This window comes from Hippopotamus amphibius, chromosome 11 (assembly GCF_030028045.1).
Source record: "Hippopotamus amphibius kiboko isolate mHipAmp2 chromosome 11, mHipAmp2.hap2, whole genome shotgun sequence".
Taxonomy (NCBI): Eukaryota; Metazoa; Chordata; class Mammalia; order Artiodactyla; family Hippopotamidae; genus Hippopotamus; species Hippopotamus amphibius.
The window spans coordinates 95,484,726-95,628,904 of NC_080196.1; the positions used below are offsets into that span (position 1 = coordinate 95,484,726).

Genomic DNA, 144,179 nt, shown 5'->3' on the forward strand with positions numbered 1-144,179 from the left:
CTGGGGAGGGGTTGATTTTTATTTGCTATTAAACAGACATCATATGAACTGCAGTTCAGCAGAGGATGGAGGCACACCTTTGTGTGACTACCTGGTAAAGCTTTCACTGGAATCCTAGGAGTGGGGTGAGTTAGGAAACCTCTGATTCTCATCAGTGTGGGGTTCAACTCCAGAGACAAGATGGCAATTTTTAAGAGTATTTTGAAGGATGAAAGGCAGTATCTTACCCTAAAAGTTAAGTCAGTGGCTCATGTCACCTAGGACAAGAGAGAATATATTTGTTGTTGAAAGCTTTAAAATACACGTTTTCTCAGAGTACCTTATGTTTTTCCTTCATGTTCTACGCTTTATCCCCCATGCGTGATATCCCCAAGTATCAGGCACATGTTATTTAATAAATGTTTGCTGGGTGAATAAATGACTGTGTCAGCCTCTCAAATCTATCTTCAGTCTGCACTCCAAATTCACTTTCTCCACTGCTCATAGATTATTATGCAAAAAAAAAAAAAAATACAAATACTTTATAAATAAATTGTAATGTTTTCTCTATGGAACACATATCTTTTGTTTTCCTACATATATTTTTAAACTACTTTAATATTTTTATTAAGGTAAAACATCTCATAGTTTTAAAAAAAGGGTGTTCAAATTCTTAAAAACTAGCACAGATTTCCTCCTAAACCCCCGTCTCAGTCCCCACAGGAAAACATTTGACTCTTTTAGCGGATTTTTTTTTGTACTTAACTTGTGTATTTCTAAATGGTTTGCTTATCCTGCTATTTCTTTATTTAGCAATTTTACACATTGTTTATTGACTTTATTTTATAATAGTTGAGAATTTAGCTGTCTTGCATATACATGTACCATCTTCCCTATGCCCACCTTCCACATGCAGTTATGTTATAGTTTATGGTTGCTCTCTTGTCAGTGTTGTTACCATGATTCTGGTTATATTCACATCTGAATGAAGTGCTATATCATTATTATGTTCCTTTCCTCATAACCTTTTGTTTTTCCTGGAGTTATTAATATCCTTTTTTCAATTTGTTTAGTATACTTTGTACCTACTGTAAATTATTTATAAATGCCCCCAAATTATCTTTCAGACTGCAACAATCAGAATAGTCTGTGGGAGTTCCCTGGTGGACTCCAGACTTCCACTGCAGGGGGCACAGGTTCATCCATGGTTTGGAAACTAAGATCCCACATGCCACACAGTGCTGCTAAAAAGAAAAAAAAAAAAAAAAAAAAAAAGGATAGTTTAACTGCGTTAACCAACAACTCCAAAAAATCTCAGTGGCTTATCTCAGTGTAAGTTTATTTCTTGCTCATGTCACAGCCCAGCGTGTGGCAGTTAGGGTTTCTATGTCACACAGTCATCTAGAGCCACAAATTTCTTTCATCTCGGGGCTTTAACGTCTTCTAGTGCCTCAGAGCGCTTCACTTAGTCTTTGTGTCTGGATACTAATAAGGGAAGAAGGAAAGCATGGAGGATCTCCTAGGTCATTTTATGGGAATGGCCTAGAAGTGGTGTATGTCACTGCTGCCCATATACCATTGGCTGGAACTCACTTACATGCCTCCCTGCTGGCAAAGGGCTAAGAATTGAAATCCAGTGGGGTGCTCAGGAAAAAGAGAACCTGGGATTGGATTCAGTCTGCACTACACAGGCATTATCAAAACATTTTCAAATGTACATGTACATTAAAAATGTATTTTTCACTTATTTTCTTTTTCTTTCTTTTTCTTTTTTTTTTTTTTTATCCCCTAAGACTTTCCCTCTGCAATCCACCCTTCTGCTTCTCTCTAGGCCTGCTGTTCTAAAGAATTCATTTCACTGTCTCCTGTGTTGGACCTTCACTTCCTGGGTTCCATCTCTTCCTCTTTCTTGATTTATAAGCTTGTTTTGGGGACCTTTCCTTAAAAACAGTAAAGGAAATACATTTTTGAATCCTTGTATGTCTAAAAATATCTTTAATTGTACTTGGTCAACATTTTGTATGGGTACACAATTCTCATTTCAAAATAATTTCATTTATAAATCATGAAAGCATTTAAAGGATCTTCTGTATCCTTTATTGTTCTTGGGATATCCAATACAATATTTATTCTTTTCCTTTGTATGTGATCTGCTTTATGTTTCTGGAAGATGTTTTTTGCTCTTCTCTTTTATTCCTGGGCTTCTGATATTTCAGAATGTATCCTGATGTGTTTAATTAATTACTTAATTAAAAATTTTATTCTCCTGGACTTTTCATCTTATAACCCATCTTTCATATTTGTCAAATTTTGAGTATATGTTCAACTTTGAGGTTTTTTTTTTTATACTGTCTTAAAGGTACATTTCTTTTTAATTCATTTTCTATAGGAATGGAGTAAAAATGCATGTGTTCAGTACATCTTGTTAAACCACAGTTTACTCTAGTTTACTTTCTCCAGAAAATAAACTTCCAGTCTCCTGGAGGCTGAGTTGAGCAGACGGAGGAACTTATGGCTGGTTGATTGCACGGCAGTGGGGAAGGGAACTTTGGGTCCAAGCATTCTGAATATAGATGTCTAACCAAACCCCTGAGTTCACTCCACCAGCTGGCCTCCTTCTCTGGTGGTATTTCTGTCTCCTAGGCTTGAGTTTCCCAGGCTACACAGGGAGTTAATGCTTCTCATCCATCACCCCTCCTGCAGGCAAGCAGTGTACATCTCCCCCTCTGCCCGATCACTTACTCAGCCTCCATCTGATTTAGGTTTTTCCAAACTATCCATTGCAGTTTACTTTGTCCCTTGATGTCTCTTCTCCCTTTTATTTTCTCTATGATTTCATAACATATAAAAATGTATATATTCTTGTGTCACAGGACTTTGGGGAAGGGGAAATGAAATACGTGTGATCAATGTACCATTTTTAACCAGAAGTCACCCATGTACATTTGTGTATCTGTTTACCTCAGTGCTGTATTTATTCAGTGATAAACCTATTGACAGAAATTACGTCTATTGAATGTGTGCTGTGTAAACTCCAGGTGCAGAAAGGCATTTATTTTTTATTACAACACAGGATGCTGTCACCTTGTTTTCACAGTTTTCCAGGGTCTTTTATTCTGCTCTACCTCTGGTCAAAGTGGCCTTTGTGCAGTGGCCAAGAATCATTTCACTCATAATCTCTCACTGCCTTCTCTTCCTTGGAACCCTCTTTCCACAGGGAAGGAAAAGTTCCACTTTCTCGAGCAGCTGAATAGCATCACCATGGAATACTAGTGACTCTGAGCCTCAGAACCAGAAACACAGAAACACAGGACTTCTGTGGCAAGTGATTCCAGGAGAATAGTCCCTGCAAGAGTTAACCCTACAAGGCAGCTGACACTTACTAATCAGCAGAAGGGAAGGGTGACAAAGAGAGCAGACAATAAGTGTGAGTGTTAGACTTTCTCAGGACAGAAACTTTTTCCATAAACAGAAGGGAGGCCGCACGGTATTCTGACCACTGTGAGCTCTGCCTTCCAGATCAGCAGACCTGAGTTCTACATTCATGGACCTTCATGACTCTGGGCATATTGGTGGGACTTTCTCAACCTCAGTTTCTTCATTCTCATAAATTGGGACAATGAAAAATAATAGATGCCTTGTCTCTTTCAAAGCATAGTGTGAAAGTCAAATGAGATGATCTATGGACAAGGTCATTATAAACGCTGTTGAATATGGGAAATAATAGCTATTAGGATTAATGCGAGTAAGTGAACACATAAACTAGGTGAAGAATACAGATTAGCATTTTATATTATGTACCGAGAATCATTTTAAATTAATGTGCAGAGGAATAAAGTCAAAGTTGTTTATGTATTTCTTTTATCTTTTTCAGGCTCCATAGACACACACATTATACAGATATTGCTGATGGATGCAAAATAGATTTACATGAATATAGATTCATAGCATATATATTTTGAAAATCTACAACCCGAAACTCCAATAATTGTTCCCAGTAGATCAGAACAATTTTTATGAATCGGACCTTACTTTGGGAGAATGGAGTAAATAAGTGCTACCAAAATAATAAGTATAGCCAACCCATATATAGACTCTGCTGTGCCAGGCACTATTCTATGCACTTTGCTGATATGAACTCATTTACTTACAATAACCCTATGAAGGCATTTTATTATCCCCATTTTCAAGGTAAGAACATCGAGGCACAGAAAATAGAACTTCTCCCATATTTTCCTAGTAGAATAGACAGATTCCTGTGAAACCAAATGTTTTCTCCAACACCCCTCTTCTCCATTGCTTTGCTATTGTTTGCTTGTTTGCATTTGATTTTGGTTTTAGGTTCTTTTTTTTACCCTCTCCCACAGCACTTCTTCAGGAGATGATCATCGCTAAGTCAGTGCCTCTCAGATTGTCTGTTAGGTACCTTGGCAGAACTGGGTCAAACAATGAACATTTAAGCAGTCAGCTCGTAACCAACATGAATGCAAGCAACAGATTTGGAACTTCTTGATTTTCTTCACAGTGGAAAAAATCAATTGCAATTATATGTCTTCAATCTTGGATTCCTATCCTTACCGTCAGTCTACACACCAAGGATGTCAGTATCTGTCTGAAATATGGCCTCAAGAGAGCCAGCCAGTATCTTGGTTGTGGACAGAGGAATCCGAAGTGTCTAGAACAGGGTGGGCCACATAGTAGGCACTTAGTAAAGATTTGTTCAGGGAATGTGTGTGTTCCTGATTTCTTCTGATCTCATAGACATGACCCCTATTTGCTAACTTACAGATCTCTGAAATGATTTTAGGAGGCAAAGGTTAGGGGGGTGCATACTGATGAATGTTCATATTAACAGATCCTAACTTTTAAAACACGATTTCCTTCCAAGCCCTTTTATTTACGGAGGCCCTTCTCTGCTCTCCACTGGCAATTCCTTGCCCTAGGTCTAGTTAATTAGACATCCCCCGGGGAGGAGAGAATGCAATGCATTGGAAGCAGTTCTCACGGTGCACAGGGCTCTATGAAAAAGAGAAATCAAAGAAAACACGCGAAAATCAAGGACTAAAAATGAGCTGGCTGCTAGGGCTTGGAGCCCCACAGTGTGGAGAACTGAACCAGAAACCGAGCGCCTTTGAGTCACCACCTAGATTAGCCGGAGGTGCGCTCCGCACGTCCGCGTTAGGACTGAGAGACACGCCTTCTTCTCACACAAACCTTCCAGATCCCGGGTCTCGGCGGACTCAGGGGTGGTGCTACAAGTCCTGCCACTTGCAGTCCTGCCGGGCAGGGGCTGGGGACCGGCGGGCGTTGGACCGATCCAGCGCCACAGGTTGGAAAAAATCGGAGCTGTCCCCAGGACTGTCGCCCTGGAAGGCAGATCCCAGGAGTTCAGAGGCTTGGGGAAGGGGAAGGAACCCTCTGAAACCTGACACCTCTCGCCAAGGAAACTTCGCAGGCTGGTGAGTTGGGGAAGCCGGGCTGTTATTGCTGGAATGTGTTCCCACCCACTCGGGGTTTGCTGGGCGGTTCGCCTGCGGAAAGGAAGTGAGACGTGGATGAAGAGGCGCAGGCCGGCGGCGAGGGAGCCGGCGCTGGAGCCTGGTTCTGGGTGTGAGCGCCGTGGATCGGCGGCTTCCACCGAGATCCTGGTGCAGACGTGATGGGTGCGCGGATGTCATCAGAAAACTAGCTAGCTAGTTGTCTGTCTTTATTTCGGTTCTTGCTTATCAAACAGCTGGTTCGGATTAAAAAAGAACCTGGCACAGCAATGTCAATTTCCTTCCATCTGTATTTCAAAAAACAACCAAAATAACAATTCATCATCATAGTAATGTGTTTAGAGTTTCGTTTAAGGAGAAGTCATTTCGTGAGGCAAGCCGGGCAAGCCATAGGACATTTCTTTGTCCGTCCTTAGGTGAAATAGCTGCAGAGAAAGCAAGAGTAATGTCTGTCTGCCAATTTTTTTTTTTTAATTTTTTTTTACCGTGTTCCTTCTGAATTGTGATCCGGGTGTTGCAGTCCTAGAGGGTGTGTAGATGTGTGTTTGTTCAACTGGTCACTAAATTAGCTTCCAAGAGTTTCCCACTCAGTACAACCTTATCTCATTATCTGAAAACTATAAAAGCAGATGAAATGTCCCTAAGCAAAAGCTAGAGGCTGCGTTCCTAGGAAAAGGCTTGAGTTTGGTCAAAGTCATCACACTTGTAACATGGATACTGCTTTTTGTTTCAAGACCTAAAATTAAGGGTATATAAGATTGTAGTTGTGGAGATGGCACAATATTAAATTAAGCCCAAGTTAATAGAACATAGTTTCAGAGTTATTAGCAGCAAAATTGTTATTGAACATAATAATAGCTATGAATTTTGATTTAGTCTGTTTCAAAGAAAAACATGTACTGTTCTTAATATTGAGTTACATTCACACATCTTCAGTAATATTATAAATATATGTATATTTTATATGCATGGTTATAGAGTCCTAAATTTGAAAAGTTAACAGAAAAGTTAACTTCAGCATTATAGCCTCAGGAATTTAAGTTTATTGAATTTTTAAGCTACTGTAAAGTCCAGATTGCAGTATGCAGTGAGAGCCATACTTGCCTTGCGCTGTTCCCCTAAATACTTGTTTTTCAGTTTCCTATCATAATCCTCTACCCAGAGGGAATCATTCCTTCTTGAAGGCAAGAAGGGATTCTCAGGAATGACCGAAACAGGTTAATCTTGGCAGATCATTTAATATTAATGAGCCTTTTCTGCTTAAGAACTGACAGTGGCCTCCTATAAAATGTTACCATCTTTGCCTTCAAAAGGAGAACAGAACATTGCAGATGAAACTGGATGAGCCTGTTCTCAAAGATGCCAAGGAGGAATAAAGGGAATCTGTCAAATGTAAGCAAACCACAACTCTCTTCTAGGCCTTTGGAACAGGACTCTTTGACGGCCTGATAGGGAAGGTAACCCTAACATAATATAGGATCTGCTCAGCTCCTTGGCATACCAGCTGACACTAAAATTATCCACTGGTTTCTGAATTGCTTTTCATTTATTTAACTGTACTTCTGGAAAGGTGGGAGTCATCCAAAGCCCCAGGTGGTTGAGAACAGAAATCTGCTCTTTTCCCACCCTCAGCCTGGGACATTTCTGGTTAGTTTTTCTGGTCTTTCAGATCAGGAGAGCATGAAACATAGACCAACTATTCACATAATGCCCAGCTCACAATTAATCCAGTTTCTTGAGTTGATTCATCGAGGTTGGTTGACCAATAGTTCAGCTCTTAAGCAAGTAATCGCAGTGTTGAGAGGCAGGAAAACAATTACAGTAAAAACAGACAGGACAAACCAGGTGTTTCCCATGAAGGGTATGCCACTTTCTGGTGTTGGTGGCTAAAGGGAAATGATTTTTCACTCATTATTAAATGTAATATGCAGCTGACTTTTATTACATAGTAGTAGGAAGTAGCAATGCCACGAAGTATGATAAAAACCTATTGTAAACCCTATAAATGGGGTTGAAAGCATTACTTAATTTGCTTCACACCCTTTGCAGTTATTATTCATATTCTTTAAATATTAACCTTCTCTCATAAGTGCTCCTTAAATGAAGGAAACTCGTCTGGCTTAGCAGTAATGAGAATAAAATGCTGTTTAACACATAGCCAAAAAATCTCCAATGAATTGTCTTTTCTAACTAAACAACAGCTGAATGTAGTAAGAAAATGAACTTAAGTTTCTCATTTATTTATTCAACAAATATTTATGAATAGTGTCAAGCCCTCTTGTGGGCTCTGTGTGGACAGAATGGACCAAACGGACAAAAATGCCTGACCGCAGAGAGCTTGCCTTTTACTTTAGAGGATAAATGAGATGAGCAAGTTGGATCTATGCTATCGAGACTATAAAGAGAACATAAAACAGAGGAGGCACACAGAAAGTGGCAGTGGCAAGGCCCAGGGAGTGTCGAAATTTTAGATCAGGCACCCAGGGAAAGGCTCACCGAGAGGGTGACATTTGAATGTTGGTCTTAAGGAAGCCAGGGAGTGAGCCAAGTGGTCATGAGGCTGAAGAACTATCTAGATTGAAGGAACAACAAGCAAGGGTTTGCCTGGCATCTTCCAGGAGCAGCAGAGAAGCCTGTAAAATGTTTACCTGGGGGCGGAGCGATAATGGGGCAGGTCACAGAGGGCTTTGAAAGTAAACACGTTGGCTTTCGAGTTTTATTTGGAGTGAAAGAAGATACTATCATTTAGATATTGCCTACTGAAAAGAAGAGTCTAGAGAGTGGAAAGCAGGGGCAGGGGAGGGGCACAAGGTGGGCTGCGGAGACCATGTGTGAAGTCATTGCAAAGACTGGAGAATATCTGAGAAGACCAAGGAGTCCACTCCATGACTTGTTTGTTGTAGAGATGGTCTGTACCGAGAAGTTGCACTGTGACCTTCAACCCCTCTTCCAAAACTGATCCTACAAACACAAGAGAGGACACAATTTGTTTGGTATTTAATAGATACTCTAGATCACAAATTAAGAGATAATAGAGAAAATTTAGTTAATACAGTTGTAAAAACTAACATCAAAGTAAAGTAAGTTGTAGCTGCAATATAAACCCAGTGTCTAATATCCAGAAATGCAGGAACAACCTTTTTTTTAGTAGGTAAAACTGTCGATATATTCAAGGACATCAAGACTCACTCACATAATTTGGGGAACAATTTTAGAGAAGGCAGATATAGATATCATAAATCTCGGTGGGATTTAAATCAAACCTTTAAGAAATCCATTTATCAAATTCTACTAGTGCTGAGTAGTATAGCTCTGGGTATGTCATTCAGTCTTCTTAAGGCATGATTCTCTCCTGTGTAAAATAAAAGGAATAGATTGATTATTTTAATATCCCTGTTGTCTAGCACTAGACCTGGTAATCTACAATTCTTGCTTCACGTTAATTCCTTATTTTCTTTTTTTTCTTTTTGTCTTTTCTCTGTCATTTATGTACCTATTTACCTATTTAGATAGATAGATGATAGATAGATAGATAGATATTCATAGTTATAGATGTATTTATGTGTATGAATATATTCACAGATATAGAGGTATATATGTGTATATGTATATACACACACATACTCAGAAAAAGAAAAAAATGAAACACATAAACTCTATAAAAGAGGAAAAATTCATTTTAAGAGGCTTAGGAAAAAAATTCAAGATTTTATTTTAGTTGTCTTTCTGTAGCTCATAAATTTATTTTCAATTATAGTGAACTTGGGGTCAACTCGATCTGTTTTCTTGTTGCTGTCTTCTTAACTTGCTCAGAAAAATGAAATTGTGTGTTAAATTTGACCTGAGGGATACATCAGAACAAAAACAATTAGAAAAAGCAAAATGGGTTTGTATGCTATTTGTTCAGTTTAACGTAGGCAAGGTCCTCAGAGCCTGAGAAGTTTATTTAAAGAGTTACTCAGTTATCATGGACTGTTATTCAAAATATACTGTTTTCATAAACAAAATGTACTGTTGATAGATGTTTCTGGATATGTCAAAATATTAAAAAATACAGAATGAAACTAGATTTTTTTCAAAGAGGGAACAAAAAAACTAGGCATCTCTTAGTGCTTATAAAAGGTAGAAACCTTTTCCAAGATCAGAGCTTCCTTATATTAACCCAAGTTGCCTCCTTCGGCTGACCTAGGTCTCAGATTTTCTGAAATTGTTTTCCAAATGCTGGGAAGCGCAGGAGCAATGCACCTCATTTGCTAATTTCTTAATTTCTTGTGTGAACTAAAGATGGATACCGCAACTAAACACGTGTAAACTATTACTCCCAGTCTCTGCCCCATCCCTCCCCCATTCAATTTTTGATCTTAATCGTTCCAAAGTTGGCAATGCCAGTTATCAAAGGCTGCTTCTCAGGGTTTGGAGGTGAAAGCTTGTATTAGAAACAGTACAGAAAATAAATACTGCAAAACATATCTTAGGAAAAAAAGTCACTTTACTGAAAACATCCTGGCGTTTACAACTGAGGGTTAAAAACATATTGAAACGGGTTTAAATGGGGCATTATGCTAAGTGAAATAAGTCAGACAAAGATAAATACTGTATGATTTCCCTTATACATGGAATCTGAAAAGTACAACACCACTAGTGAATATGATAAAAAGAAGCAGACTCACAGATAAGGAGAACAAACCAGTGGTTACCCGTGGGGAGGTGCGGGAGGGACAATATATGGTGGGGGAGTGGGAGGTACAAACTGTTGGGTGTAAGGTAGGCTCAAGGATGTATTGTATAATACGGGGAATATAGCCAATATTTTATAATACCTGTAAATGGAAAGTAACCTTTAAAAATTGTATAAAAATTTTAAAATTAAAAAAAAAAAGGAGGAAGAAATGGGATACTAGTTGATGAAGGACCACACAGTAGCAATAAAGTGGAATGAACAACTTTGGGTTTGCTTTTTTCCCAGGACAGCACTAAGCCATCATCAGGTTCTAGTCATTTTGAAATTGACCTGTTTAGTTTCCCCAAACCCACCTTGATAGATGATAATTTTTCACTTAGCTACTAGAAAAACCAAGGAAACAAAAGTGGAATGTATAACTCATTAGTACTGTTCCGGGATAGCTTCTTAATTGAGGTGCCCTCCCCCATCCCAGGAGTTTGCACATTTGGTGAGAAATCATTCCGTATGAGATGACAGAGTATTCTCAGATAAAGGTGAGAGCGAGATTAGAAATGGAACATAAGGACCCATGTCCCACATGTGTTTCTCCTGGGATAGCTACATCAACCAGGTGCTTGCTCTGCTCTGCAGACTTGGAGGAAGCCTGGCATGCATCTGTTTCCGGTGCAAGCTGGAGGAGGTTTTTGAGTTCTATGGTGTGGTTTTCTCTGTAAAACAACTATGTGATAATAACTGAGTTGCTATGAAGTTGAATTTCCTTTGAATTGTAATGTTCTTTCTGGTTCCCAGCAGCTTTGCTCATCGGTTGTGGTTTTCATGGTTCTGACTCCTTCTGGTTTTTCACTCTTTCAAAGTATACTTTGACTTTTAAAGTCAACTCAAGTATGAGGCCCAGGAAGCCAGAAACTCATTTCCTATCCTTTAGTTCCTGGAAGGTGTTGGATTAGGGTGCTTTTAGTGAAATAAAGCCTGAGATATGGTGCAATGCGTCTAGAGTAGTAATGTTGATTTCTTAAAATCAACATAGCAAATATGCAGACACCTATGGGGATAGGTTTGGCATCTTGAGAGCAGAAAACTAATTCAAAAGAGAAAAGGAAAAAATCAAATTCGTAAACGTTAACTCTGTAGTTAAAGAAAGATGTCTGTTTCATCATAATATTTTATAAACAGTAGAAACATTTTTGTCTTATTTCTCAGGAATCACATTTTTTAGACGTGTGTAGAAATTGAAATAGGAAGGTTAAAGAAATAGCTCAAAACTGCTGTTTAATTAGTCTTTTCTACCATAAACAAGTTATTGTGCATGGTCACCATATCCAAAATATGAAAATAAAAAAATCCTGGAATTACTGACATCCTTTAGAGAGCACAAATTCTACCTGCATAGTATAAACCTTAGAGAAAATGTCAAGTGAGTTACGTTAAAGTTGACAACATTATTTATTACAATAAAAAGTTCTTCTCACTATGTTAAAACTAATAATAGCAACTTAATTTCTAGTATAATTTTAACATATCTGAATTTTTTATTAGAAATATTCATTAAGTGCTGTTTTTGTGTCAGCAGCATATTTGGTACTTTGATTGTAAAGATGCATAAGACATAGTTCATGCTCTTGACGAACTTAGAATCTGGTGAGGCAGAGACATGAGCAGATAGTCTTAGTGTAACCTGCTAAAGTTTAAGTTAGTGGTTTGAATGCAGTATTGTGGAAATAAAGAAGATAAATCTAAAGGGGTTAAAACTGTAGAGAGATCAGTTAGAAGTGGAAAATATAAATGGTCTGAAATGAGCTCAATAATTGTACAGTTGGAGAAGCCAGACTAGAGAAATAATTAACAAGTGGCATTGACTAGATATTGGGAGGAAAGAGAAATTTTTATAGTCTCAACCGCTGGTTTTAAGGAGGTATTAGATGAATGAACAGTGGTCCCCAAAATTGAAATTAAGTGTAGAAAAGGTGAAGCACATTGAAGGAGGAAGACATACTGCATTCGGGTACCTATAGTGATTCAGTTGGATTTGTTCAGGAAAAGGGCTTCTGGAATCTAAACCTCCTAGGAGAGGTCAGGCTGGTAATAGTAATTAGAAGTACTGGCCTGCAAGTTATCATGAAAATCCACAAGACGTAATGCCATCTCTTAAGGAGACTCTGGAAAGAGAGAGGGGTGGTAGCCATAAGATAGGAGTAATGATTTTCTTCCTGTTCTGTCAGCACTGATTGGCTTTGGCTAATAATGACATTTAAAATCTTAGGGGAAATGTACGGTTATATATAATAATGTTTATTATTATTATTAGATTGGGAGGATATATTAAATATGCCTGTAGCTCTTAGTTATGACTGTGGAATCATTTATCCCTTTCTTTGGGACAACCACTTTAAACATTTCCTTTCCCTAGAATTCTTTTCACCCATATTTTCTCCCAGGCCCCCTTGTGAAAAATGACAAGTCACAGCTCGGTTAGGAATTTGTTCTAGTACCATAGAATGAAAAACCTAACAGATTATCAAAGTGATTGAATCTAGGATTTCTGCTCATTAATATCATGCTTTAATTACTGCTGCCCAACCAGTATTAATTTAAGAACAAATTAACTGCCATCCTCTTTATTTTACTCAATAGCTTTGTTCTAGCTCTGCTATGACTGAATTTATGACACTTTGAACCTCAAGACCTGCTTACCAAAGCATAACCAAATGTATCTCGATGTTCTAAAAGAATTAAAGAATAATTACGTGCTTAGTAATGATTACTTTTGAAATTCCCAACCCATGTAAAATATTAAGTCATTGACTTGTAAATATATGTCTATTGACCAAGTTTAAGGAAAGTTATTCTCTCTTTCCCACCTCCCCTTCCCCACCCCATCTCCATCCCCATGTTAATAGTCTTTCCAGTTCATTGTTTGAAAAAGTTTGGGGAATATTTTATAACATTTAAGAACATTCCACATAAAACCATCTGACGGCCTCTCACTCTCCATTACAAGTATTTCTGATTATTAGATAGCCAGCATGAGAACATTCTCTCTGTTCCCTTTGGATTCTTTAAAGTATTCTTTGTTATGGATGCATCATTTCAGACATCTAGTTCTGAACAAATGTGTTTTTCCATAAAAGTCCTTGTAATATGCCAATAGCTCAGTTATTTGTGTGCTGATTATTATAGATGGAGAGGGAAAAATTCTAAACAACATTTAAATGACTCATCTATGAGTTAGACACATAATCCATATCTACAAATGTCCTAGTCAAGATTTCTAATTAAAACCATGTTTGGCTTCCTAGGTGGCTCAGTGGTTAAGAATCCGCCTGCCAATGCAGGGGACACGGGTTCGTTCCCTGCCCCAGAAAGATCCCACATGCCTCAGAGCAACTAAGCCCGTGCGCCACAACTATTGAGCCTGTGCTTTAGAGCCCGTAGCCACAACTACTGAGCCCATGTGCTGCAACTACTGAAGCCCACACGCCTAGAGCCCGTGCTCCGCAGCAAGAGAAGCCACGGCAATGAGAAGCCTGTGCACCACAACGAAGAGTAGCCCCCACTCACCACAACTAAAAAGAAAGCCCACGCACAGCAAAAAAGACCCAACACAGCCAACAATATAAATTGAAAAAAAAAAAACAAAAAAAAAAAACCCAGCCATGTTGACTTCAGTCCTTTTTGTTCTCCAGCATTTGGTTACTTACATTATTTACTAAGCTATCATCCAACTGTGAATCTTCTAGATTATCCCTTTCTGTAAATTCATCAATATTTCATATTCTCTTGGGAAATATCAGTGTGTTTTTTTCTTGTTTGAGATTTGAATATAGTAGGTAAGCTAACAGGGAAGCAAATCTCTTGTTTTTGGCATTCCTACTTGTGTGGGAGTATCATAATAAATGTGAAGAAAAAACAAATATCATTACTGCAAAAAAATCCTTTGTATAACTTATGATGAACATTTGTAGATCACTCTAAATTATGAGTGTTTGACATGGTTGTCAAGGGTGAACATTTGCAATGATGTTTAAACTTGGATTAAAGACTGACAGCAAGCATCCTCATTTTCAGCTTTGAAATATCATCACCAGAAGAATGCATTCATTGAATGCACCAATTTTCAAGTCTAGACCGTTATGGAAGAAAATAGAAAGTTTGATAATTTTCGTTTTAGTGGGTACAGCTTTACAAATTCTACTTTCTCATACAACTGCTTTCAGCTTGGAATAATTTTTTGCATGTAACTTGCCGAGATTTCAGGGCACTAATACAGGCTACATGCCAAAGTATGAAAGAGATGAAAGAAGGTTAAACAAACATTTTTCCTACTCTAACCATAATCTTTATGAGTTCAGTTTCTTTCAACATGATTGCCAAAATTGACCCCAGGCACATTTAAAGGCAAAATTGAACTGACTGACCCAAGCAACAGGGAGGTCTTTTCCAAATCACAGAGTCCCAACGAAAGGGGTATATATAGGCAGGAATAGACGTTTTTTATCTATTTAGGGCCTTTCTAGTGTCCTGATATATTATCTAGCATCCCCAGACACTGAGAGTATATACGAGGGTGAGTCCAAAATTATCCGCACTCTAGCTGTAGAATTTACAGGAGTTTTAATATAACCGGAGTGCGGATAATTTTGGACTCACCTTTGTATAAAATCCAGTACTAATTAAGAAAAGTCTATGGAGTAGACTGGATCTTGAACGATATATTTTTGTTTGTTTGTTGCAACAAATATCACTTAATTCTGATTACTTTAAAAATATTCCTGTTTAACTGGATCTGAAGTGAATTTATATTAGAATTAGAGTGAATATTTTTATGATATCCATTCCAGGAATGAGTTCCCAGAACTACGTTTATACTATAGCAATGGCGTCTGTAAGTAAATCCATAACATTTTTAACAGTGGTAGGTTTTGTCATGAAGGTTTATTAAGGAAGAAACAAAAGATGCTTTTCTGCAGTCTTTTTGTAAACATGATATATTCTCAGCTTCTCTTATGTAATTGGAAATAATGAAGCTTTTTATAAGGCCAAATATTCCCTATGGCCCCTAAACTCCTGTCTAGCCAAATAATTTTATTACATGTCTATTATATCATGGAGGGAAGATTGTCTCCTTGAATCTTTTTTCTCTGACATTTATTAAAGGTGGAGCAAAGGTTTTCTTTTTAGTACAAGTCATGGGTAAAATTGATCTCTCTCAGAGCCCACTTTGATCTCTTTTGATACTTTTCTACAGTGCTAGTACCAATTTGTTGATCCCAACCTGGGAAACCAATGACTTATTGACCAATCTTTTTTGATGAATTAATTTCTGCTGAAGTAGCTATGACTGAAAACAGTTAATGAATCACTCTTCCTGGTAAGCATGTTTGCTTTATAACGTGTAGCAAAAATCCAAAGGCATGCCTAATGTTAGAAGTTCCAGGCTTAAGAGTAGAGTTGTAGGGGAACAATCTGGGGCAAAAATAACTTTATCAGTAAGAGCTAATGTAGTCTATGTGGATGGTGATGCCCTGGCCGAGAATTTCTGGAGCAGCCACCGTTTAAAATCTTCTGGGACAGAAAAAATTCCTGGGGCAGAATCTGGGTTAGATAGATACTCACATCCCTCGTTCTGAAAGTACGGCCCCTTTGTAGAAAGGGTGTCCTTTCTGTAGAGCCTCTTACGTCCATCCTCGGAAAGGGAATTGGTCCGTTCATAGAGTCTGAGACTTGATCACCAAAACTGTTTGAAACACTTAACTGTGCATCCTTGACAGTAAGTTCTTGGTTTCCTGTCTTCTGGGTGTACATGACAAGTCTCTGTAAATAAACTCAGTTGATAAACTGGCAGACACGCTGGTTAGTCTGCAAGTTAAAGTAATAGTAACTGCCTGAGTATTTTTCCATCCGAATGGTGGCAGTTTTCTTAGCTAACCTCAGCCAACTGCTAATGTAAGAGGTGGGCTCATAAAAAACTGTAGTTTCTCTAAACAGATCCAGATCCACAATGGCCAACTAAATAGCCAACCTTGTAGACAGCAAAAGATCTCTTGGGGTTGTTTGCATCCTGGTAATTTTACAGTAATCCTTAACACCATGACTGCCTTCTGAGTTGCTGCCTTCAGAAATAGATACCCATCTACTATTCAGTTCATTTTCCAGCCTGCCAGCCTAGGAAAACAGACTTATTACATAGAATAAAATGGTTCAAATCTGGGGATTTCAACAATTCACAGGAACCACGAAGCAATAACAGTTTAGTTTTCTTTAGAGACAGAAACATACCTAAAGGATCATAGTAGGCAAAATGGAGTCTAGTATTTGCCACATAAAAATATTTGGAAGCATTGCTAAGTAACAAGGAAGGTCAAATGTCAAAATGGCAAAAGACTGCTATGGAAGAAATAGCCCTGAAGTAAAATTAATTAGTTCATCGTGGGAAAATTTAGTCCTGATTTTCTGTCTGTACTTGGCTTATATCCAAACAATAATTAATTTTAAGTCAGTGAAATTTAGAAAATTGTCGTGAAAGTGGTTGACCCTCTTGTTTCTAAGAAGTGATAAGTAAGCAGTTTCTTATTTATTCCACTATATGGAAAACCCATGTCAGGTAACTACTGAAAACTTTAGAAATATTTCATGGATTTTTCTTTGCAGAACTTCTAGAACACATAAACAAATACACTGAAATAATTTCTCTTTTCAAGGACTTGAGGATTTTGAGCTATTTTTCAGAAAGAGAGTTCATTCAGTAAAGCTTTATGTTTGAAAGGAAATATATAGATATTTTCAAGTAAATTTTAAGTATAACAGCTTATCATGACATTATCAACTCCATCAAAGCTTAGATGATAATATCAATAAAACAAAGAGAATATCCACTGAGAACATACCAATAGGCTAGGTAGAATTCCTTTTTCCTGCAGGTCAAAGCAGAATTCAAAACATTGACTGCAATATATGTTAAAATACCCATTGCCATTAGGTTTTATCTGTCTCTACTTCTAAGAGCAAAATGCCTATTTAAAAATATTCTTAGTTCGGAGGGCTGCTGCAACTAAAAATTTCACCTTAGATTTGCTAGTTTCAGGCAAAAATGTCTTGAAATCATATATTTTTATTATTTTTTTCATGAGCAGAAACTGGAAACTTCTATAAATTCAGTCACTGTCCTTCAAATTTACTTGTACCCTTGTCACTGGACATTGTGTCAGCAAGTAATATAACCCGACCAAAGTTTGTGGTTAAACTTTTTCTGATTATTGAGGTTCAGGAAGGCATTAAAAAAGTTAGCACTGTGTACCGTTGATATTTCTTAAAGCTTTGTGGTAATAGTGTACCTATAATTTTACATTTTCAATAAAACTCATTATTTTGTTTTAGCAGTGGTAAACTACCCTATATTAAGAAGATGTTGCTGACGGGAGAACATGCACGTGTGGTTTTAGAAATAGCATCAGGGATGTATTTGCTCTCATCTTTCCTGTTTCCTCTCCCGATTTCCCAAGGGACTAGGGGTTTGATATTAAACACATTAAACAATTGCCATGGCACCTGCTGACCAATAAGAATAACAGGAACATTTAAGCCACACTAGTATGTACCTGGTACATATCAGCTGGGCCAAGGGACCAACATCAAACTATTATGAAATAAAGCAGAGCAAACTGACTTACTTGGAACTAAGACACATTCGAACTTTTGGCTCAATCTACTTGATTCTAGTGCTTTAAAATATAATATGATAACAAGATGATTATTTCTAGTCTCCTGAAATATAAAATGTGAATGATGAAGTCTTCTTTGAAGGACTTCTTCAAATTCTGTAAAGTTTGAACAAACTCGAGCTATACATTTTTCTCCCTTTTCAGGTAATCAAGATTAAACTAATTTTTAAAAACATGAATATTAGAGCAGCCATCCCTCCCATGCTGGCATCTGTATGCCGGTTGCTCATCCAAATAGATTTAGGACCATAGTACAAATGAAGCACAGGAGGTATAAGCGTCCCAGAAGTAGAAAAGCTCTTCCATTACCCTGAGATGGCTTCAGTGAGCAGAGAAGGAGTATCACAGTAATCAGGGTGGGGTCTGAAATAATAAGGGCGCAACTTCAAGAACCAAGCCAAGTTCATGAATAAAGCACAGCGTATAATTATGGTTTATCTATATATCAGTATCCTCTACAGGAAGTAGCTCTGTGAAAAAGACATTGAATTAGCCATCAACCATGACAAATAGCCATGAGTTAAAATATCTACAGTGCCCTGTGGTGCTAATAATCCCAATGATTTTCACTGAATGAAAGATCCAAGAGGGTTAATTAGTGTTGGCGATATGCCAGGTACAGGCAGAAAACCAGGCTGCATTTTCACTTTGTGAGCTAAGAAGTTTTCATTCAGAGCTACTTCTTACATAGTTGACCCCTGGAGGACTTAACTAGGTGCAACATCCTAATTGAATGGACTGATCTGCTTTACTACTGGTCCCACAAAATTCACGTGACTCTTTCCCAATCTGCCTTTCTGCCAGTTTTTGCCTAGTGTGTGTCTTTGTGTTGGTGTCACTGGGAAAATGGAGGTGTTGGGAAAGGGAGTGGCTCTTCCCTGTTTAATTCGCTTTTTCATCATCAGCTCTAGAAAGAGGAATCTCCCCTCCAAATCTGGTATTACAACTTTTACTAACAATTTGACCAAAATTAACTAGGTACGTATTAAGCTGCTTTTCCTTCAGACCTTCTAGCAGTGCAATACTTGGTCATATAGTCTGATATATGTTTCTAATCTTAGGGTAGGAATCTGTTGGGGAAGAAAAGAGGTTCCCTTGAAGTCCCCTAGGTAGGCAAGAAGTTCTCCTGAATTCTCTGAGATAGGCAATAATGGATGCAATAAAAGGGTCACTGCAATAGGAAAAAAGTAAAAGTGTGAAATGGGTTAACGCAGTCTCCTTTTTAGCCTCATCTTGTTTCTGCTATACTTTTCCCAGAGACCGAGTCCCTCGTGGTTCGCTGGTTGCTCCCTTTGCATCTGCTCCTTGTGTCTTTCCTCTTCTCACATTTCCACAGGGTCATCAAAAAGTTCCTGTCCCTGGTTCCGTTCCCCAAGGGCCCTCCTTTCTACTCAATCATTTAATATTCTAATTGTTACTAATGTGCTAATTGGCCAAAATATAATAAAACATTAACCTTGGGAAAACAATCCATCCTCATGATTTACTGATTGTGTATTTGTGAATTTGCCTACTGGCTGAAATTCCTTTGTGACCCCCAAATCAATACCCACGGTGGTCTTGCAGGCATTCACAGACATGCATGGAGTGGGGAAAATTTTGTGCAAGTTCCCGGCTGAGGTCAGACAAGTTGACACTCTCCCTTCTTGTTTTAACTCTCATACAGTAAACAAGCGTCCTTTTCACGGTTTAATTAGAGCCACATTTTTTGCATTTTTGTGCTTTTAGGTGGTAGTTTTTCTGTTTAAAATGGCTCCCAAGCATATTGCTGAAGGACTGTCTGATGTTCCCGAGCTCAAGAAAGCTGCGTTGTGTCTTATGAAGAATATATGTGTTAGATAAACTTCATTCAGGCATGAGTTATGGTGCTGTTAGCTGTGAGTTCAATGTTATTGAATCAACAATCTATATTAAATAAGGTCTCTTTACAGAAACACAATAAAGCAAGGTGATGTATTGATCACTTGGTAAAAAATATTGTGACCAGAGGCTCACAGGAACCTCACCCTGTATTTTCTCTAGAAGTAATTCTTCAGTGTTTGCTAATTCAGTGTTGGCAGTGACTTTATAGAATAAAACTACCATGAATAATAAGAATTGGCTGTGTTTACTTCCTCCCATAAAAGGATTTGCAGTAGTTTAGGGTTAGTGATAAAAATGCAGTCAAGTAGCCAAAGGAAGAATAAAAAACAAGCAAAAACTGAGTCATGTAGTTCAGAATTAAAGAGAAGGAAAATAGTTTAAACAAGAGACACTTGATGCTTATTGTGTTTAAGCAAAAAAACTGAGCTCTGATCTTCCAGACAAAAAAGATGATGAGTACCATAGCTTTTCTTATTAGATTAAAGAAAGTATATCAATTTGTTGAGAGAGCCTTTTTTTTCTATTGTTATGTTCTAAGAGTAACTTTATGGCACAAGCACAGAATAGATAATGTTTCTAATGGTAGTTTTATAAGTGATGTAGAAAAGGACCTTATGTGATTGCTTGTATATTGACAACAAAGCCCAAGGCACAAATACTATTTCATTTGCCCGAGGAAGGACTTCTAAAGGGATCTGAATGTCCTGTGTATTGCTGGGACACTGACATGAAATGCAGTACCATCACATGTATGATGCTGACATTTACATTCTAAAGAGCTTCAGATGAAATGATTGTGATGGTGGAGTTACCCAGTTCTCTGGTAAATTGGGAGGAGGAGATATGTTTGCTCAGGTTGCTGTTTGGGTGCCTCTAAAAATCACTATAGAACGAGGACATCTACATTTACCTCTGGATTAGACAGTCAAGTAGGGGAGGCCAGAAGAATAAGAGGCTGTGGCCTCCAACCCACACCAGACAAGTCCAGTTAGGAATATGATGTTAATTAGAAAAATCATGTTGATTATGAGAATAAATATACCTGAAACTGCCCCCTCCAAGCTTTGACTCTTTTAAATAGCAATAATCATTATTATTTATTAATTAATCCTACCGCTGGTGCTAAGAATTTCCTGGTAAGATTTGGAGGAAGATATAAAGTACAGGCTCAAGTAGTGAGTAAAGAAATGTTAAGAAAAAAATTCAGCTAAAGCTTATAAACTCATTTCAACCTCCCAACATATATTTCATGGGTTGATTGTTGATGTCCAAATTCTTGACTTTAATTTGTCCTGATCTGATTATGAACCCAGTTCTTGTCAGAATTTATAAAAATATGTGTTTATGGCTGTTTCATAACCCTATATTATCAGCAATTTTTATATAGAGATTTTTATGTTGAGTGTTGGCCTTCATATTATTAAAATATTAAATGGGAAAAACTCATGGAACTTATTCATAAATAAGTATACAAATATTGCCCCAGACTCTAGGTAAGAAGACATTTAAGTAGGAATAGGTTACTGACCTACAGAGGAAAAAAAAATAAGGGCTTCGGAAAACTGAGAGAAAAACATTTTTTAACCATTGTGATTTATAAAAGATATAAACCATTCGATTTCCCTATTTTTAAAATTAAGAAGAGTAAACAAAAAAATTGATTAAATTAGATGAAACAAATACAATTAAATGGAGATGTGATTTGATTTGTTGAAAACTATATGAGTTTTTATGCAGGTTAATTCCTGGTAATGCCTTAGCAGAATGTGATGCATTCTGGAAAATGTCTAATAAATCAAATATGTGTAAATATGTTGAAAAGTAAATAAATTTCATGGTGTGGAGTGGGGGTGGTAAAAAGTAGGGAGATGAGGGGTATCCGTTTCCATGGAGTAAAAGTAATGTAAAATTCTCAGTTACTCATGGCCTTTTAGACACGATCTTTGATGGTGTAGATCTAGCATTTTATACACATCCCTTAATTTTGTTCTTTCAAAGAAAATGCTCACGTTTTAAGGAATAAAGAAGAAAATAGAATATTCTGATGATCGCACAGACATTGCTGTACAGAGATGGCGACCAACACTGACAAATGGAACCATTGCCCAGCCAACAGCACCTCTGGGGCATCGTCTTAAAGGTTCATCTCGGAGCTGATGTTTTAAAGGCTTGAATTTGGAATTGTAGTACTGACTGCTCAGAAGAGTTCATGCGTGACGGGAGAAAGCACAAAGTTCGTACATGGGGAAGTCAAGGCTTGCCGTAACCTCAGCTGTGTTGCTCTGGTTGCACTTGGGCTGGAGAGGACGATGACCTGCCCCACCACCACTCCCATCGCAATATCTGACAGAAATCCTGACAACTATTTAAGGAGTCTGTGGCTCTCCTCCCAGTGGAATGATAGTTTGGGGTCAACTGTTTTTAAAACTACTAATTTTTAAAGACTAAATATTAGCTTTCAATTGTCATAGCCAACAGATTAACCCCTTCATCCTGCTCACTACATGCTGCAATATGAAGAGGACAGATCTTTGGGAATGTACAGAATGTGTAGACCAGAACAGATTTTGGAGAAATCCAAAACCCATTCACATTAGAAAATGAAATATTCCTGTCTCTGATAAGCAATGAACATAGTACTGGTTTGATAAGTGAAGTGGCATTCTGCTTCTCCCTGGCAAATATTTACTCATACTTTTTAAACACTAAATTAGCTAAAGGTAGGCTCAAGTTAGGAACTTCATTTAACGAGTTAAATCCTTCATCATTTAGCAAAGTATCCTCTCCACACATAGCCTACCAGTCATGTTTTGTATTAAGACCCCTAACTCCAAAGGACACTTAGCAGACTCCTAGAGTATCTCATTTTGTACCCTGTCCAAAACCAGCTGAATCTGGGTCAGCCATATTACAAAAATAGCTTCCCTTCTGAAAAAGAATTTAACTGAGTATACCTAAAAAGAGACTCCCGATTTTATTCTAAATATGATTACATTTGTATAAATATCATTTATAAACAACTGTCCTAAAACAGAAGGACTGCATAAAGTGAAATAAATATACTTGCATGTTTACTTAGAAACAAACACAATACTTGCTGGTGTGTCCTGTTTCATAGCTCAGTAACTGATGTTAGCGTGTGAGAGCGCTCATTCATTGTTCTTCCTTTTTGCATAAACTTTCTTGCCCAAATACAAATGTCCTGACTTTAGAAATGCATATTCTTGAAGACAGTACAGTGATATCTTGTGTTTAAAAGCAACAGGCTGTGGATACTGAGAAACCTGGATTCAAACCCGAGGCCTGCCAGTCATTAAATGTGTGGTTCTGGGCGAGTCCACTAATGATTCTGTTTTTCAGCACTTTCATTTGGAAAACCCCCAAAGATTATTGTGAGGAGTAAATTAAATTAGCATAATAGCAACTCCCCAGGAGGTTGCTCATATTAATTCCAGTTATAGTCTTGCAACTCCACAAGTGGTTGTTAATATTCTACTTACATCTAACTACCAGCCTGTAATAGAATAAAATATTGGGGCAAATTTCAGTCAGTGTTGTTTTCTAAGTGTATCATGTATATTAATTTTGTTTCCCTATATTGAGGTTTCACTCCAATTAGAAATTATTTTTAAATTTTATAATTTTATTTGTTTTAAAAATAGGTAATATAGTCATATGGTTCAAAATTCCAAAGGCACAAAAAGTAAACAGTGAAAAGGATCCTTCCCTTCTTCCCCTCCTGTCTGGGTTTCATCCCCAGAAGCAAATCTTCCAAATCCATTTTATGCATATATAATTACACAATTGAATTCACATATTCTTTCTCTCTCTCTTTTTTTTTGCACAAAATTAGCACACTATTTAGTTTTGCCAAATGAAATACATGACATCCAGTTAAGTGTGCAATATTTTGGACACACTTACACTAAAAAATTAACTGGTGTTGTATCTGACATTCAAATTTAACAGTGCCCTGAATTTTCTTTGCTAACCCTGGCATCCCTAAATCACTATTCATATTGTTTGGCTTCTTGTTTATCTACTTTTAGTTTTTGATTTTTTTCATGTTAGAATCACCTGGGATGGTTTTAAAACTCTCCATATCCACGTCACACACTGCAGACCAATTTCATCAGAATCTCTAATGGTTGTACTTCGGCAACAAAATTTTTTTCAGTGATTATCTTTAATTGAGGAATAATTTACACACAAAAAATACACCCATTTTAAGTGTACAAGTCAGTGAGCATTGACAAATACATACACCTGTTTTTACTTAGTATATTTTGGCAGTCACCCGAAAATGATTTCTTAACGTGTAAATGCTTTAGAGCAACCATTGTATTTTATGCAACTTTTCTTCCTAGCACTTGAGCACTTCATACGTGTTTCAGGTAAATGCACGTTGACTAACCACAGAGTCTGTTATTGCAATCATTATTTAGGTTTAACCCAAAAAATGAGGAATGTTACTAATGAGTGTTTGCAACACTAATTAAAAAGACATGCAGAAATTGCAAAGAAATACTTGCCAGCGGTGCTTTATACCAAGACATCAACTCCGCCTACTTGCTCTCTCCCCATTGGTTAAGTGGTGAGACAGGTGCTTTACATATATTGTATGACGACCCCTCCCCCCCCCCCCACACACACAGGTGGGATCTGAGACCCAGGTTAAATAAAGTAGAAGCCAGGTAACTAGTAATTAGAGGAACTGGGGTTTGGAACCATGGCTGACCTCAAAGTCTTGCTCATGTCACATCCCAATCTGGCCTAATTTTCAGATTCCAGCTCTCTTAACACTATTCAAAAACTCCTATTTTTCATTTGGGGAAAGATCCAGAACAGCAGTTTCTGTTGCTCAGTGAATGACTGTCTCAGCTAAAATGCCTTCTTGAGAGAACCAGCTGGGAGAAACCAAACAGGAAAAATTCCTTCGGGCTCAAGTTTCTTTCATGGCTATTAAATCCTTTAAGGTCATTCTGGATTTTCTGTTTTTTGGTTCATCTGTCTTGTATCACCCAAGCGTGACGAGCTTATGGAAAAAGAATTGAACAAACAGAATGACAAGTTGTGGTTTAGGGGGAAAGGAAGCAGTGCCTTTTGCTAATGAACCTTATCTTTCTGCTCAAAGTGGGTGTATATCATATCCATGTCTGGATGTGTGACTAAATGAAGGAATTGAATTAAAACACTAGGGGTGGATATCTTGTCCTGCACATGACAAGTGTTTTCTTTCTCTTCCTCTGGACGTGCTTTATGAAATGTATGAGGCAGAGACAGACCAAAAACGATTCTAGTTTCTACAGCAAAGAACACAATGTGAATATCTGTTTCAAGGTCATTTCCTGATAATGATATCTTTCAGTAAACTCGAGACAGATTCAGAGAGAAGAAACTGAATTCTATTCCCAGCTTAGCTATTTTCATCTGTCTCCATATTTATGGCAGTTTTTGAGGGTGGGTGGGGGGCATGAATCTATTCATTTCAAAGGTTATAACAGTGTTGTGAGACAGAGGGCATATTTGGAGTTAAAAGATAAGGAAAACATGCCAAATAAGACTCATATGGAACTGATTATACCGTGAATAGTTAGGTCATATCGCACTATCAGTGTCTTCACTGGAGATTGATGTTGAGAATTTCCATCACAGTGCAGATTTTGGCACTTAATTTTCTTCATTTATTCTTTCACTTTTTTAAAAATAAATTTATTTTATTGGCTGTGTTGGGTCTTTGTTGCTGCAGACGGGCTTTCTCTAGTTGCTGCGAGCGGGGGCTCCTCTTCGTTGTGGTGCTCAGGTTCCTCACTGTGGTGGCTTCTCTTGTTGTGGAGCACAGGCTCTAGGTGCATGGGCTTCAGTAGTTGCGGCACATGGGCTCAATAGTTGTGGCGCACGGGCTTTGTTGCTCCATGGCATGTGGTATCTTCCTGAGGCAGGGATTGAACCCGTGTCCCCTGCATTGACAGGCAGATTCTTAACCACTGCCCCACCTAGGAAGTCCAAGTCTTTCGCTTATAACTGAAGCAAATCTTGTACACTGTAATGAGAAGAGATCATGAATATATACAGCTCAATGAATATTTCAATATATAAAAATGTAACCGAAGTCCAATTCAAGATAGAAAAATCCTAATTCCCCAGAAGGTCCCCTCATGTATCCTGTGCAACCACCATCACCTCCACCATAGCCCCACTATCATTTCCTCCTCACTGCCCTCTCTTGCCCAACCATTCTGGTCTCCATCATTACAGATGAGTGTTGCCTGATCTTAACCTTCACGTATGTAAATGATAGAAGGTTCTGTGACAGGTCCCCTTTCCTCCTGCTCATTCATAAAGATTCACCCGTTATGTTGCATATAAAGTAGGTTGTTCTCCTCGATAGTGTTTTAGTTTCCATTACATGAATATACTACTATGTCTATATGTACTTCAATATTGGTGGACTTTTATTGTTTCCAATTTGGATACAGTTTATTTGTGTGCTAGCACAAGGGCTTCTGTATTAACTCTTTTTCATTATCTCTTGAGGGGATGCAAATACCTACTTTGATAGAGTCAGGAGGAGAAACTTTAAATACAGTTCTAAATTTTTGAAGACACACACACAAAAAATACGCAGGACAATATAGACACTTTTGAAAGTCTCTTGTATGTAGCTGATGTTCAGTAAATGTATGCTGAACTGTCTTGCGATTCTCTTTTAAAACTGAGGATGTACTGTGTTCTGGGTATTTTGGCAACGTGGGGATATCAGTGGGGCAGAATCTGAAAGCGTAGTTATTGTGGAATCAGAGACCACAGAGCTGCAATGAGATCTTAAGTTCTTTTAATTTTGACAACTTCAGTTCACACAGAAGCATCTTTAGAAGATCAACGAAACTTGAAATCTTAACATTCAGCAAAAGTAGATGAGAAAGAACTCTTTAAGACCCAGTGAATTTTAGAGAGAGCTTGAGGCTTGGCAGTCTATAGCAAGTGTGGATTTGCTTTAAAAAAAGACATGCATGAAACCACAGTTTGAGTTATTCCAGTAGTTTGGAATTGGGTCTCAGCCCAGAATCCAAAGGATAATGCTGTGACAGCATCAAAGAAATTGTAAGTAGTTTTTTCTCTAAAGGCTGTGAAAGGAAAAAAAACAGAAACCAGATCAACTTCTTAATTTTTATTCATTCTCTTAGTATTTTGTTAATTTTATGAGCTGGCCTGAAGTTTCTTGAGTCTTTTTCAGAAGTATCATAGTGGGTGCTTTGCCATACAGTGGGTTCTCTTCATGTGTATCACTGCTGGTGTACTTTCCTTTCATTGAGGGACTAGCCTTTTTAAACACAGAATGATGTATAACTCTTGCTGGGAGTTTATAGAATTCCTTTGGTCCAGGCCAGGCCTGGCTTTGTCTCACATCTAACATTTTCATCTCACTTCACCCTCTTTCTTCAGACCACTTGCAATTGAATTTTTTGGTAGCCTTTTGCCTGTGGCTTCTTTTGCTTCCGGAATCAGGGAATGCGAGTATGTCTTTATAATTTCTAGCTGTGAACAATTTGGTGTCTCCTCTTGACGCCTCACCATTTTACTGCATCTTGTTTCAACACACAGCTTTAGACTTAGTATATTAGTAAAAGTGCAGATTATTATAGATTTAATTAAATGCCACCAGTAAAGGACAGAGTGATTTTCCCAAGTTAATTATTTACAATATAGCTTTTAGAATCTGAAGAGCTCAACAAATGTGGGCTGAGACCATTTACACTACAGATATTTAGGATGTGTTATGACATCTTTACAGCCAACTAGGAACAAAATTCCAAGGGGGGGGGGGAGTGACAGGGGCTTGACTTTGTCTCCTCCCCCCATCATTATTAGTGTCCCTCCATCTGCCCATGGACCTTATTCTACTAAGTTTCTTCTCTCCTTTCCCATTCAGGAATTTCATTAATACAAATATGTCCTGTTCTAATCTTGTCCCCCTTTTCATTATCCATTCAACAAAATATGTTGCATCTCTTTTTACCAGGTACATGGCTAATGAAAACTTGCTTTGGAGATAGTGGGAGGTAGTGAGTTTAATGAGATAACTTAATCAACGCTAACGAGGAAGCTAGTTAATATATTACTTCCTTGGTGACTTGCCCTAATACAGTTAACATACTTCTTTTTTTTTAAATATTTATTTATTTATTTATTTATTTATTTATTTATTTATTTATTTGGCTGTGCCAGGTCTTAGTTGCGACACACAGGATCTTTAGTTGTGGCATTACTTCTTTTACTAGACTCAATATGAATGTCTACTCCATCATGATTTCATGAGGATTTCAGGCACTGTGGTGGGGTCCATGACAGTCTCAGTACACCTCAAAAAAAACTGTCCACAGAGGCCACTTTTACAGAACAACTGTGGAAAAAAAGATACAGGAACACACAAGATACAGTTTGCACTTGTGTCACACAGGAGAATATCAGCCATAACCCTTATTTTAAAAATATGTGGAGGTTGGAAAATATAAAACAAATAAGTAAAAATTTCCTTATCCTCCATAAGATGTCTATATTACAGGTTCCGAGAGTTCAGCATAGCTGAAATTTGTCCACAGGAAGACCTACCTCCAGAGTCTAATCCCTTACTGAGCAATTAATTTATTCTCTTTCCCAGAGCCAAGTCCAAAGTAAAAACAGTGGCTTAGCAGCAAACGTCATTCTTCAGTTTACATATAATGTGAGTTATTTGCATGCTATTGTGATAATGTTTTCTTGAATTTTCCTGAAATACTAGCCATTTTTATACATTTAAAACTTGATTTTGCTTTTACTTGATCATTCAGATGATCAAAATATATTTCTCATGTATATTTGATCTTCATCCACAGTTCCTGGCCCACAGTCCTCAAAACCCTTGAAACGTCCTAAGATAAGAACAATGGGAGCATCTTTTATTATGATATTTCATCTCTTGTCCTCACTTCCTGTGTTTCAGAGCCATAAAGGCAAAATTGGGTGTCTTCTTATTCATAACAAACTCCTTCCCACAACAACTGAGTTTACAGTAATGAAGTAACTTTTGGAAAGCACCTAAGGATGGTGCTGGTTGCCAGTGGGACCAACCATGAATAAGGGGTTAGAACTTTCAGTCCTTCCCTAGATTTAGGGGGAAGGGGGAATGGCTGGAGGTTGAATCAATCCCCAGTGGCCAATGAGTTCATTGTCTAAGCAATGAAGGCTCCATAAAAACCCAAAAGAAGGATGTTTGGAGAGCTTCCAAGATGGGGAACCATAATTCGTCCACATGCCATCGTGCCTGGCCGCAAACTCCATTAAGACAGAAGCTCCTTTGTTCAGGACCCCACCATATATATCTCTTCATCTTGCTGTTGATTTGTATCCTTTAATATCCTTTGTAGTAAGTTGTTAATCTAGTGAATAAGTGGGTTTCTTGAGTTCTTTGAGCTGCTTTAGCAAGTTAATTGAACTCAAGTAGGGGATTGTGGGAACCTCTGATTTATAGCCAGTTGGTCAGAAATACAGGTCACAACCTGGGCTTGCGATGGACATCTGAAGTTGGAGGGTGGTCGTGTGGGACTCAGCCCTTTACCTGTGGTATCTGATGGGTAGATACTGTCAGAAATGAGTTGAATTGAGTTGATTTCTCAGACACCTGCTCATGTCTGAGAATTGCTTTTTTTGTGTGGGGAAAGCTTCACACACATAGACACATACACGTTGGAATTAGGTCCAGGAACCCAAAGGAAATTCCTTCTTCAGTAATCTTATCCTTAGAGCACTTAAATAAGACCCTTTTCATCACCTCATCAAAGTCCCCCATCACTTATTTTTCCTGGACATGGTTTTGAAAATCAAGGAAGCAGAGATAGGTATTAAGCCTTTTACCTTCTTAAAAACAGGTATTAATAGAGTTGGAAACTATACATTCACCTATCAGAGTCCTTTATTCTGTAGCTTTATACTCAACTTGTAAGTTTTAGATTGGTTTTTTTTTTGGACTCAACATGCACAGTAACTTTGATGGTAAAGATAGTTATTCTCCTGTAGTGTATTCAGGTTTTTTAGTGCACAACCTGAAGTTCTCCAAGACCAGCAGTCTTTATTACAGAACCACACAAAATTAAATCTAACAGGGCATATATTAGTGCAATCAGCAAATATTTGTTGACACCTATTTTTAGCTGGACCTCAAAGTGCACAAGGCCTGCAAGAACTCCCCCCCCTCCAAGAGCTTGCATTCTAGAAGGGAAAGTGAGAGATAATAAACAGGAAGACAGGTGTCAGTGGGGCAGAAGGGATTCTCAACAAGTTAAAATAGGATGATGCCATAGAAAGTGAATGGGATGGGACTTCCCTGGTGGCACAGTGGTTAAGAATCCGCCTGCCAATGCAGGGGGCACAGGTTTGATCCCTGGGCCGGGAAGATCCCATATGCCAGGGAGCAACTAAGCCCCTGCGCCACAACTATCAAACCTGTGCTCTAGAGCCCCTGTTCCACAACTACTGAGCCCGTGTGCTGCAACCACTGAAGCCCGAGTGCCTAGAGCCTGTGCTCGGCAACAAGAGAAGGCACAACAGTGAGAAGCCTGTGCACTGCAACAAAGAGTAGCCCCCCCTGCCACAACTAGAGAAAGCCTGTGTGCAGCAACAAAGACCCAACACAGCCAAAAATAAATAAAAATAAATAAATCTTTAAAAAAAATATATTGAATGGGAGGCTTTTTTTACATTTAGGGGCCCTGCAAGATCTTTTTGATGAAGAAACATTTAAACTGAGAACTGAATGATAGTAAGGAGATAGCTTGTGAAAACGGGCAGAGGGAATAGCCCGTGCAAAGGTCCTAAGACAGGCTGAAACTTGACTCCTTCAAGGAAAAGAGAGTCAGTAGAGAAGAGCCAGAGGCAGGTCATACAGCACTTTGTAAGACAAAAGAAGACCTTCAGGTTTTAGATTCAGTTTGCTGGAATGCCATTGGAAAATATTAAGTGGGACAGTGACATGGTCTGAATGACATGTTTAAAAGATAACTCTGCCTGTTATGTGGAGGATGGATGGGGGGGAAGACAGAACTGGAGGCATGAAGATAAGTTTGGAGGCTCTTATTAGTTTCAGTGATCATACAGTTTGTTCAGATTAATATCTTTCTGAGAGTCAAGGGGGAGACCATTAGTAGAATAGGAGGGGAAAACAGGGCCAACTGAGCATACCAGGACCTGCGCTTGCTGTAGTCCTTGGAGGGGGTGAGAGCAGCAGAACCTGTTAGGCCACTTCATTTAATCCCCACAAAAAAAACTCTTTGTGCCCAGTGCATAGTAAGTGCCCAATAAATGTTTGTTGAGTGAGTGCATGAGTAAATGCGTGAATCTGGGAGAGATTAGTACCCTTTCCTTCTACACGGTGTTGTGCTACAAGTATATCGTGAAATCTAATTTTGATTATAAAATCCACACTTTTTTTCAGTTTTTTACGTAGTACCTCATCGTTGTTGCTTTTTAAATGTTTCTAAACCATCTCACGTGTACATCCGTTTTTTTCCTTCATCTCCTCCCCTCTCCTGGGGTTAATGTCCTACATACAGAGGTTCTGTAAATGTGTTTGCTGCACTAGTTTTTATCAAAGGCAGGACTCGGAGAGGCCACTGACAGTCTCGGTGTCCCCAGGCAACGTTCTGATCTTTTCTTTGAAGCATCCTGTGGCGTTTTTAATGCCCAACCACAGAAGGCCTCCACCTGGGCAATCTGTCAGGGTTCATTTACAAGGCCGAAGGGATGTCGTGCCCTAACGTTCCCCTCACTCCTTTGACAGGGAACTCCCTCATTTGTCCTCTTCTGCCTCCTCCGGGAAATTAGTACCACCTTTCTCCCGGGTAAAGAAACCTGGGAATCATGTCCATAAGACCCCACCCCACTCTTTACAGGTAGAGACGCCTTTGCTTGTTGTATAACTTGCACCAGATTCAACATGAAAGGTTGTCTTGCTCTGCTACTTTGATTTATGGACATAGAAAAAATTCAAACTTTATTTTATAAAATTTGTATTATAAATCATATATATTTCTGGCTTACTCCATAAAGATTCAAAGCAGACATTTTCTGACTAGATCAAGTTAAATAGGAGACTGACTTTTAGGGAGTATATATGTGGGCCTAATGATCTTTCTGTTTGATGTGCCTGCGTGCATGTGTGTGTGTGTGTGTGTGCGCGCGCGCGTGTGTGTGTATGAGTGTCTGTGTGCATATATGCTCATTACTACCCTGCCAATCCTTTATCATCAGGTTACCTAATGTAACCTGGTCAGTGCTGTCGTGCTGGAGAAAAAATATTGCAGCTTGCCTTCTTATACTCATTCCCTATGTTTTATCCCATATATTTGTGTTGCTTCGGAAAATGTAATTCTATCTACCGTGAAATAGAGTATATCATTTGCTGACATTTGTGATTATTCAATGACACCTTACCTATAGTTGGATTTATAAAACTAGTTTCTGTTTAAGATCCTAGGGAAATTCAACTCTTCCAGATGACGCTGGAAGATTTCAGGTGTATACTATCATGGCCCCACCCTTTGCTTAACTATTAGGGGGAAGACAGTGAACTTAGTATTAGCCTCTGTGTGTCATTATGTAAATATGAACTGGAAGATTAGCTGCTGAGTGACATTATCAGAGAAGATCAGAGCCAACTTTGTTCTAAAATATAACCCCCCAAATAGTCACACACGATGGTGTATATATTCACCTTAATATGTGCATAAGGTGAATATATACAAATATATTTAGGGAGTGTATACGTAGGCCTAATAATCTTTGTGAAACTTCTCTCTTTTGTTATTCTATGTAACTGGAAGTTATACTCTTGAAATTTAATATGCAAGCATTTAACTTTCATAATTTTGCCTCTTATGGTAATAATAAAATCTACCAAAATGCCCCAGATTTCAGCAGGATGACCTTTAGTTTAACTATGCCACGGCCCCCACTTGCAGTTAAAATTACTGGAACCATATGAAACAAGACAGTGAAAGAAATATATTTGGATTTTCCTTTTTAAAAACTTGATGGAAATGATATAGGAAGAACATTCTTTGATGTTGGGGAAATTGCTTGATTTCCAATAATTTCTTCGAGACACAGAACTTCTATAAACTGAAAAGTGTCAGATACAGCAAATGTATTCTTCATGTTGGATAGCTTATTGTGATTTTTTTCCAGTAAAAATGTTAACATTTATCTTTCACTATTTTGACTTACTATAGTAAATTATGATATTTGTCCTTTTGTCCAAAAATACCAGAAAGTAAAATGTAAATATTTAATGGAAAATGTAATCATGTTTTTCCTTGGGCAGGAATGGACATCAGGAAGGTGATTTTGCAGAGATGAAATGCAATATAAGCCAATCTTTGTTCCCCTAGCCTGCCGTGAGCTTTCCTGTCATTTTAGGTCAAATCTGGAAAACACAGGCAAAGCTAATTTCATAAGAGCTGTCTTATGACAAATGTTAGGTTATTAAAAGTCCAACTCTCAGCCCTTATTTCTTTCCTAAAACTGTGATTCTTTTACAGTGAGAACAGTTACTATGGACAGGAGGTGTCAAGAGAGTAAGTTTCCACACGAAATTCCCTTTTTCAGTTTAAGGAAAAGTTGACCAAAAGTATAATGCAAAATTCTGAGTAGCAACCTTTTCATAAGTGTCATTTCAGTAAACCACTCACACTTTTGAATACTTCATGCCTTTTCTCAGCCCCGAATTGTTATTAACCAAAAAATGTTCACCGACTCTAATTAAAGAATACTGTAGTGTGGGATGAATTGGGAGATTGGAATTGCCATATATACATTACTAATAAGAAAAAAATATCAAATTGTACACTTTAAATATATGCAGTTTTTTGTATCTCAATTATATCTCAATAAAAGTCCTTAAAAAAAAGCAAATTGTAGAAAGGAGAAGCACACTGCCCTGTTAGGACTCTCTCTGTTGTCAGAACCTTAGCTGGCCCTGAGCGAGGCACTAAATAAGCCGCCTTCTGGTCTGTTTTGATTAGTCTTTAAAACGCACCAAACAGCAGGAAAAGGTGGGCATAGCTATAAATGTCTTTGTGCTAATGATGACTTTTCTTGTCACACCAGTAACAGCTGGGGGTGAAAGTTGTCCAATTCAAAATTATAAATGTTTGATATTGGAAAACACTAGGTGAGTTTAAGACATGGTTAGTTGATTAGGTTACCGCCAAGAAGTAAACAATAGACTCATTAAAGTTGTAATTAGTCACTGTTGACATATTGTATTTTTAATCAGAGCTCCAGCAGGGGATAAAGTGGCTGAAATAATCTAGTGCTTTGTTAAGGAGAAGTAAGACCGGCTTTTAAAAATGTAGCCATGGCTTTTCCTTGGGATTTCTACACCACTTTTGTTCTGAGAAATTTGGTAACTTCACGTTAGGCTATAAAATGACCCACGTTAGTTGATTAATCATTTTGTGTTTTTGTTACATGGTGTCATTGGTCAAAATATTTTTTATGGTTCTCTATTTCTTGGTAAATTCGGAGTGAAGGAGAATTCATGGTGACTGAATGCATCCATCCAGGTATTTTTACCTACTTACAGCTGCAGATAAAGACCCTAAAAATAAAGGGTTAAGTAATTTGCCCGTGGCCACGTGGTTGGCAAATGGCTAAGACTGAACTTGTAAACAAGGGCTGTGGACTCCAACCTGTACCATTGCACCTCTTACAGTCAGTACTAGATCCTGTACATCCAACCGCATCAGCCAAGGGCCCCCAGAAAGCTGCTTCTGCTTCCATCTGAGCCAAGTTTCCTGTAGCCAGTGCCCCAGGGTGCACATGCTGCCTCCAGGACCAGAGAGTGTTCTCCTCATCCCAGTCCCTGTCTCTCCACTTTCTGCATCAAACTGCAGCTCTCATCCCACCTCCTCTATGAAGCCCTCCTGATTAATTCAGCCCACCTGCATATCCCTCTTTTATGAGTTTTCTCTCTCTTCTGAACACCTATCAGATTTGAGCCCTATATTTTCTGATGTAGATCTCATTTTAAATAACTTATCAGAGGAAGGGACCAAACATTTGTTGATTTTTCTCCCAACCACACACGGGTTAAGGACCATATGGAATATCCTTTTTAAAATTTTCTATTCAGCCTCAGAGCATACCTGTTGCAGAAATAAAATTCCAGTTTAGAAATTTCAATTAACATAAGCATCTACATAACGTGGAAAGAGCCCTTGTGAGACAAATAAGCACTTTCTTTGGACTAACTCCATTCTTTGTAGATACAATCTCTCTTTTCCCCATATTTATTAAGCTAATAAAATGCATCTTGTTAAATATTGGCTAAAATAATGACCAGCCAACATTCTTTTCCTAAAGAGGCCTTGGACTTTTTATATTTCTTATTCTTGGAATTATGGCCCTGGGCGTTATCTAGAATTATGTGTAAGTGAGAAAATTGCAATAGTATGGCACTCATCTTATTTTCATAGATATTTGCCTGTGAACTCCTAGATGCTATCTAATTTGGCTTCCTCACATGTCAGAGAGGCAGACTTTGTGGGCAGATATTATGATTAGTATGTCCTTTCTCAGATAATGAAGCAAAGCAGTAGACATTTGGCATGACTTTCTCAAAGCAGCAGCCAGCTGGAAAATGAATCCAATTTGCAAGATTATTAGGACAAAATCTGAAAACTTAGTAAAACATCTTATTCAACAAACATCTCTTTAACTTAAAATCATGTCTTTTTTTAATGTGAAGACATGGTTTAAGAGTAGAAGCTTTAATTTACATATGTATACACTTAATGTCCTTTCATATATCACATAACTCTACAGGGAAAAGAGATGGATTGACCGCTGACATAGAGGATGAATTGTCCTTGTCATGATAAGGGAAAGGAACGGTCCTGTAACTGGTGCTTGTTGGCCCATTGAAGCAGAGGCCTGTAGTGGGAAAGGACCACCTGTCCAACCAGCCACTGTCTTAGGAAAAAGGATGTCTTTATGAATGTGGTCCATTCTGCTCTTCTAGTAGCTATAGGGTGAGGTTGAGGTTACCTCCAGATTAGAAATCATTCATTGGCAGTGAGGAGTCTCCGGGCTAGAGGTAGGGCAGTGTTTCTCAAACATGGCTGCATATTGGAACCATCTGGAGAGCATCAAAAACTACTAACACTTCTGTCTCACCATCAGGGTTCAAATTTACTTGGTTTGGGATATGGCCTGGGCATCAGGGAATTTTAACACAGCCAAGTTTGAGAACCACTAAGTTGGAAAAACCTATTTTCTGGTCTTGCTGATAGATTTCAGGGAAGGCATTGACCTCTTTGTGTATACTTACTAATCTGATTTATTGCATCAGAAAATTTTCCAGCCTGGAAGAGATAGATTATGTCAAAGATTCTTTCAATATAAGGCTTTGCAGAATTTCAGAGATTTACTTTTCTTTTTCTTGCTCCCGGCTGAAGTTCTGGCGAAAGGGACCTAGGAAAGCACTTTTAAAAAGTACAACTTCCTTTAAAAAGTAAGTTGTGCAGCCCATTTAGGAAGACAAATGGAAAAGCTTTCCAGGTCAAATATTAAATCTTGCAGACAATGCTTTAAGCTTAATTTATTTAATCCAAATGTTTATGTAATATCTCAGTGATGTAGTATATGTGCTTAGAGCAAGTAAAGTATTGATTTAGGGTTACTGATTTTCAGGGAAGCAAAATTTAGGATATGTGAGGGAACAAAAGTACATGTAGCAGGGAAGGCATATTAAGGGCGTTGTCATAATGGATTTCGGCAGAAGAAGGCATCTGCTAATTGTACGACGAGCTCTGCTGATGACAGTCAGCAAGAGGAAACTGCTCAAAACTGTAACAGGATCAAGTTAGATAAACTGGCTGCTTTCCTGACCGTTGGGTTTCTCTATACTAGAATGAGTTGCTGAAAGGGGTTATAGAGCCTCAGGAATACAGTTACTGGAGTATATGCTACGGGCCCTTTTCACAAGGTTTTAGGAGGATATTGTTCAGATACACAGGACACTTCCTAGGAAGTGGCTTCATTGTCAACAAGTATTAATTAACACCTAGCTAGAGGAGCTAGGCCCAATCAATTTTTTTAATATAAAATACAGTATTCTTACATTGTTGAGTTTTTTTAAATAATAACTTTATTGAGGTATAATTCATGTACCAAAGAGTCTACCCTTTTAAAGTGTGTAATTAGTGGGTTTTAGGTATTCACAAAGATGTCACCATTATCTAAATCCAGAATTTTCATCATTTCCCCCAAAAAGTCACTCCCCATTCTTCTTCTCTGCATCCCCTGGCACATTCTGGTTTACACTCTGTCTCTATGGGTTTGCCTACTCTGGACACTTCATATAAATAAAATCATAAAATAAGTAGCCTTTTGCTCCTGGCTCCTTTCACTCAGAAAAACGTTGTCAGGTTTTTGCAGGTATTTGCATTTCCTTCCTCTTTATGGCTGAGTAGTACCCCATTGTATGGATACATTCATCCACAGATGGACATTTGGATTGTTTTCAATTTTTTGTGTGGTCATATGTTTTTATTTCTTTTGGATACAGACCTAGGAGTAGAATTGATGGGTCTTGGGATCACTCTATGTTTAACTCTTTGAGAAAGTGCCAAACAGTTTTCCAGTGTGGCTGCACCATTTCACATTCCCACCAGTGATATGGGAGGGCTGCATTTCTCCACCTCTCCACTGGCACTTGATGTTGTCCCTATTTTTATTATAGCCACCTAGTGAGTGGGAAGTGGTTTTTCATTGTGGTTTTGACTTGTACTTTTCTAATGATTGATGCTATCTTAGCATCTTTTCATGTGCTTGTTGGCCATGTGTATATAATCTTTGGAGAAATATATCTATTCAGATCCTTTGTCCATTTTTTTAAATTGGGTTATTTGTCTTTTTATTATTGAGTTGTAAGAATTCTTTATATAGTTTAGATTCAAGTCTCTTATCAGAAATATGACTTGCAACTATTTTCGCCCCAACCGAAGGGTGTATTTTCACTTGTCTCATGATGTCTTTTGAAGAAAAAAGTTTGTAATTGTAATGAAATCCATTTATCTATTTTTTGTTTTTGGTACTTTTGGTATTATATCTAAGAAACTGCTGTACAATTTAAGGTTAAAAATATGTACTCCTATGTTTTTTTTCTAAGAGTGTCATAGTTTTAGCTCTTACATTTAGGTCTATGATCCATTTTCTGTTAATTTTTGTATATGGTGTACGGCAGCAGTCCAAATTACTTCTTTTGAATGTGACTGTCTAGTTGCCACAGCACCATTTGTTGAAAAAGTATTCTTTCCCCCATTGAATTGTCTTGGTCCCCTTATCACAAATGACCATAAATGTGAGAGTTTATTTCTAGACTCTAAATTCTATTCCATTGATCTACATGGCTACCCTAAGGCCAGTGCCACACTGTATAGACTGCTATTACTTTGCAGTTAGTTTTAAAATTGGGAAGTATGAATCTTCCAACTTTATTCTTCTTCGGTCAAGATTATTTTAGCTGTTCTATGACCCTTGCATTTATATATGAATTTTAGGGTCGGCTTGTATTTTCTGCCACAAGGCAGCTAGACTTTGATAGAGATTGAGTTGAATCTATGTTATTGGGTTATGTTAAAGATTAAATGTGTTAATCCTTAATACTTAGTCCTTAGAAAAGTGCCTGATATATAAGAAAGCAATATAATTCTTGTTAGATATCACTATATTATCATGTGAATTATCTCAAGTATTCCTTTCTATTTGATACTTTTGTTGTTTTTACTGCAGTTGTCTTCTGTGTGGCATTTTTCTCTTCATATTCACAAATTGCTTTCTCTGGTAAAAGTTATTATACTTATATGAAAATTTTCTTAATTGGTAAAATCTATTAGAATTGCCTGAGTGTAATTCTTACCTATCTGGAGAAGGAATCATAAAATCCTACCTTGTAACATTGTAGAGAAGCATCTGTGAAGTTTCTCATTACTATTTCTGAATTTCATGATGTGTTAAACTTAAGAATAATATCTACAGATGCTCTTATTGCAATCCATACAAGAATTATTTTTCCATTGGCTTAATACACTGTAAATTGGGCTAGATGCCAACTTCTTCCTTTAAATCATCAATGTGAGCTGAAGGCTAATATGTACATTTAAAGTGAAAGTTCTTCTTTGATTCACTTGCTCATTGATTACAGAGACATGTCAGCACCCACTGGGCTTCTTTTAGAGATTTTGGAGGGAAATGCCAAAACCATGCCTTAAGAATTGGGTAATTTCATGTTTAAGCTTAAAATTATTTTGCAGTGGATATAGAAATATTGCAGTGAAATATACAACGCACCCCTTAGCTACAGGACAGTTCACTGAAAGACCCTCTCAGTGGCTTAGAATATCTAAGCAATGCTTAACGTGGTAATTATGCGGCTCTCTTTCAAAACTAGAATTTATGAGTTTGAAGTAAGTTATATAGGAGATCTGATATGAAATAGGTATCTTTTCCATGGCACTATCTTAGCTATAACAATGTCCATTTAATTTTCTAAACCTTAAAAAATAACATGAAGTGAGATTTTCAACATTCTAGAATTTGGTATCAATGAGGGTTTTACCAAAAAAGCAGAATCACTGTGATGCAGAACATGAGGTTTATTAATCAGATTGGATTTTTCACAATTGCCTTGGCATTCTATGTAAGCCTGTTGCTTTTCTGTGTTGTGTTGTACCTGAAGTCATCAGAACCAGGGTCAGGAGAGAAAGATGGACATAAAGTCAGAGCAAGGTCAAACAGGAAAATCCTTGAGGACAAACTGGAATCCAGGAGGATGCCTGGAACTTGCCTGCATCTCTCATCACCTCTAACCTTAATGGTGCAGAGGACCTGCCGAAGACGTTGTGCCTTCTCTGTGGAGCTGCACACACACCCAGCCTAGGATTCCAAGAAGCTAAACAAGGAGATCTTGTCAGAGCTGGAGAAACTGAACACCCAGTTCTTTCTTGTGCCAACAAGGTGAGGTGACAGATCAGTGACAAAGTATGTGAGTTTCAAGGCCTGTGCCCTCAGCATGACCCTGGATACACTTTGGGACTGCACATATTTAAGTTTCCAAGAAGGCTGTGAAGTTCTCTTTTTTAAGAGGTATTTCACTTTATCAGCAGTTAGCAATATAAGTACAAGCCTTCAGAGGTTTCTCTGAATCTGAAACAGCGACTTTGTTAAGTACTAGTTTGTTCCTGTTGACCATTTACTCATCTGAAGCCAAAAGCCTGAATTGCTTTAACTACCCTGAGAGTTGAGTCATGTCTGCTAAACAGTATTTTTAAGCACACATCAGTTAGGGGTTTGCTTTCTATCCAGGGTTACATGTGAGCTTCAGGGATAATGCTAGGCCATTGCTCTCATGTCCTTTTCAGAAAGACTCCATTTAGAACATTTGTCAATATTATGCTGCAACTGGGGACAAAATAGTTTTGTATTTTGCTGGCTCCTGCAGAGCTGTAATGATCCAATGTTAGGGAAACATTAAAAGCATTGATCTGAATGGATCTATATTAGTAAACTGAATAATTTAAAAGCTCTTTCAATTCAGGTAAAAATTTCTCAAATAAAGGAGCAGCCTTTTTATGACCCCGATTGTGAGAATTATTGGCAAAGCTCCAGTGTTCTCAGTAAGAATATTCATTGCACAGATTTGGGTTTTAGCAATTTCAAGTCCAGAATTTCAAGGTCTACTAGATCTTGACCCCAGAGTACTATGCCCCTTATGGGTACAGTGAAACTGGAATAAAATTGGAGAAGTGTAAGAACTCATGAACAAGGAAAGTGTGGATATGATTTGAGTTTAGAAAGTAAAGAGTAGGGGTAGAGAGGACATTCTAAAGAGAAAATTAACGATAGTAGAAAATAGGATTACTGGACTATGGGCCATAATATGAAACTTAAAATAAACTCTTGAGGTAATAAGACTGGTACTTTCATTGATTTTCTAAAGCCTTCCACAAATAAGTATAATACAATTATACAGAATTAGAAATGTCAGGTGGAAAAATAAGTAGCAAAACAAGAGATTTTAAAAATCATACGAGAGCAGTTTGTACAACTCCATAAAGTACATTTCATTTTCTAGATGAGATGATTAATGCTCTACAAAATTACAACTTTGCAAAATTGATCCTACTGGAGACAGGATTAAATGAACCAATTACCAGAGAAGAAATAGAGTAATTTAATTCCCCCCAACAATACACACATATCACCTGGACAAGATGGTTTCACATAGAAATTCCGTCAAACATTTAAAGATCCGATAACCCCCATAATACTTAAACTACTCTAAGGCATAGAAAAAGAAGGAAATTTTTCATATCCTTTCAATGAAGTGATTATAATGTAAACCTCAAAACTAAATATTGTTGCAAAAACAAGACAAATCTTACTTATTAATACTGATGAAAAAGTTAAATAAAATGTAAGTAACATAACCCAACAGCACATTAAAAGATACTACATCATGAACAAGTGAAACATTTCAGAAATGTAAAGATATTGCTATATAAGGAAATCTATTCATAAAATTAAGCTAAGGAGAAAAAACAGAAGGTCGTCTCAATAGAAGAAGGAGTAATTGATAAATTTAATATCCACTCATGTTAAAAGCAGCCAGCATCTTCCTTAATGGAAAAACACTAGAAAATTTCCAATTAAAATCAGAAGCAAGGATGTCCACTATCTCTATTCCTCTTTAATTTTATAGTAGAAGCATCAGCCAGTGAAAGTAGAAAGAAAAAACAAATAGAAGCATAAAAATTTGAAAGAAAGAAATAAAGTATACCTATTAATTAAGGATATAATTGTACATCTGGAAAATTCAAACTAATGAATTGAAGAAACCACTAAAATAATAGGAAAATTTGCCAGAGCATTGGGTAATAAAACCAATATACAGACGTCAATAATGTTCATATAAACAACAAAACAATAATAGGCAGAAGTTCACAGATGAATCCCAAGTTACAAAAACAAAGAAAGAAAATAATATACTTAGTTGTGAACACAACAAAATATCCAAAATCTGTATGAGGAAAACCGTGAAATAATCCTGGAAGTCACAATAAGTAGCTTGACCACATGGAAGATATATGTTTTTGGATAAGAATATTCAATATTGTAAAGATGTTAAGAACAACAAGGAGGGGATAACTTTTTCAGATATTAAACATTCTATGAATAATCATATTTAAATTGGTGCTGCATGAAGAGATAGTCAGACCAGGAGAACAGAAGAGAATAATCCAAGAATAGACATGCTGTGTATGAAATTTCACTATATGATAGATGTAGTATCTTAAATCAGTGATGAAAAGATGAATTTGTGCATAACTTGTATTTGAACAGCTATAGCAAGATAAGTTTGGATCAATTCTTCATAACATATTTATGATAAATTCCAGGTGAGTTAGGTATTTATTTATTTATTTTTTTTGTAAAATTTTTTTTAATTTATTTTTTATTTATTTACTTATTTATTTATTTTGTGGCTCACGGGCTCTAGAGCACAGGCTCAATAGTTGTGGCCCATGGGCTTAGTTGCTCCGTGGCATGTGAAATCTTCCCAGAGCAGGGCTTGAACCCGTGTCCCCTGCATTGTCAGGCAGATTCTTAACCAATGCGCCACCAGGGAAGTCCGAGTTAGGTATTTAAATATAAAATTGAAACCATATAAGTAGCAGAAGAACACATGAGTGAATTCCTTTATTACCTGGGATGGGAAAACCTTCCTGTGATTCAGAATTTGATTTCTCCTCCCTCAGACATCAAAAACAACAATAAAAGTCTTTTGGGTGACATAAATATCACAAGCAAAGTAAAGAGACAAATGGGAAAACCTATTTGCAACTTAAATAAGAAGGTTTTAATACCCTTAATACACAAAAAACTTCTAAAAATAAGAGAGAGAAACCATTTTTTAAAATGAACAAGCAATATGAGCCTTCCATTCACACAAAAAAGGAATACAAATAACCCTTAAACATATGAAAAGATGCTTGACCTTGATCATTGTAAAAGAAACACAGGCTAAAATAGCATTAAAATATGGCTTCTGACCTATCAAATACTCAGAAAGCCAGATGTTTGACAACATTTTCTATAAGTAAGCACAATGTCAGAGGTAAGTTGAGAAATCTTCAGAGATAGATATTGAATTATTCATGAAAAAAATGTTATGATGCTTGGTATTTGCTTCAAAATAATCTGGTAAAGGGAGAGTTTTGGACACATGAAACAAAATAGGCCATGTATTGGTAATTTAGAAGCTAGGCCATCAGTATATGGGCATATACTACTATTCCCTCAAATTTTGTGTATGTTTGAAAGTTCTCATAATAAAAACTAAAAGGGGAAAAGGGGGAAATTCATGCAGCTTCAAAAGAAAAATTAAGCTAAAGGGAAAAATATTACCTTATAGAAAAAAGAATTCTAGAGAAATGAAATTATTCATTGGCTTAGAAGTACACTTAGTATGTGAGAATAATGACATATCAATGGAGAAAAACCAATTTAAAGCTGACTTGTGTTAGAATGTTTACCCTTTACTTTCAGAGTGAGTAAGCTCAATAAATTCTTGGTTTATCTCTATCATGTTAGATTCCTTGACCATAGAAAGAAACAAAAGGAACATATTTTTTTAAAAATAGATCTGATTGCTTCAGTAGACATATCGATCACTGTCATCTTAAGTAAAAGTTGTTCAGTTAAGTTGATGTTGATTTATATTTGCAGTTTGGTTTGAGAGTTCCATATAGGCTCACATCCATTAATTCTAAATAGCCTTTGAGAAGTATCGAAATAAAAATTATCTTAAATAAATCTTGCAAACTGAAAAAAAATGCTATAGAATACACTAAAGAGAATTTTTTTTTTTTTAATTTACACCCTTCCCTCCCAACTTCCCTCCTTCCAGAAAATGCCGTCTGTTCTACTGATGCACAGGCCACAGGTCCCTAGAGTACTTCGGCTGTCCATAATTTAACTGTAACCTCCTGGACGTGAATGTAGTTGTAAGAAGCCATATTTCAAGGTCAGTTAATGAGAACCACCCTCAGGCTATCATTCAGATAATGAAGAGCTTGCTATGAGAGTCCCAGACCTCAAATGCTCTTAGTGGAACCCAACACAAACCAATCAAGTAGAGATAAATGAGAAAATATTTAACATCTGTCCATTTTATGCTTCATAGTTTTATTTTATTGAAACCATCCGCAGTGGATGCAAAGTAGTATCACTGATATTTTATTTGTCTACTATTTTAAGCTTTCTGAGGTACTTTAAGAATGTGAAGTTGGTTTTCATGAATTTAATATGTTCAGGTCACAAGTTCATAGCTTGTCATGACATTCTTCAGATTGTTACTTGGAGAACTAGCAAAGAACACCGAAGTTTGCATGGGTTAGTGTGTCTGTGTAGTAGCCATGCACACATGTCTGTAGCATTTGTTAAGCTCCCCCAGAGGAATCAGAGTGTATCCATACAAAACATCATGCAAAGCAAGAGGTGCCAGTAAGTGTTAGAAAGTCCAGTTCTTTGAGCTCTGACCTATTCAACTGACAAGTTTTATATGCTCTTTGCCAGCACAAATCTCACTTTCAAAAATTATAGTCCTTCTGTACTTTCTCTTTTCCCAGGTTATTTGAAACTGCTCCCCTGAAGATATAAATATTCTATCTTGAGGAAGTTTTTATACTCTTGTGCAACTTAAAATAGAAAAACGAACTCAGGAAGCCAGACTTGGAAAGTATCAAGGTTATTATTTAATCTAAATCCTCACTTTTCAGATGAGGAAGGGAGGAGAACCAAGTTCTGAATTTGGAGAGGCACCACTTCCGCCAACTGCTCAAAGATAAATTTCATTAATCATGACATTTGCATGACTCTGAGAAGCTTCAGTAGATTTATACACTAGCACGTATGTATCGAGCTCCTCCTATATGCCAGCCACTATACTGGGCTCTATGGATCTAGCAGTGGACAAGGAAATTAAATTCCTGAGATAATGGAATTTATTTTGATCAAGAAAGAAATATAGCTGGGTAAAAAAAAGAGAGAGAGAGAAAGTATGGGCAACATCATTTGAGATATTCTGACTATGAAAATCATGTTCCCAGAGAAAATTCCCTTCCCCTTAGAATGAAAATATTTCTACTTTCTCCCTGTCTAACCCACTTTCCATTTCAAATCATAATGAGCATCAGTCTTGAGGCTTCCTCTATTAGAAACTGTCATCCCATAAATTATGTAACTTCCCTGCATGTGATTTCTTATCTGTAAACGAAGGGCTAGACCACATGATTACTCAGATTTCCTTCTACCTTTCAGATTCTTCATTAAACAGAGCCTCATGGGTGTTTTGAATTCTTTTCCTTACTTTTCCCAGCCTCTTATCTTCCCACACAAGGCTCTGAGGATGCTGCTGCAGTTTCTGTATCTTTCTGTGTCTAAAAGACCTTCTGGCTCTTGTGGTATAGTTTGTGATGCAGTGATAATGGCAGAGTCAGACACGTTTCCTGAAACACAGCAATCTTCTGGCTTTTTCTTCCCTTTTAGATTCATAGAACCAAGAACTAACAATCCCATCAATCCTTGTGCGGGAATAAACAATACTGCTAAACCTGTCAGCTTTTTGATCCTTTCCAGATCATTTTTTTTTTTAGCTCAGTTCCTGGAAAAAGAAACCTTACCAAGGCTTTTATTTTTCTTTGTGTGTTGTATTTGCCGTGCCAAGGATAGACTATTGAGGTCATATGATTTTAGGACTCAGAAAATCCCATAGTAATAAAAGAGGAACCAAACTAAGCACAAAAGAATTTTTTTTTAATTACAAACTAAATGCTAGAGAATTATGTATATAATGAGTTATAAAATTCATTTTTAAAAGCAACTTGGAGGCAAACTATCTCATACCCAGCTTAATATGCCAATTTCTTTAAATAGTCTATTGAAGACACTAAATAAATGGTTTCCACAGTGCCAAGCTTTCCATTCATTTCAGGTGGAATTTATGTTCAATGCCACAAAATCTCCACCATCTTTCGCTTAAAGAAAATAGCCTGTGTGGGCTGCAGTAGAGCTGATGCATGTTAGCCAGTGTTTTTGACTCTGGATTAGAGCCTGATTGGGAGGCAACCCCAGGCGGTTTACAAACTGCTGATTGGCTACAGGTCAGGAATATATGGTAGGGCATGTAGTTGGCAAGTAGTGATAGTATCATTCTCTAAGTGGCAATTAATCTCTCATGCGATTGTCCTGAATCTCCTCTCGTACCTAATTCTTCCTTGTGCTATGAGGCTAAATGCAAGTTCATCTTCCTCTACAAAATCTTCTCTGACCATTGCAGTCCATCAAGATTATCGTTTTGTTGGAACAAAAAGCACAACTATTTGACTCATTTATCAGCTGATTGTGTTCCATCTTGTAAAATTATGTTGTATTTACTTTGTTGCATCCTTCTTCACGCGTGCCTTGTCAGAAACTAGATTTTGGATTACATTTTTGGAATTTTCATCTTTGGGCCTGACACTGTATGTTAAAGGTATTTAACTAGATTTGCTCAAGACTTAGCCTTTTGTGATGCTGTCACCAAAAATATTGCAAAAAGCATAGTTAACTTTAAGCAAAATTTTAAAATGTGCTGATGTATCTTCTTGATCTGTTCTTTTCATTTTTCCAGGAAACCACAGTATCCTCCAACTTTAGGCGGCTAGTAGCTTCTTCCCTCTGATTATCAGAGTTTGTGTCCAGGGAAGAATTTCGCATTAATTACTTAACTATCTTAGAATATTTAGATTTAATCTGTTTCTTTCCAAGAGAATTAAATCTTATCTGATTCTACCAGGGAAATGACAGACTTTATCACCCTCCAGAGGAGTTTTACATGAGCAAGTTTGGAAGGGAAAGAGAGACTAAGGTAGAGTGATGGTGGGGATGGTAGACCTTAAATGGGGGGGGGGGGGAACATTCAACTTTGGCAGCAATCTCCTCTAGCAACCCATTTGGTTCGAAGACTAGGAGCGGCAACATCTTCAACCCAGAAGTCCCGGTAAGATATTTAGCACAAACTCAAACACAGAACCACTCACTGCCAGGCAGCCAATCAATGCAGACATTTTCTAAGAAGAATTTCACATCAGTAGTGGAGGTATCTGTAACCTTGTTTTAAGGAAGGCTGGTTGTTGGTAGTTGCTATGCACCTCTTCCTGAGCTATGATTATACTTTGTATAGATCTTAAAAAAGAAAAAGAGTACATTCACAGTCAGCAAACATCCACCGTGAGAGTCCTACTCAGTGAAGAAAGGATGTTATAAGAGAGGAAAGCTTTAGCGCAAAAATATATATTGACAGCTCTCAAAACACCGGACCTCAAAAACCGTTCGTTAATTAAAGAAATATACATCCATCAACCATAATACATTTAGGAGGATTTAGCATCAATAGCGGTCAAATTTTAGAAAATTCTAATGTGAAAACACTGTAAATCTTCCAAATGATGTAATATACTGGCTGGCTAACCACCTAATCTTCATCTTCATCATTATTTATCCAAAGACATGAAACAGTGTAGTTTTGACCATATGCTGAAATGACCGTGTGAAAAATAAAGCTTTGTTTAAATTGATGAATATGTGCATCGTTTTCTTTCGTTCTTTCTTTTTCTAAAATTTTTGGCCATGCCACGTGGCTTACAGGTTCTTAGTTCCCCAGCCAGGGATTGAACCTGCGCCCCTGCATTGAAAGCACCAGGGAATTCTCTGCATCATTTTCTTACATGTAGAAAAATGATTAGAATTATGTAGCAATTTTTAGATATGTCGGTGAAGCAGCCTATTGTTGACATTTCATTTTGATCACCTCAGAATTCCTGAAGAGTACACTGTCTTCTGGATTGAAGAGGTGGGGAAATATTCCTCCTTCTCACATGATAGGAGAGAAATGTTTCTATTCTAGGGACATCTTCATAAGCCTTTCTGTACATAGGATATGACAAACCCATTTCTATAACACACAAATCAGAAAAGTTGTACCAAACGGCAAGTCATTTTGCTAACCTCAAGAGTGGAAACTACATCAAGTATTTAGTGGGTGATGGTGTAGTTCAAAGGCATGTGGTAGTAGTTTGGGTGTGACCACTGTTTCTGGCATTAGCCCTTGGCACCACGCATAGCCTTTGCAACAACAGAAGAAACTAAGACTGAGGCAGGAGAGGTGAGGGGAGTGGCAGAAATGGCAAGTGATGTTCCTTCAGGAGAAGCATCAGCAGTTACCATAGTTATGCCTCTGAATAGCTCTTCCCCTTTTTTCAAGACCTAGAAAATATTCAACAGATTTGCCAAATACAGCAGATTTGCCATTGGAGAACATAGGGTTCGGTATTTCAAAATAGAAGATTTTAAAACATTGCTTTTGAAATGATTTCAAATCAGTGTTTTTAAAGGTTGTCATTTCAGTTGTTAAATTTTTTAAATTAAAAAGGAATATTTTGTATGCATGTAATAGAAAGCTCTGCAGGATTAGATGCAGAATATTCCCCTGGGCTTTTCTGTTCCACTACTCATGTATAATTTCGGTCTCCCCCTAGCACACCTGCATCATCTTGGACAGCTTTTTCTGTTCCCTGTGACTCCTCTTCCTAGCCCCATATCATACTCTTGATCTCAAGGGACACTGGCTTTAAAAAAAAAGAAAAAAAGCTGTAATTCTAAGTTCTGCTATTGCTGTGGCAATAGCCATGGTGGGTACACATAGCTTTTGTTCTGTATTACCTGACATGATGTAAAAATATAGGTACTAAGTGAAATCATGGAAGAGTCCTTACTCCTGAAGCTGCTCTGAACTAGTTAACTTAGAATTTCACAGAATAGAGGCATTTCAATTTTTTACCTTTGAAAGCTAAATGTACATGGTTTTACAGGAAGGCAAAGGAAAACCAATTTTAATTGTAAATACTTATTTTCTTCCCACACAGGCCCATCAAAACCATCACTATGACCGATGGGGACTATGATTATCTGATCAAACTCCTGGCCCTTGGAGATTCAGGCGTGGGGAAGACGACATTTCTTTATCGATACACAGACAATAAATTCAATCCCAAGTTCATCACAACAGTAGGGATAGATTTTCGGGAAAAACGTGTGGTACGTTTTTAACCATACTGTTAACCGGTTGCTGATTCTCCTGTATCAAATAAGAATTAAGAAGCTATGTTTATTGCATTGCAAGGTGTCTCTCTTTTATCACGTGAAATTCATAACCTGTCACTTTAATCCAACTTGAATATTATTTTTTACTGTCTCAAATATAGATTACATTTTGCTTAGAAAAAAATGAGTGGCACTATCACTTGCCTCCAGAAGTACACAGGGCAACTAAAATAAATCATCTACGGGTTTCCATAGTGTGTTTTCTTTGAATTCTTAAGGAACCTTTCAAAACATGAATTAGTATCTAAAATCATTAACTCTTGATCTCAGTTCCTCAATAAAAACAAGTGTTCATTTTCCTATGCTGACGAAAGAGCTTAAAAGAATGATTGGCACATAGCTGGAACATGAGCTTTGTGAGCTCTTGCTGCATTTTTATTTATGTGTAGACTCAGCCATCAATCACTAGCTTCTTATGAACAGAATGTGAGACCAATCCATGCTATTTTTCAAGATAAGGGAGTTTAAGTGAGAATCACAGCCACTTCCTTCTCCTATGCTAGACGCTAATGACAGGAAGAAGGATATTGTGACATGTGAGACGTGTAGCATAGGCACAGAAGCTTAGCCAGATTTACTGCCACCGGAGGTATTCTTGATTGCCAAGATGGCGGCTGCTTCCAGTTGATGTCAGAAATGCAAATAAATAAATAAATAACAACAACAACAAAAAACAGCAAAGAAAGTGATGATTGAGAAGTTAAATCATGGTTCCTTACACTATCCTGTACCTTATCTGAAAGTCGCGTAGTGTAGTTCTAGCAAACTTGCTCCCAACCCCTCCAGGATTTTTCTGTGCCTACTCCCCTTCCAAATGCCCCCACTGATCTAGGTATAAGTCCTTGAAAAGTTTTCCCTTTAAAACATTTTCACTAAACCGTAAGTAAGAAAGCTGAATGAATATTAAAATTATTATGCTTTGCTTAAATAAGAAGTCGAAAGGCCGTCATTTAAAAAAATTAAACTTTTCTAAAAAAGAGCCTTCGAAGAAAAAGCTAGTAAGGGAAGATGTGAAATATCCTGTGTAAACTTATTGAGAAATTTTATGTGTATTTCGTGGCTAAGTCATTTTGAAAGTCCAGTGCACAGTAGAAGATACTCAAGTATTTGTAAAGCATTTTACTGTTTTAAAAATGCCTTCATATCTGTTATTTCATTTAAGTTTGCAGTAACTCTGTAAAGTAGGAGGAGATTATGGGTCTCGATTATCTAAAAAGAAAATAAGATTCTAAGAGGTTAAATGAAGAGTCGATATTCAAACCTAGAACTTGGGTCCTAAATCTAATGTTTGCTGCCTCCGTGAAGGAAAGACAGAAGGCGTCTAATTTAAGTTTGCAGGATGCCTAAATTGTGTTGAAAACCATACTTATACTTGACATTTAAAAGTGAGAGTATGTGTGATACTTCTGGGAAAAAAAAACAGAGCAAATATTTATTCTGCACTATGAACTTTGATTATACTAATTGAGAAAAAATATGCTGAGTGAACCCAGAGAATTTGAATGCAGACAAAATCCAAAGCAGTATCAACTGATGACATTTGTATTTTTTTCCAGGTTTATAACACACAGGGACCAAATGGGTCAACAGGGAAAGCATTTAAGGTGCATCTTCAGCTTTGGGACACCGCAGGACAAGAGCGGTAACAGTGAATTATTTTGTTTCTAGCTACAAATAGCTTGGAAAAACTTATTTTAATGTGAATGCTGTATGTGAACTTGAAAATCTAAGGATATGCAACTCTCCTCCTGGTGTCAAAATAGACATATGTATCAAAAAATAAAAATAAATTATTTGTAGTTAATTAACCATAACTAGCATTGTATATTTGGTGCAGATTTCAAAAATCAGATTTTCAGAAATCTCTGTGAAGATTCTTATACATTGTCTTTGTACTTTGTAATAGGGGAAAAAAGAAAAACTTCTCCAGAATTTAACTGAATTGAGGTGGGAAATTAACATTGTTACAAGTGCTACTTGAAGAGGGAATTGAAGGAAAGGGTGTTAATATCTTTCTCGTCACTCTCTGTCATTACACACAGCCTCTCATCCTGTGCCATTTGACTGGCTTTACTAAGATTTTGGTCTCACCATCACCCTCCAGCTGGGAAGTCTTACTCCCCACTTTCCCTGAGCCTCTCCTTTCACCAGGCGTGGCTCACATCACGTGTGCTCGGTGGGGCTTTTCTGAACACTCCAGCTGAAACAGACTCCCTCTTTCTCGACCTCCTACAACATCTACCCTTAAGTTACTCAGTTAATTATATAACACCTTTCAATAAGCGAATCTTTTATTTTTTCTCTAACTGCTGTACTTCGATTCACTTGTGACCTTCTCACCCCAACACAATTGTGAGCTTTATAAAGACAGAGGCCATGCTTGGTTTTTCAGCCTCTTCCCTGGTACAACGTCCAAGACAAGACACACTCAGTAGACGGTAGTGTTGATTGCTTAGAGCCAGAAGTGCTATGCCATTAGTTGATGAAATATTGAGATGTAAACTTTCAGAGTGCGAAAGACCCCAAGCTAGTGAAGCTTTTCAATATTAGATGAAACAAAAATTGGCAATAGATTGTCAGAGAAGATATTTAGAAGGCGTATACCTCCTATGCATCGCACGTCTTACAATGTTTATGCTTGTAAACACTTCAGTCTTTGAAACGAATCCAAAACATTCTCGCTTTCAGTGAGTGTAAACGCTGGGAGAGGTGCCGGGCCCTCTCTGTGAGCTTTTTTGACTGTGAATTCCATTTACACACATCCTTCAACACGGCTGGTTCTTCTGAAGCCGTTCCTCACAAGAATCTCTGTTCATATGTCAGTTTTGTTGTCACAAAGATGTATGTTTTATAGACCAATTTAATTCATTTTTTGAAGAAGTAATATAAGAAAATGTGGTTCCCATATGTCTTCGCACACGATATGTCAGCCTAGCATGATGGCAGGCTTCTCTCATCTGTCCTTTTAAGACAGTTGCTCCAGGAGAGAAGTGGGAAATACTAGGGACAGTCTTAGTAACATCGAGGTTATTCATCCCTTGAGAATTTTGTGTTCTATATATATAAGGTGTAGCTAAGCAACAGGATAAACAATGCCTCACACCTCAACCCTGTGCCTGAGGACATCTGGCACTATGACCCATGTATGATAATGATTATTGATAAGAGTCACCTTATGGGAAGGAGGAAAAAAAATCATCCCTCTTATGTAAACCTAAAGGATGCAGGGCACAGACTTAGTTCTCAGTGAGGGAGAAAGCCATAATGTGCCCCAGGATTTGTTTTCTCATGGGGCCTAGCTTTCCTCACCCTGGGGACAGAATGAGGTTGATGGGTAAAGCTAGAAATAAATAACCTTTCACCTGGAGTAAACCCTGGAAAGTTAACCCTGGGGGTTAACAAGGGTACTGGGCTGAGTGGTCCAGGGTATGAGCCTGGTCCAGAGCAAGAGTATCTTACCCGTGTTGCTATGGATGGGAAAGTATTTGCTCCAATGAGACCTATCCAACAAGTACATTTTTATTTTAAATATTTTTTTTTCCTTTAAAAAATTTTTTATTTTTATTATCATTATTATTTGGCTGCATTGGGTCTTCATTGCTGTGCATGGGCTTTCTCTAGTTGTGGCGAGCACAGACTACTCTTCATTGTGGTGCACAGGCTTCTCATTGCGGTGGCTTCTTTTGTTGTGGGGCATGGGCTCTAGGCATGCGGGCTTCAGTAGTTGTGGCTCGCAGGCTCTCGAGCGCAGGCTCAGTAGTTGTGACCCAAGGGCTAAGTTGCTCTGAGGCATGTGGGATCCTCCTGGATCAGGGCTCAAACCTGTGTCCCCTGCATTGGCAGGTGGATTCTTAACCACTGTGCCACCAGAGAAGGCCCGGGTACATTTTAAAGTAATTATAATGTGCTGTGGGTAGTGAGAGGGGCATAAAGCACAGTCTTATCCTCAAATGAGACACACACACACACACACACGCACACTCTCTCTCTCTCTCTCTCTCTTAAGGAGAGGACGGAGAGCAGACTCTTGTGGCTGAGTTAGCCACACTCTTGTGGTTTGAGTAGGAGACAGTTTTGTGAGTACAGCTAGTCCCCAAAGAGAGAGAAAGAACCGTTCAATAAAAACACTGTAATCTCTGAGCTTCTAGTGACTAGTAGGGACAAATCCACAAAAATAAAATTGAGTAAAACTTTTGGTATTTCAGAATCATCATGATTATGTCCTACCAAAGAAATCTTATTTTGGAAATAAATAGTTATTAAAATATCCCTTCTCCCTGCTTTAGTATTAAAAGTATTGTTCTCTATTGAAGTCATTTAACACTTTAATAATGTTATATCCTTTGCTATTTTCTTTCTTTATTCCTGTATCAAAATTTGACAAACATTTAGTGAGCAAAAAATATGTTCAGGGCCATAAAAATGCAATGGGTAGCAAGTTAGAAACAGCTGCTTTTCTCTTGGAGCTTGTAGGGTGGAATTTGGACAAATAAACAATTGCAATAATAGCTTTAGGACAGTAACAAGAAAAAAAAGAGTGGGTGTCAGTTGCACCAAGAGGAGTCCATAACCTACATGGGGGTCTTGGGAAGTCAGCGTTGGGAGGGGATAGTGTTATATATAAATATATACACTCATACAATGTATGAGTGAATCTTATCTAGGCTAAAAGGATAGGAGGTAAAGGAAGCAGGAAGGCGAGGTTACCCACAGGAATAACAGCATGTGTGGAAGCCCAGGGGAGACAGTGAACTTTCTAAGAACTAAAAGAAGATCATTATGCCTGTGGGTAGTCAAGAGGTGAAGCTGGTGAGAAGAGCGAGGGTTAGTTCATGCAGAGCCTTGACGGATTATTGAAAAGTTCAGTCATTATCTTAAGAGCAATACATCATCATGTAAATGTTTTTAGCAGAGGATTTATATAATCAATGGGAAGAAATCAGGGAAGAGGAGGATCCCAAACAACACTGGAGACAGGAAGCCTGTTGAGAAGGCTGTTGAAATTATCCAGGTGGAAGATAATGGGCTGGAAACTAGAGTAGTGGCAGAAATGAGACGGTCAGGAGATATTTGTTGATTGCTTGTATACAGCAGGTGAAGGCAACCAAGGCAGATGGTGAATCCACTGACAGAAAAAGAAATCAGGAGGAGGGGTCAGTTTGGTTTTGAACATGTGAAGTTGAGGGTACCTTAGTTTCCTCCTAGTGGAAATACCCAACAAGTAATTGGGCGTACAGTGTGGACAGCAGGAAAGAGCTAGACCTGAAATTTGGGGTTCAACATATAGGTGATAATTGAGCCATGGAAGTGGATGAGATTACCCAGTGAATCTATGTAGAGCAAGAAGGGGTCAAGAATAGAATCCAGAGGAAACCCAAGAATCTAGAAACAGGCCAAAGTAGGAGATCAAAAATTAGGAGGACATTTAGGCTAGGAAGCGATATGCTTCTCTGTTTCAAAGTCATGTGTTTTTCTAAAAACCAATTGCCAAATTCACTTCTTTATCCGTATAGCCCAAACCTTCTCTGGACCATATGTGTGATCTCTGGTTTTGCCCATTTCTGACATTGAAGTCAATCTGAGAGCATCTTCAACTTCCCCTAGGATATTGAGGTGGAGCAGGAGAGAGAAAGCCTTCATATTACATGTGATGGAGTGTATTCTTCAAAATCCTCCGTTAGAGCTGAGTGCTCTTGCTTTCTCTCATCAACTACTCTCTCTGCCCTGGCCTCCACCCCCCTAATCAACACCCTATTTTTCCTTTCTTCACTGTCTTCCTTCTCTTTAAGAGACATGCATTCCAGCCTAAAGTTCAGTTTTACCCCCAAAGAGTGCTTATAAAAGAGTTTTCTCACCAACATTGTTTTCCCTGCAAAAGAACCCTAATTCCAGCTGCTAACAAGTTGTGGTTTTCTGCATGTAACCCCAGGCATTCACTTTCAGGCTGCCATGTGCCAAGCTTCCTTCTGGCCACAGACAGGAAAATTGAAAAGTATAAGTATAAGCCCCAGCTTATATTTTAATTGTGGGCCACAAGATGCTTGTGTGCCAACGAGAGAAAGATTCCAAAGGGCTGTGTAAGCAAGTGTGTGATTGAAGGTTACAAACTTTTGTGTGTGTACCTGCTATGGAACATAAAGCCAGGACGTGATCTTAAACAAATCTATAACCAGGTGTTCTCCTCTGACCCTTCAGCAGTCTTTCTGCTCACTCTCCCATCATATGATCACCCAGAGGATGCCACGGAGAGTTCATATTTGAAAGGGAAATAGGGTTTGTATTGTCATCTGAATTTGCATGTGGACTAACATTCAGAACTATCCATTGTGCTTTCTTGGCAGATTCCGGAGTCTCACCACTGCGTTTTTCAGAGACGCCATGGGTTTCTTATTAATGTTTGACCTCACCAGTCAACAGAGCTTCTTAAATGTCAGAAACTGGATGAGTAAGTGGGACTGAGTAACTTCTACTGGTCACGTTGGGACACAACGGCTCTATTTGCTTGTTGGCCTCACAAGATGAAGCCAGATGGGTGACCACACATTAACTCTAAAAAGAAGTCACAAGTTTAGTGTTTCCTGCGTCACCTTCAAAGAGGTGGCTTCTGTGTGGCTTACCACATAAAACTGATTTTCCTTTGACACCTTAGAAGAACCACCACCTATACGTAAGGACTTTATTATTGCAATTGACAGGCCATTCATTCCACTTGTCCAGTAAGTCTTGAAGGACTTCTTACAACTAAGCGAGTGGTCACATCTACTCCATCTAGCCTGGAGGGGACACAGAGAAATAGCAGTGTTTTCTGAGCAGGCACCTGGGCACCTATAGTGTGTGCCTTGCACATGGGTTACCTAAAGGGTTCCTCATGGGTTAATTAGGTGAGAAATAGTTTCAGGGCAGAACAGCCACGTGAAGATATGGTACGGTGTATCGGTTAATAAACTCTCCTTGAAACTTTACTTTTTCTTTTGAAAAGTATTCAAGTGTGAGGAAGATGGATCTAGAAAAAATCACCAGCCTTCATGGCAATTTAAACATAATATAAAGTTTCAAAGTAGCCTAATCAGGTATTAAAGCCAGATTGATATATGTCAGCACAGAAGCCTGGTATTTGATTTTTCCTTGATTTTTCAATTGATGTAGCACTAAAGACAATATTTCATCTGCATTTTTTAAATTACAAATACCAGTTTTGATCCTAGTGGGACATGGGGCTGGTGCTGCTTGTCATTTCTAAATTTGTTGGGGCTGTCTGTGGCCAGAGCGATAGTTTTTAAAAGATTAGATCATATTATTCCTCTGCTCAAAGTCCTTCTGGGATTTCCCATTTCATTTGGAAGAAAATCCAGAGTCCTTTGCTTACCTCCAAGGCCATAGAGATCGCTTTCCTCTTTAATTCACTCTTACTCCGCCCCAGCTCACTGGCCTCCTCCTAAAAAGCTTAATTCTGCCTGGGGCTTTTGACTGCTCTTTTCCCATTTACAGCATGTGTTAGTTCTTTCACCTCCTTGAAGTTTTTGTTCAAACCTTATTTCTCTCTTGGGAGAAGCTTTCCCTCACCACCCCATCTAAAACAGCGCTCTCCATCACCCTGTATTCCCTCAGTACAATTTTCATTTCATTTGGTCACTGCCATCACCTGATATGATATATTTCTTTCTTTACATGTAGCTTTGATCCTTTCCACCCCTAGAAATATAAGCTCTATGAAGGCTCAGACTTTGTCTACTTTGTTCCATTACGATACCCCAGAGCACCTGGCTGAGAGTGTCTGGCTGTGTAGCTTCTCAAATATATTCATATCTTATTATCACATATTAAATGTAATTTTATGTATATGCTTTAAATGTAAGTTCACTAACTCAGTTGCGCCAGTGGGAAAAATACCAACATATTCTGACAATTGCTTCTCCAAGTGAATTTTTATCCTAGGATCTGTCTCCATTTCCTTTTATTATTACATTTCTTTATCCAAATTTTAGTGTTATTAGTGGGTTCTGGGGGGATAACCAGGTAAGATTATTCAGTTCTTTCAGAGAATGATTCGGTCATCATTTTTCAAGGTAGACGAGATTTTCCCTTGTTTCTAAAAATTTTTAGAAGGATACTGTTGGGATTTAAGATAATTAATTGCCATATCTAATAAGGTTTTAACTCCTAATATCCAAATAATTGGTTGCAGAGTAAGTCTTTGTCTTCTTCCTCTGGCCTCAGCAAGGTTGCACATAGTATGCCTTGAGATAGACAATAATATAGTCCCATAACCTTGAAAACATAGGTTGACAAGTTTGGTTTTTTTTTATCATTTCCTTCCTTTCTCCCTCCCTCTTTTCCTTCTCCTTCTCCTTCTCCTCCTTCTTCTTTCCCTCCTCCTCCTCCCCCACACCCCCTTTCTCTTTTAAACAGTGTCTCCTGAAGAAAAGAGAAAAACAAGTGATCTGCCCTAATATTGTTTCTACATGAATTTGTGTGGTTCAAAAATGTTCTGCTCTTATAGATCATCACCTTGAACCTCAGGAAAGGGAAATGTAGCAGCCTCCTAAAGGAAAGAGCAAACCTATGTACTCTTATCTCCACTTATATTTGAGGGACAAATGGTATGAAAAACAGTATGTTCATCTCAAAGGGCATTTCCCCAGGTGTAGAAGAGTGCTGATAGGTGTTCATACAGGTGCTTCATATACATTATTATTAATCTTCACAACCTGCAACCTGTGAGGCACTATCTCCATTTTCTAGATGAGGAAACTGTGGCTGGGAAGAGTTAAGCAACTTGGCTAATATAACATAACACGTAAGCAGCCAAGCTGGAGATGAACAATTAGATTAGGACTCTGAAGTATGAGCAGTCATGTGACATCACTTGTTTATAGCTAACTTGCTGGTTCCATCTGTTTGCTTTCCAAGGCCAACTGCAAGCAAATGCTTATTGTGAAAATCCAGATATAGTATTAATTGGCAACAAGGCAGACCTGCCAGACCAGAGGGAAGTCAACGAACGGCAAGCTCGGGAACTGGCTGACAAATACAGGTAAGTGAGTCATGTGGAGATGTCCTCTGACCTTGCACACTGCTGCTTAATAATGGGACAGGGTCACGAGACTGATATTAGGAGGGATCCCCTTGATTCAGGAATGACACGTGAATGAAAAAGATCTTCCAGAGGAATATATGTGAGGTTTTTAATGAATTATTTCATAATAGTAGCAACTAACATTTACTGAATGCTTATTATGTGCTAGCAACTATTCCTAGACTTTAACTCATCTGACCCCTCATAATCATGTGTATGAAATCTAGAGTTATCCCATTTTATGTATGAGGAATTGAGACACAGAGAGATTGAATAACTGATGGAAGGCCACATAGCTAGCAAGTAGAAGAGCTTGAATTCAGCCCAGGCAGACTGAGATCAGAGCCTATATTCTGATCAACTGTACTCTACTGCCTCTTAATTAATAGCTACAAAACTCTAAGGACTAATACCTGACCTGGACATAATATTGCAATTATTATCCTAGCTGAGCTTAAATGGTAGAGTAAAACAAATTTAAAATACCCCATGCAGTGGTAAATTGACTCCCAAGGCAGAAACTGTCATTCTTTTTCAAATTTAAGAATTTTGCCAAATCTGCCAACTTTTACTGAAAGATTCTCCTTGAGAGCTTTAAAAATGTACATGTCTTCTTGAAACTTCGGATTCCAAATAAATATAGACTGTATTCACATGAATATCTTATACAGTGCCTGCTTAATTTCTAAATCAGACTTCTAAATAATTGACTGGAGAGACGTAAGAGTTTAATGGCAGTATCAATCACTGGTTTAGGCATTTTTACCCTCTTAATATTTTAAAATCAGGGATGATGCTTTGGCTTCAAGTCCCTGATCACCTCCTATATCAGTTTCCTTGCCCATAAAACTGGTTACGCCCATACTGAAAGGCAACCCACCAGTTTTCACTCACTGAGGAAAAACAAGGCTGTTTTCCAACTCAGCCAGCAAAATTGTGATTATTTCACAATTTCTCAGCCAGCCATGTTTTTGCATATGTGACTCATTGGCACATCTTGTTGTATCTTTTCTGGTTCCTTCCTCTCAAAAATATTTGTCATCTTTTCCATGCTAGCATACCATATTTTGAAACAAGTGCAGCCACTGGCCAGAACGTGGAAAAAGCTGTGGAAACCCTTTTGGACTTAATAATGAAACGAATGGAACAGTGTGTAGAGAAGACCCAAGTCCCCGACACTGTCAATGGCGGCAGCTCTGGGAAGCTGGATGGTGACAAGGCAGCAGAGAAGAAATGTGCCTGCTAGACTTTACCCTAGGACCTGATCATCCAGAACCCCACGCAAACATCACTTTCAAAAAGAGCGACAAACCATACAATTGCTGATGAGTAGACCATGCATAATGGCATGCCTTTCTTTTTCTGCCAGAAAATCTACTTTAAGAAACCAGAATAGTCAACAGTGTTCAAAAGTGTTGACCAGTTGTCCCTGAGGCCCCTCCAAACAAGATCAAGGATTTCCCAGTGTCATCATACCATCATGGACACGCAATTCATTTTTCTTATAAAGAAGATGAGTATGTAAGAGAGTGTACAAGAAGAAATACCAGTGAGTTTTCAATCAGAACCAAAGGTACCTTGTCACATTGAGGACAAGAATAGGCTTCTAAAGGGATAATGTAGAAAGGTGACTTTTTAAAAAGGTTGGATTTACTTCTTATATAGAATTTGATTTGTACTTTTAGGTTTGCCTTGGGGGAAACATATTAACTAAAAATGCATATACACAATAAGGAGTTCTAAGTGGCTCATTAAGAGTGACATTACTATGTACATCCCATAAGCTGTGCTAGAATGACTACCTTATTGATAAGGTTATGAGAGGATGAATGTCAGACTTCTGAGAAAATGTAGGAGACTGTGTAATAATGTCATTTGTATATTCTTAATAAATGGCAGATAGACAAGAATAGGACTGTGAATGACAGAGGACAAGAGAAATGCCAGGAGAAAAATGAAGGTATGGGAACATGGCATTTGGACAACTGAAATTAAATGTATCTGTTACAGATGTCTGAGAGAGTTACTTAGCTAAATTTCACTCAAGCCAATCAGAAGCTTACATTATCAGTTGGGATTAAGAGAGTCTCCAGAGGTTTCCAATTCCAACAACATTTTAGAAATTGGTGTAGTGTTCAATTTCACATTTCATATTTCTTAGCAAATCATGATAGTCACAGGGAGAAATTAAAGATTATTTTTTATTAACTATGTCTTTGTGCACTCAAGAAAAACTATTTAGCCTTAATTTTTTTAGATAAAGTATGCTGGTGATATAAAATAAAAATTGACCATTAATTCTAGGTTTCTTTCTGATTTACAAAGTACTGGAAACTCTAAATCACATTACTTTCCTCCAACCTACACCCACCCCTGGCTTTGACTCAATTGTAAAAATAAAGGTGTGTCACTTTGTAAATCAACAACTTCAGAATAATGATGGATCGATTTTATGGTCACTCTGAATTTTCATGTAATTGATCACATAAAAATTGATGATACCTCATGCCATATTACAGTGTATTTAGCATTTGTTTTTATTTTGCCTAAGGCAAAATACCTATGATTGAACTACATCTGGAGGTGGGCAGAGATGGAGTTGTATCTTATTCCAGCAACAATTTGGTTAATGGCTTTATTTTTCCACACAATGCTGTCTTTTCTTTCTACAAATGATCACAAAAGTATTTTCCATTGGCCTATTCTTATTATTGCATCCAAACTAATATTACGTTAGTTTTTGATTTTAGTTTCTGATAAACATAAGCCGTTTCTATTAAACTATTATTTATGTATTTCAGTCACAAAGGCATTGTACTTTAGGTTTTCTCTTTTTATTGTGAGTATATGATTTTTCTACAGGAGAGTTCCTCTTTGTAGAAAATTTTGCCAATTAATCTTCACTTTTCTAGACTCTCTGTATATTTTTTGTTACGTTACTAACATAGGAAATTAAAGGTAGGAACCTTTAACCTCCATCTACCAACCTCCATCTGGTATGAATCAGTTTTAGAAACATAAATCCAAGAGATTGTCTAGTGATAAGACCCAGAAATGTTCCATGAATCCAGGTAATTTGGAAGCTTTGATGGAGTTAGTCCTTAACAGATTAACAAATTCTCAGTGTTAACTGCCCAGGTCCTCTGATTTCTGCAGCACGATGCCAACTTCTAAGATTGGTCACCAGTGGGTATCCCCTTCCAGGATGTTTTTCTCTATGATACTATTCATGACCTCAGTGCCTGTGCCAAGAGAATAGAAAGCTATTAGCTAACATCAAAGATGTTTCTTCTGAAAGGAATATGGGCAAAAACAATGTAACCATTGGTGTGGCAAAATTTGGTGAACTTTTGTGGTCATTATATCCAATTCTCCTTGGGATTCAAATTGTGATGCCCCCTGTATTTCCATAATAGTGAATATTTAGCCTTTCTAAAATCTGAAAAACATTCTATTTTGGATATGTCTTTTTGTTTCTTTTTATTTTCCAGTTATATGATTGATTTACATATGCCAAGATTCTGTCACTGTCAGTTATTTAACAAGCCTTTATTCAGGGTCTATTTTAAGATCATTATGTGATAGCCATAGCATGAAGCAGAGGGTGATGATGCCTCTAATTATAGAACTGTTCCTATAAAAATAACAATTATTGGGTAATAATCTCAAGAGAAACGAAAATTAATTTAAAATAGTATTCCACTTATAAATACTTGATCTAAACAAAAAAAGTTTTCTCTGTCAAGTTTGTCATAAGATCCCAAAGTCTATGTAGCCGTTACTAGTAACCTTACTCTTTCATTATTTCAGAATTCATTATTCCATACAATTCATTTTACAATTTCAAATTGATTTGGGGCCATGAAGAATACAGACTGCGTTTAAAGAATTGTATACGCCATTTCACACACAACAATATGTATTGCTTGTTACGTCCCTGATGCTTTAGTTAACGATATCGTATTTTGGAGAATTATTTAAAATGTACATAAAGTTCCTTTCTGATATAGAAACCATTTCTGGAGTGTTTACACTGGTTTCATGTTTACGTTGTTCTAACACAGTGCCTCAGATACCTCCTAGACCAAATTCGTCTCCAACCACATAGCTTATTTCCTGTAATGTTGTAGGAAGGCCTCACAGAGACACTAGTGCAGATAAAGGTATTCTGATGTCTTCAGCAAAGGGTGTAAGAATCTTATTCCAATCTGGAGATTATTAACACCATCTCCTGGTCACTTTCTGGGAAATGGGCATTACTTGAGACTCTAACTGTGATTAGGTACAAGGTTAGCTTTTAATGAAAAACAAAAATCTTATGAAAAATGTACCAAAAACAGTTGAGAGGATATGTCTGTCTTGGTGTGATGAGGGTAACAAGTCACAAATTGGCAGAAAAAAATGCCAAATGCTGGGGATTGAGCTTGTGGGTCTTTACATAAAAATGTCAAACTCTGGCCAGTCACCACTCCAGCCAAGTTGCTCTCATTTCCATATTATCAGCTATCACACTGCAAACAAATTCAAAACCAGCATTTTCTAAAGTAAATATTTTATTTGTTGTTTTTAACCAGATAGGACATTCTATATATCAATGGGTGTCCTTGTGATGCTTCTAGTATAAGTTATTCTCTGCCAACCTATACGGATAGAAGGAACTGGGCAGGAGTTTTTATCAGCCCTTTCTTGTCTTCTTTATAAGAGAGAGAAACTTGACCATAGAGAAGGATTGACTACATTAAAAGATAGTTTAATAACAGCTGAAATATTCTTTAAAGTGTAAATTTTGTCCACTGGGGATCAACGGATTTGATGAAGCTCATGTACATTCTCACCAATGGAGTGGGTACATCAGTTAGAAGGAGAAGCGATACCTGTAAAGAGATACAATGTGTAGGTGTAGTATGTAACCTGGAACTAAAAATTTGAATCCTCATCCATAAGGAATTTTCAAGTTTAATCTAAAATTCAACTTGTAAAGAGATAATATGAAGTTTCTGGTTTCCTAAGATACTTAATAACACTTTAAAAGGAAGATCTGGGAGCTATGTTAGCCAAAGTAATAGGAAAGCTGTCTTTCACCTTCTACTCCCAAGCTTTAAAGCATTAAAAGTCTAGTGTATTTGAATATTTCAGGGAAAGCTTTATCATTTTTCAAGATACCAAGATACTGTGTATATTTGAAAAGATTGTTTAAATATTCTCCAAAAGCTATATTTTCTTCTTGAGCTTTGACCAAAATGGTATAAGCTTATTTCTGCGGAGAGTGCTGAGTTCTTAACCATGGAAAGTAGATAGAGAATATTCTCTGAGAGGAGTGCTGTCTCAATGCTTTACAAATCTATTAAGATACTTCTTATAAAGTAGAACTGAGAAAAATAAAACATTGTTAGATGAATAGGGTATTTTATAAACTTATTGCCTTGGAGTTCTTGGCTAGAGACACAACCAACCATGATGACATTGTTGAACAGGAGCTATAAAGAGAGAATAGAGATTAAAGTTGTTTAAATAGAGTCTCTAACTATGGCAGAACATGGAGAAGACCATACTGACAAGGTTGATTTTTAGGTAAGAAAAAAAAAAAAAGAAAAACAGTAACAAAGAGTTTTGTAACCAGATCTGTGGCATATACTTATCCGTTATTTTTTATCTACCAACTAGAAGTTTATGCCCTTAGAACTAAGCTAATAAAAATTTTTAAACACCAAGTATTTTATGATTGGCATCAAAATTTGGGAAAATTAGAAACATTTTATTTACGCTATCTGAATCAAATTTTCTCATAAACTGAGAATTTAATTTTTTAAGAAGTAGCATTACAAAGATGCCTTTCTGCAGAGCTCATTTTACCAACAGGCTACAGTTGAGATATCTTCTAAATTCATATTTAGAGAGAATAACAAGCAAACGAACCAAAGCATGAGTACCAAAATGATGGGGTTATTTAAAAGGGCGTCACCTTTTGAAGAAAAAAAGTACAAAGAAATTGTTTTTGAATTCAGTTACTTAAATTTGTTTCCCGGTTCCTTTTCTTTCCAATGGGTCATGGAAGTCATGCTATTATCTCTCAGTTGACTCAGTCATTAGCAAATTCTGTAGGAGCCGCATGTCTGTTCTTAACCTTATGGATCCCTTATTTAACCGACGGCTGCTGTCTATGTCTATTGGCACATCAAAATGTATCTGCCCCTAGAAAGATAATAACATGATTATCTTTACTCTTCCCTTCTTCAGGTTATTTTTTCAAACAGTCTTTGAGAAGAAGCCTAGTATTACAGAAAGGAAAGTGGCCAGAAAGAATATTTTGGGGGCCATGAGTGTGTCATTAAATATGGCTTCTCCAAGTAGGAGGCTCGTAAATCCTGGGTGCCTCATAGGGTTCATGTTGGGCCCAAAGGAGAACATATATAGAAACTGGTTTGTAAATTATGTTCCATTTCACAAACTGGCACTATTATCCCAAGATAAGAATAATAAAATATCACAGTCGTACTTTCACAACCATACTTTCACAAGTGTTATAGCAGGGACAAAACACTAATTTTAGAAGAGATATTGGAACCTTGAAATGGGTGGTCGGCTTGCGGTCATTGTACTTGATTGAAAATGTTTAACATACCTCAAGTTATTGAAAAAAATATTAGTTCTGTTTCATTTTGTAGGTCAGCTTATATTTCTTTCAAGGAATCCAATTACCTACTAGATAGTATATTACAATTTGGTTAAAATCCTCCTTGTATAAATAGGGCTTTTGTGTCCATAGCCTTGTAAAAGATACTGACTGTATCTGAAATTATTTGAGGAAAGTAAAGTTATCCTACTTAATGTGTTAAAAGTAGACAATGTTCTGGCATAACACTGAAGTGCTTCACTGTATCCCAACGGTCTGCCTTTAAGTGATATTATCTTCATTTTTAAGCTAAGCACGTTCGATTGTTTTGTCTGTCATCTACTCAGATCTCTGTTTTGTCTAGTGCTATGAATGTAAATTAGAACTTTAAACGTGGAGTTTTTATTCTCTGTGCCCCTGAATAGACTGTGGTGCCTGCCAGACACTGTTAGGTCATTATTTTGTTGTACCAAAGTTCTAGTAGCTTCAGAAATCAGAGCATCCAATGATTTTGTGGTGTGTGGGTTTGAATACTATGGTTGAGAACTGTATTCAGTGATTGTTTCTGCGCAATTTTCAAATAAAAATGCATTTTTATTGATTATTTTGCGTACTCAAAGCATTCTGAAGTTGAATGTATGGTGGATGGGGAACATTAAATCAGTATCAGTATGGAAATTGTATTCCATTAAAAGTGATATCCATTAGGAACTAAGAAAGAGGAAGTGATCTGGATTTGGCCAAGTGGTTTTTATCCATCTCTCTAAACTTTCTAACATTATTTGTTTAAAGGCTGGGATTTTCAAGGGAATATTTCTAATAATTCTGAATGATACATTTATAAAACTAGCAGTTAACATGTTCAAAGTGTCCATGGTACGCCAGCACCTCAGCGCATTATAACCTATTTCTTCCCCATAATAAAATGCTGAGGCAGGTGTTAGTATCTCCCTTAGTCACAGACTGGTGACAAGACCGACATTCAAGGCCAATTCAAGACCACAACCATACAGCTTCCTTTTAAATGTTCATTTGCAAAGGCTGCCTTGTTCCCGGAGTTGTTCTCTCTCCATATGTTACATAGATAGGCTTTGCCAAGATATAATGATGAGTTTTTAATTTAAAGATAAACAACTCCCACTACAAGCAAATAAATCCTTGGCACCATTCTCTCAACTTTACTCCATGGTAGCAGAAATGCTGTTTCACACAGGCAGAATCTTTTGCCTCCTAGGTTCATTTTAAATAATTCAAGATAAGTCCTTAGAGACTTGCTTTTCCTAATGGTTTTATAGGGTGTAAAAATAGTCATAACATGCTCCTTATTGAGGAGAAAATAAGACCATCTTGACATTCAACTGTCATGGTAGGATTTCTCTTTTTAAAACTGTATGTAGGGACTTCCTAGGTGGTGCGGTGGTTAAGAATCTGCCAATGAAGGGGACACAGGTTTGATTCCTGCTCCAGGAAGATCCCACATGCCTCGGAACAAATAAGCAGAGAAAGCCCTAGTGCAGCAAGGAAGACACAACACAGCCAATAAATAAATAAATTTATAAAAAAAACAAAACAAACAAAAAACTGTATGTTTTTCACAGTTTTCTATACCAGGGAAAATTTCGTTTCTAATGTGGATTGCTACTTGCGGAGAAAGGATAGCTGTAATAAGAGTGCAAGCATTGCTCTTCTGTTAGAAGCTCATTTACAGGACTTGCATTATGGTTTAGGACGCCAACACACTAATTATAATTTGACTAAGGCTATAATGTAAGTACTAGAAAGATTTTGTGATAGAAATCAAAGTTTTGAAATTATCATCACTTTGGACCATTTGTGTAGGTCTCTGAGAGAAAGACTTTTTTACCAAAAAGTTTTTTTAAAAAAGCAGCAGACTTCAATCTCTTTGATTGATTCCCTAGAGAAATTTACATGATGAGCTCATTCACTCTCATGAAAAAATGAACCGGAAGGAGCGATTTGGCATCGCGTTAGTTAACACATTGGATTATGAATCCATATTACCCAGTTTCAGGGGCCCCCTTCTCCTCCCTTGACTTCCAAGAGCAGTTCTGTGTGAGTCCTCTAGGCCAACAGGATCGGTCAAAACAAGATTTCTCAACTGAACCTTTTAAGGGCAGTTTTCTCTTCACTTGCCCCTTCCACAGAACATAGGCTTGTCCCATATGTTAGGGAAACATGGGCAAAGGAGGGGATTGAGATACAGATTCCTGAAAATCGTTAGCTTGCCACCACTAGGAGGTCAAAAAAGAACTTGAAAGATGACTTACTAAACAAATAAAAGGGATGACTTATACAACAGAAACATGAAGGAATACGTTGTGTGGAAAATAATTTAGACAATACGGGAGCTTATCATTCACCTGCCTGTCCAGCTGATGTCTTGGCTATTCCAGAATACACCTGGCCTGCCTGTCCCTCAGGACTCATGCACCTGTGCTTGCTTCTGCCTGGACCCCTCTTCCACCAAAAAAACATGTCCTTCCAATCACTTCCCTAGTATTCTTCCTATCTTTGCTTAAATATTATCTTCAAAGAGAGAGGTCTTATTTAAAATCAGTATCCTATTTAACTGACCAATCTACACACAGAATAGTTTCAATGATCAGTCAATTAAAAATCGCAGCCACAGCATTTCACCCCGGTAACTCCCAATCCCTGTGTTCTGCTTCACTGTTCTTCACAGTTCACGGGAACTTCCCTGAGTTTATTATCTGTTCCTCATCATTAGAAGATATTTCCATGAAGGTAGAGATTTTTCCCTTTTCTCTCTTCCCTGCCACGTGTACCCTCTTCCCTCTCCCCACTGCTGTCACCTTAGCATCTAGAACAGTGTCTGGCAAATAGGGAGCCCCAATAAATATTTGGTGAAAGAAATGAATGAATCTTGTGTGAGAAACTGATTGAGTGCATTGTAGAATAACGTAGCGTTAACTTAAAATTTTTTTACTACTTTATTGAAGTAAATGTTTAAATCGTACTATTTATTGATTTTTTTGTCATGAAACATACCCACGAAAAATCACCACACACTGAACATTGCTAGTACACCCCAATGTTTCTTTGATTCTTTCACTCTCTTCCTCTACTCCTATCCTCCAATACTGATTTGCTTTCTGTCCCCATAAAATCATACGGTATGTCCTCTGTTTTTCTTCTGGACTTTTTCAAGTGTATAATCTGATATTTATCCATTATGGTAAGATTTGTGATTGATTTTTACAGTTGGGTTATATTCCAATATGAAGGAAGGAAGGAAGAAAAGTAGGAGAGGAATTATCATGATTATGATATTTGTTTAAAGAATTTTTAGTTATTGATAGATTAGATCCCTACTCTGATATTGATAAAGATTCTATAGTTATTTTCAGATCAGAAGACTTCAGGTCAAGTAAGAATTTTCAAAGTGAAGCAATATGGAAGAATTCGATAAGTGTTTGTGTGTTCTTAATATTATAATGCTACCATTTTTTTCAAATTTAGAATAAAAATGTAATAAATTACTTTTGCTGTTAATTTGGGTTCAGGGAAAAATAGGAGAAAAATTCAAGAGCTATCTAAATGTATGCTCACTGACAAAAATAATCTATTTACTATGGGTTATATTATCATGAGCAGTCAAATAACAACTGCTTAATTCATTTATGCATAATAATTTTAATGTAAAAAGAAACAAAACCCCACAAACTATGGCATCAATTTTCTTTATTTAAGGCATATCACAATCAAATGGTATATACTACACCAATTGTTTAAATATTTCTTAATGATAATTTATAACAATATATGTAATCAAAGTGAAACTAAGTTTCTTTTCATTTCCCACCTTCATGTATTTACTTCAAAGCCCACCTCAGACCTTCTTATCCAATTTTGATTAGTATAATTATAAGTACAAATATCTTGACTACAATTGAGCTAATGGTTTTTGTTTTTGTATTTTCTGTGTGGTGCTACTTTTAGACTAATAAATTTCATTCTCTATTGTAATGGTTTTTTTTTTTTATCACTCAGGAATGTTTATTTAAAGAAACAATTCAAATGATGAAGCTGAAATGATGAGGAGATTGGAAATAATCCACACATGACAAATAAATGATCTACTGATGTTAATAAAACAATGTTTTTGTATTTGAAGAGTTCAGATCTTTTCAGGCTTCTGAAGCTGCTCATTCCTATTCTCAAGAGATCCAAACACCATCCCAAAGTGAAGCTGGAGACCACATCATCAGGTCCTATGCATTACATTGAACTGTCCTTCTGTGTTCAAAAATGAATATAGTGAAACGCAAATAAAATCCAACAGTGTCTTTCTGTTTTTGATTTTAGAATACATTATTCTAATGGAAATCATCCAGGTTGTTACGTCAGTTAGATGGGTCCATTCCAAAAGCTCACATTTATTACAACCCAGCATGATGGCTGGGGTATAAGAGGAACTTAAGTGATCTCCACGTGAAAGGTGAAATCTCCTACCACACTGCAGATGCTTAAAGCAGAGTTCATGATCCCGATATTGCTACACATGTGCCAGGAAATGCATTCTACCAAAAATCTTCAAGGTGGCATAAAGGCATGAATAACAAAGGTAAAATAAGTAGATTTTTAGCAGAGAAGTTTTTCTGAACTAAGTACCTCAACAGTGAAAGGCCAACTCATCTCAGCAAAATGTTTACCTAAATAGCAAGTGTTGTTTCTGACTGTCATCCACAGTGTGGTGTAGAAAGCCAGCAAAAAAGCTGTGGTGGTTAAAGTAGCAAAAAGAGAAACATTTCTATATCTGGGAGGGATCTCAGACCACCAAGTGAGCAGGCAGGGGTATCAATAGCCAAGTCAAAGGTTCAAATGTTTGTTCCATAGTTAGCAGTTAGGAAACTTACCTAATCGCTCAGAGTATCCTCCTCTGAAAACAGAGGGTTGTTGGGAGGATCAAAGCAATTAATGCGGGTGAAGTACTTACAACTGTTCCTGGCATAGGGTGACTGTGACCTAAATGTTATTAGAGAACCACACCTTAAAAACTACAAAGCAATAAAAACCAAGAAGTATGAACCTCACACACAGTTATGCAACATTGCAAGGATTATAGTACTTTGCTGAATTTGTAAAGACATGACTTCATCTCACTAGTGAATACTTTTAAATATTTCATAGATCACACAGATGTTTCACATGCCACCTTGAAAGGCATGAAGCATCTTTCCTGAGAAAATATTTCGTTATACACCAAAGAGAATGATCAGAAAGCCTACAAGTAATTCACCTTTAGAAGGACAAAGGTCTCCCATTATGCCTTTAGCTGAAGTGGGTTCTGCTTTCCTGAGTGTCAGTATGTTTGCATTTCTACAAGTTAGAGTTCTCTTTTACTTATAGCAATCACAAATTCCACTATAATGAATGCATGTATCAAAATTTAAGCACAGTTTCACAAAAGCACTAGACATATAATGCCAAGTTCATGAATTCAGATTCTTCATGGCTGCAGACAGCAGCCATTGTCCCTTTGAACCCTTAACAAATACCTTTTTATGGAGGTAAGAGCTAACAGCACTGTTCTATTCTTTCCCTCATACATTTTACTTAGATAATATTAACGAAGATTGAAAAGAAAATTAGTCACAAAGTGCATCTCTTTGTGCTGATGTGTGAGTTGCCTCTAGCAACCAAAGTTCAATCCCAACTGAAGAACGGTGGCCTCCTAAGGTGTGATGAGGTAGCCAGGATTCTTGACTTCAGAGGGTTCTGTGGGTTGGGTAATTAGTTAAAAAGAATCTTTTCTACCTTTTTCTACCCTTAATTCAGTAGAGAATAACTCTCCCACCAATCATGGGTTGGGAGATGAATTTATATTATGGTAAGATATTTCGTATTATCCAAAAGTCAACTTTAAAATACATCATTTATTCACACACATACACACACATACAGACATATCGCAGGTTCAGTACCAGAGCACCACAATAAAGAGAATATCACAGTAAAGCTAGTCGCGTGAAATTTCTGGTTTCCCAGTGCATCTAAGAGCTATGTTTATGCTATATTGTAGCCTGTTAAGTGTGCAATAGCATTGTTTAAAAAATCAGTATACATACCTTAATTTAAAAACACTTTATTGCTAAAATATGCTAACCATCATCTGACAATGCGAGGTTGTCACAAACCTTCAATTCGTAAAAAGCATAGAGTCTGTGAAATGCAGTGAAAGGAAGTATGCCTGTACATTCTTCCTTATATTTGTATACAGTCGGCCCTCTGTACCCGCAGTTTCCACACCGACATTGGTTGCATCCGCGGATGTGGAAACCATGGATACAGAGAGTCAACTGCACTCCGCCACTTTATTTATGGGACTTGAGCATCCACATGGGTTTTGGTACTCGAAGGGGCTCCTGGAACCAATCTCCTGTGGATACGGAGGGATGACTGTACATAAAAACCACTATCAAAAGGTCAGAGCTGACAATCTTAACCCCTTAACCAGTTCCTTGAAAAAAAACTGCCCAAAAAAATTTCAGATTTTTTTTTAAGTTTAAAGCAAAATTCATCTTCCTTCGTGGGAAAGCATCCAGTTTCTTCATCCACTTAGTAAGTTTTGAAGAAAGAGTTCCTTTCCTTGAATATATATTTGTTTGATTTTCTGAAATGTTACCTTCCTGCAAAGCCATTGATGTACATATTAAATATAATACAATAAATTCCATTAAATACTGGCATTGAGCAGTTTAATATGTAAATTTAGACTGTGTTTCAAGAAATAAATAAGACCCAGATAGTGATCTTTCTCATTCCGATCTTCAGCCCAGCAGCTCATTTCCGTAGCCTAACCAACATCAAATATGGGGTCGTGCCTTCAGTCTTCAACTCACTGTGGAGAAGACCACACAATTATCAAAATCAAGCACATAAAACTTTATTGATATAACTGCTGTACCACCTCCATTACCATCTCCACTACTGCTGTACTTCCAAGTCTGAACTAATTGCTTTAACTGAATGGATGATGGTTAATTGACCGATTCTAATTCCCCATAAGACACAGCAGAAGCATGTTATGGATGCATTAACCTTATGTAAGTGGATCTGATTGTAAGAGGACAGGAGGGAGAAAGAGCTAGAGCTTGTGTCTGCCCTTCTACTCAGTGAAGACATGAACCAGAGTGACTTGGAGATGGGACAGATAAATCGATTGTTCCTTCAGGATGTTTTAGTTCTGTGGGTTTCTCACAGCCTAAAATTCTCTCTTCACTGTGTGAGTCTAGTTTAAAAATATATATATATATATACACACACACAAATATACACACACACATCAATATTTGTGCACACACGTATGTACACATATATGTATATATGTGTGTCTTATTGTTGCTGTTTTGTTGTTTTGTAACAACCGGATCCTTAATATCCAGCAAACCCTTTCATTGGTGTTCAACTCAAGAAACATCTATATGTTCTAATGCTTGGGGGGAAAAAAAACTTGTTTTCTCGTACTAACTGAAAGAATTCTCTGATTTAAGAGATTTGCCAAGATTAATTTTTAAATATATGTGATTCTTTTTTTCTTTGCATTAATGGCTATTTTTATACTCCAATTCCTCCCGAGAGTCATAATTCCATTCTATGTTGGTGAATCTAGACTTACCAAACCACACTACCACTTACCTTTTCAAACAGCCGATTGGCTAGATTTCCTTTTGCAAACGTGAGACCTGCCATTATAGATATATCATTGCTATTGGAATTTCTATCAAAATCATAAAACGAAGGGCATATTCATTTTAGCTTCCCTATTTCAATTCGGAAAATTTCCCATTTGACCTCTCCCCAGTCATAGGGAGAAAAAAAAGTCATTAAAACCATTACTTAATGAACTGCAGCTAAAGAACTGGTCGTATAAGTCATTCTCTCAAACCCTTCCCCTCTGTACCAGCGCAAGTCTCAGCACTCAATACTGAAGTCAGTACATCATGAAGACCATCTATTTCTCCCTCCTCTGCTCCACTCTGGTTCCATTCCCTCCAGGGTCAAAACAGCTGAGGTTGACCATGATACCTCACTACCCTAAGAGAATGTATCCGGTAAGGGAACTAAAACTGACCATCCTCCCTTCCCTTGGAAAGTTATGCTTGCTTTTCTATTCTAAACTTTTCATCTCTTCCTGCTCTGAAGTGTCTGCTTCTCTCACTGCTTCTGAAATGTGGGCATTTCACTTCCTCCTTTAATACTTCTGGGGCTTAATTTTTCTTTATTAGATGTTGCAGGGCTATTGGCCAAAAAGTTAATAACTTAGCATCTGGGGGCCCAAACGCTTTAGAAAACTTGATCCATGATGGCTTCATCTCTAGTCTCTAATTACATACATCATTAGCAAAGTGAAGCACGGTTATAGGGTGTCTTGAAGAGGGCAACGGATCCACCTGAATTCTTAGACTGATGCTAATCATAGGGGACCTGATTCTCCACGTCAGGCACTGTGCAGAAGAGAGTTTCAGAAAATGGGTTTCTGCCCTAGAGAGAGACCAGACTAGGAAATTCAAAAGCTGCTAGAACAGGAAGTTTTTAATCACTTTCTAAATGATTCATGTAATTACAGACTATGTTTTCTTTTAAGTGATAATTTCATGGAGTATTATGGAAATGAGATTTGAGCCCAGAAGTCTTTTTTTTTTTTTTCTTTTTTCTTTTTTTCTCCAAACCTGTCACTTCAGATTCTGTCAACATTAGAAAGTGATTTGATGGTTTCAACTATCACTTCCATTCCTTTAGGGGTCATTATCATTGCTTCATTCATTCACTATTAGGTAGTTGTTGATACCAGTCCTTAACAATGCAGGAAATAAAGTGAAAAACAAGCAGCTAACCCTGCCCTCTTGACATTTATAGTCTATTTGATCTGAGATACAGACATGGAAATTTAAATAAATACACAAGATTTATGATTAAAATGCCCATCAGTGGCACAGAAAATATGAGCAGTAGAGAAACAAGGATAGTAGAGGGGATAATCTGTACTGTTTGGAGTAAGTGTTGAAGCCAAGACTGGGCTTGTTTTATGCCAAAGAAGAAGAAAAAAGATATCTAAATTTATTCATTCATTTACTCATAAAGTAAATATTCATACATCAGGCTTCAAGGATTTAGTGGTGAACAAGATTAATACACTTCCCACTCTCAAAGAACTGGGAGAGAGGCCATAAACACATGATCACAGAAGTATTAATCAATTGGAGTCTTTCTCAAGTGGGATGAATGTCAATTATGTTCAACAGAGGTCATGAAGGCAGATGGCAGTGGTGGAAGAAAAGCCTTACCTTGTAGAGACCGCCTTGGATACCTTCGTCCTAGGAGTTTCAGACCAGAATGCCACCTTGGTTTTAAGTTCTTTGTTCTAAAATAGAAAAAAAAAAATGTGTAGAGATTGCATAGTTAGCACATTTACTAGCCAGGGGCTTAGTGTTTCTGGTCGACCCACCACCTACATCCCTCCTTAGCAGGAAGTTTGTTGTTCCAGTCACTCTATTAGAACACAGAATGTAGCCAGTTGAGAGCCCCCAAATATTACTTCTGAAAATATAAACAAACCTTGAAAAATGCATCATTTACCAAGGGATTCAAATATAGTATCCTGACTTAGCCTCTGAAATGCAACAGCTGAACTCTCTGTTTCACTTTACAGTTTCTTTTATATGGACAGATGCAAAGAACTTCATGAAAGAATTTTATTAAAGAACCTTCTGAAAGACACCCACAGTATTGATTACACATTTGTCTTTCTTGTGCAATCTTGATTAGAAACTCCATGAAAATAGGCACCATCTGTTCTTTAGGTTCCCAGCATCCTTAGCCTCAGTTTTCTCATTGAAGCCTCAGTTTCTTTATCTCTGTACTTGTGGTAAATGATACACGCCCTGCCTAGCATACACGAAGATGAGTCAAAAATTATCCGCACTCTGGCTGTAGAATTTGCAGAAGTTTTAATATAACCGGAGTGTGGATAATTTTTGACTCAGCCTCGTATAAGGTGGAAGAAACAGATATCATGAGATCATAATATTTTAAATCTGGAAGCACCTTTGGAATTTTGGGAGATAATGCAATGGCTAATAACAGGAACTGTAAGCATTTACGTTTTCAGGTACAAATTCTAGCACAACCACTTACTAGCTGTGTGACCTCATTTAGGTTACTTATCCCCTCTGTGCCTAATTTCCTCATTCATATTAATAGATATGTTCATAGTCCCTTCTTCACAGGTTCTGAAATGAGATAAAGATATGCAAACTACTCAGCTGGGTGTCTGGCACAGATTTTAAGACTTAAAGGCAGTTGGTTATGATTTTCTAGTCCAAGGACCATTATTATAACAAAAAACTGAGATCTGAAGAGTTTAAATGTCCAGCATCTTGTTCAGGGCAGAACTTAGATTCAAAGTCAGGTCCTCCTATAAATGGGAAGGAAATCCAAAAAAGAGGGAATATATGTGTAAGTACAGTTGATTCCCTTTGCTGTACAGTTAAAACTAACACAGCATTGTAAAGCAACTATACTCCAATAAAAATTAACACACACACACACACACACACACAAAAGGAAAGGAAAAACAAACAAAAACCCCCACAAATTCAGGTCTTCCTAGTCCAGACACAGTACTTTCTCTACAACTCAGCCAAGCCAAATAATTTATACAGCTCCGGAAAGTGAGTCTTTCCAGTGAAGAATCATTCCCCACCCCCCACCCCCAACACCCTGCCAGCAATACACCCAGTTACACAGTCCCTGCCACGCCAGGTCTGCAGCACCACGCCATGTCTGCAGCACCATGCCAGGAGCAGAGGGAATGTGAAACAGCACAAGAAAGCATAGCATCTTCCCTTTAGGTACACAGCATCCATACATGGTAGAGGTGATAAAACAAACATGTGACCATTAAAAAATAATAAATAAATAAGTAAATAAATAAATATAATTCAAAGAGATGCCAGTAATTCATTACTACATAAAAGGTATAAACAGAAATCAGTGTGACTAGAATAATTTTCCTACACAATGAGGTTTAACCTGGACCTTGAAGACAAGGTGAAATGGGTTAGGTGGAAAAAAGGGAGAGAAGAAAGATGAAGGCACAGTTCTTAAAGTGTAATCCTGGAATCAACAATCTCAATATCCCCTAGGAACTTACTAGAACTACAAGTCCTCAATTCCCAACCAAGCCATTGGATCAGAAATCTGGGGTGGCCAGTTGATGTGTGTTAAGATGCTCACCAGATGATTCTGATGTCTGCTCACATTGAAGAGCCATTGGACTGAAGGAGTGGTTTTCAGTGTTGGTTGTATATTGGAATTACCTGGGAGATTTACAATCCAGTGATGCCTGGGTCCTACCCCCAAAGTTTCCATTTAATTTGCGTTCAGGAGTTTTCAAAACTCCACAAGTGATACTAATGTGCAGTTAAGATGAAGAACCACTGAACTAAAGAAAGCAGAGACAAGATATGAATTTTGTGCTTTCTATCCCTCAGCATCTACATGGAATAATAACTAAAGGATGGAGCAAAAATCTTCACAAATGAATCATTTCACTGTGATATTTCAAGAGTTAAGCACTTAAGTCTCACCCAGGAAGTGTACTTCAGATCTGACAAATTGATGGTAAATATGTTCCTTGTATACTGGAGATAAATTGAATATACACTCCAAACAAGTGCAGGCATATATCAGGGCCAAGTACGTGGCTGAGAAAAACTCCTCTCTGTACAGTACTTTACAAGTTACAAAGCACAACTTGAAACACAATATCATGATGACAACATGCAATGGAATAAAAATATTTCTGTGGCTGGACAAGTATGTAGAAGCTATTTGGAGTTTTTCCAAAATAAACTCCTACTTTCTCAAGTTGTTGGGTTCCAAACAATACAGAAGCACAAGAGTTACCACCTTAGACTGTCTTTATTTTCATATAGTTCAACTTCTGTATTGATTTATTTCATCCACTGGATGAAGGTCTTTATTTTTGATTCATGGGCTTTCCTATGCTTTCCTTTAACTAAAACAACCAAATGCATGAGTTTTATTTACATCATTGACTTACAGAATTACAAACCACTGACCAGAGTAAGTCCACCATTATTATGATGCTATCCAAGGATAGTTCATTGACTCAGTTTTCCAAAAGAACCTAACTTTTGCATACTTAAATTTCTAGCAACATGCTCTTGGAAGTAAATTAAATTTTAGGGATGATGGTGATTACATAAAGTAGGATACTCTTCAAAGTCTAGAAAATGGAGTAATTTCTGAAGATGCATCTCCATTTGAGCATGTCATTAGTGAAGAAGTTAGAAATGCGTGAAATGTGAGATGAATTTCAGAGCTGTAAATTAAGATGATGAAAGATATGCCAAAGTAGAAAGAAAAGTAAATAATTTTGGCAGAGTTAAGCAGAAATTTTCTTGTGATACTTAAGAGGTTCAAAATACTTAAAGATTGAAAAGGGAAAAAAAAAGAACAGAGTTAGATGAGTGAATTTTATCCCCCTTGAGGAGTGGGGGGTGGAAATCCTTGCTAGGATAGAAAAGAATATACAGGGGGAAAAAAAAGTATTCATTTCCATGACTCAAAAAATTAGAAAACAAAAAAATGTAATGTAGTAAGTGTGACAATGGGTAAAATACATATAAATCATCCTGCAGATTTAACATTATAACTATTCATTTCTAAATATATATTCTAAATATGTAGAAATATACATCATTTCTAAATATATATACATGTGGGTGTGTATACCAACACACACGCTTATCTGCATATAACACACTTATTTGATCACCCAGATTAGTAGCTATTTGGGGAAGAAAAGCCTGTGCTTCAAAGTCAGGAAGACAAATGCAGCTGAGTGATTTTGAACAAGTGTCTTAACTTCTCTGAATCTCAGTTTAATCCCTTAGAGAATGTAGTAAATAATAACTTTCTCCCAGAGTAGCTTAAACAAAATGAAGTATGTAGCATGCCTTAAAAGAGACGAGTGTCTTTATTATGGATGAGAAAACTATGCTGTCCGTGTGGTTTAGAAAGTTGACGGGTTGTTCAGCTCTGGTGACCAATTTTTTATAAATGGAATCAGCTCTCACTGTTATTTCAAAATAGGTCATAGTCTTAAGTTTGTAGTGCAAGACAGTACACCCCTGCATATGTCCTCCCAGTTTCAGATCTTCACAACGAAGCACTGACTAAGGCTAGACAAGAAACGGGTTCACTCCAGCTCAAGCACTCAATTCAGATACCTGGTCTAAGATCACAGGCTCAGAGATGCCCTTCCTGACTCCCATCACTTTATAACTGTTCTGTTCTTCTTGGAGTAGTTACCCCTCCCTAATTAAGTTATGTATTTACTTGTTTATGTATTTATTGTATGTACCTTCAATTAAAATAAAGCTAGATGAGGTCAGGATAGTGTGTCCTGTTCATACCATATACCTACCACTTAGAACATTTCCTGGTACATCATAAACACACAAAACTATTTGCTGAATAAACAAATTAATGTGGCTTGGATGGGCTTTTTAAAGCTGAAATGGGCATTATAACATTCCCTGCAGTGAAGGTAATGATTTATCTACTGAAGATAATAAATTTTGAGATTATAAAAGACATTCATCAATACTGCTATAAGTTGAAGCCTTTTTAAATAAAAGAGAATGTTAAAAAATAGTAGTTTGAATCAGCTTCATACAGAGAATCTTTGGCAGTGCTGAGAGATGCCGTCCCATCAGTGTGGGCAGACTGCATCCAACCAAGAAGTGAACACAATCTGTTGCTTCCTCCTACCACACTGAGTGGCTAGTAAGCAATTATTTGCTAAATTTGGGGATACAGAAACACATACATTGTTCTGGTCTAACAATTACACCAAAAGGCCAGTTGGATAATGCAGTGTATGGGTTAAGTTGCCAGTTTACTTAGGACAATAAAATTAGCTTTGGGGGGCTTCCCAGGTGGCGCAGTGGTTAAGAATCTGCCTGCCAACGCGGGGACAGGGGTTCAATCCCTGGGCCAGGAAGATTCCACATGCCTCGGAGCAACTAAGCCCGTGCGCCACAACTGCTGAGCCTGCGCTCTAGAGCCCACGAGCCACAATTATTGAGCCCATGTGCCACAATTACTGAAGCCTGCAAGCCTAGAGCCTGTGCTACGCAACAAGAGAAGCCACAGCAATGAGAAGTGCACACACTGCAACGAAGAGTAGCCCCCACTCACGGCAAATAAAGAAAGCCCGCACAGTAACGAAGAGCCAATGCAGCAAATAAATAAATAAATAAATAAAATTAATTTAAAAAATTAAAAAAAAAATTAGCGGGAGTCCAACTCAAGGATGGAAGATGCCTTAGAGGACTGGGGCAGGGAGGGTGGGGGGGACTTGAGGGGGGGGGAGTCAAGGAAGGGAGGGAATATGGGGATATGTGTATAAAAACAGATGATTGAACCTGGTGTACCCCCCAAAAAAATAAAAAATTTAAAAAAAAATTAAAAATTAAAAAAAAAAAAGAAATGGTAAAAAAAATAAAATTAGCTTTGGGGATGAGACACAACTAAAGAACATAAGATTGAATTAGAAGCAGTAGCACCACTGATGCCCTGACTCTGTGATGAGGGCTGGAACTTAATTAGATATGGCCAGAGCCTGGGATCATAATGAAAGATCAGAGAAAGACAACAATCTCTGCACTAAAATGTATTACAGATGTATGATAATTAAAGCAGTAGGGCATTGGAGCCAAATAGGCACATACACCATTGGAACAGATTTCCAGCATAAAAATTTAGTCTGGATATATCAGCATTTCAAATTCATGAAGGAAGGCTAGACTGCTCAATCAAATGAGACAACTAAAAAGTTAGATCCCTACCTCACACCAGACCACCTTGAATTACAGATAAACTTGGATCTAAATGAGAATCCCAGCTCAAAACAGGAATCTGAGCATGTGTGTTTTTCATCTCTACTTTCTTAGATTTCATTAAAATGATAACAAAGCATTTTTAAATATTGAAATCCCTTAATAATAAAGAGGAAAAAAGAGGACTATTAGCAGATCTGAAATGTCAGAACTGAAAGACAGAAGGTGAGTAAAGAGTTAACTGAAAGAGAAGAGGCAGCTGCCGGTGGGGCTGTGGCAGCTGAGGGAGATGTCTGATCCAACGCACATGGAAAATCAGAGAGCACACAGCAACAATCTTAAAAATGGATGTAGTCCTTGAGTTACCAATTCTACTTCTAAAAATTTATCTTAAGGAAGGAAGTAATTATACAAATAATCAGCAATGTTTGTACAAGTCTGTTGAATTCATTGCTGTTTACAAAAGCTATACTGGAAAGCAATCCAATAGTAGGGATTAAGTTAACTAAATTATTTCATAGTAAAACAGTGGAAACCTTGGTGGTTCTTCAAAAAGAATATAAATTTCATTTGACTGGTAAGCAAAGACCTTCTTGTTATACTGTTATATAGAGAAAAAGAGACCTTAGCATGGACTAAAGGCCTTTTATGATCTAGCCCCTTCCTATCTTTCCAATGTCATCCTTTGCTATTTACAGCTCTCATAGATTAGAAGCACCTACAATAGCCACCTGTCTGGCTACCTGGCATGCCCTACCACCCAGTTTTCCACAAAGTTCATACCAAAATTCATTTTCTTAGAGAGATTGCTCCCACCCACCAATCTAAATGTTTCATATACATTCTTCCATCCAGGTATTATTGCCCGAAGCATTTTGTCCTTTCTTTGCACAACATTTCCATGATGTTGGTGGCTACATGTTAATTTATTTGTATCTGTCTCCCTCACTAGGTAGTAAATTCCAGAGAGCAGGGCTCATGTCTATTTTGTTCAACATTGTTTACCCAAACTTAGTGCCTATACCATAGTAGCCACTCAATAAGTATTTATAGACTTACGTAACTAGTGGTATGAAAAAGTTGATGAAACAAATAAAAGTTTAAAAATACAATAAAATGATGCCATATATAGTCTACATCTTTAACATATATATACAAGTATGTAACAGGCACAAAATTCCCAACAAAATAGAGATATACACAACTGTGCTGAATAATTGCCCTTGGACGGTATGTTTGAGTGATTTTCTTGTTATATTTGCTCATCCATATTCCCTAATTTGTACGGGATGAATGAACATATGTTAGTTATATAAAAAAAGAAAAAATAGTTATTAAAATATTCTAAGAAAAATATGTATAAGAAAAAATATTTTATCAAGTAACATTTGCCAAAAGGCCATTATGTAAGAAAAGCCATGAAGAAATGCCTTTGGAGATGTTTGTTAGGAGGAAGGGGTTCTAGTGTGACATGAATCACATTATCTAATGTAAACTGACCAGTTTACATCTTACCTAGATGAGAATCTAAGGAAAGCCTGAGATTCGATGAGCTTACCCTCTAGAATAGAGAACTGTGGTCCTCTAGGAAGGTTGAAATGGCAAAATAGGGAGATGGCTACAAAACTTAAGATGCAAAATATTCACAACCTCTTTATGTTACTATGATTTTTTCTTCTGTTTGAGAAAAGCAGAAAGAATGTGGTGGTGGTGGAAGAAATGGTGAGGCATCTGCTGGGAGTACAGCCATGGAGCTCCTCTCTGGTCTGTCCTGGGAAGAGAACAGCTCCAAAAAAATGAGGTTTCAATGGAAGGCAGAGCATCTCTGTACTCCACAGGACAGGACAACATGATACACAGAGAAGTTACAATACTGAGGTATGAAGTAGAAAAGGTGACCAGGTCTAGGCAGCCCGCAATGAGCCTTTCAACAGAGATAGACAGGGTGGCATTGAGTACAAAGCAGAGCTGGGCTGGAGGCACCTGGGGGTCCTCAGGCGCTCCCACCTCCATGCGGCTTGGCTCTGTACTTCCTGTGAGGCAGGGGTACCACCAACCTAGGACTGCAGCTGAACGCCTAAAAGGGCTTCCCCAGTCAAGTAGGGGATGATTGGGCAGGAGAAAAGTATGTCTTCTCACAGTAAATTATAAAATTTTATGATAAATTTTAAAACACTGAAACAAGAAAATTTCAATCAGCTTCTTGAAGTAGGTGAGCTCTGAGGCAAAGCTTGGACACCCTGATGAGTGTGGATGAAGAAAGAGTAGGAAAGAGGACTTCTCATGACAGTGGGGAAGAAGCAAAGACAGGAGACAGAAACCCGGCTATCTAGCTAGAACTGACTTCACAGAAGAGTGGCCTTGACCAAGCTTCTAATTCAAGTCCACACCGAGAGATAGTATCATGGGTCTCCCCAGTAGAGCAAGTATTCCGGAAAATTGGAATAAACTTTTAACAAGGATTTAATAATATTTAATATTAATAATTTAATAATATAATATTATGTTTAATACTTAATGCTTTATAATTATTGAGTACCTCCCCACAAAGCTATAATTCTTATGCATAGAAGATGCACACACACACTCACAAAAAGACACTCATACACACACACACACACACATTCACACATAGACACTGACACAGTCACACACAATCACACAGGCACACACATTCACATACAGATGGACTTGGACCCAGTGTCACACTGGCACACCATCATATACAAGCACACACACACACAGGACACATTCATACACAGGTTCACAGATACAACGAATACACACACACATTCACACACACACATACACAACAGATTCCCTCCTTACCTGGGCTTCAAGTATGTTAACTTTTTCTTTCAGATCTTCAATTCTTTTATCTTGTTCTTTTAAATTATTTTTTAAGCCTTCCATCTACGAATTAAGAAACACAAATGAAAAAAATCTTGTCAGACAACAAAGAGTAGTTCCTTAAGTCAGAAATTGTACAGGTGTCTGTGGTCAAATAATGTTTATCAAATAAACAAAATTAAATCCCAAGCATTAACAGACTCCACAGGCTATAGAAAACAGCAGGACAAATTGGCACCTGGGGACGAGAGTACACAGACGATGTGATTAAACATTTTAATCTTTAGAAAACCTGTCTAAACCAAATCAGCAGGATGCTTCCCTTGGGAAGCAACACTGGTCCTTTTTCTGTGTCTCAGCCACCTAATATTTTCATCCTGCAGAGGCAGAGGCCCGTGGACATGATTCAAGGCCATGGCCTGGCATAGGGAAGCTCCCTGCGGCGGAGATCTGGTCAACCAACAGCAAATTAAGGTGAGCCCACTTTGCTTTGGAAGAAAAGCATCTGCTAAGAGGCAACGTGGAGCTGGGGAGGTGGGGTAATGAAGTCCAGAGACTGCTGGAAGAGAGGAAACATGTAGATTCCAAGGCCAGCTCTGCCATGTAACTATTGTAGGCCTCAGTTTTCTCATCTGTGAAATAAAGACATGGGATAAGCCCTCTGTCCTACCTGACTCTCAAGTGCCACAACCCTGGCCATTTCGTGAGATCCTAGCCAAGCAAGCACAAATGCTACATTTGTGTCAAGAAGGCATTTGAATTATTTGGAAGGACTCCTTTTAGAAACAAATATTAAGTAATTAAAAAAAATGAATGAAGGTCTGGTTTTAAGTCTAAAGCAGATTCCCAAACCAGAGCAACACAGATCTTGACGTAAACTGTATGAGGATGCAATTCACCATCCATCTGGCTGCCATCACGATGACCTCTTCTCTCCCACCTGCCAAGATGCTCCCAGTGAAGAAGGGCCAGGCTACACCCCTGTGCTAACACACAACCCCTACCTAAATTAACCATTTATGAGGTTAAAAAACAGATCATTTCTTCCTCAAGAAAGGGCTGAATCTCCTAACCTACAAAATCTTCTAAAGAACCATGTACGTTATCTTGCTCAGAACACTTTTAAAAAAATCACCAAAACATCTAAAGAGCAAACACAATTTCCCAAATATCTTCATTGAGAGCATCACAGGTGTTGGCATAGAGACAAAAGAAGACACTGAAAACAGAGCCACGTTACATGAGGATAAAAAGGATATGTCAGTGAAGAGAAGAATCTCAGTGCTTACAGAGTCCAGACAAGCCCCACGTATTTGGTCTTTTCACTGTAAACATACCATCTACCAGAGAAACACTCGATTAATCTGACCTCCTGGATGACACTGCGCAGGTTCTGATGCTGGGAGTGAATCACAAACTGCAGGTGAGAGATCTGCTCCTGGAGGAGGGAAATCTCCTTCTGAAGATCTTGGCAACTGGAAATGCAAAGGAAAAAAGAGAGAAAGATTTGCTAATGCATTATATAGCTATTTTTACAGCTGTGCTGCCAGGATCTCATCACACATGACTCTACTACTGGACAACATGTGGGTAAGACACCAGGGGTCCCTGATGCCAAGAAAGACACACTGAAGATAAACAGTCCCAAAGCACCCTCTCATTAGCTCAGACATGAACTTGAATGAGAAGATCAATTCAGGTCAAAAGCTCCTCTCTGGCCAACCATGACGCCCCTCCCTCCAGCAGGTAGTTGAGTCAAGCTGCATTGAGCCAGATGAAGCACCTACATATCTAATCTGTCTCACCTCTGAGCACTCACAGACAGCAGCCATCAGAATGCACAGATAATTACATGGGATAGCAGGATTAGAACATGGGGCCAAGAATGGAGACTTTACATATATACCAGAAATCTAGTTCCAAGGATACAGGGGTTAGTATATGTTGTGAGTTGCCTGTGTTTGTCTTTTTTTTTTTTTTCTTCCTATTTTTGTTAATTCAACTACCTGTAAATAAGGCAAGAAAAAAATTAAATTCCACCTAATATTTTGAGTCTGCATCAACCATGGTGAAGAAAGATGAATGAAGTTTGGCTTTAGATTATTCATACTTTCCCAAAGCTCCATTTAGGTAACTGGCATTGATTATATAGCTTTTGACTATTTCTCTTCTTGCCAATATTATTAGAGTTTGAGGCAAAATGCCTTGCAGCAAGACCACCAAACTTGGAAGCTTTGTGACTTTGGAATCATACAGCCTTTCTAAGCCTCCATGTAACAGCTATAATAATCCCTATCTGTACAGCATTACAAGATTATACTGTACACTTAAAGAGTGAATGTGCTTTTGGAAAATGAGTTTTTTACAAAGTAATAAATTATTTTAGCTTATTAAGGTTTCACAGTTAGTAGCCAACATCCAACACAATTGCAACTCTGATTTTTATAGTCTCTACAAATATTACAAAGGTCATGGAAATTCACATGACACTACGGCAGAACTTGTTCTTATTTTTAAAAGAAGAGTCTCCGTTTTGTTTTACATCATGTACTAAAACATTGCTTCTGAAACTTAATATGCACTGGAGGATCTTGTTAAATTGTCAGGGATCTTGTTAAAATGCACATTCTAATCCAATAGGCTGGGGTAGGGCTTGCAAGTCTGCATTTCCAACATGCTTCAGGTGTTCCAGTGATTTTGCTGGTCCATGAACCAGGCTTTCGGTGCTCTGAGTAGCACAGAACTAAACCACTACAGTTGTCTCAAGAATGTTTAATATATAATAAAGTCGCTCAAAGCCAAGTAACTTTCAGGCAACTTGCAATATTTAAGACAGTCTTGATTTTTTCCCTTGTTTGGTTTTGTATGACAAAGCTCTAAAAAGAGTTTGTTTTACTGTAGGAAAAATTAATTTCTATAAAACTATAGAAATCCTTGCACAAGTAAAAATAATGTATAATGATTTATCCTATGGAATCAAATAATTTATACTATAAAATACTGTATAATTACACAGCATATATGTCACAAAATAAATATAAAATGTAGTTATTGTTCATAGCATTAAAAAATGGAAACAATCTAAATGTTCACCAATAGAAGTCTAATAAAACAAATTATGCTATATCCATGCTACTTTTATTTTACACATACATATATATCACAGAGGTAGACCAATAGACAAACAATTTACATTAAAGATGATGCTGCAGAAGGTTATTAAAAGGATAGTCTTTTCAACAAACGTTATTGTGATAACTGAACACTCATAGGAAACAAAGAAAAAGAAAATTAATCCCTACCTCACTTCAACAAAAGAATAAATTCCATGTAGATAAAACTGGGGACCCAAAAAACTTTCAAAAGATAGTATAGAGAGCATCTTCATGAATTTGGAATAGAGAAAGATTGTTAAAATAGAACTCAGGACAGTATTAACTGCAAAGTTAAAGACATAAGTTTGAATAGACAAAAATTTAAAACTTCTAGTCATCAAATGAGAGTGTATAGGACAGCCTCAAAATCTCAGTCACATAAATGACTAATAAAGGCATTGTATCCAGAATATATAAAGATCATCTACAAATCAATGGAACAGGAACCCAGCAGAAAAATTAGAAAGGGACTTGAAGAGGTGCTTCACAAAATAAGATGAGTTGCAGACATAAGGATCAAAGCGGCACAGAAGGCAAACAGAAATCTGGCCCACAGCTGATACTAAGATTCAAAATTGCTCCAGAGAGAAGGGAAAAAAAGAGAAAAGGAGAAAAGAGCAGTCAGATTCAGGACTTTCCTGGGGAATAATGAGAAAGAACTTGGGATGCTTTGCAGAGTCAAGTCAACTCTGAAAATTCATAAAATATGAAAATACTGTATATTATTAAAGGTGAATATTCAAAATGGTCTCATTGTGTCTTACGATGACCTAGAATTCAGGGACCGAAAGGAAAAAGAAGTCTTTAGGAGGATGGGAGCGGGTAGCTATGCTTTCTAAAATACAAAACTCAGGAAACTTCCCCATGCATTTCATGAGAATATTACCATCAAGCTCACCATAAATACATAAAAATCTGAAATGTCTTAAGATGGAAGAAAAGTATTTCTGGAAGCACTCTGGAAAGCATAGTGGTTTCAGACTTATCTGCATTATACACTAGAACAGTGATTAAAGGAAGCTGCAAAAAAAAAATCTCTCTTAGGCTTGTTCAATAAACAGAAAACCTAGTCATCCATTTAAGATCCTTGAATGTGAGAATATATCTAAATAAGCTGCCATTTGAGCCCACTTTAATCTCTGTTATCTATCTTTCTGTTGAAGCATTAAGATGTACTAAAGCAAAACAGTAAGAAGAAACATTAATGAAGGCCAGGCCTAGGAAAGGAGGCCAAACATCTGTATCTAGGATTTATGCTCTGCCTCCCAATGCCTCAATATAAATACAAAATCAATGTTGAAATTAAAAGAGAATGAAAACTTCCCCTTCTAGGAAGATGTAGAAGATGTGTTTTCCCCTATTCTCCCTATTAAGTCAACCCAAAGCATTATACATCAACACACACAAGAAGACTCTGAAAGGTGGAAAGAAGAAGGAAGACTAGCTCGGGACTTTGGGATCCAGGAAACAGCACAATGGTGAGCTCCCCGGGTTTTCTTTTTGCCTCATAGATGCCAGTCTCGGAGCTGAGAAAGTCCACAGCCTGGAAATGGCAATGGGAGCAGAGAAAAAAAGCCCAAACAAAAAAAAAGAGGAAACCCTTGGCTCCAGCTTTTTGAGAAAGGGAACTGAGGATGATGTCTCAAATCAATATGAAGGGAGAGCGAACAGGGCACCATTTCTGGTCTTCCTCATATTAGATTCCTTAGTGTTCAAGAAAGGAAGTCAATCTTGTCTTTAACGTGCAGAAATGTGAAAACAAATGGTTTGTCTTTAGTTACTTGGGATGACCATAGTACTGTGTGAGAAGCACATCCTCAACCTCTCTGCTGGCCAATGTCTGCCAAAGGCTTGGTCATGGAGTCCTCCAAGCCTTGAGGTCATGGAGGACTGTCTCTCCATCCATTTGTCAGGATATTTAAAATCTATTTTGGGGTTAACTTCCACCATCAGAGATATCATTATTGAGCCTTGCCACACTGCCCTCTGCTGCTCACTGTTAAAATGGCTTTGAATTGTTCTTTGGATGCATGTTATCCTTTTTAAAAGCATTTTCCAAGGTACAGCTTCTGTGTTTACTGTAAGGATTCAGTTGAAGACATTGTTCATGGTCCTTTTTATGAGCATATCCTGGAAATTTTTTCTCTCTTCCCTTACCGATATGTTAAAAAGAACTAGACTTCTCCCAAAGACTTGGTTGGTTTTAGCCATGTGGACATTGTGAATCACAAAATTAATCATAATTTTCTCATTAGATTGGCTGCTAGAAAATTTTAAACTGAGTTAGTGGTCCACTGTGAGCAAGTGTATAGCACCTCATGGTACACATTTTGTGGGCCAACCTCATTGTATACCTGTTCTTGTGTCTTCTTGGCCTTCTCATCTAATCTATTTCCAGTTAAAGAATTATGTTACTTTTATGTAGTTTTTGTAAATGATCTTACATTTTCTTAGAACTCAGGTACATAAACATATAATTACAAAGGGTATGAAGAACATGAGGATGGCCATATTTGCACAATCCCAAAATAGAACCCTTTTAAGTCTTCATAAACGATACTTATTATCAGGAATTAATGCATTATGATGTTTATAGGAATGAAAATTCCAGGAGAAATAAAAAGAGCTAGTTACTGAAACACAAGAGGAATGCCATAAAAGTGGCAACTGAAACTATGTTGCACGTACCATGCTGCTGCTACTTCTGGGCCCATTACACGTCCCAGGCATTGGGCATATGAATAACCCCATAGGGAATTCCCACTTGAGAGAGAAGGTAGTAAGATTGGTGGCAACCTGGAGCTTCTCTGAAGCTATGAAAGAATCCTACCAGAGTCTACAGGGACTCAGGTATATGCTATTTAGGAGCTGATGTTTCTTTGAACCTCTGTGGTGGTGATCACTGAATGTGAGTCCCCAGTGGAAGAGAGGGAAACTGAGGATCACAGCCATGGGCACAGGAAGGCTAGGTCCTCACCTTTCCCAGGCAAGACCAAGGTGAAAGAATAAGCTAAGATGTGTGTGTGGCTCTGTTCACATTTCAACCAATGTGAATCACTATGTATTACTATTGCTGGTCAAATATGTATGTATTATGTACTACTGTTGTTGGTCAAAATCTTCCCCATTGTTGTTTTCAGTGGTGGCACTAAATGGGGGGCTTAAGACAGCCCTCAAAACTACTGAAGATAAATGTGCAATGTAAGTAGCAACAGTATGCTTTGACATGCAGCCACATCTTCAAGACACCCTGTTTCCTCCTCTAAGGAATATTGCCATCCCTAGGCAGCTTCTACAGACACGGAGAAGCCAACACGCCACTTGTCTGGACAAACTGCAGATGTGTTTCCCCGAAGGGTAACTCTCAAATGAGCGTGTGTGTTTGTCTGTGACATCACAGGACAGAGAGAGAAGTTGGAAAACCGCCTTCTGCTCACAGCCACACAGGGGACTGAGGAAACCAGTCTGCTAGAAGGTCTCTGGAGTCTGCAGAAATGAGAAGAAGAAAGTAAAATCTCCTCTATAGAGGAATGAGCCTAAGGGCTTTGCTATAACAATATCAGAGCCCAAACTCCCAGCCCTACAACTTCTGGTAGGCTGAATAATCTTAACAAGTCACCTAACCCATTAGAAGCTCTGTTCCCTTCCCGAAGGGTCAATGGTAAGATTAAATTAAATAAGGTACCTGGGGTTACTTTATAAACTGAAGGGAATTAACTATCCACATGTTAGTTAGTACTGATAGTAGTAGAAATATGGGGTCAACCTTGTTTTTAAGACAAGACGATTCTGCCAAATCTAACAACTCTCATTAAAAGTAATTGTGAAGATTAGTTTAATATAATGATATACACATATCTACACACAAGAAAAAACTCTTTTTCTTCTGAATTATAAAAGCTTAAAAGGTATCATCCTTCTAATATTAGAAATGCCAAGTTACAACATATTGAGTCTTTTTCTCTTTTTATCAAAATGGTAGAATGAAGCTCACTGCAATTCAAGAAAGTCATGATGCCTATCAAACTCACTATCTATGTTTAAGAGAAATTAAATCACCCCTAGCCCCCTGCGCAGGGAAGCAGCCCTAGGCTCTTCCCTGAGTAAGAGGAGCCCCCACCCCCCACCCCCACCCCCAAGACTGGGAGGTGGTGCCTGCCAAAGGCTGCTGATTGGATGTCAAAGTAGGGGTTGGTCAACATGGTCAACCTTCCCAGTACAGGAAGCAGTATTAGGCCAATTAGACTCTTTCCTCTGAAATTCGAAAGGAAAATACAGAGAATATAAACCAGCTGGTAAAAAATGGTGGGAAAAGGTAATAAATTATCCAGGAAGAACAAAGAACAAGAAAAGAGTGAACCTGCATAAACAGGCATCAATAAGTGGGATCAACAAAATAATCTGGTTTTTCAAATCACATTAGGTGCTAAAGGGTGGTCCTCCTGGCTTCCCATGAGTACTTCTTCTTTATGGCCATATCTATCCAATCGCAGCCCAACAGAAATCCTCTTAGTTTTGGTACCTTAACCAAGTCTCTATTGCTTTAACCAAAAGAGTCTGACTCATACTGATTTCATTTTCTTGTCCCTTAGCGAAGTGAATACCTCTACACACAGCTCAGAATAACAAGTAAAATAAATACTTGTGATAGCTACAATTTAGGAAAACCGCATAAGCCAGGATGTTCAAACACCTTTCTGGAAACACAAAGCCTCCATTTCCCTCAAGGTATTTCTAACACTTTCCTCAAGAGCGTTTTGAGAATTCTTTATCATGACTGCTCATATATAAGAGAACTGAAGGAATAGATCAGTTTGGTTTTTAAAACAATTACATTTTTGGCTCAAAGACTGACAAAAGCTCTATTATCAATAAATCATTTTTAAAGGAAAAATGTCAACCTCAGATTGTCTGGGCTCTTAATGGAAGGCACACTGTACCAGCTGTAGTTCTGCTGCATGGAAAAGTACTCTTTAGGAAAAAAAAAAAAAAAAAAAGAGGTAAGCCAAAAATTTACTTAGAGTTAAATTATGAGTATTTACAAGTAATTCCAAAGACTTATGGATATTTTCTATAGTATTTCCTTCATTCTCTACAGACATGCACAGTGCTATAAAACTTAGAAGTCCACCTTCTGGGGCTATATGCTTGTTCACAGAGAAGCATATGGGGAAATTAATATTAGTGGTATCCCAGTGTGTTTCAAATATGTAGGTACAATTGCCAGCGTTAGCCCAGTTCTGGACTTTGGCTTATGTGGTCCAATGAAGAGAAAGAGAAATAATAGGAAAGGAAAAGGAAATAGGAAGAAATCAAAAGACCAAGAGAAAGTGATGTTTGAGTATGTTATTGAATAAATGAGAATAAGAATGTGTGAATTTTGAGATTCATAATAGTGCATAGAGCAATAGATCTAGATGGATGAACTAAGATCTTGAAATAGATTTGACTTTGAATGTTATATCAGAATATGTAATGATTGTGGTAGGCTTAGAATTAAAGGAAAAGAAAAGAAGAAAGGAAAGGAAAGGGAAAGAAAAGAAAAAGGTCAGGAAATTTCATATGAAATGAGTTATTCTATGATATTCCAGAGAATTTGTCTAACAGCAGCCAAGTAATCAAGCCATTTGATATCCTTAAACCCATAAATCAACCCCCATACCCAGCACACTAAGGACCAGGACTGCTTGTGAATTACAAGTAATTGTAAGTAAGTCCCAAGAACTAAGAATGCTTTTCACAGTATTTCCTTCATTATCTACAAAGTTGGGAGCACGACAAAACTATCTTACGATTCCACTAGTGGGCTAGCTAATTTAATGCTGGCTGTAGCAGAGATTCATTAACAAAATCAGAAGCATCAGGGGAATGGAGACCTCAACAGCATCCTTTTCAGCACAAAGAGTAAACAGGGAGGCGACAGGCTCATGCAGTCTTCAAAAAGTTTAGCCCTCCGCCCACCCCCACCACACACACACACACACACACACACACACACACCAGTTTCCCTGTTCCCCCAGTGACCTCTGTCCCCTTCCTGATTCCCCAGTGGGTAGGAAGGGAGAGACACAGGGCTGTTGATGCTAAGAAATCTCCCTCCCTCCTGCACTTTCAGGCTTCCTTTCCCTTGGGGGATAGTAGGCTTCTATCCAGGGTCAGTGGACCAGAAGAGAGGAAAGATACCAGGAACTGCCTTTACTTAGGGGGTACATTTGCAAACCTTTTAGCATTTGTATCCTTGGATTTGAGATGCAGCAGATTGTTTTCCAAAGACAGCTTTTTTCCTAGCAGTGTTCTCTTTTCCTAGGAGAAAATAAGATATGTTTTGCTCATTTCTCTTTCTTTATTTCTCTGTCTCTCTCTCTCATTCTCTTTCTGTGTGTGTGTTTGGCAAGGAATTCTTGCAAACTGTTCACAAAAGATGCTTCTTATAATATTAGAAATATGTTTTGAGCTAAAGAGCTAATTTCATATGGAGCTGTTACAACCCACCCCGGAACTGCATGGTTTACAAGTAGCTCAAGGACAGGTCAAGACTAGTTGCCTTTACTGCCTTCACTTGTCTGGAGAGCTCTGGCTCCTCCCCCAGCCCACTTCTCAGCCAAACTTCTCTTACATCTCTCCATCCCACCCCAAATGCTAACTGCCTGCATCTCTCTCTAGACACTGCCTCTCCCATCACTCCACCTGCTTCTCCGACGTTAGTCTGAGTCTTTGGTATCCAAGGATATTATTGTGCTTGTTTTGATACCTAGCTGCTCGCATGGCATCTGGCAGAAGGCAGAAAAGTAGTAAATGTATTTTTAGTGAATGATCAAGGCCACAAGTGATAAAGTCACTTCCTAATTCGGATATAACAGAAATTTTTACACTGTGAAAGAATACCTAAAGAAATGCCTAATGTCATTATTAAACAAAACTCTTCCCATCCAACAGGAAAATAGACAAGTCCATGAAAAACCAAGTTGGGATGACTGTGTTCTTTTTTATATCTGATGTTTTGACACTGTTTACAATGCTGTTTAAAATCATTCCTTCTGCAGTATTTATATGGGTAAAATACAAGACAGTGCCGTCATAGCAAAAATATCAGAATGTCTTTGGACATGGACTGACATGGTTTTGATACTTTGTGACTGTGTAATTTTTGCCAAGGTTTTAACCTCTCTAGACCTTATCGCTGTTAAGAAAAATTAACCAAAATTTGTAAATCAAAATATAGTATTTTAATGTCATATTGGGTCATTGTTTAATAACCTGACCCAAGGATTTTTTAATTCTCTTGAGGAATTTCTTTGTGTTTGACTTTATTATTTATTATTTGATTAGAGACTTGACTTTATGAAGTTGCATGTTAATTTGTAGGTTTCCGCCTGGTAGAAAAGGTAATCCCAAAGGTTATGGTTTACTGTCTTAAAGAATATTAAGTAGCTTTGTATCTAACCTAGTAATCCTATTCTGTATTCTTCTTCAAAATCCACGTAAATAGCCAATTTCAAAAAATATTATATTTAAACCAGCTTTACCATCTTACTGATTCCCTCATTAATTAATGAGCTGAATAAAACATCTGACATGTATTCATTTTATATTTGTTTGAATCATGTTTTTGACTTTTTGAACATCCCTAAAATGGGGATAATGTTACCTATATTAAAATGTTGGGATGATTGGAGATGCATATGAAAGGTCTACATGATTCTCTGGAACATATTAGGACGTCAGTATATAATAATTGGAAGATGCCAAATACTTCATATCTTATGTGCTCTGTTATTTTTATTATTTTTTTAATTTATTTTTTCTTGTTGAAAACCTTTAATGAAATTAACTTCAGTCTAGATAGATTCACTGGAGATGACCAAGGGGTATGAGTAAATCGGAAAGGGATGAGTTGACGGTATATCTTCATTATTTTGATATTGGTGGTAGTAGTCTCATGGATATATATATGTCAATACTTATCAAATTGTACATTTTAAATATGTATGGTCTATTGTACATTAACTATACCTCAATAAAGCTGTTTAAAAATCACCAGCAAGAATATCCTTTGCAACACCTTACAGTTTTGAAGAAACATTTTAGACAATCACTGAAAAATATGAGTGAAGGTAAAAATGTTTGAAAACCGCACCCTCAGGTCATTCCCCAGCAACAAGACTGCCCACCCGCCTAGCCTCTCCTAATAGATAATTCTAAAACAACTGCTTCTTCTGATTAACATGGCTTAACATCTTTTTTTTTTTTTTTTTGAGGAGCTTGGACCAATCTGTAAAATGCAAGGGTCTATGAATTGCCTTTTCACAACAAAGGAGTTTTATAATATAAACTCCCTTGATTTATTATAGTTCAACTCCTGACTTCCACTTATGTGCTCTGGTATTTTTAAAATGTATACTAACTTTTTCAAAAATTCCCTGTAGCATTCTTATCACATATATTAGATGTTGCTGATCTGAGGGATCAGGGTACTCTTTGCAAGCTTATTATGACACACAGATCATCAAAGAAACACATCACTGATAATATATTTTGAATTTATAGGGATGTTTAACAAACATTCTTTCTAATGGACTTACTCTCAATTCATGAACCTTTATAACCAGGGTTCAAGGAGATCAGACAGCTGGACAAGGAAATGTTCTGCCTCAGTCAAGGCTCCAATATTTAGCTTGGACTCATTAATTTAATTTTTATTTTATATTGGTGTATAGTTGATTTACAATGTTGTGTTAGTTTCAGGTGTACAGCAAAGCGGTTCAGTTATACATATACCAATATCCATTCTTTTTCATAGTCTTTCCCCGTATAGGTTATTACAGAATATTGAGTAGAGTCCCCTGTGCTATACAGTAGGTCCTTGTAACTTAGACTCAACGCTTCCTCTCTGACAACTCGGAAAATCACACTACACCAGCTAGCACTTCTCAGGCACAGTGTCTTCTGGAAAGGGAAAGGTGTTCACAGCACCATCCAGTAGGCAATCCACTCTTGCCCAAACCACACCTCTGAAGAGCCGAAGAGTTACCCTACCCTATTGGTCAAGGTGGAGTGGATCCCAATTTAAATAACTGCCAAATGTTAACTTCTAAATGATTTAGGAATCAATGATGTCCTTTTTATCCCACATCAGAGAAGATGAGGACATAATGGAAAGGACTGTGAACTGCTAACTAGAGCACTGTGGAATAGTTCTCACTCGCACTGTCCTCGTTTATAAGATGATGATGAGGAATTAGATGGTCTTAAAAGCGCCTTTGAGATCTAAAATTCTAATAGAGCCAAATAAATGACACTGGAAAACAAATATGATGCAACAGAAGTGCACTGCTAGCCAAGGGAACATATGCCATATTAAAATGCTCTTATTGGGCGTTTTTGCTGGCTTATCACTGTGTTTATGGAATTCATTCTCACTGCATTCCTGATTAAAGTGGGACAGATGGTGAAGGTTTTAAGTAATGTGTTCACTACCAGACCTCATACCACTAATGGCTATTTACTGGAGCAGTGGCTTGTGCAAGTGAGTAGAAAATGAATCCTTCTCCAGGGGGTACCCATCACCAGGGCAGTATTTATCAACCTTTGTTATGGATGTTCATTTTTAATTTTCATTTCATTTTTTAACTCATGTCTTTTTCTTATTAATCCAAATGTCTTAGTACCCACCCCTCTCATTCTGATACACACTCCCCTCCTGAGAAACCCTTCATCACAGCCTGTATCCTCAGTATCTCCTTAAACCAAGATGTTACCAAGCTTTGCTTCTTACAGTTTTATTTATTTGCTTGTTTGTTTTACAAATATAATGTATCTTTAAATATGTTTAAAAAAGAAAAAAAACTTCTTAACATTTTATTTCCACTGCATCTGCATCCCCACCTCCCTCAACCTCTCAGAGATTCCAAAAGATTCCACTCTAGGAAGTCACTGAAATAGAATGTTCTGGAAGGTTCCTGCATGGCCTTGATGAACCATGGGCATTCTGTCCACTTACTGTATCAGAGAGCTCCTAGAGACAGCCCTCCATTATAGGTCAATATCAAGACAAATGCTAGGCCATCACATCCCCAAAATGTCTGCCAATATCTAAGCCACTTAACCTTACTCTGGGGTCCATTTCCCTACCTTCGGTAGGATGTCAGCTTCCCTAAGGACCCCTGGGAGAGTGAATGAAAGGAGAGCTGGGAAGTTCCTTGAGTCTCACACAACCCGGATATATTACATTGCAATCTCCACAAAGAGACTGTATCTGGTTCATTCACAAATAGATATCTAGCCTTGAGCTCTGCCTGGTACATGGTAGGAGCTCAAACATTTGTTGAATAAATAGTCCAGTGAATATACCCTAGAATTCTGAGATGAACTCACATCTGGTACAGATTTCCTGGGGTTTCTAGAAAATAGAAATTACATTCCACTATTTTGCGGTGGTTGTTAATTTTCAGGGACTGACAGCTGACCACTAAACGTGACCCAGTGTTACTGGGCTTGAGGTGATTGCAAGTTTAAATTTAAATGTCAAGCTGGTTAATCGAGTAGTTTGATTAAACAACCCTATTTACATTCCAGAATTGTCTCCCTTTCCTCAATGTAAACGTTCTTTGTGCTATCTTAGTTTGCTAAACTATTTATTACAGGATAAATATTCTAACATTGCAAAGTATTCATCCAAATGTAACAGTTTGTCCAAAACATAATAATTATAAACTGTTACACATGGGCAAACCAGCTCCTTGAGGACATCCTAGCCCTGTGATTTTGGTTAAAGTAAAACACTCAGTTCCACCTACCATACAACACAGAAGTAGCTGTATATTATTATTATTAGATTCAGTTGAGTTTGGGCTTATTTAATTTTCGTGATTTCTTCATAGGACCTTCATTAAGATCACAAATTCAGCCAGACTCACAGTGTTATAAATTAAATTTGGGGAAAACATGTAAAAAATTAAAGTTTCTCAGGCAAATATCATGAATGATGAAATGTGATGCTTTTGAAGTGACATTTCTAAAACAGCCTCAATTCAAGCAGACTTATAAAACAAAATGAAGCTGAAAACAGCAGAGGAAAATCAAGGAAATCATACAACAAATACAAAAATGTACTGGTCAATATTTACTAGAAGTTAAAGTCTGAATTCTTATCTACTGGGTTTTTCTTTTGCTATTAAAAATTTTTTACAATTTTCTATTCGTTTGTCTTACTATTAAAAAATATTCCTTGGTTTGTCTGAATTCTAAATTCCAAGGCATGCAAAATGAAATTTAAGTGCTCACCTTTTGTATGTATTTGCAGGACAGGCTATTTAAACAAACACTGCATGAAACTTTTAATAATTTTTGTTCTATTCTTACTCTTCCCTAAATTTGGCCGAGCTGTGTGGCATGCCCCCTGCACCAGGAGTGTGGAGTCAACCACTGGACTGCCAGAGAAGTTCCAAGAATGTCTTTTCTTAATTGTGAACTATACCTGTCCTAGGGCAGCCACAGGTTTTTACAAACTTAAAGGGGACTTGGGTGGCCTAAAATAAACACTTCACTGACTCCAATACATAAAAATGCTACGATTACAGGGATTCGCTATATCATTAGTAGCAGTAGGTGGACTTTGCCATTATTTCTATTCATAGCCTCACCTGGTTCCCCTTTCTAAGCCATACATTTACAAGGAAAAAAAAGTGACAGATAATGATATAACTGCAGTACTTGTAAAGAGGTAAATCAGAAATTACAATACACATCATATTCAATGTGTAAGGGAAGAAACGAACATTATTGAGTACATCCTAAGATCTTAGGAGCTGCAAAGAGTACTTTCACTTAATGTTATTTATTTTCATATTACAATATTTTCTTTAATTCTCACCCTAACCCTGTCAGGAAGAAATCCCTTTAATTCTCCAGAGGCCTACCTTTTCCATTCTCTGTACAAGATTCTCCAATTCTGTGATTTGATTATGTTTTTCTTCAAGCTTTTCGGAAATTTGCTTCAGATTTTCAACATGTTGCTTCAGTTTCTGTTCTTTTTCAAGTTTGTTAACCTTTGGTCAGAAAAACAGTTGTCAGACTATTGTTTTAATTAAACCTATACAGATGTTATCTCCCTCTATAATTTTTTGAGTCGCAAAAAAATTTTAATAATTCACACTTGTTTAGAATTACTTCCTTGAATTCAGTCTTCCTTCAAAATACACCTGAAGGACTACACCATCACTAAATCAATGGAGAATTAATAATATATAAATATTATTTCTAGAATGTTGACATTTGCTACCATAAAGCATACTCTCTGAATTTGTATAAGAAAGAGAGACAGAAAAGTGAAAGATAGTGATTTAAGAAAAGCAAAACTTTTCACTTTTTCTCAATAAAACTTATCTAGAACAAAAATAAAATCTTACACATTCAAGTAAAACATGTTTTGTGTTTTAATCAGAAAGTGTCATAAAAGCAGATAATTATTCCCTCTGTGTCACGGGATTAACTCCTAGGTATGTAGCAGGAGTGATATTAAAAGACGCAGGAGAGAAGCCTTCAGCGGGCAGCCTGTGGGCCACACTTGGGACTGTTTCAACTGACGTATAACTGACGTGCGCTCACATCTGTTTGTTCATTTAATAGAACTTGAGACTTTACAGTTAAAAAAAAAGTGTCTGACTTCCCTTGAAAGTACCAGGCGGGCATTCCTACCGGGGAACTCCAGGCTGGGGCTGGGTCCCCGTTGCTGGGACACAGGCACTCCTGTGCACTTGCTCGCTCGTTCCCTTAGGTACTTTTTCTGCACCCTGCCCGTCCTCGAGTTTGTGACCATCACCACCCACAACCTGCAGCTTGAGGGTGTGTCGCCTCTGCAGTGGATTTCCTGCTGTGCTCCCCTGGGGACCTTCCAAGGGCCCGAGCTGGCAGAGACCCAGGTGCCCCACCTGCACCTGAATGAACTTCCCTGTTTTGAGTTTTGGCAAACACACACATACAATCACTTTCCCTCCTCCAGTCCTAGAATATGTTCTCCAGATAAAGTTTTACTGGCCCTAGGATACATATTTCAGATTGAAAAACAAACAAGAGTGTGTGTGTGTGTCTATGATATACAGACATACATACACACACACATATATATATTTATATGATTGTATATTTTAATATATACATGTATATATTAAAATATAAAATATATAATTTTTATATGAAATGTATATATGCACATATACATACATGTTTTTGTTTGTTTACTCTGAAGAATGTATTCCAGGAGCAAAAAAATTTCGCGACCATTTATCTAGCCCAACTTTTTCATTTTTGAGTCAAGTCAGAGAGACAGAATGATTCAAACTGGGTCACCTAGTTAGTCAAAGGCAGAACCAGAAGAGAAGCCACTGGCCAGTGTCATGGGGCCAGCCCTTATTTCTAGGCTGGGAGGCACGGCCTCCCTCCTGCCTGTGCTCTGCAGGGCTCTGGGCAAGAGGGGCAACAGAGCAGCTCAGTAACACCCGGGTACCAGGCTAAACAGGGGTGGGGGGAGATCAGGGCAGAAGATGGGCAGCCTGCCCTTCTTGGGGCTTGCCAAGTCATGTGGCCATTACTTGTTTCACATCTAACTCCTCCCCAAAAGAGAGGCTTGACAAGTTGGAGGTTAGTTCACCAGTATGCAAGCTGCTAGCTCACTACCTGGAGTAGGTGTCTACTGTCCTCATGCTTCTTTCTAACTTCTTCAGACTGTGTTTGATAGTTTTCAAATAATCTCTGGGCCACATTTCTCAGAGCTGCTGCTCCTGCTTCTCTGGACGCTTCGAGCTAGAAAACAAAAGGTCACCATTCACATTTTGACATTCACAATAAAAAGGGTTAAAGACAATGCAGTTTGATGGACACCCAAAAACACAGAGGCTGTAACCATACCATTTGCACCTTCATAGACAATGGATAGGAGGAAAGATGCTCTTACCTGGTAAGAAGAAAACATAAAATGAGAACCCCTAGTTACTGGGGCTGTCATGCAGGTGATTTGCACTGGCCAGGCCAAAATGAGCTCTATGAACACCAGTGCCCTGCATTTATAGACCACACCCTTGCAAAGGGCTCCCCCGTGCCCCATTGGCTTATACACGTATTTGCAAGCATTTTATTACCAACAGCCATGACAGTACTAAAAGACATATTTCCTGAAATAGAAGTAGGACAAGATTGAAGTATAAGGGGCAATAAAGACAAAATGTCATGAATCTTTCAAAGATCTAACCTAAGAAATAATCAAGGATGGCGGTAAAGAGCTACCTACTAAATCACTGTAGGACTGCATATAAAATAAGCCAAAGAAGGAAAATCTAAGGCACCCAACAATACATGAGCTAAGCAAAACAATGAGACATTTGACTATAAGTGTTCTAATTAATATGCGATTATTAATATCTAATTATTACATATGTAAAGACTTTTAAATTTTACTGTAGTAAAAACACTTAACATGACACCTGCCCCACTAACAGATTTTTAAGTGTACAATATAGTATTAAGTATAGGCACAATATTGTACTGCAAATCTCTAGAACATATGCATCTTGTACCACTAAAACTATACCCACTGAACTTTTGTCAAATCTTTTTAATAATAAAAATTGCCTCCCAAATAAAACAGTGAGATTTAATTTATCAAACGTAAAAGTGCTTCTCTGGGTATGTGAGTACGTGTGGATTTATGGATGTGTGTGGGTGTCTATCTGCTTTCACAGATGCATGAATCTATTCTATTGGCTCAAAGGTTCAAAGTATAAAGTCAGAAATTTCTCCTACTGCTCATACCTTGATTTTCAACACTTCATTCTCTTTGTTCATTTCTAAGAGCTGTCGGTCTTTTCCTTTTATCCTTTCCAGGAGCAGATCAAAACTGCAACCAGAGGGGTCCATTTCAGAGCCAGAGCCGTTCTGAATGTGTTGACAGTGCTGAAATGAACAAAGCAGAAAATCATACACCTGACTTTTCCTCCCTCTGCTAACTTTGATAACGATAATCATCACTCAGTATTACCTGTCTCAAGGAAGACTCAGGTCAACACAAATAAATCTTTCAAATCTCAAATATCAATGGGAAATTCCAGATGAAGCAGCTGCCATCTATACTTGCTCAAATTTGAATAGATTCCTATATTAACAGGAAGGTAGAAGTACATCTTTCATGCCGTTTATATTCCCTACAGTCTTAAATATTAAGACCTTTTAGGGAGATAAAAGACATCCACAAAGCCAGTTCTTTGTGTGTGTGTGTGCGTTTTTTTAATCTAAGTTGTTTGCTGACCTTCTGTGGTTTGAGATGACCGAGGCCAACACTCTGGCAACACAACTCACGTGTATCCCCAAGAAGCTATTCCTAGCAACGTCTCCAACAACCTCCCCATTGTTACAGCCAATGGTCCATAACCAGCCCTCAATTTACTTGACCCACAGACACCATTTGACACAGCAGTCCCTCCTCACTTTCTGAAACCCTTTTTTCCTTGTCCTCTCAATAGCTCCATTCTCTCCCATTTTTCCTCCTAATTCACGGGCCTCACTTCTCAGCTTCCTGTGATGATTCTTCTTCTTCCCAACATCTAAATATCAGAAATCTCAGCACTAAATGCTTAGATTTTCTCTCATTTCTATCCACACCCATATGTTTGGTGATCTCCTCCAGTGTCAGAACTTTAAATACCATCCTGACTCTCCAAATCTCTACCCCATAGCCTGGACCTTCTATCGCAGACTTCCACTCTCAATTCCAGAATCAAATATCCAACCATCCACCAGGAGCCTGCACTCAGAAGTCTGATAGGCACCTCAACATCATCAGAACTGAATGTTTGACTTTTCCTCTCATTCATAAACATTAACCTTTTTTCCAGTTTCAGAACATTGAAGAAAATAATTGGAGCTAGATGTGCTAGTTTAGGAGCTGAGGATGATAAAGAAGACTGTTTATACACCTTACGCTATGTTCTAGTGTTCTCTGTGGCCATCCTACACAGTGGATAACACTGACATTGATGAGGTGCACGTGGCTCAGGTGAGCTTCAACCTGGCATAATTCAGACAAGGCTAAGTGCATGTTGCTTGACCTTAAGAATAAAAGGCTGGTCGCAGGGGAAGAGGTGCATTTAAGCTTATTGATTGATCACTCAGCCTAATGGCTTCAACTGAGGGTCCATTGGTGTGGCCCAGGTGAACCTAAAGGCTTGTATCTTTGTCTGTCATTGGAACATGTTGCTGACATGTATCCTGGTTGGGCCAATATCCTCCCATATACTTTGGATAAGTAAGCCAAGGTGAAAATATTCAAGTAAGATCTGGCCATTCCCATCTGATCCTGCTAATGACACCTGCGGTTAAATATTTCATACATATGCCCATTAACCCCTCTAGATACCAACAAAATATTTAATACTCATCATTCAAACAATAATTCAATAATATCAAAAAGTTATTTAAATGAAGTCTATATGGCTTTATGGTCCTTTACTGAAGGAATAAAATTGGTACCTCTGACAAGTTCATTACCTTTGCATCTTGTCTGTGATTTGTACTGTTATGTCTTACTTCATCTTTAAATACTTGATTTCGGATCTTTTCCAGAGTAGTTCGAATCTAAAAGAAAGAACAAATATTTTTTTCAAAGGCATTTAATCCCATATACTTTTTTTTCCTCTACCAGTTACAGGGAACCAAGTGTATCTAGAAAGTAGTACATATATACCAATCTCAGATTTAAATAACTGCCATCAAGCTAACCTGCATTTAGGTTAATATTGTTGAGATCACAGAAAATGAACATTCTGGTCTTTATTGCTCTTTCTTCACAAACCTAAAATATAACCCAAATGAATATTATACCACAAAATAATTACTATTTAGTAATTAGTATTTAACACTATTTAGTTCTATTTCTTTCTATTTAGTAATTTAGTACTAATTTGCTATTTGGTAATTACTATAAAACAATTATTATTTGGTAATCACTACAAAATAATTACTATCCAGTAATTACTGCAAAATAATTACTATCTAGTAATTACTAGAGAATAACTACTATTTAGTAATTACTAGAGAATAATTACTCTGAGAAGATCATAAAAATTTGTGCATGAAATACAAGCCCCATGTGTTGGTGACCTGTGGAACTGCAAGACACTCAAAGATGAATTAATCGATCTGAATAAGTTACAGACTAGCTATGTCCAAATTTTTCCACCTGTTCTAAAAAGTAGTTCATGAGAACATACACCTTTGTCCGCCATTACCATTGGATTCTCCTAAGATTTCACACTTTTAATGAAGTAACATGCCAACGTGTACAAGTCATTGGCCACCGTCACTCTGAACTGTTTGAGAAGGAACAAGGTAAAGAGAGACAGAAACTCAGCAGGAATCATAAATATCCACTTGGCAACAAAGTATCAACACTTAATGAAAGAACTGAGAAATGATACAAAACATCGGATGCAGTGGTGATAGTGTGGGACAAATTAGGGGCTGATAGGTGTTCTGAGCCCTCCTGGCCCTTCATTCGGTTTTACTCCAAGTGTAGGAACAGAGGTTCATACCCTCGAGAAATGACTACACGTGTGTTTAAATTTCAGCTATCAAGGTCGTCCTGTGCCAAACTAGGTCTGTTCTTCCTCACATGTTCTACGGGGGGGGAGAAACAAAGCCCACAAATTCATATCAGACTTTACTGTAAAAAGTCATATCGTGCTAACATGATTGCCAGTGTCACATACCTTTTTCACATATTCAGTTTCTTCGATGATGTGAGCTGATGTGGACTCGTACAAGGCAGAATTATCTTCTACCTTCCCCCTCAAGGGAACTGTCGTGGTCACTGTTACTGTTGTCATTGTGAAGTCCAGCTTTAGGAAAACATAAATCAGTTGGACAAAACTAACTTCTTAGATCTTGTAATTATGTGGTGCATAAACTGAAAGGAGCTCCACGTCAGCACTGTAATCAAATATAGTAGAAAATATTATAAATTATGGAAAGCTGTATATATCCAAAAATCTAGGAATTCATTTAATATTAAAACAACACCAGTTGAAATAATCATTGATTAGAAACTTAAAAATTAAACTCTCTGAGAAGGAAAAATGTGAAATTTCTCTTTTATTCCATATCAATGAGACTATAAAAACTCAAGAGTAGAGACTACACCTTATTCATATTCATATTCTAGCACATTGTAAGTGCTTAATAAATGTCTGTGGAGCTAAAATAATATAACAAAATCATACATATATATAAAACTTTATATTTTACAGACACCTTTAATGTAATGCATTTTATTTAACTTTCGGTAGCCAGTAAAGGCCATTTACTGAAGAACTATTTGTAATAGTAAAAGATTGGGAAAAGCCCAAATGTCCACAAAAAGAGGACTGACTGAATGAACTACCTACTTCTATAGAGTCTTCTCCAGGATATGTTTATTCAATGAAAAAGTGTGGTGCAGAGAAGGATACACAACATCATAATTTCTCTAAGAAGAAGGAGTAGGATGGGAAGAGGAAAATCTGTGATTTGTAGTTTTGACACCGAACAATGTAATTATTTTACCTAATTATAAAATAAAACTAAACGGAAAAGAAAAAAATAAAATCCTCCAAAATAAAAACCAAATAAAACATATGAATATATCTGCGTAACAAGCTAGTGGCAAATCCACATGAATTGCTTGAAGTTGCTTTAAAATATGCACTAGGGACTCTTTTTCCCAGGTGTGATATGTCCTAAGAACAAAAAGAATCACAAAACAATCTTAAACTGTACTCGTTAACAATATTGTTAGTGGAAATATTGGTATTGCTATTTTGAAACTATTATATGTGTATGCACCCATGCACGTGACTCACCCACAAGAATGCGTGATGTAGAATAAAGTCAAGAAGTCATTGTCTTAATGTCTTAACAACCAAGAATTTTAGTGTAACAGAAAAAGAAATCCAAATTAGAACCAAAAATGTTATGTAAAAACCTTACAATCCAAACTGAAGCCTAGAGTAGAAAATAATGATCTATTTTCCTTTAAAAATGTATATTGCAAGTCTGTGCATTGAAAATTTAGAAACAGAAGTAACTAACACTCCCCGCGCCCAGACCGTGGTCTCAGTACACCATTTTCTACTAAAATGAGACCAGGGCTTCTTGAGTGATTTAGATCTGGGGCAATAAATGTATAAGATGAGCCTGAGATATCTTGTCACACCAGAAAATGAAAAAGTGATCAAATATTACTCGAATAAGACACAAAAGCCAACGTGAAGAGGAATAACTGTGATGGATTAAAACATACCAAAACTTTTTTTAATTCCTGAAATTATGTTGACAAGAGAAAAACCACCACCAGCACCAACAATAATCCTCAAACTCAATATGAGACAGGCCACCATTATACTAAAAATTAGCCCAGAAAAGGGGGTGAGAGGGACACCAATAAGCATTTATCTTGCCTTTATGATATGAATTTACCAACTATCTCTTGGGAACCATAGAGTTGATTAGGAAAATTTTGCTACAGAATTCCTGCTAATAAATCCAAAAGAATTGATAGATTTAGAAAACCTAGATTTTGCAACCCCTTGTGAAGTAATAGATTCAAGCAACAGTCATCAACCAGTGCTGAAAGCATTAGGTGAGAGGTTGATGAAGAGGTTCAATCTTAACAGAAAACTAAAAAAGAGACAACTAGATATTATATCTTCGAAATGCGGTACAATCACAGTAGAAAGCATCACTTATGAAGCATGCAGTTCCTCTATCTACCGACGGCAAATACCTGAGAAAGAGGAAACTGTTCAATGACTCTCCAAGGGTGAAGGTTGAAAACAGCTAAATCCAGATTATGTAAAATTTTACAGGACAAATAATTATTCTTTCCACAAATTAATTATATGAAGAAAGATGGGAAGAGGCAAAGAGAAATTGCCAGAAATTATGTCTTAAGAACCATATGACCAAATGCAATATATGAATCTTCTTAGGTTCCTGATTCAAATAAACCAACTATATAAAAACATTTTTGAAACAAGTAGGGGAATTTTAACACTGACTGGATAACAGATGATGTTAAAGAATTAATGCAATTTTATGAAGCATTATTTGTAATTATTGTAATTTTAGGTGTGATCATGGAATTATGACATTCCTTAGAATGATCTTCTCTGTTAGTTATACATACTGAAATATCTTCAGGTGAGATAATATTACATCTGAAATTTTAAAGAGAGTATTTTACTCTACTATTGAAGAGAAGAAAAAAATGGGATGAGGTGAAAAGGAAAGAAGTTTGATAAAATGCATGGAATTGTAGAGGCTGGGCAAGGGCTTCACATGGGATTCACCATAGTCTACTATTTTGCTTCTGTTTGAAATTTTCATAATAAACAGTAAAGGACTAAAAAATTAAGATAAAATAAAAGTACTGTGAGGTAGGATTATTCATCTCATCTTACTGATAAGGAAGCCAAGACGTAGGTGATATTAACTTACCCAAGATCACAGTAAAATTAACAGAGCTGAAACTCAAACCTTCGTCTTTGGGACACCAAGATCAAGAATGTTCCCATTACGTTAAGGCCGGATTCCCTAGTGAGAAAAGAATTAAAATTTAGCAACAACCTATGCTGTTAAAACACACAAAGAATTTTCACATATGCTAGCATCACTTTAAAACTAAAAAGCTTCTTGGGACGACTCAAAGTCCTGCATTTATCCTCTAATCTTCAATGAAACTGACAGAGTATGCCAAGAATTTTCCATTTCATGTTAAATCCTCTTAGAAAGCCACCATGGCTTCTATTTGTTTCGGGGGAACTTGATTTGGCTGTAGCAGCTCTGCAAGTCTGTTTTTCACAGAGTGTGAGCGGAACTACTTCTGTTACTCCGTCCTCTGAAGTCTCTTTCGGGATTAAGTTCTTAATCCAAAACAACATTTAAATGCTAGAAGTGAAAGAAATGCCCACAGAGGCAATAAGTGATGCGTTTGGAAATGAGCGAGGGGTAGTCAGTCTGGAGTGGTGGTCGTCAAACCATGGCCGGGAGCCCAGTCTGCCTTCCAGCCTACTAGGTAGGACAGCCTATGAATGGTTCTTATGTCTTTCAATGGTTCAAAAAAAAATCGAAAGAAGAATAACATTTCATGACACACGAAAATTATATGAAGTTAAGATTTAATGTTCATAGATGAAGTTTTACTCTAAAATAACCATGGATGGCCATGCACTTAAGTATTGTCTATGCTGCTTTTGCAATATAACAGCTCCGTTGAGTAGATTCAACACAGAAAATACATGGCAAACAACATCTAAAATATTTACTCGCTATCTGATCTTTTACAGAAAAAGTTTGCCCTCCCCTGGGGTAGCGCATGACAGTGGGTAGGAGCAAAAGCAGGGGCAAAATAGAGTCAAGCAAAGCAATTAACTTGGTCTGAGTTGTTTTTTTGTTCTTCAATTCAATCTCCCTCGATCTATAGTCCCATTTGATTGATTTACCTTCTCTTTTCTTTTTAGTGTGTTATGTAGACATCGTGTACATTACCAAATGATAAGGGACATGTCATCATAGGAATTAGTCTTTAGAATGCATTCCCAGTCTTTAGAACTGCATTCTCAGTCTTTCATAATTTGAAAATTGCTTCAGGTTTCAAATTATATATCCTAAAATATATTCTCTTATGTGCCTTTTATTCTCCATATCAAAAAATTCTGCTCCACAAATGAGCTTATTTACGGAATAGAAACAGACTCACAGACATAGAAAATAAACTTATGGTCACCAAAAGAGGATAGTGGCAGGAGTAGGGGGAGATAAATTAGGAGTTTGGGATTAACATACATGCACTACTGTATATAAAATAGATAAATAACAAGGACCTACTGTACAGCACAGGGAACTATACTCAATATCTTGTAATAACCTATAACAGAAAAAAAGCTGAAAAAGAATATACATCTACCTGTGTGTGTATGTAACTGACTCACTTTGCTGTGCACTTGAAACTAACACAACATTGTAAATTAACTATATATCAATTTTTAAAAAATCTGCTTCTTAACCACTGATATTTCTCAAAACATCCTACCTCATCCCCTCATTGGTTGGGCCAACTTAAACAAGTTCCATAAAATCTTAGCCTTAACTTACATATCTGTAAAATAGGGGTGATAACATCTAGAGTTGTAAAAATGAGGAGTTGTAGAAGTTGTACAATTCCTGGTTATAGAAGGCACTCAATGGACAGTAACTATTAATATTGTTGCTCCAATTGTTTTATATTATGAATAAAAATAAAAAATAAGCAGTCCATAACACGGGGTAGATCATGCCTATCTGGTTGCAAAGTTTATATGCAACTCTATTTCTATGAAACCAAATCTAATTTCTCTTTTGGTTCAGGAAACTTTCACAACCACAGTCCTTCATTTGTATAAAGAAACCCAAGGGGAACTTAAGCCAGCAAAGTCCAAATTGCCATATGGCATTGCCATCCTGGGGAAAATCCATCTTAGCATTTTATTTCTGCCAGAAGTAGATTAGGCAGATAAATTTTTCAAAGTAAAACACAATCAGTTAATTAAAGTGAGAAAAGACTTTTATTTGTTTTATGCTAGAGTGGATTGAAGACAGCTTACAAGTGGCATCATGCCAAGAGGTATTATTTCCTAGATCAGGGCTTTTCAAACAGGGCTCCCCAGGGAAAGGAGAGGTGCTGTGCCGACAGGGCTTTGCCGTCTGGACTTGAACCAAAGCAGTTCTGCTTTGTTCTGTCACACACTGAATTTTTCCATGAGACTTTCTGTGAAGAAAGAATGGTCTACAACTAAAAGGTTTGGAGGCAGACTGCCTAGTTTCATGGCCTGACTCTGCCACTCGGTAGCTGTGTGACCTTGAGTAATTCCGTAACCTCTCTGTGCCTCAGTTACTTTACCAGTAAAATTCAGATAATATTATTATTAATTGTTAATAATAATATAAATAATAAACATGTGACTGTGAATTAACATTTATCAAGCACTTATAATAGCGCTTAGCACATAATGAAGGATTTGTACATGTTTGTCAAATAAGTAAATAAAATATAAAGCCATTATCCACAATTACTACTGACAAGCAGTCTGAGTGGTAGAAAAGAATCCAGTAATACTTCAAACAGTTTGCAGATCGAGCTGGGCTATAAAGAAAAATCCATTTGGGGGGATTTAAGACTAGCAAATCCATGGTATTGATTCCTTCTTGATAACACATCAATAACTTGTCAACATCCCCAGCTGACTATGCTAACATCCAATGAACAGTTTACAATTTACAAAGCAATTCATACACATTATTGTGAATTGTAATCCATGTGGTGAACCAACACATCACTGGGCGCCCAGGATTATGTAACTAAACCTACTTCTCTGATTAATGACATAAGAATGGCTCAGCCATTATACAATAAAAACACATAAGGCACCTGTTACGGGTTGAATGTTGTCCCTCCTTCCACTCACATGTTGAAGGCCTAGCCCCCAGTAACTCAGAACGTGACCTTATTTGGAAACAGGGTCATTGCAGATGTATTAGTTAAGATGAGGTTATACTGGAGTAGGGTGGACCCTAATCCAATACGACTGATGTCTTCATAAATAGGGGAAATTTGGACCAAGATGCACACAAGGAAAACTCCATGCAAAGCTGAAGGCAGAGATCACGGTGATGCTTCTACACGCCAGGGAACGCCCAAAATCTCGAGGAAACCATCAGAAGCTAAAGAAGAAGCATGGAACAGAGTCTTCCTTACAGTTTTCAGAGGGAATCCACCCTGCCAACACCTTGATCTTGAACGTCTAGCCTCCAGAGGTGAAAGACAAAAAAGTAGTACATTTAAGCCACTCAGTTTGTGGTACTTTAGCAACCTTAGGAAACAAATACAGGCAATGTGTACAGTCTAGAGATTTTAACAAAGGTATTTCCTTCCTTCATTTAACCCTTGATTTCATTCATGTATTAAATATTCATTGAATACAGCTGTGTCAGGAGCTGTGGCTACAGAAATGAGTCAGAGACCTGCCTTTATGGACTTTCAGTAGAGAGGGGGAGACAGACATGAAACAAAACAATAACTATATAGGGAACATAATCAGAGGAGGTGTCATGAAGAAAAGCAGAGCAGGGTAACAAGATAAAAAGTGGTGCTGTTTTGGATGGGTGGTGAGAGAAGGCTGATCTGAAGAGGTGGCATTTAAGCAAAAGACTTGAATAAAGGAGGGGAAACCGTGTGGCCCTCTGGGAGAAGAGGATTCCAGGCAAAGGGCAGAGCAAGAGCAGAGGCTGGAACTTGCTTGAAGTCACCTTCTAAGAACAAGATACGCAATGTCGCCTACCATTTTTTTCTCTTTTTCTTTTAATGGGCAGGAAAAAATTTTAATAGACTGAAACATGTTAAGACTTTCAATTTGCCTAAGGCGTTTTCTCCTTAGTCACTTAAAACAGCTCTAGCCCTGGCTGGTAAGGCTGCCTCAGGGTTGAAGGAAAGGCAGGGACAGCAAAGTCTGGGATGCTGTCAGGTGCCACAGGGCATATGCAACTGAGTCCAGGTCCACCCACGGATGGGGCAACGACCCACACAGCCGCATTCTCAACTCACTTCCGTGGGTGCTGATTGAAAAGCACCGTGATGGATGCCTGGCTTGAATCTCCCTCCCAGAGATGTAGGGTCACCTTCTGCAAAAGTCTTTGCAGGAAAGATCCCTTACTTCTTCTTCACTCCCTGGGGCTGGAGCACAGGTAGCACTCCTAGACTCCGCCAACTGAGTGCTCCCACCTGGAAAGGCCAGCAAAGGATTGTCCCTCAGCCTTGCTGAGCTGGAGGCAGGGAAAACTCCCGTCATTATTCTGGGAAGGAAGGAGTCTGGCACACAGAGTGCTTTGTGTCCAGCGTCTAGAACACCAGCGTGGTATCTAGTGACCAGTGGCAATGCCAGAAGGACTCTATCCCCCTCTTGTTACAAACTGATCTTGGCTGAGGGACCAGGACTGGATTCTCCCATTTCCATACCTACTTTCCCATCAACTCAGGATGCTGAATTTGCTTCCAGTAACTTCCTTTCCTATTTAGGTTAGCCGGAGTCAGTGACTCTGGTTAGTGACCAAGAGCCCTGTTTTAGCACACTTTCTGAGTTTTCAGCTTCTCAGCTCTAAGCTAAGAATATTGACAATTGTTTCATCATTCTTGGTCACTGTGATAGAGACCTTCGAGATTAGAAACTGAAAGAGTAAATTACAATAAAAGTGCCACAAGGGTAATTAGGTTATGTGAGGGGAAAAAAGCTGACACATCTCCAGACCCTTGAAGAGACGGGTCATGTCCTGAACACTGACTAGCACACCTGTTCTGCAGCGACATTATACGGCACAATGGTGACATCCAGTGTCAGCTGGCTAAATCTCAGGTGACGGTGCAGTTTACCTGAAAAGGAGGCACAGTAAATCAAAAGGCATGCATGTTCACACTGAGCCCAAGTAACAGCAATGCTGTCTGCAAGAAACAATCTATGCTTTTTAAAGTAGAATTAATTTTTATTCATTTCTTCATACTACTCATTTGTATACACACATATATTTATATCACAGCCAGTGCTATAGCAAGCTCTTCGATAGGAAATAAAAGCTATTTAGTTTTGGGGGAAAAGAGGATTGAAATACTCATAAACACAATATAAAACACATACTATTGTCAAAGCACTGTGCCATGTACCAAAAAAAAATATTTTCCATATATTGTCAAAATTATCATCACAACACACTGTGCTACAATTATTACCTCTATATCTACCTATACGTATGATAAGGCAGCCAAGTCTCAGACAAGTGGTGTGTTTTTCAAGATCATAAGTTAATCTCATCACCTGAACCCAGACAAGCTGACCCCCATATCAAAGTGTCTTTGTGATGAAATAATGTATCTTCATAGTTCATTGGCATAATTTGAAACTCTGAAAAACAACTGAAGGTTTCACCCAATGCCAGGACAGCAGCTTGACGGCAGAGTGTTACAAATCACATGAATCCTTTCCCATTTGGGGAAGAGGGAGAGGTAGGGATCGAGATCTGATGACGGCCCACCACATGCAGGCTGGGGTGTGCTGCCTTTAATAATCCTCACGACACCTGAGGGGGTTGGTATTATTGTTCCCATTTTACAGATGAGGGAATGAGCTCCCCAAGATCAAGCCAAGACAGCTCGTTAATGATGGTCATGGACGCCAACCCACAAGTCTGGGGCTCCTTCCACATTTCCATTTTGTCTCCTGCTGCATTCTGAATGGGTTTTCAAGCCTAGTTTACTGGGCCCAAGCTCATTTAGTAACGGGGGGTTTTCCAAAGTAAGTGACTAAGTAACAGTCAAGTAACTCCTGCTGTGAGCCCCCAGGTGTGTCCTTCAGGAGCCTAAGCAGACATTATCGCAATAGATTTATTCCATAAACAGAGGCAGGGTGACTTCACGGCTTAAAAAGGAGGGCTTGGGACTCAGTCTGTACTGCCCACAAGACTATTCTACTTCCCCACTAGCTGAGCAGCCTTGGAAAAGCTTTTTTTTTTAATTTCAATTCCTTTATCATCATTTATTGAAATTATTTTTTACACATTGAATTACATTTTTATCTTTGTTAAAAATCAGATGGCTATGTATGTTTTCAACTGACTATATGTTTGAATAAATTTCTGTATTCTCTTCCATTTCGGTATATGTCTGTTCCTTTTTTTTCATCTTTATTTTCATCTTTTTTTAAATGAATTTTTATTTTATATTGGAGTATAGTTGATTTACAGTGTTGTGTTTCAGATGTCCAGCAAAGTGATTCATATACAGTTATACATATACATCTGTCTATTCTTGTTCAGATTCTTTTCCCATATAGGTTATGACAGAGCACTGAGCAGAGTTCCTGGTGCTATACAGTAGGTCATTATTGCCTATTTTATTTATAGTAGTGTGTATCTGTTAATCCTAAACTCCTCTTTGGAAAAGTTTTTAAACTCCCTTAGGCTTTAGCTTCCTCAACTGAAAAATCCAGATGAAAATGTTAACTTCCTCACAGAGTCATATGACAGCTAAATGGGATACTGCATAAAAAGTCCCTAAATGGGGTATCTGACCATAATACACATTCAGAAACTATTAAATGATTATCTTTATGTTCACAACTTGTGGACATTTGCTTACAGGGCATCATTTGAAAGTGTCAACACCTAAGCCCAGCTGTCGCCCCTCTATTCCCACCCTCCACCCCGTCAGTCAATGAGTCCCCCTGCTTTGACCTTCTCAGTTAACAACTTAAAAGCCACTTATGACCCGTCAGTGAAAAAAAAAAAATGAGAAGAAACAGTTGTCACTGACATATACCTCAGTCGTTGGTAACATTTATAAGGAAGGTGTCCTTTTGGAAAATTTTTGTAGCTTGATGGAATATTTTAAGAGTAAAAGGCTCAGGCATTTACAAAATATCTATAGCTTCCTCAGCTGGTCTTGGGATATTTGAGCTTCAAATCATCTACTTCATTGTAAAAATTATCCAGCAAAGGAGGGAAAAACAGACAATACCACGTGCGGGTGAGGATGGGGGGCAGCTGGAAGTGCTGTGTGTTGCTGGTGGGAAAGCAAAACGCGCAGCCACACAGGACAGCAGGACTTAGGCAGCTTCCTATAAAGTTAAGCACAGCCTGTACAACCCAGCAGCCCCGCTCCTAGGGGATTTTTTATGTTCCATAAAGCACAAATGCTTATAACTGCCAAACACTGGAAAAAATCCAAATATTCGGGTGACTCCTACCCATTAATACAAAAGAATGACCTACTGATACACACAACAATACAGACGAATCTCAAATGCATTATGCTGACTGAAAACAGCCAAATCCAAAAGGCTGCATATTCCCTAGTTCCCTTTACATGACATTCTAGAAAATCTGAAACGATAGGGACAGAAAACTGAACTGGGGATTGAGAGAGTAGAGGAGGCACTGATTACAAAAGAGACACGGGGGAATACTTTTGGCGGGTAGAGGGTGGTGATAGAACTGTTCTGTATCTTGATGGTGATGCTAGTTCCATGACTGTAATCATTTGTCAAAACTAACAGAACTCTACACTAAAAAGATGGATTTTTAAAAAATACTTTTATTTAAAAATGGTAATTCAACAGTACCCTAGAAAAAGCAAAGTACAATGGAGACTTCAAAATCCAAGGAACTTCACTGATTTTATCAGAACTGGAAGCCACAATGAGCTGGATTTCTTTTCCTTCATTCAAATTGCTGACCCCCCAAAAGTGTAAAATGGCAAAAAATTAGTGATGGAATCAGAATTGTTAAAAAGCAAGTAACTGGGCTGCTGACAAGTAGGTATTCTCCTACAAGAATAGTCCCTGAAGTCTAACATTCAATATGGTGACAAAAACAAGGGAAATCTCAAACATCTTAAGAAAGTTAATCATAATTATTACTTACTAAGGTGGAAAAGTAGGAGGAAATATATAAGAAGTATACAAGAATATCTGCAACAAGAAGATTTAAATCTAATTCTTGAACCTAGAACTCCTTATCTCATCTATTCCATTCCTTTTCTAATCATCTTCTAGATGCATGTTTTCATTCTTCACAGTGGAGCATAAGCACATAGACTATGGAGGCAGTGACCCCAAAGTCTATTAAGGCTGACCACTCCCTGAAGCAGCCTGGACCCTGTGCTTTGCCGCACCTCTGCCTATCCTCCTGTGCCAGGAAGAGGTCAGACTGAGCCCAGTGCAGTATTCTACCAAAATCCAGGGGATAATAGACAGATACAAGGCTGAGAAGCAGCTCCTGGTTCTGGGTGAAACCAAGTTCCTTACACCAGATCACGTGAACATAAGTGATGAGTGAGTGAACGCACCAAAATAATTAGAATCTTACAGCTCAACGCCTGAGCAAGCCTTCTTGCTGTTGGTGAACAGACACAACCGTGGGAGCATGTCCACTCCGATTTCCAAAAAGTGAGAAGGATGAAGATGGATTCCTGTAATTGGCATTTGATTCTCAGGAGACATTTGGAATGAAACTGTCAGTGAAAGAGCAGAAAAATGCATCTATTCTAGAAATTTTAAAATTCTTACCGAGAGAGAGAGAGAGAGAGAGGATGAGAGAGAGAGATGTTACCAACAGATTTAATCCATCCAACCACAGATCAGCAAAACAGACTGTTATGAGTCAAGAGTTCAGCCAGTTGTCTTGGTGTTAGCAGCAGACAAACTGAGCTCCAAATGAGCACACCAGCTTTGGAAAACTATTACTATTTAACCTAGGCTACCTTATTTTCAAATTTTGGAGGCTTAAAAATAAGTCCTTTGCATTCCAAGTTGTCCATAAAATAGACCTTAAGTTATCTGAATGCTCTTTTTTCCCCAAGAGGAACTTGCAGTTTCAGCAATAACTTACAGGCATTCAGAGACATAGTGTCTTCTCTTCAGTTTCACAGAATCTTCCAACTTTTTATAGATGAGTTTCTACTCAACTGGAGCTATCTCCCTAAAGAGATCTTTAAGTATAAGTTGTCAAACGTAACCCACTAAAAATGCATTTGCCATAAGAGTTGGCACCAGGCAGGGTAAACGGGGGTGTATAAGAAAACAGCTCTGACTGAACTGCTGTTCAAGGTCCCAGCTTCCTTCCTGTACCAAAAGCCAATGCTTTTGCAGTCTTAGAGAGTTCTTATTTGATTTGTTCTGTGGACTACTCATAGAAAATACCACTACTTAACAGGAACCTGGCATAATTTATAACTTTGATCTAGCTCCTCTAAAGGCCCTGGAGGAACAAGGAGTGGCATTTCTTTCTGTTTTAGATTTTAAGAGCTCAAATTAGAGCCTGATTTGGTAAATCAACAAACAGTGCTATCAGTTTCATCCTTTAGCAGAGTCATAGAAACTACAGAATAATAAAACAAAAAGCACTTAAATCCAGATGCACTCCCTTCTGTTGATACTTTCTGGCTTAAGGCTGCAGATGCCTCACGCTGCATGTTGTGTGTGCCACTAAAATACGTTATTAAGAAGTGCTCATACTTTTAAGAGTAGTGCAGTTATCACTGCTGGATCAAGCACTCATCAAAATCCCCCAACTTTAAATGCATATCATTTGTGAAGAAAACTTAGCAAAGGAGATACAGGCTCTTTACAAAAGTTAACATCAAGAGTTAAACGTCTTCCAAGTCCAACCTAGAATATGAAATGACTGATGCTCCCTGCCACTGGAACGGGATTTACGGTTTGCTATCTTCATGAAGTATCACAGGAAGACCACAGTTATGACATTTGGTAAATATCAGTTAGCCAAATCAGGAATATATTTTTCATAAATATAAATACGAGTTTGGTTTCTATCAGTTATTTTCAGATTATGCTGCTATGGAAGCTGGCCCAAAATATCTGTCTTACCACTTCAATGTGATTGCAGAAATGTCTATCAACTGGTAAGCAAAATGTGGCACAGCCATCCAACAGAACGAACATGAGTTAGCGATAGAAAGGAACCAGTGGTGTTACATGCTATACAACCTGAATGCACCTCAAAAACATTATTATTCTAGGTGAAAGAAGTCAGATGCTAAACACCATTTATAGTATGATCTCATTGTATGAAGTGTCCAGAAATCTAAAGAGACAGAAAGTAGATTAGAAGTGGCCTGGGGCTGGGGGTGAGAATGGCGAGTGACTGCAAACAGGCACTTGAGACTTTGGGAGGAGGGGGATGATGAACATGGTCTAAAATAGGATTGTGATGATGGCTGCACAATTTCATAAATTTACAAAAAATCACTGAATTGGACACCTATTTTATGGTATGTAAATTATACCTCCAAAAGAGCTGTTTTTAAAAATAGCAAAAGAAAAAAAAAGCAGGAATGCCTTACATAAAGTCACTCTTTTCCTCTGAGGTTAAAAAATGATTGTAGTCATGTTTTTCTAATTTACAGGAAAAAAATAACTTGATGGATAGAATTTTCTCGATTTGAATTTTTCACCCCCTAAATTATTGGCATCTACTACTACAAGTTTAGCTTTTATTGAATTTGCATGACATTGATATTTAGCTATTTTACGTTTAAGATCTCAATATTTTATAATATTAAACCCAGAACACAGGATTCCTAAATGCTTTCCCAACCTAAGCAAAAGAGAAAACTGACCTGAGTAACACAGAAGTTCCTTTACAATCTTTTTAATTTGACTATTTAAATCAGTTTAAAAGAGTCTGTGATTTGAAACTAATCTAGTTTCGGTCACTGTCAAAAGGTGATGGATGGTGATAGCTGTGGTTCCTAATCTATGGCCTCGGGGTGTCCCAGAGGATTCCAAAGTTCTGTAAATTCCTTGAGGACAAGAATGTGTCAGATTTACACAAAGCTGTACCCCCCTGTAGGTCTCCAAGATAGGACATGGTGCCCTATTCAATAAATATTGGTTCAATGAATATATGAATAGGCCCCAAAATCCGTAGATGCACCAAACATTTTCTAAAACTGAGCGTACACACACACACACACACAAATGTGCTTTTGTTTTCCAAACTCAGTGGGTGGCTGTTTTCGTGCTTAGTAAAATGTAAATTCACTTCAATATGCTATTAAACTAATAGTAACGTGTTGCCATTTTGAAACTTTTTTCTATCAGTAAATGGCCATCTAATTTTGATTTAAATATCTCAAAGATTCAAAGCCATTATTTTAAAAGACTTCTACATTCCCTTTGGAAATCTTCCGTTGTTATTCAGTCATTATTCCAAACAAATAAATGTACACCTCATTTTTCAGTTTGGGCCAAATCTAGCTTAGATTTTCCAGCTTTGTCCAGGATTTGGATTATAACTCAAGCCCACTGTCCAGCACATTATAAATCAATATGCTAACAAATAACATGCCTGTCAGTAATTCACGAAATCATCAAGGTGCATAATACAACTGCAATAGTGCCTGTACTTATTTCAAAAGTCCCTTTTTAGTTAGTGCAGGTTTAGTTACTAAATTTATTTAGGAAATCACAGAAGTAAAAACCTGTGAAGTTTGCCTGGGTCACAGGACATGCAAGCCATTTTCATTCTTTCTGTAAGCAGCTGAGAAGTCCCTGCCTCAGGCACACATTCCTCTGGGTCAGGAAGCGTCACCCTCAAATGATCAGCCTAAGGGGAGAGCGAGAGGGACAGCCCAGCAGCAGGGACACAACAGCGCCAATCGTGTGTGCTAGGGCACCTGAGACTCCAGCGCAGATCATATTTCTGAAGAGCCAGACTTCTTCAGAACTCAATATTTAATAGCATTAGGTTAAAAAGGTCACAGACTATCTTTTCCCTATTGCAAATGAGAAATAATTCCCTTTTGGACACGTCATCTAGCCTATACATGCCAGAAGTAAAAGAGGTTTTGATTCCTAAAACCAAACGATTATAGTGCAAATGGTAAACAGACCCAGCTTCAACTATGTTTGGGGCTAATAGCTTCTTCTGATCATATATATATATATATATATATATATGGTTATATAGATATAAATTTATTTTCCCTTTTGAAGAAGGTTGAAAATTTACAGCATCCAACCTTGCACCGTCCTGTACTATTCTTTCTGTTAAGATGACACTGCTCCTTCGCACAGCTGCCTGGAGCGGAGTAACTTTCAGCTCTAAAATCCCATGACCGTAGAAAACTGTCCACTAATAGGCCGTTCTCCTTTTGCTACACCTACAGCTACAGAAGTCAGCACGAATGAATGAAGGGTAAAACAACCACCTTCACTCGTTCATTCCTTCGTGCTCTTAAAATTGTCAGGCACAGTGGGCTGTCAAAGTCGCCACGCGGGGGTTCACAGATAGCAGCAAGTTTTCCAGAGGGCTTTCTCCACCGCCTCTGAATCTCGGGGACCTCTGGCCAAGGGACTGCGTAAATAAATAATCAGGTGTGCGCAGGGCTAAGGAGGGGGTATCGTTTCCCCGGGAAGGCAACTCTATTCATGGAGGAGCACAAACTTCTCGCCCAGGGAATCCGAGCCCAGAAGAGAGGTTTACAGGGAGAATTTCCTCCTCACCGTGGATCTGTTTACAGGAAAATGCCCTTGGTGGGCTGGGCGGCGCTGGGGGGACCGGCTCCAAGGACACCTGGACACCCACTCACCTGGGGGGCGGGGGCGGAGGGGCCGGACGGTGACCTGTGCGCAGGTAGCAGGGGCTCGCCTACCTTGGAGGGCGCTCAGCGAGCCCAGGGTCGCGGCGCTGCTCCTCCCCTCGGCTCTGGACCTCGGGCCGGCTCGGCTTGGCGGGGCGGGGTGGCTCCGCCGCCCGCAGAGTGAGCTCCGCCCCGCAGGGCCCGCCCCGGGCAGAGTCCGGCGCCCGAGCGACTCCGGGGAGGAGTCTGGGCTCCCGCCGCGCCCAACGCACACGACCGGCTCCGGGCGCCCCGGGATGCCTTCTCTGAATCCCAACACTCAAGTCGCCAGCACTGCACACGTCTCAGTAACTGAGTTACGTAAAGAGGCATAGTTGCTGCTTTTTTTTTTTAAGGTTCTGTTTACACTCCCTAGTTCATAAACTTTTGTTTTTGTTGTTTATAAGCCTTTTTATTTGGGAGTAATTTTAGATTTACGAAAAAGTTGCAGAGAGAGTACAGAGTTGCTTAAACCCTCTCTGCCGGTGTCCCCTGATATTCACATCTTACCTCGCCACGATACACTTGTCAAAAATAAGAAATGAACATTGATCCGTTACTATTAACTAAACTAGCCTTTACACAGATTTCACTAGTTTTCCGCTAAGATCTTTCTGTTCCGGGACCACACTCAGGACTCCATGCTCCATTTAGGGATACGTCTCTTTAATCTCCTCTTGTCTGTGACAGCTTCTTGGTCTTCTCTTGTTTTTCTTAACTTTGACAGTTTTGAAAAATGCTGCTAAGCTATTTTGTGGATATCTATCTTTATTTATTGGCTGCGTTGGGTCTTCCTTGCTGCACAGGGGCTTTCTGCAATTGTGGCCAGTGGGGGCTATTCTTCGTTGTGGTGCCCGGGCCTTCTTGTAGCGGTGGCTTCCTTTATTGCAGAGCATGGGCTCTAGGCGCAGGGGGCTTCAGTCATTATGGACATGGGCTCAGTAGTTGTGGCTTAAGGGCTCTAGAGGGCAGGCTCAATAGTTGTGGCACATGGGCTTAGTTGCTCCGCCACACGTGGGATCTTCCCATACCAAGGATCAAACCTGTGTCTCCTGCATTGGCAGGCGGATTCTTAAGAACTGCGCCACCAGGGAAGCCCCAATCATTTGGCTTTGTCTGATATTTTCCTCATGGTTAGGCTGTGCTTATGGTTTGGGGGAGGAAGACCACACAGATAGTGTTCTCGTTATCACATCCTATCAGGGGCTACATGATAGCAACAGGACTTGTCACTGGTGATATTGACCTTAATAGCTTGGTTAAGGTAGTGTCTACCCCGTTTCTCCTGGGCAGTTACTATTTCTCTTTCCATACTCTCTTCTTTGGATGAGTGTGGCTAAGTTAAGCCCATACTCAAGAAAGGAGGGTGGGGGGAGTAAAACTCCACCTCCTGGAGCGGGGGAGTATTTACTTTATTATTTGGAATAATTCTGTAAGAAAGAAATGCTCTTTCTCAAATATTTATTTATTCAACCATGTATTGATATCCATATGGACTCATATGTATTTATTTTATAATTTGAGCTATAATTCAATACAATGTTATTTATTTTGTTGCTCAAATTGTTACAGCTTTGGCTGCAACTCTTTCAGATTGGCTCCTGTATCGCCTGGAAAGTTCTTAAGCTTTTAGAAAGGGGGAGACAGAAACTTATTAATTATTTGCTCTATCCCCTCCCACCTAACAGACTTGGAAAACTGCAGCCCAAATCCACCCAAATCCGAGGGCTTTTCAGAGCCTTCCTGGGAACCCTACAATTACTGATTCCCACACCAGGAATGGGAAGTAAAAAGATTTTTTTTTCCCCAACAGATAAGTTCTTGGGTTGGGACCAATTAGAGAAGTGAAAGTTGATAGTTCTTAGGTAAGTTTTGGTTAACTAATCCTTGTGGTTCTAGTAAATAGATATATGTATATGTAGAGATAAATCAAGTTCCAAAGATAGCCATGGAAGTTTATTACTACTTTAAACAGCAAAGAAATCCAGCTGCAGAGGAGCCTTTGTTGTATTGCTCTGGCTGACTCATGTTTGCATTTGCAAGTTGGTCCCATAAACCCCACGTTTCCTCCTTCTGAGTGTGCCTCTGGCTCAGCACTGGGTCCTGCCCTGATTTCCTAGACCCTCTCACCTGTCTTCCTGTCCTTAACTCTCCTTGGAGAATGAAATCTACTGCATTAGTCCAAGTTTTGCCTGGTAAACACAAGACGGACAGCCCAGTATCCAGCATCACAGAGCTAAGTGATTTTCTGTCTTTCATGTATTTTTGACAAAGTTACTAAAAATAATAATAGTTAAGGGAAAATCTTTTGTATTTAAGGCCCGCTATATCCCAGAAGAAACTGACAAGATCGGAGGAGAAAGTGAGATTTTTCTGCACTTTTCTGGGAGGAGGCTTTAACTGAAAGTAACAATTCTAATCAGCATGAAACTGACTGTATTTCATAGTTTTGCAAATGTACTATTCCCCAGGTAATTTTAATAAATCTTGTGTACAGGGGAACGGGAACCACTCATCAACAAGAATGTGGAATTAGAAAACATGGGCAACCTACATAATTCAGCTCAGGAGAATCTATAAATCCCCCCTAAATACAAAATGCCCGTGGTGTGTCTTAGAGATTGGAAATTGGGGAAGGAGGGATCAATATTTATGGATTTCTTTTATAGCTATAGCATTTGGTTACTATTTTTACGACAGAATATGTACAAATCATTTAAAATAGTCAAATATTCTAAAGCTGCTTTTGTTCACACTTTACCTAAGGTTATCTATTTTTCTTTTTTGGGGAGTGGGGGAGAGGTATCAACTGGCTTCACTTTAAATTTATTATCATTAACTTCAAGTGGGCCTTGATGCCCAGTGATAACATGATATGGCCCCATACCTGTTTCTCTCCTATTCCCCTACGTGACTGTTTCAAGTTTCCTCCTCTCTTCCCAGATTTCCAGCAACAACTCCTCTCTAGTATGCTCAGCTGATGACCTTTTCCCCTGCTTAACTGATAAGATCAATGCATCTGAAGATAAACTTTATCTGCTCTAACCTATTTGGAGTGCTTTCCTCCAGCTCCAGAATTCTAAATTTCTTTCCAGATTTGTTTTTCTCCATTGCACTAATTACCTTCTGCACATTAGTTAAAAAGACAGAGAGAGAGAGAGAATTTTTTTTTCTCCCTTCATTGCCTAAAGCAGTTCCAGACACAAGGTAGTAGCAGCACGATAACTGTGGAATGAATGAGGGCAATGGGTGGTACTTTACTATGGTCGAAGAATCCTTAGAGCCTTGATGAGGCTGCCATGGACCAAGGGAGAAAGCTGAGCAGAAGATAATCTGGCCTCCACACCCCCTCCAAGCAGAGCAGCTCCAAACCTATCTGTTTTATAAGGTTATCCAAATTTTTATTAAAGTGTTAGTATTATGTATTTTTTTCTAGAGTGGCTTGGATTGGTCTGATGGAGATTGTGTAGAGACCAAAGCATCCCCAACTCACGGTGAGGGCCCTCACTGAATAAATCCTCTTACCAAGCCACTGTGGAGGAGGACCGCTAAAGAGGAGGGATTTAGGGGCAGAAGAAAGTGCCTGGTGCAGTCTCCCCTCCAGGAGCACAGTGCACATTGTCACCCAGGTGGGAAGAGGGTCTGATTGTAAATCAAGCGCCCGCATTCAGAGCCTGTGAGTTGTGACACAGCCACTGGGCTTTATATTTGAAATCACTGTTGTTTATTTCTGTTTGGAAGTTATTTGCTAAAAGAAATAATTATATATATACATATATATTATATATATGTATATACTATATATTATATATACATATGTGCATATATATGAATGCATGTATATGTATATATGTGTATATATGTATAGAGGTATGTATGTATCTATGCATATATGTACATATATATGTATATATTATATTATATATCATATGTAAGATAAATTTTTCAATGCAAATCTTTGCCATGTCATTCCAACACCCCAATATATACACTTACACACCACTGTTCATTAAAAGACTTCACTGCCTCCTCTCGCCCTCCTGTTTAAAGTGTCAGCCCCTCCCCAGGGCAGAGAAGTGCCCTCCACACCCTGCCCCATCCCTCCTGCTTCATCTCCTGCCGTGTTGCTTGCTAGCAAGGTGGGATGGCTTGTAGTGCTCTAAATTCACTCTCCTTTCTCACCTGGTTCCTTTTTGGTCTTGTTTCCTCCACACACATCCTGACCCCACAGACTACAATGCCCTTTCCCCTCCTCTTTGTCCTGAAAATTCATTCTGCCTTTATTTGCTGCATATAGGGAAACCTTCCCTGAACTTTCCAGCTTATGTGGGGCATCCCACTTAGGTCTTCCCATAAAATGCTTGATATATTGCATTTGTTATTGTATCACTTTCCTTGGCTGCTGTAACAAATTACCACAGACTTGATTGCTTAAAAAAATACATCTTTATTGTCTTACAGTTCTGTAAATTAGAAGTCTGACATGGTCCTCACTGGGCTAAAATCAGTGTATCAGCAGGGCTGTGTTCCTTTCCGGAAGTTCTTGGGGACGATCTGTTCCTTTGCCTTTTCCATCCTTTTCTAAAGGCTGCCTGCATGTCTTGGCTCGTGGTCCATTTCTCCATCTTTAAGACCAGCCCCATCTCTTTCTCACAGTGTGAATCTCCCTCTTTCACTTATCAAGGCCCTTGTGATTACATTCAGCCCAACCAGATAGTTTAGGATAATCTCCCCATTTTAAGATCCTTAACTTAATCACACCTGCAAAGTAAAATAACATATTTACGAGTCCCAGAAATTGGGACATGGACATGCTTTGAGGTCATGATTCTACTAGTCACAGCTGTGCTCCTAAATCACTTTATGATTCAAATATTAATTAGATTTTATTAAATATTTCATTTTTTAAAGGCATAAAATCAAGAAGGCTTGGCAAGATTATGAAGGAGGCATGCGCCCATCTTTTCAGTGATGCCTCTGCCTGCCTTTCTCTTCTTTCCACTCCCTTTCCCATGGCCCCCCACACACGTGCCGCCCTAAGGAGGGCCTGATGTTGGCAGATTTTCTAAGCTCTTCCTCCTACCCCCATACTTACATTCTTCCTGGGCTTTCTGGGATGGAGAAGGGAAAGCAAATGTGGAAATGAAGGCATTTGATCTTGACAAAATTGAACTCTATGGGCCCCCTGGGTCTTGCAGATTGAACTCTGAACTAGGGAAACTGAGTATTTAAATGTCTCTCACCAGCCTGGGACAACAATCCACCCACTTCTCGCAATTTTGGTAATTTTAAATTTCAGTGGGTTTGTACTTTACATGGATGTCACACATGCACATGGAAAATAACTATAAGTACAATTACATATAAATTAAAATTGTCCCAAACAAATCATCACTGAGTAGTAAGAGCGCTAGTAAGTACTAGAAGACTAAGAGAGAAAATTGATTTTAGTTAGGGATGAAGGGAAACCCTCAAGAGCAGGCGGGATTGGAACTGGGTTTTGTTTTTTTTTAAATTAATTAATTAATTAATTTTGGTTGCTTTAGGTCTTTGTTGCTGTGCGTGGGCTTTCTCTGCTTGCGGCGAGTGGGGGCTACTCTTCCTTGCAGTGCACAGGCTTCTTATCGCAGTGGCTTCTCTTGTTGCGGAGCACAGGCTCTAGGAACACACACTTCAGCTGTTGCAGCATGTGGGCTCAGTAATTGTGGCACACGGGCTTAGTTGCTCCACGGCATGTGGGATCTTCCCAGATCAGGGATCGAACCCACGTCCCCTGCACTGGCAGGCAGATTCTCAACCACTGCACCAACAGGGAAATCCCTGGAAATGGGTCTTGAGTATAAGTGCCATGTTATACTGGGAGAGCAGAGGAGTCTTTTGAGATCAAAGGCAGGCACACAAAAGCAAGTAAATGTTCGGGCAGATCTGGGAGCTACCCAGTAAAGCAGTCCATCTGGACCATGGGAGACTATTAGGAGATAAAGCAGAGAGGTGGAAACAGATGGTGTGTAACAAACAAAAGGTCCAGGTAATATATTCTTCTTGTTCATCTCTGCTAGGAGAGGAAAGAAAAAGTCACTGTAGGAAATGAAACTCTGATTGTTTTGAGTTCATTAGTAAAACACTTAGCAAATATTTATAAACAATATATGAGTGACTGCTTGTATATACATGTCTGTCTAAACAGGTAGATCTTTTTCTAAGACTCCTTTCATATAAAGGATACAGAAACCATGACATAACCAAGCTTGATATTCCAAATATGTGCCTACTGGTTGAGCAATGGCGCCAACCAATCAGAAAAGCCGCTGGCCATGATGCACTGGTAAGGGTGAACCAATGTCGACCAGCTGGAGGTCAGCCCCAGACATCACTATTTAAAATTACTGCTGCCCACTTAGCAAAACTAGATGCTCTCTCATTTTCTTTCAAAAATACCATTTCAAAGTACACAGTTGGGTAAATTCTTTTGGACTTAACAATTTGTGACCTTTATAACCTTTCTTTCCATAATGAGCATGGTTCATTCTGCCTTAGCAGTAGCTAGAATAATCAATATCACTTCCCTCTGTATCTTAAGGACAAGAAAACCACCCAGGTCTCTAGAAAAGACCAGTTGAACTTCAGGACATGTTTTGCTATGCTAGGATGATAGACTAGGCCCCTGCTTCAGAGTCTAATACAAGAACAGATGGCCAGTTTGTTTTTGGTAATCAGTGAGGCTGCAGTTGGCTGATGTATCTTTCCAGATTTTTAAATGCTACTGCCATTATGATATCAGAGGTTTGAATAACTCATCCTGCAACAAAAGGAGGAGGAAACACTAACCCTCCCTCAAGGACAGGCAATGTTCTCTGGACAAGCGCCTCATCAGTAAAACCATGGCAGTGGTAAAGAGCTGCATATCCTAGATCAGGGCCCTGTGGCCTAACATTATTTACCTTTTGCTAAAAGGAGAGACTGAGAAAGAAATTCAGGCCCTGTCAGCCAAGAGATAGCATGGTGCTAACAAATGGCCTTGGTATTGCTAGACAATGACCTGGCACTCCCAACTAGACCACCGGACAGTGTATCAAGACCACTACAGCAAGGGAAAATGAAAGCCAATGTCTTTTATCATCACATATGTAAAGCTTTCAAATATTATCAAATTGAATCCAGCAAGGTACAAAAAGTGTAATATATCCTAACCAAGTTGGGCTTATTCCAGAGTTGCAAGATTGGCTTAACTTTTTTTTTTTTTTTTTTATTGGCTGCATTGAGTCTTCATTGCTGCATGCGGGCTTTCTCCAGCTGTGGTGAGCAGGGGCTACTCTTCATTGCAGTGCTTAGGCTTCTCATTGCAGTGGCTTCTCTTTGTTGCAGAGGACGGGCTCTAGGCATCTGGACTTCAGTAGTTGTGGTTCACGGGCTCTAGAGCGCAGTCTCAGTAGTTGTGGCGCACGGGCTTAGTTGCTTCACAGCATGTGGGATCTTCCCGGACCAGGGCTTGAACCCATGTGCCTTGCATTGGCAGGCAGATTCTTAACCACTGTGCCACCAGGGAAGTCCCAAGATTGGCTTAACTATTAAAATGAATCAACATAATTCCCCCCATTAAGAAAGAAAAAAAACTGATAATTTTAAAAAATGGAGAAAAATAATTGGTTAAAGTTCAACACCTGTTCATGATTTAAAAATAAACAAAACTCTTAGAAAACTGAGAAGGAAACTTCCTGAATTTGATCAAAGAATATCCACAAAACTTATAGAAAATGTCATACTTAATGGTGAGAAATTGAAAGAATCTGATCTGAGATTAGAAATGAAGTAAGGATGCTTTCATCACATCTGCAAAATCATATTGGAGATACTAGCCAGTGATATAAGGCAAAAAAGAGGAAATAAGTTATGTGAAGTTTGAAAAGAAAAAATTATGTCCTTAGTTGCAGGTAACGTGATTGTATATGTAGAATGTACACAAAAGTCTACAGATTAACTATTAGAACTAAGGAGTGAATTCATCAGTGTTACTAGACACATGGTTAATACATGAAGAAAACCAATCCTATTTCTACATAAAAGCAACAATCATCACAGAAAATGGTGATTTTTGGAAAGATACCATTCACAACAGCACCAGTGAACATAAAATAAGTAAAACAAAAATGCAAGACCTCTACACAGAAAAAGTACAAAACTGAGCCAAACTGAAGAAGGTTTGTAGGAAAAGGAGAGATGTAATATGTTCATAGTTTAGGAGCCTAAATAGTAAAGTAGAAGATATACTAGAAAGATGTTAGCTGTCCTCACATTGATCTCTCTAGTTTTAATGAAATCACAATCAAAATGATATTTTTAAATTTAAGTTGGCAAATTATTTATAAAAAGTGTACAGAAATGTTAAGGTCCAAAAATAGTCAAGACAAACTTGAACAAAAATGAACCGAGTTAGAGAACTTACACAGTCAAGCTATCAAGATTGGGTAAAAAGCTATAGTAACTAGCTTTGCAAGTAGCCCAAAGATAGAGAGTAACACAAACTGAATAGAGTAGAAAGTCCAGAGACACATCACATACATCCAGTCACATAATTTATGACATGAAAAAATTGGAAAAGATTTTTTAATAACAATAATCAGTAGTGAATCTTGTACTCTACATCACACCTCACATAAAATTAACCCCAGGTGGATTTTAGATCTAAATTTAAAAGACAAAGTAATAAAGCTCTAGACTGTAACACAGGAAAATATCTTCGTAAATTTGGCATTGGCAAACCTTCTTACACAGCGCAAGAAATCACACACCCTAAAGAATAAGATTAACAAATGTCACTACATTAAAATTAATAAATTATTTTCATCAAGGTACATCATTAAGAGAGTGAAAATCAAGCCACAGAGTGATATGATATACAACTAAATCCTGTACAGAAATAAGAATAAATGCCCTCCTCCTGCATGCAACAGCATGGCTAAATCTCACAAATATAATTTAAAGAAAGAAGCCCATTGCAAAAGTGTTCAAACTAAATGATTCCACTGATATAAAGTCCAAAAACTGGAAAAACACACTTGTGGAATCAGAAGTCAATACAATGGTTACCTTTGGGTGCCTAGTGCCTGGGTTGGGATACAAGGACATCTTCTGGGGTGCTGGCACTATTCTTGTTTCTGATTTAGGTAGTGTTCACCTTATGAAAATAATTCGCAATCTACACTTAGAATTTTTGCACATTCTATGTGTTTTTGTACTTCGATTGAAATATTTAATAAAAACAAAGAAAAATGTTCTCTTGATTCCATTTCCTCTGCCAGTTAGATCTCCATGTCTTTGGACCAACATATAGAAAAACTCTTAAAAAGACTTATTCTCTCCAATGTCTCTTTTCTAATCTCTCTTAAACCAGTTCCCAGTGCTGAACTCCCTCACCAGTTTCAAGTCTTTGCTCAAATGCCACCTTCTCGGTGACGTCTCCTTCACCACCTCATTTAATGAAGCTGGCCTCTTTCCACTGCACCCTGATCTAGTTTTCGTTCTTATTTTTTTACAAAGCATTTATTATGCTCTGACACACTAGGTAATTTATTAAGGTGTTTTATTTGCTGCTTGTTTTCTGCCTCCTCCCTTTTTTGTTCCCTGATGAATCTTGAGCATTATCTGGCATATAAGATGAACTCAATAATATTCATTGAATAAACTAATTTGTGACATTGGAGTAATAGAAGAAAGAAGAAGTCAGAGAAAATGGAGTGTTTTGTTTTCAAACTTTTATGACTGAAATGCCTACTAGATACCCAGTGAGGACAGATAATGCTGAGGAAGCTGAATATATGAGTTTGGAATTCAAAACTGGATATAAATATATGTGAATTATCAAAATCATGGGGAGGGCTTCCTAGGTGGCGCAGTGGTTAAGAATCCACCTGCCAATGCAGGGGACACGGGTTCGATCCCTGCTCCAGGAAGATCCCACATGCCGCAGAGCAACTAAGCCTGTACGCCACAACTATTGATGCTGTGCTTTAGAGCCCGTGAGCCACAACTATTGAGCCCATGTGCTGCAACTACTGAAGCCCACGCGCCTAGAGCCCATGCTCCCCAACAAGAGAAGCCATGGCAATGAGGAGTCCACGCACCACAATGAAGAGTAGCCCCCACTCACTGCAACTAAAAAAAAAAAAAAGAAAAGCCCGTGCACAGCCAAAAAAAAAAAAAAAAAAAAGTCATGGGGAAAATATAGGCCTGGATGAAGAAATTGAGGGAATGAGTACAGAGAAGGAATATTGAGATGACAGAAATAGGAGGAGGATGTAGCAAAAACAAACAAACAAAACAACAACAACAAAAAACAGCCAATGAAAGAACTGGATTTATGTAAGTTTTGAAATCTCAGATTTCTTTGTAAATTTCATGGTGTCATAAAAATAGGAGGATTCAATCACAAGATCAATGAATGAATGAATATGATTGGTGTGTAACCATTCAGAGCTTATATCTGTATGTTTTCATGATGATGAACTGGGAAATTAAAATGTTATTAAAAATCAAAAAGGAAGCTATTTAGGACTGCTCCAACAGGTGAATCAGTTTAAAATCTGGGAAGAAGTGTAATTTGCGTCTTATTCCTAAAAACAGAGAATGGCCAAAGGTCACAGCTTATCTTTACTAGGAAATAAATGTCCCCTCTGTGTGCACATGATTTGTACACATGATGTGAAGTAGTGACAGATCCTGGGGAGGAGCAGGGCTTTAGCAACGGCCAGGGATTCGGGCCCCAGGTGTCCACAGCTGACCCTGAAATTCTCCCTCCGGTACCTCATCTCGCCCTGCCCACATCACTGATTCTCTCTGGGCTTTTAGTCTCAGACAACCCCACACTTCAGTCCTAAGGAGACACTACTCCCCTCTCTGTGACCTCAAAGAGACCCTAAAGGAGTGATATTTGCTTAAAAACTTAGCTTAACCAAATAACTACCATATTGCTTGGAGAGAACTATGCCACAAACTAAAGTAAAATATGGTTCCCACAGATGTGAAGAGTCAGCATCATGGGTTTTAGGTGTTTCAGGAGGTTCTGTTAGTCCTGGAAACTGTTTCTTTTTGTTTGTTTATCTGTCCAGCTTTTTTTTCTTGTGATAAAATATACAGAAAATTGGTGTATCTTAACCACTCTTAAGGGTACAGTTCAGTGGCATTGAGGACGTCCACACTGTGGTACGACCATCACCACCATCCATCTCCAGAAACTCTTTCTGACTTGCGCAACTGAAACTCTGCACCCATTAAACAGCAGCTCCCCATTCTCTCCCCTCCCCCAGCCCCTGAAAACGATCATTCTCATTCCAGTCTCTATGATTGTGATTGTCCTAAGAACCTCATATAAATGGAATCGTACAGTATCTGGCTTTTTGTGCCTGGCTTATTTCACTGAGCTTCATGTCCTCAAGGGTCATCCATATTGTAGCAGATGTCAGAATTTTTCTTTTTTAAGGCCGAATAATATTCCATTGCAATAGAGATACCACATTTTGCTTATCCATTCATCTGCTGATGGACATTTGGGTTACTTTCTATGTTTTAAATACTGTGACTAATGTTGCTACAAAACATTGATGTACAAATACCTCTTTGAGTGTATAAAAACAGATGATTGAACTTGGTGTACCCCTAAAAAAATTAAAAAAAAAAAAAAAAAAAAAAAACAAATACCTCTTTGAGACCCTGCTTTCAATTCCTTTGAGTCCATGCCCAGATGTGGAATTTCTGATTCATATGGCAATTTTATTCTTAATTTTTTGAGGAACCACCATACTGTTTTCCATAGCAGACGTATCATTTTACATTCCCACCAACAGTGTATAGGCTGGAACCTGTTTCCTGATCATCGATTCCCACAAGAGCAGAGACATTTCCTGTCTGCTTTCTTCAATCTGCCCTTCCAGAGCCCCTCATGCTTTACTCTAGCTCTTGGAACTAGAGTAAGGAGGACGAAGGGACTTCCCTGGCAGTCCAGTGGTTAAGGCTTCCCCTTCCAACGCAGTGGGTGAGGGTTCGATCCCTGGTCAGGGAGCTAAGATCCCACATGCCTTACCGCTAAAACAAAACATAAAACAGAAGCAATATTGTAACAAATTCAATAAAGACTTTAACAAGAAAAAAAAAGTTAAAAAATAAATAAATAAAAAGAAGATCCCCACGCCCTTACCTCTGAGTCTTGCCTGGGCTTCTGGGCTTCTAGTAGGTTTCACATTCCCTCTAAAGGAATGTTCTGGAGCATCTTTTCTCCGAAGGGCCACCCTTACCTCCCCACCCCCACCCCCGCACTCCCCTCCTTGGCCCATCTCCCTGCACCTCTCTGCCCTGCATAGTCGGTCAATGCTGCATTCACTGTTGTCTTCCTCAGGGAAGCAAGCATCTTTATTTGTTCTGAGCTTGACTTCAGATGGTCCAAGTGACCACCTTGTAGCTTAGTCCTCGTCTTGAGCTACTTGAGCAAGCATCGTCCCTCTTTCCCAGCCAGAGGGAGAATCCCAGCCCTTCCAGTTTCCAACCTCTGAGCAATCTTGGTCTCTCCCAGCACACTACTTTTCCAAGCTGAAGAATATCTCCTATTCTTGGTTTATTTGCAGAATGAAGATTACTGTTAAGTCATATGCCAAGGGAATGATCTCCTTTCCGTGTAGTCCCTGAGAATCGCTCCAATGTTTAAGGAAATCATTCTCTACACTTTGACAATAGCAAAATGATTTAAATGTGCACTGAGTAGTACAACATTGAGATAATTCCTACCAAAGGCAGGGCTGGGGTGGGGGAGATATTTTTCCACAATTTCTATATACCTCTTTGCTTTTAACAATGTAGTTTAACATCCTGACAAGTATAATAATAGAAATACACTTTTGAAATTGAAACTAGAATTTTAAAATATATTTATTTACACTTCACATCTTTCCCAAAATAGCTTGAGATAGAATATCATAAATATTCCCAATTACCTTAAGAGTTGGAAGCACATAACATTTACCAAGAACTGGGAATTTAAAGTGAGCTAAATATCTGAGTGAAATTAACTCAGAGAAAGGGCTCCAAGTATTCAAATATTGATTTTTACTGCGAGGAAATACTGTTCCTTGCCTTACAAAATTAATTAAGCTCTGTGTTAATTAATCACTATGCCTCTATAATGAGAGGCTGCCAATCATCCTGTCAGATTGTTTACAGCTGAAATCCAGCCGAAAATTCATCTAGTTAATCATCTAAGTTAAATTTAACCTATGTCTCAGGACCTCACACATAATTCTAGATCACAGCAGTGATCCTAGCTTCTGAATCCCCTGTGCCTCTTTGCTTCTCCATGAAAGTAGCCAAGTTCCAAATCTCATGGAACCTCAGGCGGAAACTTATCTGAACCTCCCAAGGCTATGAAAGTAGAACTAATATACAGAAAATGTGTGCGTCTGTCTTTTCTGTCTCATAGAGCAATAGTTCCATAAATAATATCTTTTCAACTTTTAACTATAAAATGACTAAACTCTTTGACAACTTTGCAACTTAAAGTTTCAAATATGAGATCACTATGCCACCCATCTATGGAAAAAATATAAATGATAGTCTCAATTATAACACCCTGTTTATGTTTTATTCAGGAACTGAAGACTTTTGGCCTATCACCTTTTGGTGATTTTTCTTCTCTTTCACTTGTGTTATTTCCTTGAAAAGGAAAGCTATAGGAGTCAAGCTATCCCAAGGAAATGTTAGTCTCTCTGGCACTTATGATTTTAAAACCAGATTAAACAAGGGCTTCTTGGACTGAGACTTTGGTTAAGCCTCCCGGGTGATGGGAAAACTTATCTAAAGAAAAAAAGCAATGGACTTATGCAACGTTTCATGACACTGGATGGGCAACAAGGTCCTTTTAAGCCCCATTAGTTATTTCTGACATTGGAATTTTCACTCATGTGGTTTCCCCTCGAGCAAAGGATCAGGAGTGAGCAGGGGAAGGGCAAGGGTAGGATTTTGGAAAAAGGAAAAATGACAGAATACAACTGGCCTGGGAACCAGTCCAAGTCTGTGGTTGGAGAAGAATGTGGTGGTTGGACCAGGTGATCAGTCCAAGGTCAGGCCATGTCCTCAAGTTTGGAGTCAGGCAGTAGCTTCAAGCAGCACTGTTCAATATGGTACCCACAAGCCACATGTGGCCATTGAGCATTTGGGATGTGACTGGTCTTAACCAAGATGCGATTTAAAAGACTTACTATGAAAGAAAAAGAATGTCAATGATCTCATTAATTGTTGATAATCATTACAGATTAAGATGATGGATATACTGGGTTAAATAACATCTATTATTAAAAGTAATTTCATCTGTTCCTTTAATTATTTTCATGTAACTACTAAAATTTTAAAATTATATCTATGGCTTACATTGTGTTTCTATGGGACAGCTCTGGTTTAGAGTCACCTTTTTAGATATCAGCCAAGCTTTTGACTGCCTGGAAGGAGTGGCACACACAGGAACCTGTCAGCACTTGGAGCTCATTGTGTCCACTTGGGAACTGATTTTCTAACCCACATACCTCTTATCACCATTATAAGATATTTTCATGTTCAGCATGGCTGATGAAAATAACCACGGTATCTATCCAGAGGTTTTCTTCCAAACACCGATTTATATACATGTAACGCATCCATTCAGACAAATTTTATGCTAGAACAATGGTTCTTAAATGTGGCTCCCAGATCAACAGTTCCCCTCAGGAAACTTGTTAGATATACAAATTCTTCTTCCTCATCCCAAACCCACTGAATTAGAAACTCTGGGGACTGGCGCCTAGGACTCTGTGGATAAATCTCTCTGAGTGGTTCCGTTGCACTCAAATATTTGAAAATCACTTGCTGCTCTGGAATAAACATTAGAGTAGGGCTGCCAGATAAAACTTAGAGTGCTCCATTAAATTTGAATTTCAGATCAACAAAAAGGAATTTTTTAGTGTAAGTATGTCCCATGCAATATTTGAGATAGGCTTATACTAAAAAAATCTTTACTCTTGTTTTAAAATTCAAACGTAACTAGGTGTTTCTATATTTTCATTTGCCAAATCTGGCAATTCTACTTTAAAATGGTGGGTATCAACCCAGACTGTAAGTTAACTCAATTCATCCGGCATGATTCCCAGGCATTGGGATAGATTTTTTTTTTTAATCCCCAAGTTATTCTAACGCACAGCTGCATACACCTGCATTAAAGCAATGCTTTTCAAACTTTAATATGCATTCAAGTCATCTAGAGTTCTTGGTAAAACACAGATTCCGATACAGTGTTTCTAGAGTGGGCCCTGAGATTTGGAATTTCTGACAAACTCCCAAGTGAGGTCGTTGCCCGGTCTGGGGACCACATTTCAAGGAGCAGAGCAGAGGGAGTGCGGAGACGAGTGCTCTAACATCTGGTAAACGCCACACAGGAGGCCACCTGGAAGAAAACCACAAGGCAGGAAAGAGTATGATACAAATCTTTAGTATCATGAGAGTTTCAACACGGGAGAAACCACATCTGGTACAGGAGGAAAGCCTTCATGGAAGAAATGGCATTTTTAAAATGTTGTAATACGTTAAAAAACATGACTGCAATATTTTGCAAAGGATAGAAACTGGTCATGCAGATGCTGCCATTAAAATAAATAGAAACATGTGGCCTTGACTTTGCGACCAGACAGTGACCAGACAGCCGGCAGAGGCTGGAAGAGCGTAAGGGGATTGTTATGGAAAATAAAAGAGTAATACTTAGAAAATTTAAAAAGTATCTAATGAATTCATGGCTCTGATTAAGGAGATGGGAATCATTTTTGTCTCAGTTATCTATTGCTATGTAACAAACTATCCTAACATCTAGTAGCTTAAAATAATCACCATTTATCAAGTCTCACAATTGGATTCTGTGGGGTTTTCACCCATGAGGTTTCAGCAGGAGGATTGCTGGGGGCTGGAACTGCATGTTCCGTCTCCCTCAAAAAGGCTACACCAGATTTCAGCACCTGGTGGCAGCAATGTTCTAAGAGGACAAACCCCAGTGCGGAAGGGCTTTATTTATAAGCCTCTGCTTCTGTGCATTTACTAATGTCCCATTGGCCAAAGCAAGTCACGTGACCAAGCCCGGCATCAGTGCTGGAGGGACTCTGCAAAGACACGGATACTCAGAAGTGTGATTCACTGTCAATCTTTATCATAACAGTTTATCCCAGATGGCTAATGTCAGGTAATTTATTAACTAGAGAGCAGAATGTAAATAAGAAACATAGCATGAGTGAAACTTGAGAAGCAGACCATCATTATATTTTGGGAGGCTTGAAACTTCATGGTAAGGAATGTACACAGTGTGCCCAGTCACAGGGAGCCAGTGAATGTTTGGACAGAAAAGCCCCCTAGGCAGAGACCAGGAGCATGGTCTCAGGCAGCCTGAGAATCACTGCTCTCAGGCAGCCTGCAGCAGAAATTGCACCCCACACAGAATTCATTAAATTATTTGATTGGAAGAAGGTCACAGAATCAAGGGGAAAGCTTAACAACCAAGTCTCGGGAGAAAGAGAAACCCAGATAGCTCTACTAGACCAGGGTTCAGGAGCAGGACCCCATAGGAAGTCCTTCCAAAACACTTTTGTTAGAGTGAGTCAACACCCAAAATTCTCTCCACCTGAGATTCAGATTTCCAACACAGAGAATTTTATTGGTCTATATGGGTCATTGCTCATTATTTGGCCAAAGTTAGGAAGAGAATCTTGGCAACAATCCCAAAAGAATGCATGCAGTAGAGAGAGAGAGTTTGCCAAGGAATTCTAAAGATAGATAATGTAACTAAAAAGGCATCACAGCCCTTAAATTCAACCCCAATCCCAGGGTTGCTCGGCAGCTCAAATACTGAGTAACCCAGAGAAAGCCAACCCCACACTCCTTACTACAAGGCTTCTTGTTACTGAGACCACATTCTCTATGTATTCCCCATTCCAGTTCCCCAATCCTATTTCCCTGTATGGTTTTTCGCCTCAGTGTAATCCTTCAGCCCTCACATTTGGCACAGTTTTCCTGGCTCTCCCTCCACCACAGTCTGGATTTTTTTCCTGTGAACTCTGCTGATATGGTCTACGTGGTTCATTCAACTTGCCTCTGGAACCCCTGAATGCATCCCCATCCCCTTCCCACTCTCCCATGCCCACCCCCCTTTATCAAACCTACTCCTGCCAAGCCCCCAGACCTTTGAAGGAGGACTTGGGCAACCTGAACAGAGCTGTATTTTAGGAAGATTAATCTGGCATCCACACACAGGACAGGCTGGAGGCAGCGGGCTAGCTGGGAGTCTTCTACCAAATTTGAACGTCTGAACTTGGAATGAACAGGGAATGGAGCAAGAACAAAAAGGAAATGAAAGACACAGCCCCCTGGCTCTGGTGTTGGGCTGTCAGGAGAATCATTTGAGATCCCTGATGTCTTGATTCAGGGTTTAAGGAGGAAGAAGGGTTAAAAAGTGGAGACAGGGGGAAAAAAAGGGGCGGGGGGGTGAGGAGAAGGGAAAGTTTGACTACCTTTAAAGAATTTTTTGGTTAAAAAAAAAATTGCAGTGAGATCCAAATAGCTGGTTAAAGTGGTAGAATCATTAAAAAAAAAAAAAGAAAGGTATGTAAATACTTTAAACATTTTACTTTAGCTTAAAGCATAAGTATCCCTTTATCAGTATTTTGAGGCAGGGCCCAAGTCTTTGAGTAAGTGGCTGACTTCTGTTGAATCCTCTTCAGGCATGTGGATTCTAAATACACACACCCTAAAAGGTCACGTCCTACAATGTCCAAATTCAGTTCCTTTAAAAAAGCAGAGACTTTAACATACTTATGAAGCACTCTAGGGGTAGGATCCGTCTAGGTTTTTAGTGTTTCTCCCAATCCATTAATTTTCTTACCTATACCTATTTTAAGAGCAAAAGACTTTTTAACAATCTGCCTTTGAGCCTTCAAAGCATTCACCATGTTTTCATAAAAACAACTACTCTTTTTTCACACTATTTTCTCTGTTGACACGATATTTAAATAAATTTAAAAACCAAAATGTAGAGGAGATATGGCATAAAGAGGTTTGGGGAAAAGTGTAATTGATACTTAATAAGCATACAATTCACTGGTGTGAGCAGAAGTGTCTGGGGGTTCTAGAGAGATACCTTACCAGCTGCCAGTATCCAGGGGCAGCGAGTGTTACTCACCGATTTGACAATGGAATGGACACTGGAAGTTCAATCTAGTGAGTCAGCGAGGTGGGGATCAAGGAGAGTTTCTCTTGTAGATTTTATGTTAGCTTGAAGGATCACAGGGTGCCAGCACAGTGGTAGTATAATATGTCTACTGATTATTTGAAAGATCATTAATTAGTTACATTAAACAACGTGGGGTTTTGCCAGGGGGTTGTTTGTTTTCCATGTACAAATCGTTGATTTAGTAGACTTAAATTCCAATATGTACTCTGGGCAAACTTTCTTCTTTCATTTCAAATTTCCACTAGCCTGCTTTCCCATCATCACTACATGTATTACAAATGTTTACTTATGGTCTGTTTTCCTATTAAAATCTGTGAGTAATTGTGAGGGCAGAGACTATGTCTATTTGGATCACCACTAAATTCCTGAGGCCTAAATCAGGAAGTCAGCAAATATTTGTCTAAGGAACAATGATATACTTTGTTCTTGCTAAGACTAAGTTACCAGCACTCAGCAACTACAACTTTCAGTAGCTCTAAAGCATTCCTGTGCTGACAATGTGCTTTTTGCAAAACAGATGAAACCCCACTCTACAACGTTTGCTGATATTCATGTATTACCATCTAAAGGCCTACATCACAAAGTCAACAAATATTTGTTTAGTGAACAATGATATACTTTGTTCTTGCTCAGGCTAAGTTTTCAGCTCTCAGCTACTACAACTTTCAATAATTCTAAACCATTCAGGTACTGACAGAGTATTCTTTACAAAACAAACAGATAAAACCCTACTATTCAACATTTGCAACTACTTACATATTACCACAGGGTGACTTTCAATATACTTGAAAGTTTATGCTGGGTGACCCTTGCTCACTAATATATACTGTAATCGATAAGCCTCCTCTTCCACAATGGGTCCCAAAATTATCACCAATAAAAGCAAAAGCAATTTTAAAATGTTGTTTAAAAATCTGAGTTTGAGAATGAGAATTTTATAATAGGCCAAGAGGTTCATTTTCAAGCAATAGTTAGATAATGAATCTTTTAATTAAAAAGTAAAGACAGCATATGTATTGATCGAAAATATATTATTGTTGGGGCTTCCCTGGTGGCACAGTGGTTAAGAATCCCCTGCCAGTGCAGGGGACACAGGCTCAATCCCTGGTCCAAGAAGATCCCACATGCCTCAGAGCAACCTGTGTGCCACAACTACTGAGCCCGCACTCTAGAGCCTATGAGCCACAACTACTGAGCCCACCTGCCACAACTGCTGAGCCCAAATGCCTAGAGCCCGTGCTCCGCAACAAGAGAAGCTACCAAAATGAGAAGCTCGGGCACCACAATGAAGAGTTGCCCCCACTCACCACAACTAGAGGAAGCCCATGTGCAACAATGAAGACCCAACACAGCCAATTAATTAATTAATTAATTAATTTTAAAAAAGAATATATTATTGTTTTATTCTAGGCAGTAGGATTACAGAAGCAATGCCTACAGACAGCACTTGTTCCGGAATTTCATTTGTTAATATCAACTATTCCCCATCCATTTAATGCTTTACAGTAAATGTAGGTAAGCAACCAAGTGTGTCAGGGCACTTTCAAAGCACTCTCAATAATGTACTCAAATATATATTGTGTAAAGTAACAGAGTTTCACGATACAAATATTTTTCAATTCATCTCCTTATAATGGTTTTGTTATATAGTTACGCTTTCCCTATAAACCTAAGCCCTTCCTCAGGATGTAAATCTTTAATGCCAATTGGAATCACTAGGAATGTTTCCTGTCTCATCCACAAACATTTTTATTTACTCCTTGCTCTCCCGTTGATAGCTGCTTCCCAAAGCTTCATGTCAGATTCGTCAACTCCTCCCTTGTGCCTTTTCTATGCCTCTCCAAATAAACACACTATAAGGTAGCAGCCAAAGACCGTAAAACAGAAGTTCACTTTGGAGCAATTACTCTGATATTTGTGGGGAAAAAAATGCCATCCTTGTTTTATTACACAATCAATCCCACGTGCTGTTCCTGACTTTTTTAGCCTGCATCAATACTTTGATCGAAGAACATAAAATTCATGAGAAGAGAAAACTTGTTTATCCTTTGTCTCACTAAGTTGTTAATATCATGGCAAATGAAAAGGAGGAGAGGCAGTGAAATTTTTTGACTCATGGAGATGAACACCTCCTAAATTATTCCTCCTTTGTTAGGAAACCAATAAGTTAAAACAGAATATTCAAAATTCAAAGAAAGAACAGCCCAAGAATAGGAAATAGACAAATCCTAGAATGTAATAGTTATTGCATTGCTCTTATGATACAAGGATAACTAATTCAAACGTGAGTAAAAAATGGTACTTTTTAAACAAAAAGCCACTAGTTTGAGCTTTTTCTTCCTTCAAATGATGACTGTAGCCAGCGCATTTTTGTTTGAGATAACAAAATTCTTAATTAACAATTAAGGGGAATGTAGTCTCTCAGGATTCTTGCTACAAATTTAGACAGTGAGGACAGTAAATATGACAACATGTTGCCACCTAGTGGACATTTCAGAAAATGTCTAGACATCCAGTTTCCTGATGCTGTGTTTATACCTGGGATCATAAAACCCAGGACTTGGGGGGAACTTCCACACCGACTGATACAGCACTCCTATTTCACATGATCGTCCTAGGCTCTAGAATCATCAACATACTCTTGTAAAATCAAGGATCAACACCAGAAGATAGAAATGAGAAATGTCTAACATTTATTGAGCATCTACTTTGTGCCAAGGTTTGCCTGGATTATCTCATATAATTGATACATCTCTGATGTATATATCTCCCTATTATACTGATCAAGAAACCAAGGCATAGGACACTTAAGAGACTCACCCAAGTCACTTGGTCCCAAGCTGTACCGCTGAGGTTTGAATGCAGAACCCAGGTTCTTAACTGAATAGACATCGCTCACTCCCTCAGTTTATCTTGTGCAAAAGATCAAGAATGGACATCATTTTATAAAATAAGGTGTTGGGTGTGGGGGGAGGTGACTTCATTTTTTTTTTTTATTGAATATATACAATACTTGAAATAGCTCTAGGCTTCCAAGAAAGAAAGCAGTGTGTCCCCTGGGCTGGAACAGAGAAGGCAGCCCCACTGGTGTAGGATCACAGTAGGTACACCCTCCTTATTTCTACATGACAAAGTATCTCCAGAATTCAAACTCGAGTGGTCACTTTTTAGGGACTAAACATTGTTATCTGGGAAGGTAACCCAGACTCTGTGAATATTTGATGGAATTAACTCAGTTTTGCCTGTTGTTTCTGAACTCAACCAGCCCCGCTTACTAAGATCTAAAAAGTCAAGGAATTGTCCCCATACTGGGGATGGAATTTGCATGTAGAATGAAGGAAAGACAATGTCTTCCTCTAGCGCACCCACAACAATTTGTTCAAACCTTTTCTTTATAGCACTTGGTTCTATTATAATGAATATTTCATTCTACTCATTGACTCCTTATCACCTCCATCACCTGTACCTCTGCCTCATACAGTCTCCTAAATGACAAAAAAAAAAAAAAGTAATCAAAAAATCTGTGCACCCTCTGGTATTTAGCACAATGCCAGACTTTTGGTATTAATAAAATTTTTGTGTGTGAATAAAATAAATTTATGTATATCTAAAATTAAAACACTAAATGTGCAATTTGGTGGTATGCTGGTTTTCTCAGCTCTGTTGTTACTTTGTCCTGGAAATGATGTAGGGGATGCTTTGAGAGATTTTGTGATACTGATTGGTAATTTACGTCACCAAACAAAATTCATGATTTGGAAATAACATAACTGGGTCTATCCTGATGTGGAATAATTAAATTGAGTGTGTAAAGGTTTAGATCAATACAATGGAGATGTAATTTAAAAGGGAAACTAAAGCAAACAGATATTAATAATCACCATCCTCCTAGAAGATCAGGAATTTATGGCTTTCTGGATTTGCTTGTATGCTTGTAAAAGGAAAATGTAGTTTTTTCAATGAATCCATAAAGCAAGATCCTAGTTCTACTTCCTATAGGATATATCTCTTTGAATGTCTAGCAGATACCTCATCGTTAATATGTCTAAAACGGGACTTCTAGTCTTTCCTCTAAACCCTGTTCCTCCCACCGTCTTCCCATCTCAGTGAAAGGCACCCCATTCTTCTAGTTTCTCAAAGCCTTGCAGGCATCCTTGACTTCTCTCTTTCTCTCATATCTCTCATCCCACCCATCAACAAATCCTCTCTGCCCTACCTTGAATACACACCAAGAATCCACCCCCTTCTCACCACATTCTCTGTGAGCACTGGGCCAAGCCACCACATGTCACCTGGATTTCTGCAGTGGCCTCTGAACTGGTCTCTACCATATCCCATGGTGGTGTTAGCCTCAGCCAGCAGGCAGCTGATTCAGACTATGACCACCTTCCTGCTTAAAACCCTCCACGGGCTCCCATTTACTCTCCAACAACAAAGTAAAGTTCTCCTAATGGCCTTGGAGGTTTTAAGCAATGTTGCCTCCTGCTGCCTCTCTGAGCTCTCTTACTACTCCTCCCTCCTCAGCTTGTTAGTCAGCCACACTGGCTTCTTTGCTTTTCTTTAACCAGGAGTCCAGATCCTGCATCTGGGTCTTTACTCCAGCAGCTACCTCTGTCTGGAGTCTTCCTCAGATCGCCACACAGCTCACCTTCCTCCCCTCTAAGTCTTTGCCTAAGTGTCACCTATAAATTGTAACTGTCCCCAACCCTCCCCTGTGGCACTCCCAATGTATCTTACCTTACTCTATTTTTTTTCTCTTTCCAATAGCGTCTCACCTTTCAGCATATTTATAATTTACTTATTACGTTTATTGATTATTCTCTCTCTCCCTCCACTAAGCAGAAACTCCACAAGTAGAGGAAGTTTTTATGATTTGTTCACTGGTATAGTTCCAATATCCAAAATCATGTCTGGCATATGGAATTTGCTGAATAAATATTTGTTGCATGAATAAATCAATTAGTCTACCTAGTCTGGACATTTTAATAGATCCAAATATGACCATATCTCAGATAGGAATTGTATGATGTTTGGTTGTTTTCTTTTTGTTTTATTTCTCCTGTATTACCTGAAAATATAGTGTGACTGGCATGGCCTTCTTCCAAAAGATGATCATACCTCTTTTATTTCACATGAGCCTGCAAAAGAACCTCCCTTTTTAGCAGGAAGTCCAGTATCTCCACCTGGAGGACTTTTTGCCCTCCAATTGCCGAAGAACCTCTCTGACTGTGTCTAAAAAAGGCCAGCTCTGCTTGCAAATAACAGATAGGACCAATAAGTCAGGAATATAAAGTCCAACAGCTCCTCCAGGGCTGGGTGTCTGCGGTGACAAGAGCTGCAGCTGGGCACTGGTCCCACTTCTGTGGCTGCCCCTGTATCCGTTATCTATCTATTGCCACAATAAAGCTGTGGAACATGCAACCTCAAAATCCTAGCAACAGGTAACAATAAACATTTTGGGGGCCCACATGTTTGCAGGGTTTGGTCGACATGGGCTGGCCTCAGCTGATTTTGGCTGGATTTGCACATGCATTTGGGATTTTAGGTTTAGTTTGGCTTTGGCTGGGATGATGGGGCTCTGTTCCTACATCACAGCTTCCAGCAGCCTCCCCCAGGTGTGTTCTCATGGCCACTGCAGAGGAGCAAGAGCAGAGCAAGGGGGAACATGCCTGGGCCCCTGAGGCCTGGACTTGGAACTGTCATTCTGTGACTTCCTCTGCGTTCAACTGACCGAAGCAAGTTACAAGTTCGGCCCAGACTCAAGGGGAAGGGAATAGAGTTCACCTCTTGACTAAAAGTGCAAAATCACATGGCAGAGGGCACAAATTCAGGAAGGAATGAAGACTATTTGAGACCATTAACATGATCTACTACACCCCTCCTGGCCCACACTCTACATGGAAACTCAATGTAAGCCACAGTCTAGCTCAAGTCCCCTAAGCCATCACGTCCCAAGTTTCTATACTGTTCAGCCAGGTCTAAGTTCAAGGGGGCCTCCAGCCTCAGCCAATTGTTGCACCAAAATAGCCATGCCCTGAAATTTGACTCTAATTTAGTAAAGCAAAGATCGTTTCGGTTATCTAAGGAAAATTAAACATAAGGGAGAAATAAATAGAGGAAGAAATTGATGTCTTATAAATCATCACTCTATGCCCAGCTCCATAGTGGAGACTGGGGGAGGGATACAGACACAGTTATCACTAGACCACAATTCTCTAATGACCTCAGCATGGGGTACCCAAGTTATGTAGAGTGGAGGAAGGATTTTGAAAGATAGCAAACAGGGTAGAAGAGAATAGAGCTAAACACAATCAAGACAAACCAAACAACCAAAAAACATGAGGTTCACACTCAGCCTATGACCACAAAGGAATGTTGTGTATATATGCATACATGTACCTTTTGTGGTACGTACGTACCACACAAGAGTCCGCCATCACCATCCCCCCTCTCCACGCTCTTCGGTTTTTCTTTAACAATTTCTTTTCCTTTGAAACCTGCCTTTATCACACACTTTAAATTTATTTCAACCCTATGAAGAGAGTTTAGAAAGGGTTGTGACCTAGCATAGGATTTACTTTGATGCTGTACCACAGAATCCACGAATCTGGATACAGAAATGTAGAACAGAGGCCTGGCTCTCAAAGACCTTGCAACAGAGTTGGACTAGCATGCATGAGTCCACAGTAAACAGGACAAAATAGACTGGATTTAGAGCTAAATCCAATGGTGTAGACAAGAAGCTCTCGGGAGAAAAAGTAACCATTAGGAAGACACAGTTCCTGCCTGGAAAATTAGCCACTGCCCCAATGGGTTTTGGAATTACAATGCTAATAAGTCATGTCTAAGACCCAGATGAAACCACCACTTCTCCATGAACCTTGACTTGCTTCTGCAACCTCAGAAATGACTGTGCACCCAAATCTTAGAATAGTCAGAATTTGTACCACATAATTGAACACCTAATTGTATTTTTTCTAGTAATGCTTGCTGTTTTTTCAGGATG

General features: G+C 38.3%; 2 protein-coding genes across 16 annotated transcripts; one reads left to right on the plus strand and one right to left on the minus strand.

The window, feature by feature from the left end:
• Positions 1-5,185: 5,185 nt before the first annotated feature.
• On the plus strand, positions 5,186-59,468 carry RAB27B (RAB27B, member RAS oncogene family). Of its 5 annotated transcripts, none has more exons than XM_057699276.1 (8): positions 5,306-5,438; positions 43,750-44,751; positions 46,678-46,881; positions 48,806-48,977; positions 50,600-50,685; positions 55,385-55,488; positions 57,954-58,077; positions 59,176-59,468. In XM_057699276.1, exons 3-8 carry the CDS (start codon positions 46,781-46,783, stop codon positions 59,363-59,365), a joined length of 777 nt encoding a protein of 258 aa, XP_057555259.1. In that variant the 5' UTR covers positions 5,306-5,438; positions 43,750-44,751; positions 46,678-46,780; the 3' UTR covers positions 59,366-59,468. The 5 variants fall into 5 exon arrangements, with proteins under 5 accessions (XP_057555261.1, XP_057555260.1, XP_057555259.1 ...); XM_057699275.1 differs by having other exon boundaries at positions 43,750-43,866; positions 44,471-46,881; XM_057699277.1 differs by lacking the exons at positions 43,750-44,751; positions 46,678-46,881 and adding an exon at positions 6,791-6,869 and having other exon boundaries at positions 5,302-5,438.
• An 8,978-nt stretch (positions 59,469-68,446) lies between these two features.
• Positions 68,447-119,140, minus strand: CCDC68 (coiled-coil domain containing 68). Of its 11 annotated transcripts, none has more exons than XR_009048133.1 (13): positions 118,930-119,140; positions 106,173-106,268; positions 103,409-103,628; positions 102,189-102,275; positions 100,458-100,598; positions 99,327-99,452; positions 97,571-97,699; positions 91,873-91,955; positions 83,867-83,972; positions 82,477-82,560; positions 74,912-75,006; positions 74,062-74,138; positions 68,447-72,459 (listed from the first exon to the last, which is right to left on the minus strand). XR_009048133.1 is itself a non-coding variant. In XM_057700326.1 (13 exons), the coding sequence occupies exons 4-13, from the start codon at positions 103,523-103,525 to the stop codon at positions 71,558-71,560; spliced, it is 1,008 nt and encodes a 335-aa protein (XP_057556309.1). In that variant the 5' UTR covers positions 103,526-103,628; positions 106,173-106,268; positions 111,056-111,135; positions 118,930-119,140; the 3' UTR covers positions 68,447-71,557. The 11 variants fall into 11 exon arrangements, 5 of the variants coding, with proteins under 5 accessions (XP_057556309.1, XP_057556310.1, XP_057556307.1 ...); XR_009048130.1 differs by having other exon boundaries at positions 74,912-75,191; XM_057700326.1 differs by lacking the exon at positions 74,912-75,006 and adding an exon at positions 111,056-111,135 and having other exon boundaries at positions 68,447-71,615.
• Between the last annotated feature and the right edge of the window lie 25,039 nt (positions 119,141-144,179).

Excerpts from the sequence above, each read along its gene's own strand:
- RAB27B (XM_057699274.1), top strand. The coding sequence starts at position 46,781 with ATGGGGGGGGGGGGGAACATTCAACTTTGGCAGCAATCTCCTCTAGCA. Across the intron at positions 48,978-50,599 it reads ATTTTCGGGAAAAACGTGTG|GTTTATAACACACAGGGACC; the intron begins GTACGTTTTTAA and ends ATTTTTTTCCAG. Across the intron at positions 55,489-57,953 it reads AAATGTCAGAAACTGGATGA|GCCAACTGCAAGCAAATGCT; the intron begins GTAAGTGGGACT and ends TTGCTTTCCAAG.
- CCDC68 (XM_057700324.1), bottom strand. The coding sequence starts at position 103,525 with ATGACAACAGTAACAGTGACCACGACAGTTCCCTTGAGGGGGAAGGTA. Across the intron at positions 91,956-97,570 it reads TTGTACAGAGAATGGAAAAG|GAAAAGAGAACACTGCTAGG; the intron begins GTAGGCCTCTGG and ends ATTTTCTCCTAG. Across the intron at positions 83,973-91,872 it reads AAGGATACAAATGCTAAAAG|TTGCCAAGATCTTCAGAAGG; the intron begins GTTTGCAAATGT and ends TTGCATTTCCAG.